We start from the raw sequence: 144,179 nt of genomic DNA on the forward strand, positions 1-144,179 counted from the left end.
TTTTCAATATTTGTAGCTGCAAAACTCGAACTTACTGTCCGCTTTTATATTTGAAGGTGTCCGTCAAGTCCTCTTGGACTACTTATTAATAAAGGAGAACTAAACTTTGTTTTTATACATTTTACTGTTTAATTTTTCACTGTTTCCTCCTTTTTTCATTTTACTGTCCCAACTCTAAAAAGAGTATAGTGCCCTTTCGTTATTTTTATGAAGATCCCTTTGTAATTTTTTTATATTTTTCACCGTTTCTTTTTAATTTCCTTTGTCTGAATATTTTGACTTACTCCTCGTACGTTCCGATTTCTTTTAACGAATCACGAAGAAAATTGTGCCCATAATGCCAAAATGATAAACAAAACACATGTCCACACATACATAAAATGCTGCTCTCAAGGCGAAAGCACAAGCTGTTTTTTTTTTTTCAAATGTCTATTCTCTTTACGCCGAATACTCATTCTAATATTCCAATTAAATAATATTTAGACTTAAGCAAATCAACTTTTTGGCCTTGTCATAAAACAGTTTTCCGAAACAACATACAAGCGGTTTCACACAAGTTGCTCTCTTTTGATTCTCTCGCTGTGTTATGTTGATATCTTTCGTCGACCCTCCCGGTTTCCATCTCTATTTCTTTCTCTATACTATCTCTGTCGCTCTCTGAATAAAATATCACAACATATATATGTTTACTCGAAATTTGTAAATGTATATATGTTTACATTCACACATATTATTTTTATGAAACATTCATGCCCCAAACATAATATATTCTAACATATGTGTCCCAAACATTTAGAGTTAGTTTAAGAATATTACATGTTTGCACTTAAATATATTGTGCTTAAAAATTGTGCCCGAAACACATTTTGTTTATATCGGAACATATGAAAAACATATTTTTCTAACAGTGTGGTCATGATTTGGCGCCAATGATTTTCTTCTTTACTTTTAGTTAATTTTTTCTTCTATGAGTTGATGTAATTTCGTTAACTGCAGTTAAAAAGTACAACAGAGCACTAAAATTTCCTGCTTTTAACGACGCTTTGTGGAAATTTCAAAATTTGGAGTAAAATTTAGTTCAATTTTCGTACGTGGTAGTTCATTCTTCCTATAAAACAGTTCACTTTTTTTCGGTGTACCAAATTTTCTTAATTTATACTTAATTTCATGACAAACAAATATGTACATTCAGGTAAATTATATACTTATACTAGTGGACGCACTCAGATTTGCACTTTATCATAAAAATTAAAATCAAATATTTTAGTATTTAGTCGATAGTCCTTCGTTTTTAATTACGCTTTTTACACGTCTTGGTATACATTCTGCCAAGTTTGCTATTATTTCTCCTGAACTCGGCTCCAGAGCTCATCGATATTTTTTGGTGCTCTTTTGTGTAATCCCAAATACCTTTTGACCAGAGACCACAAATTCTCAATGGGGTTGAGATCGGGGCTTTGTGGGGCCATCCAAGCATTTGACATTTTTTCTCCGATAACCATTTCTTTACTATTTTGGAAGAATTCTTTGGGTCGCAGTCTTGTTAAAAAAATTACTTGCTCTTCAGGGTACACAAAAACCTCCGCACATTTGGGCAAATATGTTTGCAAAATATCAAGTTAGTCTTCATTTTTCATGATTCCTACAATTTTTACCAGCGGCCAAGTCTGCCTCCAATTAAAACATCTTCATACCACACACAATTTTTTTTTATTTCAATCACGAAATTCGCGGATTCAATATTTTTTTTTTTTAATTGAAATGTCTTCAATCACGAAAATGATAGTATCGATCACCCATTTTGATTGAAAACCAACACGATTTTCAATTAAAAATTTAATTGACTTTTGTCACGGAATCAATTAATTGTGTGATTGAATCAATTAAAACATTGGTTTTTGACATAAAATTCAATCACTGTTGTAATCAATCAATTAAAATTTTCGCGACAAAAATCAATCAACTATTTGATTGATTCAATTAAATAATTAATTAAAATAAAAGAAAATATCCGTTATGTTTAAAAAACTATTCAATATTTTATTTTTGTGAATTATGCAATAGTAAAAAGAATTTGATTCTTGTCACATACAATACATACACCCTCAAAAAAAATCGCTTCTTTAACATATGTTCCAAACATATTTTGCAGGAAGCCCATATATTATTGCATACTGCCGAAACATTAATATGTTTGTTTTATGTGAACATATTATATGTTTGGAAGCATTTTGAGCCAAAAATATTATATGCTTGGAAGAATTTTTCCCAAACACGATTGTGCTCATTCCCTAACATACTCGTAATTTTCACTTCCACGAAATTTTTTAGTTATTGGCACCTTTCTCTGTAATACAAATAATGTTGAAGAAATTATTCACTTTTATAAATTTTTTAAATGTTACCTTTCGCCTGCACGGAGAATCGAACCGAGGACCATACAGTTTGTAAGCCAACACACTATCCACTGGGCTACGTAGCTGTTATAGTCACCAGTAGATAATTATCGTTTTAAGTTACATTTATATAGCATAGTTTGCAGCGCCCACGAGCCCATGCAAACATAACATTATTTAACAGAAACATACATTTGTTTGCCACGTGGCGCAGTGGTTAGCATGTCTGCCTTGCATGCAAAGGGTCGTGGGTTCAATCCCTGCTCCGACCGAACATTTTTTTTGTTTTTTTTTAATTTACACCTTTATATTTATACTATATTAATTTTTTTAAATGAAACATCGAAATGTGCGTTATTAAAGATTTATAGTCAGTAACAGTGCTTGATATAAACGAAATTGAATGATTTTTGGATAAAATATTATTTTTTATTGCAAAAATAACAATCTTGTAATAAAAAACTGTTTTTGTACAAAACTTTAAAATTTGGAAGGAATTCAAAAACTAACAAAAGAAGAACGTGGAGTCGAGTATAAACATACATACATAATTTTGTAATATAAACATAAATTTATTTAGGAGTGAACAATTTTTTACTAGCATTTAACACCATCGCTCTAAAATTCCTTTTATTTTTCTTTAATAATTCATTTTAAAGAAAATAAACTTTTTAAATTGTTTTAGCTGTAAAAGTCGAACTTAATGCCTGCTTTTATATTTGATGGTGTCCGTCAACTCCTCGTGGACTACTTTTTAATAAAGAGAAACTAAAATTTGTTTTTTTACATTTTACTGTGTAATTTTTCACTATTTCCTCCTTATTTCATTTTACCGTCCAAACTCTAAAAAGAGTATAGTGCCCTTTCGTTATTTTTATGAAGACCCCTGATTTCTTTTAACGAACCAAGAAAAAAATTGTGCCCATAATGCCAAAATGATAAACAAAACACATGTCCACACATACATAAAATGCTGCTCTCAAGGCGAAAACATAAGCTGTTTGTTTTTCAAATGTCTATTCTCTTGGTTCAGAATGTATATTCTCTTTATTCAAATTAAATAATATTTAGACTTAAACATATCAAATTTTTGGCCTTATCATAAAACAGTTTTCCGAAACAACATACAAGCGGTTTCACAGAAATTGTTCTCTTTTGACTCTTTTGCTGTGTTATATTGATATCTTTCGTCAACTCTCCCGGTTTCCATCTCTATTTCTCTCTATACTCTCTCTGTCGCTTTGAATAAAATATCACAACATATGTATGTTTAGTTGAAATTTGTAAATTTATATATGTTTGTATTCACACATATGATTTTTATGAAACATTCATGCCCCAAACATAATATATTCTAACATATTAACATAGATGTCCCAAACATTTAGTGTTAGTTTAGGAACATTGCATGTTTGCACTTAAATATATTGTGTTTTAAAATTGTGCCCGAAACACATTTTGTTTATATCGGAACATATGAAAAACATATATTTCTAAGAGTGTACACATACAATTTCTATCAATAACAACTAAAGCGTAAAAAATAAACTGTATAAATCATTATCTTCCTTATAACCATGTCGGCATGCTCCATGTAATATGTAGATGTGCCTAGATTTCCAATAAGTCAGCAACCTGTAAGCTAACATAGTTTTTCTGAAAGTAAACAGAATAATTAGAACTTAGTTTTGTGCAATTAAAAATTAATTTTGTTAAACATTACCTGAATTCTTAGTTCCTTAATTATCATCTTCATTTGCCTTTATAGTCTTTTGGCATACAAAGGGGCTCGGTTTAATTTAATTTTAATAGCAATTCGTTTCCAAAATTTCCACACATAGAAATTATTATTTTTAAAGTTTAATACAATAAATAACCCACCTCTTGATTGCAAAAATATTCTTATACTAGATAATTTTTTATTAAAATGATGGATTGCCCAATATGACGAAATAAAATTGATCAATAAAGGAAATGAATAAAAAATATATTATTTTAGTCCGTTTAATATAAACAGACTTCAATGGAAAACTGTATTCACATTTCACAATTGCTTACCTTCAATAAATGTAGATTGTGTTCCATGTAGAGGTGTGCACGTGACACGAAATTGTCGTGACTCACGAAAATTTTCGTGACTCACGCGTGAGTCGTGAGTCACGCCGACGGCAAAGGCGTGAGTGTGCGTGATTAATCAATCAAATGTCGTGCGTGAGCGTGAGTCACGAAAATGGTATCGTCGTGAGTGTGCGTGAGTACAAAATTTCGGAAAAACACGCCCACGAAAATAATACCGCATACGAACATAAAGCGCTTACGAGTTGAGTTCATTTATAATTTTAGTGACGTCCTAGATGTTAAGAGTTTTATAACGCTCTCGTGTTTAATCATACTCATGTTTTTAGTCAGGTTCTATAGATAAATTACTCATAAAATTAATCGTGAGTTACGAGTTTTTTCGGTGAGTCACATTTTTCGTGGGTCACGATATTTTTCGTGAGTCACGACATTTAAAAGATTTTCGTGCGCGAGTGTGCGTGAGTACAAATTTTCTTTTCGTGAACGTGCGTGAGCGTGAGTCCTACCTAAAAATATCGTGAATAAGATTTCTCCGTCGTAAGTGTGTGTGAGCAAAATATTACTCACGTGCACACCTCTAGTTCCATGTTTACACAAAACAGGTAATTCCAAATGCATTCCTTTACCGCATGGCCATTTGTTGTTGCACACTTTTTTCGACCCTTTTGTTTCACTTGTTATTGTATTCAAAATATTTATGCACACATTTCGAACGCAGCAGACAGAATGTCGCTAATCAGGTTTTTCAATTTACGCGAAAAACAAAAACCCAACCGTTCGTTACGAGTTACTTCCACCGACTGATCTCTCCATCACGTGCAGGGCTGCCAATTTTCCGATTTTGACAATATTAGCTTCGTTCTTTAGACACATAGTTTAAGGAGTTAAACTTTTTACATTTTGAAGAAAGTTTTGAAAAATTTAAAATAAATTTGAAAATGTTTGACAAAAAAAATTGGAAATAAAACGTGGACTACTTTGGCTTTGCGAGTTTTGTCCAAATTCCTACAAATATTCATGATTCCTCCACACTCCACAGCAAACGTAGAAATTTTTAATTTGGTAAACTAAAATTAGATGATAGCTGGAAAATAATTTATTGGAAGGAATATTCTGTTCAAAAAATGATGAAATTCTAGTACAGTACAAAAAAAATAACAACCACATATAGACATATCTATCGGATATACCATAAAAAAAACCTGCTTTGGAAAATACGGGACTTTTTCTTGAGTTTCACAGTATTTTATTTTTAAATAAAAATGTTACTAATGTTACTAATTAATGACAATATTTTAGAAAAATAGTGTTTTTTATACAAAAATTCCGAAATGTTTTGTTTTGTTTGGTTTATAAAATGAATTTTATGTTAATCTTATTGTTATACAAAACTGACTACGTTATGTTTTTTTATGGAAATGCATTGTTGTGTACATTAATTTTCTTGTTTGTTTTTGTCTTGTGTTTACCCAAAAAAAAATGTTTCATTTTAATATTATTTACATTTCCGATTTTTTTTGACGATTTTTAAAATGCAAGTGCCGTGTATGACGATTTTTTATCGAAAAAAGTGACGATTTTTCTTGAAATTTTATTGGCAGCCCTGATCACGTGTTGTTGAAAAATGCACATTCTCTTGTTCTCTTTTTGCTCTTTCTCCATCCATCGCTCAAAACTATTCAATTTCAATCAGCGTTGCCGTTTTGGTCCGATCGGACCAAAATTGGACCAAAAGATTTCTAATTTTTAAATTTGGTCCGATGGTCGGACCAACCGGAATTTGGCCCATTTTGGTCCATTTTTATAAATTTGGTCAAATTTATAATTTTTATATTTAAAAAATCTATCACATATTCAATAATATATATAAAAATATTGCCGTGAGCCAAAGATTTCATGTGCTTAAAATATGAATGCGAATTTTGCTTAGCATAGAAGACGTATTTCTCTGAAATAAATTTTTTTCCTTGCCCAAAGTCTATAAACTTTTCAATGAAGTCGGTTTGTCCTTATAGTTAAGTGATTCGACATAAAATTGGGTATCCTAACATGAAAGAAAATTTCGTTTTACTAAAGTCATTTAAATACTCCTGAAAAAATATTCAAAATTAATTAAATATTGTTGACGTTTTGCATCTTGACTTTAACACTAAAAGCTTTTAAAAATAGGAGGTGTCTTTTAACACATTATTTTAAAGTCGTTTTTTACTTGAAACATAAAATAATTTTCATTTGTAGTAAAAGGGAATTGTGACGTAAATGTGTCCTCAATTCTATTCTCTGCTTCTTTGGCTCGGAATCAATACCAAAATCATGAGCGTAAAGACAAACGGCCTTATTCATAAAAAATCATTAACGCGCACTCTAAACCAGTGATAGCTATCACGCTCTTTTTATTCTATAAGCCTTATATAAAAATGGGTATTCATTAATCATTAATAACACTATTATAGTTATCATGCGTTTTTAGTAATCAGGTGGCAACACATGTCGTTACATCTTGTCATTTTCATCGTAGTGATGAAGATCGAATTATAACCGGTTGATCTTAACAAAAATAAAGTCTCAACATTTTAATGATTTTGTGGCGAAACATAATTTTCCAGGCTAAATTAATTTATACAGAAGGCATTACTCACAATATACAATCATTTTATAATTAGTCAGTATGTTAGTATCAATATTAGTATTAATCGAACCGGATTGTATTCGAATATAAAGTCTATTGTTATTAAAACACATCACTAATCTAATGGAATTCATCTATTTAATTTCTCGAGCTAATTTTCGAAGCATTTTTCATTAAAGTAACAAAAGGAAGTTTAAGATGACGTTAAATTTACATAATATTAGTAGGAATGCATTTTGTACGTCTATCTCTGCAGTTCTCTTATTTGGATTAGTATTTTGAAAAATGGTATAAACAGTGTTGCCAATTTGGTGCTTTTAGCACCAAATTTAGTGCTTTTTGATTTCTAAAAAGCACCAAATTGCCTTTGTGGTGCCTTTTCAAAAAAAGCACCAACTTGGTGCTTTCTGGCATTTTCATTTAGTGCTTTTGGTGCTTTTTTTATTTTGAACAGTATTAAGTTTAATTGATACAAAAATTTTGATTAGACTTTCAAGAGCCGAAGAAACTCAAATTTATTGCCAAATATAGAATTTGATTGTTACACAGAAAAAAGTGAATATTTGAATCAAATACAAAAATTGTGAATTCAATTATTTTTGTATTTGATTTTCAGCTTATAACGAAAATTGTAAATCCAATTACCCAAATTGTAATTTCGTTGTAAAATTATTTTCAAATGATGAGGTATTTGTATTGAGTAGAAACGTAATTGGAATTTGCCATGATATTCAAATGAGATAGTAATCAATCTAAATACATTTGTACTTGAATCATATGCTGCTTTTCAATTACGGTCGTAATTGAACTGAGTTAAATGTTTATTAAATTTTGTGCGGTAAATCAATTAAAATCGTAATTAAGTTTAATACGATGGTAATCAATTTAATACTGTAAGCCAATCACTTCTTTCTGTATTGAGTTCAAGTGACGAAGTAATTGGTGTTCCCATTTCATTCAATTACTATGATATTTGATTTAAGTATATAGATTATTAAATTCCCATAAAAAATTTTTATGAATAAATACACTGACAATTTTTTTTTTTTTGGTTTTTATTAAGATTAAGTTTTATTTTACAAACATATATAAGTGAAATGGATAATATAAAATAATACAAATATAAAATATGGACGAGTTGGAGAAAAAGCAATATGAATAATTGTGTTAAATCTAGAACACTAAAAATATAAAAAAACTTATAAATGATAATTCAGAATAAAACAATAAACATAGTTTTTTGTAACAATTTTTTGTATAGATATGAAATACGTATAATTCATATATCACTTAAAGATTGAAATGGTTTCAGATAATGTGTTGGTAAATGAAACAATTATAAGTCAAGTGTTAAAATTTAATTTTTTATAACGGAAATTTTTTCGTATTTTTTCTTTTTAGACATTTCATAAAAAAGTCTTGAATGAAGTTATAAAAAATATCTGATTCTTCGGGATATTGTAAATTAAAGACATACAATATTTTAAATATACTTCCTATAAATGCAAAAGATTCTTCCGAGTCTAAAATACTATATGTCTTCCTTATTTTGCACCCATTTTCATCAGAGTTTACCCTTTGATGCAAAGTCCAGAATATTGCAAATTGTTTCGATTCTGAAATCATAAGATTACTTATTTACATAAGTATCGACTATATAATAATACAAACCTTGATTTGAAGATGTATCCCCGTCATCGAATTTTTTAAGTAAAATAGAGTTCGGCAATTTGGTTTTTAAAAATGTTATTTTCCAAAGATGTCCATGTAATTTTAATATCTTTTGCCAAAGGAAATTTTAGAGCAAAATCAATATCAATCTGAAGATAAAAATAAATATAAATTTATTAATAATCATATAGGTGCAAATCGGACGAAAGATATATATGGGAGCTATATCTAAATCAGAACTGATTTGGCTAATATTTTGCATATTTTAAGAGAGTCCCAAAACACGTGGCTGTGCGAAATTTTAAGAAAACTTAACTTAACTTAAACTGCGAGCTGTACATTGCACACAAAATTACATATACAGATAGACAGACGGATGGACAGACAGACGGACATCGCTAAATCGACTTGGAATTTAATTCTAAGACTATCGGTATACTAAACGATGGGTCTCAGACTTTTCCTTCTTGGCGTTACATACAAATGCACAAACTTATTATACCCTGTACCACAGTAGTGGTGAAGGGTATAAATAGAAAGAATGTAATTATATGTATATTCCAAAGCTTTTTCGCAAGTTTTAGAATGGTCCAACTCAGGATGTGTGTAACATAAGTTTATACAACGAAAGAATTCATTTACATATTTTATTAAAGTTGTCTGCGAATTTTGCAAAATTTTACGAACGACTTTTTACGAATACACGAAATATATACCAAATATATTATATTAAATTTCCATCGTAAGAAGTTAGTGCTGTGAAACATTCGTGATTCCGACTAATAATCGAAGTCAAGAGAATTCTCATGAGTCTTCAAATTATTAACCATCTTTAAGAGTTCTGTTTGCGTGAACGTACATCAGTATTTCGTAACTATTCTTGAGAGGGAAAGAGTTCCTCTAACACGTCACACGTTAGACTCACAATAAAAATGTTCATTTTTACTAAGAGAATTCTTTGAGTGTAGTTTCCACAAAAAAAATGCGTTTGACCAAAAACACTAGTATTTAGATAAAGGTACTTACCTGCGAGAAAAATAAAATATGATGCGCCAAAAATGTTGTTAATGTAATCAATTCGACTCGCGGTACCGATTTGCGGGTAAATTCGACCATGTGTGTTACTTACGAAGTTTCTTAATAATAAAAATAAATGACATTTTTTGTTTCTATTTATTTATTTTTCGTTACGTAGCAACGTCATAAACAGCTTTATCAGGCAATTACACATTATACTTAAATCAATAACATTTACACTTGGTCCAATTGAACATAGTAATTGATGTGTTGTAAATTCAATTACCAGGGAATTTTGATATTTTTTCCAGTTTTTCATTCAACCAATTATTTTCGTATTTGACTTAATAAAAATGGTATTTGATATCATTTTTTCATTCAATTATGTCAATAATTGATTTTTATTTTGCTTCATTTTTTTCTGTGTATGAAGTTGGTATTGATTATTTTTTAATTAATATTGTTATTTAGGGTATTCTGTAGGAAAGTCCAGCGATGAGTGTCGAATTTTTGAATTTGGTAAAGATGTCATTAAAAACGTTTGTATTAAATTCACAAAAGCACGCACAACTGAAATAAGCAATAGACTCCTTCCATATATTAATATTTTGAAAGTTGAAATACATCACTGATCAAAATGAATTGGACGAAAGCATTAAAACTGATCAAAATGTAAACTTAACTTGCCGCTAAAGTGAAAACTATATCAGTAAAGAAGGTATAAAATTATGCATATTTGCTGCAAATTTTTTTTATAACTTGATGGGGAATAGCCAAAAGCAAATTTTCACAAAGTTTGTATTCCTTAAAATGAATTATTAAAGAAAAGTAATTCTGAAAAATGACTATTTTAGCAGCTAAACTCGATCTTAATACCCACCTTAACTTCTTAAAATTCAATTCACAAAAGTTCTATAATACATCTTCGGAAGTTTTTTTTTTGTTTTTTTTAGTAGAGCATTTAATTTTTTTGAGTTGGAAGGTGGTATGTTAGAGTTTATAATATACTTTTGGTGCTTTTTGGCCTTGGGGAGTTGGCAACACTGGGTATAAAAATAGGGTTTTTATAAGAAAAGATCGACCATTTTATACGCATTGCCATATAATGATATACAAAATAGCATAAAACAGCGATACATTAATAGGTATTGCCCAAAAAAGCATTTTGCAATTTTATCAAAGAGTTAAAGAAGGGTACATCCTACAATAATTTTTTACAATTTACCAAAGACTTGTTTAAGGTTTGGTAAGCTATTAATCGTTTATGAATGCTATTTTTCACGAAATAATTTATCAATCGTTCATAAACGTCAATTAACTTTTTATGAATACGGCTGAAAGTCTTTGGAGCCGTGAATGCTTTTTTTCAGTGTGGGATTAGATACCATTTCAATCACATAAAATCGAATGAAAATTTTGCGTTGATGTCAACTAAAATTGACTTTAAAATTTGACCTTTTCAAAAAGTCAATTTTTTTCAAATTTAAATAAAAAAGTTGAAAAGTGTTTAACTTTTTTAATAAAAGCAAATATACAACAATAAAATATTTTTTAAAGCATTTTTCTTCGAAATTGGAAATTTGGTCCGCTGGAGGGAATTTTGGTCCGATTTTGGAAAAATGTTGGTCTAAAATAAAATTTCGTAGTGGCAACGCTGATTTCAATCGCAAAGGTGATGTTTAATTGGGAACGGAAAATTTTTCAATCACGTTTGTAATTGAAAATTATTTCCGAATTGATTAATAAATTGATTGAATCAATTAATATTTTAATTGGAAACGTTATAAATATCACTCATTTTTTGATTGGATTTTATTCGGATTTGATTAAATAATTAATTGAATCAATTAACATATTAATTGAATCCGTTTCCAAATTAAGTATTTAATTGAAAAAATGTCGGTGATAAATTTTTGTGTGCATGAGGCTTCTCCCTCCATGTTTAATAGTCTGCTTGACGTGGTATCTTTGAAGACTTTCATGAGGTCGTTTCCAACAATATTCATTATACCCTCCACCACTACTGTGGTACCGGGTATAATAAGTTTGTGCATTTGTATGTAACGCCAAGAAGGAAAAGTCTGAGACCCACCGTTTAGTATACCGATCGTCTTAGAATTAAATTCTGAGTCGATTTAGCGATGTCCGTCTGTCTGTCTGTCTGTTGGTGTATTTTTGTGTGCAAAGTACAGCTCGCAGTTTTAGTCCGATTGTCCTAAAATTTGGTATAGGGTCCTATTTCGGCTCAAAGACGATCCCTATTGATTTTGGAAAAAATCGGTTCAGATTTAGATATAGCTGCCATATATATTTTTCAACGATCTGGTCATAATTAGCGTGTATATCAACCGATCTTCCTCAAATTCCGTACATCCGAATATTTTATGAGTCTCGAAAAACTTCAAAAACAAAAACAACAAACAAAATATCAGCCAAATCGGTTCAGATTTAGATATAGCTCCCATATATAGCTTTCACCCGATTTACACTCATTTGCCCACAGAGGCCAATTTTTTGCTCCGATTTAGTAGAAATTTTGCATAGAGAGTAGAATTAGCATTGTAACTATGCGTGCCAAATTTGGTTGAAATCGGTTCAAATTTGGATATATCTCTCATATATAGCTTTCGCCCGATTTACACTCATATGACCACAGAGGCCAATTTTTAACTCCGATTTAGTTGAAATTTTGCACAGGGAGTAGAATTAGCATTGTAGCTATGCGTGCCAAATTTGGTTGACATCGGTTCAGATTTAGATATAGCTCCCATATATATGTTTTTGTGATTTCGACAAAAATGGTCAAAATACCAACATTTTCCTTGTTAAATCGCCACTGCTTAGTCAAAAAGTTGTAAAAATTACTCTAATTTTCCCAAACTTCTAATACATATATATCGAGCGATAAATCGTAAATAAACTTTTGCGAAGTTTCCTTAAAATTGCTTCAGATTTAAATGTTTCCCATATTTTTTTACTAAAATTGTGTTCCACCCTAGTGCATTAGCCAACTTAAATTTTGAGTCTATAGATTTTGTAAAAGTCTATCAAATTCTGTCTAAATCGAGTGATATTTAAATGTATGTATTTGGGACAAACCTTTATATATAGCACCCAACACATTTCACGGATGTGATATGGTATCGAAAATTTAGATCTACAAAGTGGTGCAAGGTATAATATAGTCGGCCCCGCCTGACTTTAGACTTTCCTTACTTGTTTTCCATGGGATTGAAAGCGGTTTTTTTTTTCATCAGACCATAAACTTTTCTTTAGTCGTCATTTTCAATAGAATATGAAATTTTCCGCATGATTTTAGAAGAACCGCAATGTCCACCTTATTTCTGGAGTTTTCAACAAGAATTATCAATCGTATATGAAAACAGTATGCTTATTAATTATGAAAGCAGCGTTGCCAGAATTGTTTCACCAAAAATCGCCAGATTTATCCAACAAAAAATAGCTAAATCTGGATGTTTTTGAGATTCAAATACAGTTCGTATCGATCAATGTTTAGAAATAAAACTCTTGCAAACCAGTCTCCCGGTTGGACTGCTAGGACCCATAGAAATAGCAATTTCCATCTCATATGCCCACAATTGAGAAAAGGATTATTAAAAGCATCCACTTTTTGATCAATAACCTTATAAATATATTTTTATACAATTTTCTTAGATGTTTGGACAGAAATTTAAGTATTTCGAATTTCATTTGACATTTTGAATAATACTAGCAAATATTAAAATACGTATACACAGCAGGAAGTTCGGCGGGGCCGAATCTTAAATACCCACCGCCATGAATCAAATATAATAGTTTCCTTTGAAAATTTCAGGGACCGTGATAGGTTAGGTTAGGTTTAGATAAATAAAAATAAATAAAGATAAATGTAACGATTTTACTTATGAAGACTAGATCAGATTCTGGATTAATACACTGTTAGAAAAATATGTTTTTCATATGTTTCGATATAAACAAAATGTGTTTCGGGCACAATTTTTAAACACAATATATTTAAGTGCAAACATGTAATGTTCCCAAACTAACACTAAATGTTTGGAACACATATGTTAATATGTTAGAATATGTTATGTTTGGGGCATGCATGTTTCATAAAAATTATATGTGTGAATGTAAACATATATAAATTTACAAATTTCGAGTAAACATATATATGTTGTGATATTTTATTCAGAGAGCGACAGAGAGAGAGTATAGAGAAAGAAATAGAGATAGAAACCGGGAGGGTTGACGAAAGATATCAAATTAACACAGCGAGAGAATCAAAAGAGAGCAATTTCAGTGAAACCGCTTATATGTTGTTTCGGAAACTGCTTTATGATAAGGCCAAAAATTGTATATGCTTAAGTCTAAATATTATTTAATTTGAATATTAGAATGAGTATTCGGAATAAAGAGAATAGAGATTCGGAACCAAGAGAATAGACATTTGAAAAAAACAGCATGTGTTTTCGTCTTGAGAGCAACATTTTACCTATGTGTGGACATGTGTTTTGTTTATCATTTTGGTGTTGAGTACACTATTTTTCTTGGTTCGTTAAAAGAAACAGGAACGTACAAAGAGTAAGTCAAAATATTCAGGCACAGGAAATTAAAAAAAAAAAAAACGGTGGAAAATGTACAAAAATTACAAAGGGATATTCATAAAAATAATGAAAGGGCATTATACTCTTTTTTGAGTTGGGACAGTAAAATGAATAAAGGAGGAAATAGTAAAAAATTAAACAGTAAAATGTATAAGAACAAAGTTTAGTTCCTCTTTATTAATAAGTAGTCCAAGAAGAGTTGACGGACACCTTCAAATATAAAAGCGGGCATTAAGTTCGAGTTTTGCAGCTAAAACATTTGAAAAAGTTTATTTTGTTTAGAATGAAATATTAAAGAAAAGTAAAAGGCAAAACATTTTAGAGCGATAATGCCACCTTAATACCGGCCTTAAAGTTAAAAATTAAATTAAGTACAAAACATGATAAGTTTTAAATGCATTTAAAATAGTGTTAAATGCTAGTAAAAAACTGTTCACGCCTAAATAAATGTAAGTGTATATTATAAAATTATTTATGTACGACTCCACGTTCTTCTTTTGTTAGAGTTTTTGAATTCCTTCCAAAATTTCAAACTTTTATACCAAAAACATTTTTTTATTACAAAATTGTTATTTTTGCAATAAAAAAATAATATTTTATCCAAAAGCTCAGTCTATTTCGTTTATATCAAGCAATGTTTTTAACTGTAAATCTTTAATAACCCACATTTCGAAGTTTCATTATAAAAATTTAATATAGTATAAATATAAATGTGTACATTAAAAAAAAAAAAAACAATTGGTGTTTGGTCGGATTGAACCCACGACCCTTTGCATGTACGGCAGACATGCTAACCACTGCTCCACGTTGCCAACACATGTATGTTTCTGTTAAATAATGTTATGTTTGCATGGGCTCGTGGGCGCTGCAAACTATGCTATATAAATGTAACTTATAACGATAATTGTCTACTGGTGACTATAACAGCTACGTAGTCCAGTGAATAGTGTGTTGGCTTACAAACTGTGTGGTCCTCGGTTCGATTCTCCGTCCAGGCGAAAGGTAAAATTGAAACAAATTATAAAATTGAATAATTTATTCAACATTATTTGTGTTACACAAAAAGGTGCCAAGAACTAAAAAATTTTGTGGAAGTGAAAATTACGTTAGGGAATGAGCACAATCTTCTTTGGGGAAAATTCTTCCAAGCATATAATATTTTTGGACTCAAAATGCTTCCAAACATATAAAATGTTCTCATTAAACAAACATATTAATGTTTCGGCAGTATCCAATAATATTTGTGCTTCCTGCAAAATATGTTTGGAACATATGTTAGAAAGGCCATTTTTTTTGAGGGTGTAAGAACCCTTTTTTGTTTGAGTTTTAGAGGAATAACAAACATCTCTTGTGACTGTGCAAAAATAATGATGATATAACGCCTTGATTTGAAATCTTATGGTGATTTCCTTTGGGAAAAAAGTGTTGGATACAAATGGTAAAACATTTTATGGTGTTACCACAGTGTTTCCGAAACCCCTTGCAATGACAACACCGTTTGCGTGTGAAAACGAACAAAAAAGGTGCAACACTGATATAAAATCAAAACAAAAGAAATTTGGCGGAAATATTTCGATTATTATTAACAACTATTTTTGGAATCTCGACTAAAGGTAGAATTACATACCGGGTCTAAAATGCCAGTATATTTTCAATTTGTGGCAAATCGGAAAAAAACTACAATTTCTAGAAAACCTAGGAGTTAAATCGGGATATCGGTCTAATGGAGTCTATGCCAAAAACATGGAGGACATATTCAGCACATCTAATTGTAGTTCTAGAATCTATACCCCAAATCGGAGGGCCGGTTTATAAGACTATATCAAATACTGTACCAATACACAATATATTCGGTACACCTCTTTATGGTCCTAGAATACTTCTAGATTTCCAATTTCAGGCAAATTGGACAAAAACTACGGATTCTAGAAGCCCAAGAAGTTAAATCGGGAGATCGGTCTATATGGGGGCTATACCGAAACATGGACCGATACTCACCATTTTCGGCACACCCCTTTACGGTCCTAGAATATCTCTAGATTTCAAATTTCAGACAAATTGGATAAAAACTACGGATTCTAGAAGCCCAAGGACTAAAATCGGGAGATCGGTCTATATGGCGACTATATCACAACATGGTTCGATAATCAGCATTTCCAATTTCAGGCAAATTGGATAAAAACTACGGTTTCTATAAGCCCAAGACCCCAAATCAGGGAATCGGTTTATATGGGAGCTATATCAAAACCTGGACCGATATAGCCCATCTTCGAATTTGGCCTGCATGCAGACAAACGACGATTTTGTGTCAAATTTCAGGACGATCGCTCCTTTATTGAAGACTGTAGCGAGATTACAACAGACAGACAGGAGGGCATGCTTATATCGTCTTAGAATTTCTTCCTGATCAAGAATATATATATATATATATATATATATATATATATATATATATATATATATATATATATATATATATATATATATATATATATATATATATATATATATATATATATATATATATATATATATATATATATATATATATATATATATATATATATATATATATATATATATATATATATATAAGCATGCCCTCCTGTCTGTCTGTTGTAATCTCGCTACAGTCTTCAATAAAGGAGCGATCGTCCTGAAATTTGACACAAAATCGTCGTTTGTCTGCATGCAGGCCAAATTCGAAGATGGGCTATATCGGTCCAGGTTTTGATATAGCTCCCATATAAACCGATTCCCTGATTTGGGGTCTTCGGCTTATAGAAACCGTAGTTTTTATCCAATTTGCCTGAAATTGGAAATGCTGATTATCGAACCATGTTGTGATATATATATATATATATATATATATATATATATATATATATATATATATATATATATATATATATATATATATATATATATATATATATATATATATATATATATATACTTTATATAGTCGGAAATCGATAATTCTAGGTGTTACAAATGGAATGGCAAACTTATTATATCCCATCACCATTCTATGTTGGTGGGTATAAAAAATTCACGTCTGCTTAGACATAAAATTTAAAATTTATTTATTTATTTTTTTTTTTTTTTTTGAAATTTCCATTATGGTATTTGTGCTTACTTTGTTTTATACACAGTAAATTTTAAATTTATTGCCTCATATATCACCTCAATAGAAATTTTTGTGAAGTGAAAATTAAGTCTATCTCTACACCCTCAAAAAAAATCGCTTCTTTAACATATGTTCCAAACATATTTTGCAGGAAGCACATATATTATTGCATACTGCCGAAACATTAATATGTTTGTTTTATGTGAACATATTATATGTTTGGAAGCATTTTGAGCCCAAAAATATTATATGCTTGGAAGAATTTTTCCCAAACACGATTGTGCTCATTCCCTAACATACTCGTAATTTTCACTTCCACGAAATTTTTTAGTTATTGGCACCTTTCTCTGTAATACAAATAATGTTGAAGAAATTATTCACTTTTATAAATTTTTTAAATTTTACCTTTCGCCTGCACGGAGAATCGAACCGAGGACCATACAGTTTGTAAGCCAACACACTATTCACTGGACTACGTAGCTGTTATAGTCACCAGTAGATAATTATCGTTTTAAGTTACATTTATATAGCATAGTTTGCAGCGCCCACGAGCCCATGCAAACATAACATTATTTAACAGAAACATACATTTGTTTGCCACGTGGAGCAGTGGTTAGCATGTCTGCCTTGCATGCAAAGGGTCGTGGGTTCAATCCCTGCTCCGACCGAACATTTTTTTTTGTTTTTTTTTTTTTTTTTAATTTACACATTTATATTTATACTATATTATTTTTTTAAATGAAACATCGAAATGTGCGTTATTAAAGATTTATAGTCAGTAACAGTGCTTGATATAAACGAAATTGAATGATTTTTGGATAAAATATTATTTTTTATTGCAAAAATAACAATCTTGTAATAAAAAACTGTTTTTGTACAAAACTTTAAAATTTGGAAGGAATTCAAAAACTAACAAAAGAAGAACGTGGAGTCGAGTATAAACATACATACATAATTTTATAATATAAACATAAATTTATTTAGGAGTTAACAGTTTTTTACTAGCATTTAACACCATCGCTCTAAAATTCCTTTTATTTTTCTTTAATAATTCATTTTAAAGAAAATAAACTTTTTAAATTGTTTTAGCTGTAAAAGTCGAACTTAATGCCCGCTTCTATATATGATGGTGTCCGTCAACTCCTCGTGGACTACTTTTTAATAAAGAGAAACTAAACTTTGTTTTTTTACATTTTACTGTGTAATTTTTCACTATTTCCTCCTTATTTCATTTTACCGTCCCAACTCTAAAAAGAGTATAGTGCCCTTTCGTTATTTTTATGAAGACCCCTGATTTCTTTTAACGAACCAAGAAAAAAATAATGCCAAAATGATAAACAAAACACATGTCCACACATACATAAAATGCTGCTCTCAAGGCGAAAACATAAGCTGTTTGTTTTTCAAATGTCTATTCTCTTGGTTCAGAATGTATATTCTCTTTATTCAAATTAAATAGTATTTACGGTCATTTTCATGTAGCTCCGTTAGGCTTTAACTGCCAGTTAACAGAAAGTAAATTCCAAATATCTTCTCTCCGGTTAACTTTAACTGAAAAATTTTCGGCAGTTAAGTTCCTAACTGGCATATGGAATGTATACGCAAGATGTCAGCTATGCCCATAATACGGTTTAAAAGTTCGTTAGTTAACGGAGCTTCATGAAAATGGGCGTTAGACTTAAACATATCAAATTTTTGGCCTTATCATAAAACAGTTTTCCGAAACAACATACAAGCGGTTTCACAGAAATTGTTCTCTTTTGACTCTTTTGCTGTGTTATATTGATATCTTTCTACAACTCTCCCGGTTTCCATCTCTATTTCTCTCTATACTCTCTCTGTCGCTTTGAATAGAATATCACAACATATGTATGTTTAGTTGAAATTTGTAAATTTATATATGTTTGTATTCACACATATGATTTTTATGAAACATTCATGCCCCAAACATAATATATTCTAACATATTAACATAGATGTCCCAATCATTTAGTGTTAGTTTAGGAAAATTACATGTTCGCACTTAAATATATTGTGGTTTAAAATCGTGCCCGAAACACATTTTGTTTATATCGGAACATATGAAAAACATATTTTTCTAACAGTGTAGAAGAGCCGTTTCGGATGTGTATTAAAAGAAGTGAGATAGGAAGAACTTCCATTTTTCGCTGGGATGTTCCATGACCTCAAACGCCCAAAACAAAGCCCATTAGTACCTATAATATAATCAATCCATTATAAGAAGGCATTTTTAAAAAAGAAAATTATTTAGTTGTTAAATTTTGTACGACCTTCTGATTTTTTATTTTTGGTTATTTTTAGATCTGTTCTGAAACGGGCTTTCAAGGTCTCTCAATACGTAAATAAAAGACTTTATTCCATATTTAAATCCGACGTTTCGTTGATGATTTCCAACCTCTTCCGGGATGATTTTTTATTGACATATTTAGTATTTTGTCATATTTTTGACAAACATTTAAAATAATTTCAAAAATAATTACAAAAATAAATTAAAATATCACACCCTCAAAAAAAATCGCTTCTTTAACATATGTTCCAAACATATTTTGCAGGAAGCACATATATTATTGGATACTGCCGAAACATTAATATGTCTGTTTTATGTGAACATATTATATGTTTGGAAGCATTTTGATCCCAAAAATGTTATATGCTTGGAAGAATTTTTCGTAAAGACGATTGTGCTCATTCCCTAACATACTCGTAATTTTCACCTCCACGAAATAGTTTAGTTCTTGGCACCTTTTTCTGTAATACAAATAATGTTGAAGAAATTATTCACTTTAATACATTTTTTAAATTTTACCTTTTGTAAGCCAACACACTATCCACTGGGCTACGTAGCTGTCACCAGTAGATATTTATCGTTATAAGTTACATTTATATAGCATAGTTTGCAGCACCCACGAGCCCATGCAAACATAACATTATTTAACAGGAACATACATTTGTTTGACACGTGGAGCAGTGGTTAGCATGTCTGCCTTGCATGCAAAGGGTCGTGGGTTCAATCCCTGCTCCGACCGAACACTTTTTTTTTTTTTTAATTTACACATTTATATTTATACTATATTAAATTTTTATAATGAAACTTCGAAATGTGCGTTATAAAAGATTTATATATAAACGAAATTGACTGATTTTTGGATAAAATATTATTTTTTTATTGCAAAAATAACAATTTTGTAACAAAAAACTGTTTTTGGTACAAAACTTTAAAATTTGGAAGGAATTCAAAAACTCTAACAAAAGAAGAACGTGGAGTCGAGTATAAACATACATAAATAATTTTATAATATAAACATAAATTTAGTTAGGCGTGAACAGTTTTTACTAGCATTTAACACCATCGCTCTAAAATGCCTTCTATATTTCTTTAATAATTCATTTTAAAGAAAATGAACTTTTTAAATTGTTTTAGCTGCAAAACTCGAACTTAATGCCCGCTTTTATATTTGAAGGTGTACGTCAACTCCTCGTGGACTACTTATTAATAAAGAGGAACTAAACTTTGTTTTTATACATTTTACTGTGTAATTTTTCACTATTTCCTCCTTATTTCATTTTACTGTCCCAACTCTAAAAAGGGTATTGTGCCCTTTAGTTATTTTTGTGAAGACACCTGATTTCTATTCTCTTAAATAATATTTAGACTTAAGCATATCAAAGTTTTGGCCTTATCATAAAACAGTTTTCCGAAACAACATACAAGCGGTTTCACAGAAATTATTCTCTTTTGGTTCTTTCGCTGTGTTATGTTGATATCTTTCGTCAACTCTCCCGGTTTCCATCTCTATTTCTTTCTCTATATGTTACTCTCTCTGTCGCTTTGAATGAAATATCACAACATATGTATGTTTAGTCGAAATTTGTAAATTTATATATGTTTGCATTCACACATATTATTTTTATGAAACATTCATGCCCCAAACATAATATATTCTAACATATTAACATAGATGTCCCAAACATTTAGTGTTAGTTTAGGAACATTACATGTTCGCACTTAAATATATTGTGGTTTAAAATCGTGCCCGAAACACATTTTGTTTATATCGGAACATATTTTTCTAACAGTGCACAGATGATTTTCCTTATGGCTACGATCACAGAAGATTGAACGTAAATTGAACATTCTATGGTAGTGGGTATTGAAAATTCGTCCCTGTCGAACTTTTGGGTGTATTCCATTGGGTTTAATTTGTTATATTTTCTTATAAATATAATTACAATGTTAATCGAGATAATATTTTATATTTAAAGACCTTTTTTATTTTTAACTTTTTAATATCTCCAATAAAGACGTCTTAAATCTCAATAATAAACATGTTTTTAATATTTTTTTCTGTGAACACCTTTTCTGTACACCCTCAAAAAAAATCGCTTCTGTAACATATACTCCCAAACACATTTTGCTTCAAGCATATACATTTTTGGGTATTGCCCAAACATTTATATATTTGATTTCTTCCAATATATAATATGTTTGAAAGCATATTGGTCTAAACAATATAATATGTTTGGGTAGTCTAAGTTCCAAACATTATGTATTTTTCCATCCAAATTCAATAATGTTGTCTTCCAAAAAACTATATGTTATTATGTGAACATATAATATGTGTGGAAACATTTTGAACCCAAAAATATTATATGCTTAGAAGAATTTTCTCCCATAGAAGATTGGGCTCAAATTTTTTTTTCTACCTAATTATATATTCCCTCACATTTTTCTCACTTCCACGAGTTTTTTAGTTCACAGCACCTTTTTCTGTAATACAAACATTGTAGAAGAAATTATTAAATCTTTTTTTACATTTTACCTTTTGCCGGACGGGGATTTGAACAGCGGACCACACAGTTTGTAAGCCAGCAAACTAACCACTGGGCTACGTAGCTGTTATGGTCATCAAGAGATAATTATCGTTATAAGTCATATTTATATAGCATAGCTTGCGGCGCCCACGAGCCGATGCAAACATAACATTGTTTAACAACATAACATTGTTAAGCATACATTTGTTGGCGGCGTGGATCTATATTAGATTTTTACTACGAAACTGTAAAGTGTGTCTTATAAAAGACTTAAAGTCAGAAAACAACAGTGCTTGATATAAACGAAATGGACTGAGTTCAAATCATATATTATTTTTTATTGCAAATATAAAATATTTGTAAAAAAATGGGTTTTGTACACAAGTTTGAAATTTTCGAAGAAATTCAAAAAATTCTTACAAAGGAAGAATGTGAAGTCGAGTAATATATAAATATTTTTTCCATCGAATCCTAAAGTTAACGATAACCTTTCAAAAGCACATTATATTTAAATTCGAAACTATAAGTTTACAACCAACACATAAATTTATTTAGGTGTGAACAATTGTTTACTTTCTTTAATAATTTATTCTAAAGAAAATAAACTTATTCAATTGTTGCTTGGGATCATGCCCCACCAAGTTATAATACAATTTGCATAAAAAAGTTATAATGTTATTCTGGTTTTACCGATGCGAGTTTTGCCGTTAAAATGAGAAATAATTTTAATGACAAAACTCAAACTCAATGTACGCTTTTATTTTCGAAAGTATCCGTCAACTCCTCTTGGACTACTTACACAGAAAAAAAGTGTCTTGTAAATTTAACGACCATTTTAACTTCCACATAGTTCAACAAATTTACTCTAATATAGTTCATTTTTCGTAACCACAACGAAAATTAACTTAGCTAAAGGAAAACTTATAAAAATTCAGTAAATGTTTTCTAGTTCACTAACTACGAAATGGGAAGGATTTTTCCTTAAATAAATTTCCAACACAGTAGTTAATGCATCGTTGATTCTATTATAAATATACATGGGCAATATAAAAATCTTACTACGAAATGTGGACAATTTACTAAGAAAAAATTTTGTATGGAAAAAAATTTTTGTAGTAAAAATTAACTTAACGACATTACCGATTCGTACGATGGCTACCTACAGATTATTTCCCTTTTTACTATATGTTGGAGTGTTTTTACTCACATTGAAAATTTTAGATAAAGTAGAATAAAAAGTAGTTAATATAATCCTTGACGGGTGTATATAATTTTATATAGATTCCTCATAGATTTGGTATATATTTAACCTTAACTTATAGATAGAATTCCATCTAATCAATAAACGTGCTACTGGAAAATGTGAGTGCATCATGTGAAGGAGTTTTTAGAGACATTTTGTGTATATCTCGTATGATTGTTTGTGTTTATTATTGCGTCATTTATGCTGTTGTTGGTTGTTTTGATTCTAGAGACAATGGAATGTTCCTTGTGTGTTGTTGGTATCTTTTGTGGTAAGAGTTGTTTTCTTGCAATAGCGAGATCAGAAAGGGAACGTGTGTGTGTGTGGAGTTGTTTTTCTTTACGGCAGCTATGTATCCTTTATGACTATTTGTGTCTTTGAGTTTTATTGCTGCATTCAGTTCTGTTGATGAATTTATGAAGTGCACACGTGGTTTTAATTTGCAAAATTGTACGTGCGGTATTAGTGTTTATTAATGAAAACACATTTATTTCGAAGCATTTTAGAAACTGAGAAGTGAATGGTGATGTTAGAGAAAAAAAAACGCTTTTTATTGATAAAAACAAATAACAGATTAAGGAACTGTATATTTCTGTTAACAGTTTAAAATTAGTGCGGATTTTTAATTGATTTACATAAAAAATATACAACATGAGTGGTAATAGGATGCTCTATATTTATTCTACATCTGGATCCCAGGTTGGAGATGCAACCATTTTTTTGAATCTATATTTTTTATGTTACGGCAATACCTACAGGTGAGTACTAAGTTCGAGTGTAGCCGCTAAAATTAAAAATAAATCACTAAGAAAAATATAAAATTATATGTCTTCGATACAAATTTAAATATAAATTGATGGAGGATAACCCAAACCAAGTTTTTTATAAAGATTATTTTTGTATAATGGATTATTAAAGAAAACTTATCATGAAAAGTGCAATTTTAGCCTCTAAACTCGAACTTAATATTCTCCTTAAATTCTAAATGCTATACTGACAAGTGGAAATTTTGTCTAATTTTATAATATTTTTTATTTCAAATATATTCTGAGAATAATTTCAAAAACGTCCCATTAGTCCATGGATATGATTCCAATAATGTACATACGGGATGGATTTTTCAATGTGGTAAGTTTTTCTATAAACCGTATTTTGTCCGTTTTTAATAAAAAACCAAAATTTCAATTTATTAAAAATAATTATTTTTACTTGCAGGTAGACAGGTCTTGTAATGGTATTTTTTTTTCTTACTGTTTAATGCTAACTAAGCTGATATCCTTATTGGCTCTAGGAAATACTCTTGAAAACCGTAAGTTAAAAATCACTTTGAACGATAGAATTTGATAATATTTTTCTTATATTTTGCAATTTTAGATGCTTATAAGCCAAAATCGATGAAATTGGACAACAATTCAATGAATAAAGCAACTTATGCCAAATATATCTTTCATATGGATAGAAAACATGGACATTTAAATTAATTAGTTTAGTCCTAATAACATAGAATATTACTCTTTTGAAGAAGCAATTACTAACTACCGACAAGTAACTGCATCCAACGTACGAATAAAAATATTTCCTTTATTATATATCATAAGCCATAGTTTTGTGTAATATAATAATAATTTTTTGAAATAAAATACTGGTGGTTATAGAAAATTGACTTGTGTTGTACGAAAAATTTCTTAGTTGTATACGGGTTTGTTGTACCTTTGATTCCTCAATTTCTCTACTTTTTTGAAAATTACACTGACAAACAGTTTATTTCAAACCAATTTCTTAATATAGGTTCCCAAAAAATTGTTCATTTTTCCGGATAGCAGGAATATTTTGAATGAGTTTAAGTATATTCTTCCCACAGCATAGTAATAATGAACTAAACTACGATGCAATACATGAACTAATTTATAAGAAAATCATGAACTTATATAGATGAAAAAAATCTTTGGCGCCAAATCATGGTCATTCTTACTATGGGTTAGTTCATTTTTAATAAAAAATAGTAAACTTTTTTTTCGGTGTATTAATAAAGAGGAACACAATTTTGCTTTTATAGATCTTACTGTTTAATTTTTCACTGTTTCCCAATGTTTTCATTTTACTGTCACAACTCTAAAAAGAGTACCCCGAAAAATATTGTCGTGAGGCCATGTCCTTAAAATAAGAATACAAATTTTGCTTAGCTTAGACGACGCATTTCTCTAATATAAAGTTTTTTCCATGTTCAAAAGTCAATAAACTTTTTAATGAAGTCGTGTTGTCCTTATAATTAAGTGACTTGAAAATGGGTATCATAACATGAAAGAAAAAAAATTGAACTAAGGTCAACTTGACTTTAATAATTCAGAAAAATTCTTTAAAACTAATGAAATTGTCTTCAAATTTGTTGCATTTTTGCATCTGGACATGTTTTTCAAAACGTTATTTTAAAGACGTTTTTACTTGAAACATAGCATAATTTCTACTGGACGTCTCGTTTTCAACCGACTTTTTATAGCATATGAAAAAAGCTGAAAAAGCGAAAAAATAAAATTTGCTTCAAAGAGTCAAATACACAAAACCCACATTTAAAAGAGAATTGTGTCTTAAAAGTATCCTTACTTGAATTCTCGGCTTCATTGTCTCGGAATCAATACCAAAATTGTTAAAATAGAGACACAATCTTTGGAACTGGGCATGCTATTTTACAGCGTATAGTGCCCTTTCGTTAGTTTTTATGAAGATCCCTTTAATTACCTTTGTTTGAATATTTTGACTTACTCGTCCTACGTTCCGATTTGTTTTGACGAAACAAAAAAAAAGTGCCCGTAATGCGAAAATGATAAACAAAACTCATGCTCTTTTTTTCAAACGTCTTTTCTCTTGGTTCCGAATGAATTTTCTCTCCGAATACTCATTTTAATCTTTTTACTTAAGCATATACAATTTTTGGTGGTCTTATATCACAACATATATATATTTACTCCAAATTTGGAAATTTATACTTGTTTATATTCACGCACAGTATTTTTCCAATCTTTAATTGAATTTTCTTTGTGTATATATATTTTTAAGGCGCCAATTTGTTACTTTCATGATTTTACTTCCAGCACACATTTTATGTCTCTCTTTCTAAACACATATATGTTTATAGTCTATTTCTAAATTAATATATGTTTGCATCCAAGCATATTATATCTACAAACATTTTATGTCCCAAACATAATATGTTCTAACATATTAACATATATGTCCCAAACATGTTATGCTAGTTTATGAACATTATATGCTTGCACTTAAAAATATTGTGTTTACAAATTTGAGTTCCAAACATATAATTTTTACACCCAAACATATGAAAAACAGTTTTTTTCGTCCGTGTACGAACTTTCACATTTGCCAAACGGACTATACATCTCTTGGATTGTAGCCAAATGTCCTTTTATTTTGAATTCCTTTACTCAACCAAAGATGAAAAATGCCGATATTAGAGTATCTTTTATTTGTTACACAATTGAGAATTTCTTTACGACACTTGAACACACCCTTTTTTGGAAATGCAGCAACATATGCACTCGGACTTCTCCAAATTAAGTGCATGGTACAACATCGGTAGGTAATTTCTACTTCAACATTTATGTCTTTACAAGTCACAAAGTATCAGAGGGCCAATTTTTCGAAACATCCATTGTGCAAGAGCTTTTGGTTTCTTACAAGTTGCCGACAATGCATCGAAAATACTTAAATGAATATTATGACATTTCTTACCCATGGATGTAGTAGTCTCAAATATTTTAAGATCATAAGGAATTAAGGATACATGACTTCCAGTTGTAATTGGTGACCATTAAGATCTCCAACAACTACACAACTGGTTTCGATAGAATATTCCATAAATTTGCGAATATGAAAGTATGTTATTCAATGGATTTGAGAGATGACTATTATGTATGTGTAGGTTATCTAAAGACTGAATTAGGGACGGGAGCCACCGTGGTGCAATGGTTAGCATGCCCGCCTTGCATACATAAGGTCGTGGGTTCGATTCCTGCTTCGAACGAACACCAAAAAGTTTTTCAGCGGTGGATTATCCCACCTCAGTAATGCTGGTGACATTTCTGAGGGTTTCAAAGTTTCTCTAAATGGTTTCACTGTAATGTGAAACGGCGTTCGGACTCGGCTATAAAAAGGAGGTCCCTTGTCATTGAGCTTAACATGGAATCGGGCAGCACTCAGTGATAAGAGAGAAGTTCACCAATGTGGTATCACAATGGGCTGAATAGTCTAAGTGAGCCTGATACATCGGGCTGCCACCTAACCTAACCTAACCTAGGGACTATATTGTAAAATAGAATTTCCCAAATATTGAACTTTAGTGTGTGGAGATAAAAAGCTATTTATAACGGACACTATTGTTGCCAGAAATCCAGTACGAGTTCTGTTACATTTAACAGCCTATATACCCTAATCGATTCCCGAATGATGTTACACCATTCGTAAACCAAAAATAATGGGCTGCCACTTTAACTATCTTAACCTAATGTGAATAAGTTTTTATACCCCTCACCATAGGATGTCCGTCCATCTGTGGAAAATACACTTACCCGCGATTGAAACTAGCTATTTCGTTGGCCTAAAATTAACTTTTGTGGATGTATAGAAGCTTTATATCCAAGGATAAAGTCTATAGCAAACAATGAGGAATTAAACCCAAAATGGGCCTCTAGATGAAGGTGCTCTACTTTTTTCGGGGAGGGGATCTTGCCTTTTCCCGACTTTTGTACCCTCCATCATAGGATGGTGAAATTCTGAATCGATCTAGCGATGTCCGCTCATCTGTCTGTTGAAATCACGCTAACTTCCGACAGAAACAATCTATCAACTTCACACTTTAATAGTATTAACTTCCAGAGCCACGTGGAAAATTAAATTTCGGTTGCAATTTGGTACGTGATGTCAATAACTTTCATGCAAAATTTAGTCCATATCGGTCCATAATTATATATAGCCTTCATGTAAACCAATCCCCAGATTTGACTTGCGGAGCCTGATGGCGGAATCCATTCCATCCGATTTGATTGAAATTTTGTATGGGATGTAAGTACACGTAGAGAAGAAACATGATTGTCACAATCATATTCGAAGAGCAAAATAATATGATAGGAGTAATTTTTGCGGCGACCATGTAACATTTTAACCTGTATCCATGTTGGCTCAGTGAACATGGTTCTAAGAAAAATATAATTGTCCTCATCTAAAATTTTATTATATTGATAAAAAGAATTTTGTTTGAATGAAAAGACAATGGTCACGATTTAAAATGTTATGGTATTAATTAAAAATGTCCTCATCTAAAATGTTATTATATTGATAAAAAGAATTTTGTTTGAATGAAAAGACAATGGTCACGATTTAAAATGTTATGGTATTAATTAAAAATGTCCTCATCTAAAATGTTATTATATTGATAAAAAGAATTTTGTTTGAATGAAAAGACAATGGTCACGATTTAAAATGTTATGGTATTAATTAAAAATGTTTTTTTTGTTAAAAGAACATGGTCAAAACCTAAAATGTTTTGATCTTTATGAAAAAACTTTTTTCATCGTCGAAAAAAGGACGCCACTTGAGAAAAGAAAACACAAAATTAACTTTATTTATTTGTTTTTATTTATTTATAAACTAATTCATTGTTTATTTGTATTTATAATGCCGTTCAAGCAAACATCATATATTTTTACACACTCTTTTTTTTCAATTTCAACAATAAGTAATTATTCCATATTTACATCATGCCCATCAAATGTACAAACGCAGACATCATGTAACTGCAAATAAAAATAAATGATCCATATAGCAAAATGCAGAACAAAAAACAGGTATATTTTTTCAATTACACTTTACTTTTTGTCTTCACATAAAACCACGTGCCACTTCTGAATAAATAAATTAACACAAAACAGTAAATCCGTATTCTCCGTCCATTCCAAGAAACAATCAACACACGACTGACGCGCAAACTGAAAATCGTGTGTACCTGCTCAATGTTTTTATAAAATTCTTTTCGCTGCAAAAAAATTAAAAAATTAAATGGTCACGAAAAAAATGTAAATGGTCTTTATGGCCATGTAATGGTTCTAGACATGTCTATGCTTAACTTGTTTCCCTGTAAAAAAGTAAAAAATAGAATGATCAGGTAGATGATTTAATGGTCTCAAATTCTATCATTTAAATGATAGAACATGTTTGCGGTATTTGAGAACCATTCAAATGCTTATTGCCACCATACATTTTTCTCCGCTCGAAAACTATTTTTACAAAGACAAAATGGTTTTCGCGACAATTATATGCTCTAGATAAACATAAAATGGATGCGGCAACCATGTCCAAACATGTTTTTTCTGTGCGTGTATATGCCATCAAACATCCGGGCAAAAATTAGACCAAATCGGTCCATAATTATATATAATCCTCAAAGAAACCGTTCCACGGATTAGAACTGCAGAGCTTATTGAAGGTGTAAATTTCATTGGTCCGGTTGGAACAACCATGCTAAAGTTCGTCGATATCGGTCTATAATTATATATAGCTCCCATATAATCCTATGTGAACTCCGAAGCGCCGTGAAGGAGCTTCGTGAAGGAGCAAATTTCATACGATGTGGTAGAAAATCGGTACGTGATGTCAGTGTATGCTTATTAATAATCATACATAAACAAAATTGGTGTCTGTTTTCTATTGAATAAAAGAAAGATCGAATAAAATAAAAATTTCAAAATTGGTCCATATCGGTTCATAATTTTATATAACTCCAATATAAACCTAATGTAATATGGGTATAGGGAGAGGATGAACCCCACCCTTATCCGACTATTGAAAATCTTAACTTCTCCTTTTGCCCTACTTTTTCGTAAAATGTAGAGAACAAAACCAAATTCTCCAATTTACATTAAATTTATAGGGATCGGGGAGGAGGATTATGAAATTAATATAGGATCCTTAATATTTTGAAATTTGAATGGAGAGAAAAATGTAGTGAAAACACTAAAACCGGAAAGGTTTCGCCTGGTGTGTATATAAATACTTGTTTCTTATAATATCAATAATAATTTTATATATTTTTTTTATAAAGAGGAAAACAATTACTGTATAAAAAATATATTCCACATTATTCCGATCTACAGTCAGTCAAATAAGATATATTGTGAAACTATATTGAAAATATGAAGTAAATATCTATTTGTCATACCTTAAATTAAAGCTTGATATCCGAGATTTAATTTAAGTTATAATAAATATAAACTTACTTCATATTTGTCATATCCTTCAAATTGGTTTACAACTCATGCGAAATTCACAGATTTTAATCCGAATTTGCGCTACCTCCTGGTGGAGGAAGAATTGTTGCACAGCTTTGTTTGGTGATACTTCTGTTTAGTACATACACTAAATACATGATCAGAAATCTATATTACGATTTATTACAAACCAAAGGGGAAAATTATTCAAATAACGGAAATTGAAGCAACGTCATTAATTGAAAATTTTCTCTCATAGACTTTTTAGTTGTGTGATTTTTATTAGATGTCGCTTAATAGTTCAAATCTCCGAACCGAGCTATCTGCCGTATATCACAATTTTCAATTGTGTGCTATAACAGCGAACAGCAACCAAACCACCATCGAACATCAAGCATCAGTTTTGAAGAATTGGTTGCATAGCAAAACTTCAGAAAACACCTGGAAAATTGCTATGGGAAAGAGAGAATGTACCTACATAGAGTTCTCTCACTATGTGGTCATTGAAATAAACTATTGTTGTTAGGAGAGTCGTGTATGTGTTAGTGTTCCCAAACACTAGAAAGAGCAAAGAGAGAGCTTTAAGAGAGTAACACAAAGAGTATTGAGAGAGCTGGTGTACTTCATAGCGAAATGAGAGAATTACCCTTTTGGTGACAGTACATAATTAATTATGTGGCGATGGTGGTGGTGGTGGGATTAGTCACAATGATGGTGGTGGGGTGGGCTGCCTATACGATTGTGTGTAGTTTATGTAGTTGTGTGTCCGTCCATGCCCATATACCTTTAAGGTGGACCAATACTACCGGACAGACCGTAGCAAAATAAGTGTTTGTTGGGGAGTTAAATGAGAACACAAGTGACTTTTACTATATACACGTGTGTGTATACATGTCCGTCGTTTAATGTTTGGACGAATGTTTGCACTATGAGATTGAAGGAGAGAAATTGAACTGGACGCTATACTTTAGCATTACGATTACATACATACATATGTATGTAGAAGAAAGAGTTGAAATGGTTATTGAGATTCTTATGTTTACTCTCCATAAATTTCATATGGTCATGCAAACAATGAATTTGACAATTGTACATACATACAATCATTTGACTAAGGATGATACTAACTCACAGGTAGTAATGTCCTGAAGCACATTTCGGGTTACAATTACATGATTGTATTAGTTTATGAGACTTGGGAAATTGAAATGCTTAAAGACCTCGCCGGACGTATGTGCTCTATATGTAAATAGTTCGGAGGACAATTAACATACGTAAATGTGGACATCCATATCCTTTTATATAGATTCAGATATTTACACAAACACATACGAATGTACATACTTATAAACTTGAAACTCTGTGCGTGTATGTGTGTGTGAATCGGATACTCATATGTGGCGTCGGAAATCGCTGCCATCACCCACTCAAAGAGTTGTCCGAATCGAATCTATAGCGTCCATATGTGAAAGCATCTCAGTCAACGTCACAGTCGACGTCAACTTCGTTGCTGGCGCAACGCGTACTGCATTAAACTTTAACAAAACAAAACAATTGCAAACCACTTACCACAACACCATATCCAAAAACAACTGCTCTTGCCACCACCTCACCATATACCATAGCACCACTACTGCTACACAGCTGTCGGCTAAAACAGTCAGATGGACAGAGCGAGTGAGAGAGAGTAAGCAACTACGGGCGTTTGTTTGGTGTGTGTGCCTGAGAGTATTGAGAGATAAGTTTGGGAGAGCTTGTGGTAAGTTCACCTACGCCGGCGTTAACTTCACTTCAGAGTCTGAGTATCCATGGATTGTATTCTTCATGGTCTCTGAGCCATTCCATCCTCACGTTTTTTCTGTTAGAAGAGAGAACGTAAACACAGAAAGAGTAAAGCTAAACCAAAACAAAACGGAACATACAGAGCACCAACAGAAAGGCCAATAAAGGAAAAAACAAAACAAACTTCTCTAAATTGTGCTAAAACTACATAAATAAAGCATTGTGACTGTCAAGCACCATCGTAAGCTGCTGCTTGGGTTGCTTAATTCACATTGAAGAGAAGAAACACGGCTAGAGTGGTGTGTATGGATGTGCTTAGCTCGTCTGTCTCTACGTTTGGACTTTTGAGTATGGATGGGCAAACGGACGGACAGACGAACGAGTGGATGGATGGACGGATACGTGTATGGATGGATGAATGAATTGGTTGGCTGCTAGGGCCGCATAGATTGGTTGGACATACAACACATAAGAGTTTCTTAGATGCAAACGGTTATTCGCTTTGTAACGACGTGGTTTTGTTTATACCGTACGTAAGTGCGATTGCTAACGGATAACTACGTTTTGTTTAGAGTCTCGTGTTATTTTTTTTACTGTGAATCGAATGAATCCGACACTAAGCCAACCCCCACCCTGCCCAGGTGTACCAATAGTTTTTGTAATCACGCACTAGAAGATAATTCATTCACGCGAACGCACTCTTTGATAACACAAGCATACACAAACACACACGCCCAACTTATAAAATGAATTTGCCAATTCAAATTGCAAATAGGAAACAATAACAAAACAACTACAATCAGTGCGCCGGAATTCATATCTACTCCCATAACAACGGAATGGAACAAAGCTAAACAACCCACATACATACATCAGACGACGACATCCATCTGCAACTCACCGCACCGCACAAGAATTGTACAACTACAATTGGGCTGCGCACTCACACTCGCCCATACATAGCATCCAGCTATCTTCCATCCATATGTACACTCAAGGCACGCACTCAAAGGAGTCTTTTAACAATTCGCAATATTGACGATTGGCGTTTACTATTGCCCCGCTCTGTTTATATTTGTTCCCAACACTACTTGTCGTGTGCTGCGTCGCCGTAGACGTAGGCGTTGGCTGCACTGTGACTGAATTACGCATAACGGTAACTCACTCTTAATTTCCTTGTAGTTGCTCTTCAGTGATTCTGCCAATGGCAGCCGCTGCGGGGCCACGTTCTTACTGGTGATGTACTTAACAATTGCCGTCGTCGCTATCACCAAAAGTGCCGCCGCTGCCACCCGCACGGGCGTCGCTATCGCCATCGCTTAACTCGAGAGACCACACCGACAGACATATTAACCGCTATCAAAAGACATTCGTGTTCTGAACGCCAAGTGCTTTAGACAGAAGACGAGCGCGCGCGATTCTGTGTCCACCCACAACATAGTAGCGTAGCTAGCACAACGCAACACCACACATCCGTAATACCTTCATCAATACCAGCAACAACAATAATAGTAGTAAACGCGTTCTCGGTCTCATATGGAAACAACAATAGCACCTGCCTGTTCGTCATCGCTTCCTAAATTCCTCTTATCAGTATTAGGAGCAGCAGCTAACACAACACAACCCTCTCCCGCGCATTTGCCCTCCACCACCATCACCACCACTCCATACAGCTCCACGCAACCCCAAATACCCTTCCACTGCCCCAACAACGCAACCCCCGCGCGCGTAACCAACAAAACAAAGTCACATTTACAAATTCGCATCAATGCTTCTTAAACGCCGAAAATAAAATTGAATTATCTTCACGTATGTGTCCGCAGTCACTCACAGGACATCGACGTGTTCGGACCTAAAACTGCATTGGGTTATCATTGATTGGACTATCAATTAGGCAACAACACCAAACAACAGCTACAACTACAGAAATAAACAAAACAAACCAACATCATAACGGTGACCTAAACTTTGTTGCTATTTCGCGTACCCCACCCCGAACCCCATCATCGTTGCGATTCGAATTTAGTCGATGTTTATTGTTACCTTTACCACCGCCGCGTTATATCAGTAGCCAATAACTTTACGTTCAACAAACACCTCCTCGGGCGCGAATCCATTACAGTGATAAAAAAAACACACACAAACCAACAACTCTACTGTGCAAATTACAAAAATCGAAACAAAAACAAATAGAAGAAAAAAAAAAAACAAACGTTTACAATATTTTTTTTATTCAAACGCAGCAACCACGACATCGTCCAACACATGGTGGATAAAATTGAAACAAAGTGTGCAAGGTTCCTATTGTCTCTCTTCTTATTTAAATAAACAAAAAAAAAATAGAAAAAAATAACAACACAGAAATACACAAAATATTACTAATCATAGTAGGCAAATAGTTAATATACAGAAACAACAAAATACATATGTACGCTTGAAAGGTCGAAGAAAAAAATTTTGAATATCTTGAAGGAATATAAAATCAAAATCATTGAATTGTGTGTAAAAAACGTGGAGCAATCAAAGTGCCGTCGCCCCATCTGCTAGTAGCCGTTAGTGTAGCCCGAAGGAAGTAAATTTAATTCACATATTGGCAAGATCTAGTTCCGGCCACCATCCTTATTGCTACTGCTGCTGCTGTCTAATACAATTCCATTCCGTCAGCAGTAGGTTTGATGAGTACAGCGAGGAAAAGTCCTCGCCTCAGTCCCTCGTACTGTTCCTGCTAGTGAAGAAGTGACACTTTAGAAATCCCTTTGTGAAGTTTGGACAAAAAATGCGAATTAAAATGCCAGCAGTGAGAATTGCGCAAGGTTAGTGAAACATGCTGTTTGTTATGACTTAAATTCCATATAAAAATACGGATCATGGATTTCGCAATATTCTTATAATTTGAATTGGTGCTAACTAATCTAGAGTTTTAAGATCTAATATTGGTAAGAGAATCTCAATTGGACTTAGAACTTTGCTAATATCAAGAAGAGATTGATTTGAATTTGGGATTTTCCTCTTGCAAACATTATATCCAGTGGATTAAAATGTCCTCTAAGTGATCAATGGGTTCTGCTCCAAATTCTAAAGAATACAAAACAAGCAGGTGTCACGGTAAAATAATTAAAATATTTACCAAATGATATTCCCATCTGCTACGGCAGAGCCTAACTTACACAGATGTAACCAAAATTTTTCCAATTAGAATTTTAGATGAATGATTTTTCAATTGGAAATTAAGAAGAAAATTCAATTACAAAAAATAATTGAACCCATTAATTTCTTAATTGACATCGGTGATTGAAATATAGCTTACTGCCATTACATAGAGGCAGCAATTTCATTTAAGAATTAAATTAATTTAATTAAATTAAAATTAGTTTTTTAATCGAAAAATATTTTTTCTGTACCGATAACAAATTTTCTAATGTAAAGTTAAGCATTGAAAATTTGTACATTTTAAGCTGGACTAATCAGAACTACAATGTGCTAAGAAAATAATGTCAACATTTCAATTTTTTTTTGGGGTTGTATTTAATTTTACACTCTGTTTTACGAACAAACATTTTTTGTGTTAAAATTACGGATTCGATTTTTTCGTTAGTGTACCTTTAGCACACGAAATTAAGGTTATTTTAAACTGAATCAGTATTCTGTTAGCTACAAAGTAAAATGGATGAATTGTCTGACCTCGATCCTCACTTAAGGAGTTTTTCTTTGAAATAACGATATTTTGAGCATGTATCCCAACATTAAATCAGTTGAAGAAACAAATCTAATTTCTCATATTTTCTATTTTCTTTCTGTTAATATTAACAAAAATGTATTAAAGAACAAATAAATATCAGCTTGAAAATCCAAACAATTGTTTTCTGAATAAAAAAAAAATTAAGGACTCAAAATTTTAGTATTAGCATCAAAGTTTACTTGGACCTTCCCTTATGGATTTTGTTATTGATTCCGTGCCAAAAATGTTGTTACTTTAAAATAAGGAGGGAGCTATTTAGCTTTAAATCATGGCTCTATAAAATAAAATTTAGGCTACAGATACCATTTATCGATTTTTTTATGTTTTTGCGATAAATTAACAAAGTTATTCATGTATAAATAAAAATCAATATAAACTTTCCTTTATAACAGATACTCCAAAATATTATATTTTCTTAATTTCAAAAAAATTAAAGCAAATATGCTAAATCCTCAAAATAAGTATTGGCCTATATTTGAAGCTTTTTCATCTTTAATCCGTATCTCTGTGAATTTAAAGATTATTTTTTTAAATAAGAACGGGTTTCTTTACATATGGCTATAACGGAGTAAAGCAAATTTCAAAGGATCGGGTCCTAAATTTAAAGAACAATATTTGTAAAGCAAAGATAATGAACTTTCTTTTAATAAAAATTTCCTTATTAAAAAAAAAAGATTGCATAATCTTTCATATTAAGTCAATAGGTTTTATAAGCTGTTGGTTTAATCCAAAAACTATTGATCTGTTAATTCAAATTAAAAATTTCAGATAAGGCTTATTTTTTGAACAAAACAAGTTTTACCGAAAATTTTATTAATTTTACTGAACAAAACTTTTATTTATTATAAAAAATTTTGTAAACTTTAATTCAACAAAAATTTCATTACTTTGTGTCCAACCAGTTCTATAGTTCCAACAAATATCTCACGAATTGCCAAGAGGAACTTTTGCTATATCAAGGAGGGCAATACAGTTATTGGCTTTTGATTAGTATCCAAATCGATAGTAATTTTAACCAAAGTTCAAAGAGATTAGTTTTAACGTATGAGTAAAGTTAACTTTTTCCAAACATAATAATTCCATGAACTAACACAAAGTTAAATTGGCTTTAGTGAAATAGAGAGAGAGAGAGATAGAGATAGAGAGTATGTGGCGCATCCTAAATCTATTTCAAAAACCTTTTTTATATATCCATTCCACTTATCTTTATAATCTAACTTTCCAAAGTAAGACATTTTCCTCTGTTTTGTTAAGGTGTCATATTTCCGACGGTATCGTTATTGCCAATATCTTTGAGCAAATTTGGGAGTGAGTGGTGAACGATATTACGATACCCCACTATCTATGAATCAAATCATAGACCACAATCAGGTCATAGCCAAAAACCGATAAGTAGATGTATGAAATACGTGCGTTTTTATTTTATCCAAATCACGTCAAATTCAATTATATAGACAAATAAAATCAAATCTTAACACACACATATCAACATTCGATCTTGAATTTGTTGGTGGGCATTTGGATATCGCAAAGGAAATCGCCTTTTATCAAAGAACAAAAAGACAGTACGCAAACACAGGGTGTCATAAAGTAATAAAACAATTATTGTAAAATATTAAAAGTGTGACGGCTAACATTACTGATATTGACTAAGAATAGTTGTTCAAAGGGAGTGTACTGGTCACGCCAACAGAATACGGAACTTATCATGTTCGGTGACGCACAACTCGAAGAGAAATAGGTTTCAAATATCGTTTTTATGAAAAGTTGAATCTACAACGATGGCAATGAGTTCAAGTAATAATTGTCAAAATTGTTTAACTTTTTTTTTATATAAAGATTAACGAAATGCAGCGTATATGGATTACAAAAAAACGCATATTCTGTGAGAATGTGTTTAATCAATATTTGTTATATCATTAGTTTTTTGCAGATTTAAGGATTGAAGTTTGCAGAAATATATTTTGCAACATTCTATAAATTGGTGGATTGGAAATTGAGTAGTGTTCGTATGTCCACGGTATATATTTATATCTCATAATTAAAATTGCGAAATTAAGGTTATTCGCAATCTGACAATAAGAATAGTGACCAATGATGAATTGACTAGTACTAGCATATAGAAACTAGATTTGTTTCTTACTCTTCGAAAACGTCATTGTTTGGCTTGCAATTTAACTCCTAGTAGTGCTTCAGAGAAGTACATTTCCCCTGGTGAAATAATAATTGGTTTCCAATTCTGAACTATGTTACATCCATTCTTGATAATGGGAGCTTTTGCACTGTAAGACCAACCTTGGCTGATATAAAAATTAGGTTTTTGTCCATTGTTACAAATCGATAAGGGTATTTTGAAAAACTACAAATCGTTGAATGACTTTCGACAAACAAAAAACTCAAAAATTTAAATTTACGAAAAGTCGCTTACCGACTTTAACATCCCTAGATGAAGAACTGAACTATAACCCCAGTTAAATAGGACAATTTGAACAATTAAGAAACCAAAGAAAAGTCGAATCCAACATGCGAAAATAATCGTTCATTTCCATGAGGAATCTAGCAGTTCTGATTATGTCCAGTCTGCGATCAAACATCAACTCAGAAATTCTGATAGCATTCTAAGAAATCACGCTGGCTTGATTGTAGATCAGACCACATTTTCCCTTACAATAATTTCTGTTTGCATTAGAAATCAAAAGCAACAGAAAGACTCCGAAAACCTTGTACAAATTAAGATATAACGCAACTGCTCGCATTTGAAGCCTACACTGTTGCCGCCAATTGTTTATAGTCGAAAACCTTAGAGATTGAAATATTCTTCCATGTTCTTTAAAAAAAATGACACCTTGCTGTACCTTGTAATGATTGCAACACCCAAAGGTAAACATCCACCCACCCATACATACATACGGGTAAATTGGTTGTGTCCTCTGTCCATATCCCCATGTCCAATGTTTGCCCTAGGAGTATATGGCCCATACATGAAATTTCTTATTTATTTGTTAACCGCCTGCCCGGTCGTTCATTCGTTCTTCACAGACCGTTTGTACAATTGGTATGGATCTTGAAGAACATTCCATTAGATTCGTGTACAAAAGCATGTCACAATCGTTTGTATTTGTTTAGCTGCGTTTTTCTTATCGCAACTCCGGGAGAAACAAATGCCAGTCGAAATGATATCTGGTTTATAGTCCAAATTACTCTTGTTCGGTTGCAGGAAAAACTCAGGCGTCTTTCTTTGGAGCGTCTCCGCAAGTTCGGGGTATCATGCCATACAGATGTACTAACTCAACTCAACTATGTGTATCAGGTGCTATCTTTTTGTACTGTAGGGAAACCACCCTCTGGCGAATGAACACACGTAGATATTTACATACACACATATGTGTGTGTGGACCGTTTGTGGTTGCTATCTTTCTGGTCCGTTTTACTGTGAAATTAAAGCAACTGATTTCCGATTTCATCGGCCATAATTAATTGTACTCAAGTGACAATTTCATAATTTCACCAAAGCGAAGAGTCACAATACACGCCAGAGCTACACTCTGACAACGCAACCCAAACACTCAATCAGTATTTGTCTAACGAAATTGAATTTCAAAGTTTTGATGTCGTTTGACTTTATCACGATCTCGACGCAATGTTATTGAATCGACCGAAAACATATCTAATTAAAAAGCAAAAAACGAAAAAAAAAAGAATAATAATCAAAGATGTTTGGTGAGCAAATGTTTATAGTGCATTTGGAGGATCGCTTCCCCCAAGTCTTTGGTCGGTGCCTTTTGTTCCCCTTTGTAAAATGGGCTTATGGTGATTCTAATAATTGGCCATGTTCCGATCACTATCGAATCATGAATCTTCATACGAAATCATTGAGTACTGTTCTAATAAACAAACAAACTAATGTCCATAATGAGAAAATTTACAATAGATTTTCCGAATCAATTCAGATTGTACACTGAAAAAAAGCATACTCGGTTCCAAAGATTTTGTCTTTACTTTAAAAAATTTGGTATTGATTCCGAGCCAAAGAAGCGGAGAATACAAGTAAGGATACTTTTAAGACACAATTCTCTTTTAAATGTAGGTTTTGTGTACCTGCTTCTAGGAAGCAAATTTTAATTTTTCGCTTTCTCAGCTTTTTTCTTCATATGCTATCAAAGTCCTTTAAAAACGAGTTAATGGCAACTTTATTTTCCAAATTAGGACTCGACTTCCAGTAGAAATTATGCTATGTTTGAAGTAAAAAACTTCTTTAAAATAAAGTTTTGAAAAACATGTCCTATATTTGAACGATTTTTTGCTTTGTAGTCAAGATGCAAAAAGACAACAAATTTAAAGACAATTTCATTAAATTTAAAGAATTTTTCTTTTTTCTTTCATGTTAAGATACCTATTTTTAAGTCAAATCACTTAATTATAAGGACAAAACGACTTCATTGAAAGTTTATCGACTTTTGGACAAGGAAAATAACTATATATTAGAGAAATGCGTCTTCTATGCTAAGCAAAATTTGTATTCGTATTTTAAAGACATGAAATCTTTGACCTCACGACAATATTTTTTTCAGTGTAGAAGTAGATTTAGAAATTGCTTTAGCTTTTAAAAATATGAAGGCATGTAGTCATGAACAGGAGATGAAATTTGTTTTGCTTAACTACACTTTTTAAAGAAAGAAGTACAAACATATGATCGTATCCAAACACTTTTTTTTATAAATTTTAAATCTAAGAATTGCATCTGCAAATATCAAAATGAGATGGCTGAGCCGTTTACTTAGCAAATAAGGTTGCCAAGTCATATGAGATATACAAGCCAATTACAAAGCATATTCAAGGGATCTAGAATCGATATGCCTCAAACAAATTCTATTGCTAAAACTATTGTCACAAGAGCTATCAGGACGCGGGTGGGAAACAATCAAGCACCTCTTGAACAGAAAAATATTAAATTGTTGTATGTGAAATTTTTCGATTTTTACCTATCATTTAGGAAATTAGTCCCTCTACTTAAAGAAAAAATTGACTAAAAGTAAAGAACAGTGGCGCCAAATCTTTACCATATTAACAAACTGTAGTTCATTCTTACTATTTAGAAAATAGTAAGTATGAATTTAGTTCATAAACACATTTAGTTCATAAAATTTTTGAGACATGCTTAGATAAAAGAAAATTTTATTAAGTTGGAAATGTTTTGAAAAAAAAAAAACAAACTGTAAATTATTTCCAATAAATGTAAGTAAACTTTAACATCACTTTATGGTACTTTTCTCTATGGCTACTTACCTATATGAGCAAGAAATACTTAGCTATCACGAAAAACTAACCTAATCAATCTAAATCCAATTTATGTAGAAATTCAGAAATTTTTAGCACAGATTTTCAAACCTGTGAACTTAATAAAATAAAATATATTTTAATTTATGAATCGAAACAGAAAATTATTGGGAAATATCAGAATTATGTGTAATTATTTTGTGAATATTTGGTTTATAATTCATTTACAATTCATCTTATTTCTATGAGCCCACGAAGCCACAGGGCTTGTTTGTAGGCAGTCTCTCTCTCTTTCGGAAAGACGTCATTTGGAAATTTTTTGGCTGAATATTATTTGTAAAATAAATAATTCAACGCAAAGCAAATACATTCCATATAAAGGATTTGGACGAAAGCAAAGCACATAAGTTCAAATGTAGTGAACTAAAGGGTGATACGGTCAAAATTTGGTCAAGGGAAAACGCGTGTAAATCGGTGAAATTGTTTATTTAAAAAATCAAATTAAATTTCTTTTTCAAGTTCAATTAGTATAAAATTCAGAAAAAATATTCAGTTAGGCTTTCGCTTTTCCAAATCCGAATTGCCGGGCCTCACGCTTGACACCTGCCATCAGATTTTGTACAGCCACCTTGTCCACCTTGTTCGCCGCAGAAAGCCAGTTTGCCTTGAACTGCTGTTCGTCCTTACCAGTTTTTTGGTCTTCTTTAGGTTCCGCTTGACAATAGCCCAGTATTTCTCAATTGTGCGGAGCTCTGGCGTGTTGGGAGGGTTCTTGTCCTGGGGAACCACCTGCACGTTGTTGGCGGCGTACCACTCCATGGCCTTTTTACCGCAATGGCAAGATGCCAAATCCGACCAAAACAGTACGGAACAACCGTGTTTCTTTAGGAAAGGCAGCAGACGTTTATTCAAACACTCTTTCACGTAAATTTCTTAGTTGACAGTCCCGGAAGCTATGAAAATGCTGCTTTACAAGCCACAGGTACAGATGGCTTGCCAAACCAGACATTTCTTTGCGAACTTTGGCAGTTTTATGTGCTTGAAAATATCTGCTACCATTCCCCTTCCTTTTGCCGTATAAAACTCCTGTCCCGGGAGCTGCTTGTAGTCGGCTTTGACGTAGGTTTCGTCGTCCATTACCATGCAGTCAAACTTCGTCAGCATCGTCGTGTACAGCCTCCGGGATCGCGCTTTGGCCGTCGTATTTTGTTTGTCATCGCGATTTGGAGTCACTACCTTCTTGTAAGTCGATAGTCCGGCTCGGTTTTTGGCTCGATGCACGGTTGTAGACGATTTCCCCCCGATCCAGACTTCCTGGCTGTCGATGCGCAAGCAAAATTTTGATACGCTGCTCTTCTTGCTTGGACGGCATTTTGACAACTGAAGAGTGAATTCCAAAATCAAAATAGGAGCAACATTCTACACACACACACCTTCAAAATGAGGGATGTTAAGGTTTTTTAAATGCAAAATTGAAAGTAATACGTCAAGTTTATATTGACCACATTTTGACCGTATCACCCTTTAGCTAACCGTGCTTGTTCACTGATCGGAAAAAGAGAGGTTTTGGCCAAAGTTAGCGTACAAAATCGATTTTGTAAATTCTAAATTGAAAATAGTTTAATTCCATAGAAGAATTTGGTACCCCTCCCCTTTTAATTAGCAATACCAGCAAGCAATTTTTACTATTACAGGAATTAGTGCTTTATTTTTAACAACTGATGTTGAGTTGACGGGGATTTGGTTTCGGATTTAATCTGGGTTATATTTAATAACACTTGTCATTACACTTTTTTATAATAAAATAAATAATAGTGGGATATTTAGATTTATTTTGCAAAAAAAAGTCATTTTTATCAGTTGTCGTTGAGTTGGTGGGATCTAAGTCTAAATATCGCAAGATTTACTAAGTAGCATTTTAATGTAGAATCACACAGGCTGAGATTTACTTTACCACAAGTGGGTAATACCCTCAACTCTGTATTGCTATTATAACATTGAATTTATTAAAAATTAGAGTTATCCCATAGTAATCTTTGATTTTGATCAAACAGCTGAGAGACAGGGTTGCAAATTGGTGGTTTTATTCCAGATGGCTTATCCAGTCAATTCCATCGAATAGAAATCAGGTTTAATGTCCGTTTTGAGGTATTCCTTGCTACAGATCCAATAATATGCATACGTGCATAAATATTTAGCACACCCTCCTGTTTAAATGTGCGAAATATCTCAAAGACGCTAAACAATAGGGCTGTTTTCTTTTAGCACTGGATGCAACTTTTGTATGGGCTATCCAGAATATCGTTGCACTGGTGTTCTATCCAGAACATCTCATCAGTTCAAGTTGCGCCGATATTGCCAGATTATATTTTGATAAAGTGACGCTTCTTCGATTCACAATAGCAATTTATTGTGACTAAATTATCGAAAAACATGAAATTCAAAGTGGTACAGTGTCATAAATAATCGCAGCAGTAAATATTTATTACTATTTGAGCACTTCATACATTAAAAATGCAAGATTTCACCTCTTTTCTGTGATTGTTTTTAAACAGCTGATGACAGTGTTGCATATTTTTGGAGATGTCCTGGATAAGCGAGTACTCTGTTTTCTTTTAGTCCTTCACGGCTTAGGGTATCCAGTGCTAAAAGAAACCAGTCCTAATGTTGTCCTTTTCATACCCTCTCCACACTAGTGATTATTATTTTATTTCTTTTTTGTTTTATAAACCCCTTTAGACGATTAAATTGTTTTTATCTACAAGTAGTTGTGGTCGACAGGAATTGAATTAAAAAATAGATTCTCATGGATGTTTGGTGAATCAGGTGTTTTTATGGGTTGCTAACACTACCAATATCAAACACCCCCTCACTTCAACATGTGCCACAAGTTTGCAGATGTATTTCTTTTTTTTTTTTTTTTGTTTGGTATATTGCATGACCCATGAGTTATTGTCGTCTGCCTGCATGACTAAAGGACCATCGATGGAAGCATTGCCGACTTAATTTGATTATCGACCAAACGATGCCCATTAGCATGTCAGTTCCATGATTGTCGTTGCGATTAAGCTTTGCTTCTGGAAAACTCATTTCGCTAAATTTGTTACTGCTCGAGTTTTTGGTTGATTCGTAGCCATGACAACTCCTGTCTATTTATTCGAAAAAACATTGCAAAGCCACAAGGATAATAACAATAATACGACCATAACACTACTGGTGTTGGTGTGTACGTACGTACTACCCATTGATGATATTAATACGGTGGCAGCGGCTGCGACGACAACGTTGTTGACCCAAGGTTGCTTTGGTAATGGCCAGATGTGAGGCGATTGTGCCAAGCACCACAGCGCGATTGTTAGAAAAAATAACAACAGCCACTGTCACTATGTCACACACGTTGTGATGTGTCTGCTCTCCACTGCACACACACACACATGAGACGTTTCCACTCACCGTGCCTTCAGTGCACGACTGAACAATAACATTATAATTAAAAGCATCCAAAAGCCAGTAATGTATAAACTTGTCATGAGCTGTCAACTTAAACTGCAATAAAAGAATCCTGTCAAGCCAACCTCAACTCAACAACTCTATGCCTTTCTTTCCATCTATCCATACATCCTTGCTTCCGGCTGGACTCGGACTCTATTGAACAATTACTACTGCTGGATGCAACAAAACATCCTCGTACCTCCATGCATGCCATCCTGCTGTTGCTCCTGCTGCAGCGACCATAATTATGGGAAGGACACAAGGGGCCAAAATCCTTTGTTACGCACCAAAAAAAGCTTACTTTTTCCGTATTTTCAAGCCTTTTTCGAAACTCATTCACATTTGATATTTACGTACACATGTATGTAACGAGCGTACACATCCATACATACACATATATACATACTAAAATGTGAATATTAGTACATATATAGTCATTTACAAACATATATCCTTGGTGAATACACACTTATATAGGATGAAGAGGTATTTGTGTGTGTGTATGTCTTTGCGTGTATTTTTAGATAGATGTCCTCACATGGACATTGAATATATGTATAGTACATGGCTGCATGCTAAAGTTGAGATGTAGGGTCGCTCTTAGTTTCGGGTAAACGACTCGATGGAGAATCCCAGAACGCTGACACATACTTTTGCTAGTGTCCGTCTGTCCATATAGTACTACTCATCTTCACAAAAACACATACAGATATACATAAATAGATAGAAACCCATATACCTATATATACAGTTTATTTTACAAATATACAAAAATATGTAAGTACGTGTGTGTAGTTGGAGGCTAAGGAAGCTACTAGAGTGGAGACATCCTCCCTAGTGAGACATCACACAATAGAGTACAGCATCAGGTAAATAAATTGGAGAAGATCGCAGTGTTACACTTGAGGTGGATATCATGATACAACTTCCAACTTACGGGTGCTAATTCAAAACTATTGTTCTTATACACCCATCCGGAACGAATAATTTAGACATTAAAAATTTGGAAGTGGCACTTATTTTCTTCCAATTCATAAAGATGATCGATGCCAGCATCACGAACATGTTTTACATGTCTTTTTTGTTTTGTGTCTCCAGTTTTGAGAGAAAACAAGCATCATTTACATCTTGGGGAGTTGCATTTTTATGTGAAGATTTTAATTTTTTTCGCGGTTACCATTCTCTATTAATTGAGCTCTTGTGAAGGGTTATGAAGTCGGTGCAATCTCAGTCTAGGGGACGGCGAGCTTTTGATACGTGTATAGTGGGAGACCAATAGATGCTCTTGATATAGTATTGCATCAATTATTAAAGTGAAACCATTTGGAGCAATAAAACCACTCCAAATATGCAGATTTGTTATGAAATTGATAAAATTTAAAATGAAGTTTTCTTTCCTTTTAGAACAACGTTTGTATAGGTTATCCAGTGTAAATATCAAAGGTATTGCCAGGTCGAATTTTTATAGAGTGTATCACTCTATCGTCGAATCACAATTATGGTTTATTATGAAAAAGGCTGTACAATTACAAGAAATATTAATTAGAAAATTAAATATTTGATGCCAGAAACAACTTAACACAAATGTTATACATTCAAAAGAATGTCTATTTAGATTATCGAAAAAGGCTTCAAAGATTACTTTAACTTTTTTGCGACATTTTTAAGTTAAACCCAATTAAAATGTTAGTATTTATTGGTTCGATAATAGCTGATGACATTTTTAAATAAACGAAAAATATGACTAAATGGGGATTCATGCTTCGGTTAACTACTAATCGTATGATGAGAAAACAGTCATCATTATTATTTTATGTATTTATAAATAAATATCTTTTTTGATTAATCGCATCGACATTATAAAATTAGGTTTTAATTTAAAACACTGGAATTGTTATTAATACCTACCCAGCAAAAAAAGCGTCGCCAAAAATGTAGTGCAAATATTCTTTTTGGATCCGGATGGTTCAAAATTGGAGCAGAAGCGATGAATTTAACATGAGTTTGCCATAGTTCGGATGTCCATAATTTCAACAGCCGTTGCACTGAGTTTGCATCACTTCTTAAGGTGTGATTCGACATCAGTGTCTTGGATGTGAATTAAAAAATTTAGTGATTTTTGGCAAAATAAATTATTTTTTTGTGATTTTTTAACGCTTGATCTTTGGGAGGACATTTTTGGAAATACTTTTAAAGTTGTGCCTGTAGAACAGCTGGGTAGCAAAATATTTTGGAACTAGTTACCAAGCCATTACTTTAAATCTGTATCCAGAACTATACTTTGGGATGTACGCTCATTCCACAGTAGTACTCCTAAGGTTTTATATAAAGCATTTGTTTCATGTTATTTCAGAAACACATTTAATTTTTTGAAATTTAACATAATACAGACAAATAAAAAAGTGAAAAACAATATTTGAAAAATATGACCATCCATTTCTTGGAAAACGGGGAATTTCACATAAAATGTGTGCAAGTAAATGTCGTTAGATAAAAGTTTAAAAAGAACAGACAGACGTACAGACGTAGCATTATAGCAAATCCGAAATCAATTTTCTTTGTTAGATAACAATTTATTGATTTTTTGTAAACCGCCTGTTATATGAGTCTATCCAAGAACAAGAGAATTGATCTATTTTCACTTTATACATGCAAATGAATTTCGAAGGGATCTAAAACTATGATTTAAATTTTATTGAAGATGATCCAGTTCGGCATCCAAACCACTTTTCTCGAAGCTCTTATTCTACTCTTAATGTTGTGTTCGTAGGTTTAAAGTTTTGTTGCATTCACAGCTGTATTGGAGAAATTATGTTCCCTTGGTAATATTGTATATAGCACCACACTGTATAAGTGTATTTGTCTTTTTTCATTTGATTTCATGTTTTGCAGTTAGGAGGGGGGTCCTTATATGGTGTCCTGTATGTGGCATCTCAACGGCAGGACCAAATACTTGTACGTACATTAACAGATATGCAGTGCACGGAATAAATGTCGTTGGTCGTACTCGAAAATGTTTGTGGCAAGAGTCCTTCGGTTTCTTGGGGCTGCTGCATAATCAGCTGGTGAGTGAACACATAGCAAACTGTATTACTTCCGTTGCGGCGATTCGCAACACACTCACACACAGATGCAGTCAAGTATGAGCGATTGTTTGCCACTTTCCTTTGTTTCCTCACAAAGATCTGTGTGCATTGCATTGTTTTTCATTCCGTCCATGGGATGGATATTCCTCTCAGTTCGTCCACTGTGACATTTCTTGCTGCTTGTGGTCTAGCTCTACCCACATGGGTTAGCACGAAGCTCTAAACAATCGCGCGTACTTAATTTAGATAACAATCTACGGCAAAGAAAAAAACGTATGATACTCGCCAAACAGAGGGCTTGTGCGGAATGGTCCAGCTTTTGTTTAGTATGCTCAGTAAGAATTTGAATTTAGTCTGATTCTGATTCCTAGCTTGGAGTCTAACTAGTGACAACAGGAAATAGGTCTTTCATTGGCCAATAAGTTCCTTGGCTTCATATGTGCACGTTGCATTGGAACTTTGCGAGTCGTGATACCGACACTATCACTATCAGCTCGTTTACTATCAACCATGGTATGATGAAGCGTACAACAGTACAAGTGTTGTCTCTCGACTAGCCAGCCAGGCCTGCTTGGCTGACTAACATAATAAAACTTTTTGCCATTTTTATGCATTTTGGTGTTACGCGTTCTGTTTTCATCTTAGCGTTGCACTTTGCTGAACTTTTCACTTTCAACTGGAAGTCTGTAGTCGTCTGCCTCTTTTACGCTACTTATTTGTGTACTCGGCACCTCTTCTTTGCTTGTGTGTGCGACTGTGTATGCCTGTACGTTTTTCACGCAAACAGACGGCGCGAAAGGCCTCCCTCCTACCAAGAGTGTGTGTGTGTGTGTGCAGGATGAAAGTCAAAATGAGTTTGCGAAAAAAACAATTTGAGTATGTATTGGTGTAAGTGTGAAACGTTGTTGGAATTATGACGTTGGGTTCTTCTCACTAACTGACTGACTGAATGAGGGAATAAGGAAACTATGACGTTAAAGAGGCTTTCTAGCATTGCTGCTGGAATTCTTCGTGGGCTCTCGCTCTCCGTTGTTATGAATGAATTCCTTCGTTGTTTTGTATTGCCGCCGTGTACCAGTGTGTGTACGACGACTATATATGAGTGTTTGGAGTGTGCAAGTAAATTAGCTGGCAATTAGATAAGGAAGAATCACTCTCATCTTTTGTTATGGCATTCCAAGCTGTCGTGCCGATTTGATTTTAATTCTATGCGACCCTCGTATAGAAATGTGTGCACAGCATCGATAGCAACAAATCGGGGTAGTCAGTCAGTCAGGTCACAATTATCCGGGGAATGTTTGTACGCAAACGTTGTGATGGAGCTTGGGTCCCTTACATATGAGAAGGACACCTCAACCAAGTTCAAATTCTTTCAAGTTTCATAGAGGTAAACAGGCTTATGGTGCCACCATAACTTCGTTAAACCCGCACTTTCCCGACTTACTAACTTCCCATACTCATCTCCAGCAGCACGTGCCAAAATGTCAGCTTTGCATTCGTCTGCACATATCCACTCACACACAAACGTGATACGGACACATTTGCGTAGCGAAGGCATCTCGGTTATGGCGAGAAGGAGATACGATTCAGTTAATGTGGATCATTGTTGGATTGTTTTACCCTGCAAAATTCGAGCCGCATTACTACACCAACAGACAACGACCAAGTAGAAAACAGAATAATGACAGCAACAAAACAAAAAACAAATAAATACTCGGAAACAAATAAGAAAAGACAAAAGCAATTCGACTTGAAACACAAGCCAAAGTTTCTCGAAAAGCTTAATACATTTTTTTGGGAAGTTTTGAAGACAAGATGATATGACAGTGTGTGGTGCACGTTAGGGTAGTACGGTAGTATTTGCATATTTTTGCGAATAATACGCCAAGCCCCATCATTATAAAAAAATAAAGTTTTTATGATTAGTAAACCCCACAATCGTGGAGTTTTGATGTACGTAAAAGTTCGACCTATTGATGCCTAAAGTGAGTTAAGATCTTTAAGTATAATTTTAAGATTTACGACAAATATTGGAATTAAGGGAAATTTTTAAACTTTTCTGCCCAGAAAGTTTTCATTAAACTTGGGAATTTGGATGGCAGCGCGTTATTTTAGTGTCACTTTGACTATTCACTTCCCAGGACGAACGTTTAAAAACTTTCGTAGTACAAACAAAAAAAAAAAAAGGAAGTTCTTCACAAGTCATTAGTTTTAATATATGTATATCAGAAATGTTGAAGTGCGATGCAAATTTTTACTTCACAGGAAGTTAATTTGAGGTAAGGACAAGAATCATTGGTTTTGCACTGTTTTCGCAATAATTTAAAAGATTCTGAATATCAAACGCGCCGGTACATTTCTCGGCAAATGCTATAAAATATCCCAGCAAAAAAAAAAATTGGAAGTTGTTCTACAAACATTTCTTTAAAAAAAAATAATAATTAAAAAAATTAAATTTCATCTCCGCTGGGATTTAAATTTTGAGATGTTTTTGCAACTTACCATAGTTTTTAATTTTTTTGTTGATTTTTAATGGAAAAAATATATTTATACAACAATATATGCCGAAAATAACACAATAAAAACGATGTATAACATAAAAAAATAATTCTTTTAGGAAAATATTTGATAAAAAATGTCCGCTGATTAGATTTGAAGCAGCGTCATTTATTTTATCATTCATACCCAGCAAAAAACGCGTCCCCTTAAAATGATGAAGATGTTCTTCTTGGATCCGGGAGTGGGGCAAAATTGACGCAGAAGCAATGCATTTATCAAGGGCTTGTCATAGGACGGAAGTCCTCCATTTCAACAGCCGTTGCACTGAATCACTTCCTTACCCATAATTTTTAATGGATTATAACGCTTGTCGGAAATGTTTGACCTCAAATATTTTCAAAAATTCAAAATTTTTCCAGATTGGATTTAGCATATTTTTCGACAAAATTTAAATGATTTGTACCATTTTATGAAATCTTACTCTGTTTTTAACCTATTTGAAACAAAAAAAGTTAAAAGTACCCATTAAGAGTGTGAAAAAACCAAGTTATAAAAAATTGAATTAAAAGAACTTCCTGGGTAGTAAAATAAAGAACATCATTGGGAGTGCATCTTCTGGAAGTTCTTTTTAAGTTGTGCCTTTGGAAGAACTTCCAAATTTTTTTTGCTGGGTAATAATAAAGAACATCTCAGAAAGTAGTTAGAAAAAATTAGATAATAAGAAAATAAAAGTGTAACAAAAAATACTGATAGAAATAAAAGGTGAAAATGTAGAAAAACTTTTTGGTTTTTAGTTTTTTTTTTTTAATTTCTTCATCCAAATGAAAGAAATGCAAAGGATCAAAAAAAAGGAGTACTTCTGTCCTATTGCAAGTCCATGTAAAATTCATTGGAAATGATCCAAGTTTGCACTACATCCGAAACACAAATTTGCGATCGAAACTACTTTTTTGGAAGTTTTTCTTCCTTTTAATAAAATAAAAATGAGAAATGAAGATAAATTCCGAATAATTACAAGCGCATTTAAAATGCATTGCTTCTGACTTTGTACCATTTTCAACTTTGTTCTCTTGACTAAAATTTTGTTGTTGGGTGTTTTAAGGGTGTAATCTGCAATCGTTTTTTATTAATTCAAATTGCTTAACTTTTTTTCATAATAACCATCAAATGTTGTCGGGGCTGGTCGACTACAATATATTTCTCCAAAAAGTCGACAAGTTGGTTTTTAACAAAACACCAGAAAGATCCGCACCGAGAACAAATAAATTTTTTATAACATATGTCGATTGAATTATAAACTAACTTAAATGTCACGAGATGAAACAAGCAAAAATAACATTTGAAATTTTTTTGGGGTGATCATTTTCCTTTTCTGGGTGTGGCATTTAATAGCAAATAACTCCTAAGTTATGAAAAGCTTTATGTCGATTGTCTCCAAACTCATTTGTTTGCTTTTAATGAAAAATGTTTAGCATCAAAAGAAAATTTCGCTTGTCTGAGATTTCGTTGCTCACAAATGAAAACTCTTCTTTCAGTGTATACTCTCAAATGCCTTTAAACTAAACACATATTTGGGCCCTCTTGTTACTCAAACAAATGCTAGTTTTTGGATGAAATGAAAATCAACCCACCTTACTGTACACTCATACGCAATCATCACTACATTTTAATTTTCTACAAGCGCTCAAGAGCAAGCGGTGAATATGTTTTGGTCGAAACATACAAATTAGCTGACATGAGCCAGCGACGAATGATCAACCCTGCTGCCATGGAGCGTGCTAATAAATTGAGATGTGTAGGTACAAGAAGATCATGTCGCTTAAGGCTCGTTCGCTTTCCTCCGTGTGTACGCTTGAAGTGGAGACGCACCCATGAACAAACGGACAAACGGGTGATTTGAAGGGATCAAAGATCTACTGAAGTGATTACATTTGATTGAAGGGGTCTCCTCTCCTCTGGTCGTTTGCTCGATATTCTGAGCTTTAGGTTTTATTTCTTTGCTTGCTCTTAAGCACAGTGCCAGAGTTTGTTTGTTGTTCGGATGTGACCACAAACGCCCTCGCCTTCAATTTACCTGTAGGTCCGAAATCAATGGACGTGTCATCGTCTCAGTCGGAGTTTCGTTTAACAGAATTGTTTAATTGCTCGCCATGCAATTACACCGAAAACACACACACCCATATCCAAATATGTGCCTGTCTACGGCTACATGTCTCCCCAAACTTGCACACAGACATGCCCTGCCTGGGCTTGACAATGTTCATTCATAGTTCGCAGTTTGCAACTGCGATGAGTCAATGAAGAGCGGCCACAAGTATGTCATGAGACCGTGATTGGGATCTACCCACGCACCACACAAGCCGCACCATAAGACTAAAGCACGCGTTACAGAATCACCAAACAACAACGGAAGACATCGTCATCGTCTTCTTTTCCATCGAATGCTCACATCAACCATCTCAGGTAAACTTGGAGCGGGAGACGTAAGTCGTAGACATACAGACAACATCAATATTGCTAATGATGATCTTAGCGTTTCTGTGCCATTTCGAGAAGATCTCAGATCTCTCTGTGTTGTCTTTGGTTGATCTATCGTTCATTAATTCATTTTCGAGTTGTGTAAGCATTTTGGTTTGGTTTGGTTGGTGTGGCTAGCCCTTTTCTGAGGACAGGATATTGTTGGTGCACACCTTGTGTGCCATCCCAATAGTGTAGGTGTATTCAGCCTGAAAATTCATTCAAACAAAAAAGTTAATACCACAAATCTTTCCTTCCGTCATTTCCATTATGACCATAGGAAGTTTAGATCCATCGCTCAGCAGAGTCCAATAAAATCTTGAGTAGTGTAGGCATCAATCAATTTAATAAATGTAAAAAAGCATTTTTACCCTCTATTAACCATTGGGATTAGTCTTTATGGACGCCAAAGTTGATATGATTTGATTTATATCCTACCTACTTACTTATTTATGCCAGCCCTAATTATCAAACTAAGCGTTTGACCTGTAACAAATAAATTTGAAATCGATTTCATAATTATTTGCACATTGGTAGATATAGATTGGTATACACGCAAAAAAATAATTCTTTCCTCCCAAACGAAATTTTAGACAAACAAAGTTCGTTTCTCATTTGCTTTTCGCTGTAAGGAAGTGTATTTACAAGAAAAGTATACACTTTTTGTGATTAACGTTTATTCTTTTCCAGGATGTAGAAACAATTTCATAAAGACAAACATTGTTTTCTTGCTAATTGCATTTTCCGTCACATCGACGATGTTTTTTAGTTCTTAACACCTTTTCCTGTAATACCAACAGTGTAGAAGAAATTATACGATTTTATAAATTCTTAAAATTTTTTTACCTTTCGCCTGGACGGAGAATCGAACCGCGGACCATGCACTTTGTACGCCAACACACTAACCATTGAGCTATGTACCTGTTATGGTCATCAATATATAAATATCCATATAAGTTATATTTATATAGCATAGCTTGCGGCGCCCACGAATCGAATAAACAAAGTTTATTTAACAGAAACAAACATTTAGTATGGCACCGTGGATCAGTGGTTGCTACGTCCGACTAGCATGCCAAGGGTCGTGGGTTCGATCCCTGCTTCGACCAAAGTTTTTTTTTGTTTTTTTTTTACATATATTCCAGATATGTTCGGAAGATTCCGAAAAAATTTTCAACATTACATTGTAGTATATTAAATTTTGAACTATAAAATGTGTCTTATTACAGACCTAAAGTCAGAAAAGAACAGTGTTTGATATAAACGAAATGGACTGTGTTGTTGTTTCAAAAATAACTTTTGTTATTGAAAAAATAAAAATTTTGTAACAAACGAATTTTTTTGGTGATAAAAGTTTAAAATTTTCGAAGCAATTCAAAAAACTCTAACAAAAGAAATACGTACACGTTTTCCAAACGTTTTTTTTCTTTGCGTATAGTATGTTGTGAAGTGTATAAATTGGTCATTATATGAGAAAATGTTGTTCGAAACAAGTAATCCTGTTTCGATCAGAATATTGTCTCATCTCAATGAAACTATTTTTATAAATTGCAAGCTACGTTTTAGTTTGTATTGAGCCGACGTAATTGTTCATAGATGTCTAAAACGGTTCGAATCGATTGTAAGATTAGTTGTACAACCTACCTTAGAAACTGTTTTACTTTTAGGTGGTATCATACTAAAATATATGTTGATTAGAGGATTTACCATAGTTCAAGAAATGTACAGACGTCTGAATTGAATTAACGTTGCTGCTCTTTCTATGGCGTTGTTGTTTTTTCTGGCACAAACAAAATTATCATTATTAATTTCCCTTTCATTTGTTCCCTTACCTTTCTTCTTTTGCAAACAAAAAACAGCAAACATTCAAAAGAGTATATAATTCTGCACAAGCATTTTTTTTCAATAAAATTCCCAAACATTCCCAGTGTAATGTTTGCGCACTATAAAAAGAGCTTGGTCGATTTCAATTATTTGATCTTTACACTAGTTATGTTGGTAATCGAGCCAAAAATGCCGCAAAAGTGTTGTTTTCTCGGCAAACATATATATTGTTGCCGAAATCACATACATAATTTTCGAGAAAATAATATTGTTGCTACAAACATGTCCATGTTCACCGTCCAAAAATAACATTTTGCTTTTGTTTAGGGTGATCATATTCCTTCTTTGGGTTTAGGGATTAGAAATCGCAAAACTATACACAAAATAAACGTAACGTAGCTAGTATCTTGGGATATTTTTGGGAATTACCACGTACCAGTTAAACAATATTAGTCGCACAAAGGCAACTTAAATGTGACAGCTAATAAATTAGAACATATTGACTAAAATATTTTTCTAATTGCACCATGATAGAAATAAGTTAACAACTTTTGTTAAATTTAAGAAAATTTGTTCTCTAGGAAAATTTAATATTTTGAAAGAAAAAAATTTAAGTATTTGTAAAATTTACTCTTTTGACAAACTTTCGAAATAAAAATCTTTTTTTTTTTTCGTTTGGAATACGAAAGAAAGCTTTCGTTCGATATACAAGACAAGTGCATATCAATTTTCTCATTCCAGAGTACGCTAAGTCGACTTAGCATTTTTGATGGAGTTCGTTGTTTTTTATTCGGATTGATGTGAATTGCATCCGGCTACACGAAAACACCAACGTTCGAAATCGTGGAAGGCTGTTCTCGAAACAAACAACTGACGTACAGAGAAAATTAATAACGAACGTTCACGATTAATTAAAATTAAACAATCAAAAGATTTTCCGAGATTGTATTCGAACCTCTCGTGTCTTCACAATTCTTAATTGTCATGCCAAGTTAAATCCTATAGTATTGTAAATTCTCAGACCATGAAAGATTTTTTAAGCAAATCGTTTGTAATTCCGTTGATCAGAGTGTACGTGTACAGGCATAAGCAACCACACATAAAGGAAAAATACTTTCCTCCGAAAAAATTAATTATTTAACCCACTCCAAATGGCGAAACCCCTTAGAGAAGCTTTAAAACACTCAGAAATGTCACCAGTATTACTGAGAGGGGATAATTCACCGCTGAAAAACCTTTTGGTGTTTGGTCAAAACTGGGATTGAACCCATGACCCTTTGTACACAAGACGGACATTCTAACCATTGCACCACGGTGGCAAGTGATGCAACGATTATCTGTAACCTTTTTGTGTGTTGTGTTTAGAGAAAACTTGGTTTACCTAAAATGTCGTCCTTCAAAAGCAGGAAAATTCTTCTTTCAGTTTAGAGCATTAAATTTGAGTAAAAACTAAACTAAGGGCTAATTGTAGTCATAAAAAAATATATGCAAAATGTCATGATTATTGTTAGCCTATGGTAAATGTTTGATTTGTTGTAATACATAAACAAATGCCATAGTAATGATGAAAATACTCAAATTATCAAGTTTTACAGTAGATGTATCCTGCTGCGCAGTCGCAGTGTATTCTCAATTGAAATTCACCTCCTAGGTGTGAAAATTCACCAATAAATGTGTCGATGTCATAGTACCACCTCTATGTATGCAAGCAAGTACTACGAAAAGTTAATCAAGCTCCATATGTCCATATATCTGCCTGTAGGTAATCATGAATTTTATGCAGATTTTTCTGAATGAATTATTACCTTACACTGGCTCCTCTTATTTCGAAGCTTGTATTCATATTATGGCACAGCCAGATACCAATCCCTCTTCCACGATCGAGCGTGGCTGGATGACTGAGCGAATAGCTTTAGCGCTGTTGGTTGTACTAAATTTATATGTATGCGATGGAATACCAAAGGCATGGCTGTGGTACATCTGCGATGGCCAATCAAAGCCCACCTTCACGTACATTATATGCTTTGGCAGCTTCATGTTGTGATCAAGGTAATATTATTCGCCAAGTGAACGATATCACTCACAATAGTACTCAAGCACATTCCTATACATGGGCATTGCCAATGTATAAGCATCGTAAATGCATGGCTAAAGAAGAGCTGCCATAAGCAAGTAGCCACTGAATTCTAAGGCTGTCCTCAGTACAAACTGTTAATGGGTGCATGTGTGATTGGACAGCCGCTCATACATATTGGTGCATAGAATACTAAGTCCAATGTATAGAGGAATTTTTATGGTAGGCTTTTGATTGGACGTGTCTCTGTAATCCAAAAATACATGATTCGCAAAAAAGATTTAGTCGACATAGGATTGTGCGGAATTAACATATCGATATGTATTTAAATGTGTACATTTCAAGATACAATGCACGGAAGAATAGTCTTTCACAGATTTTGGGTACTGTGAGGATCGTGCATTGAGCCCAGATGGGAAAGTGTATCGACTGGGGGCCGGGTTTACTACTTTCCATTGGAGGAGTAAACAAAAGACCTCCATTTAAATGCTCCAGTCTCCAGTCAATATATCCCTTTATGTATTGTGTTTGGCCAAGTCTCATGTCTGATCTACGTTGGACAAACATCAGTCAAGTCAGGCACGCGCTAAACAAAGTGCCAGACAAATAAATTCGACAGAGCCAATAAAAATTCCAGTTTAACTGCTTGGTTGGTGTCAACTACAAGGAGTAGTTTCAAAGTTTCGTGCGCGTTTGGGAGCCATGTGAGGAGCAGCACCCGATGTGGTGACACTCATCACAATCCGTTGGGTTTGCAACTTGTATATATTACCATCCATCCATTCGTTCATACATTGTACATACCTACCTACCTACCTACGTACACACAATCGATTCGGATTAATCACAGATGTGTGGTCGTATTTCGTCGTAGTCGACTTGGATGGTCGGCCCCCTCCAGAATAATATTGGGGAAGTAGAAATGATCAACAACTAGCCCATACGCACACAGGCATAGCCAAGCGAGTAAGCTTTGGCGAAAGAGAGTTCACTTATCCACTGGGGATCGTCATCGCTGTTACGAAAGGCGTAGCACACAGAATATACAATCGTTGGAGAGGTTGTTTAGTGCGCGCAGCGGTGTACGCAAAATAACCAACGACAAACCAGATTCGACATCCCCACACTCTCGCGTGGAGTGTATAAACGAACAACAACAACTACATCCACTAACGAACAAACGAATGGCAAGCACCGACCACTATAGGTAGACTCCAGAATGTACAAACGTCTACACACACGATGTACAAAAAAACCTACAGCTAGTCAGATGGACAGACATACAGACCGACTTCAGATATCAGCTTAGTTGCTCACAACACTGGGGACTAAATAAAAAGCACACTCTTGAAAAAGGGGAGGCGTCAACGACAATAAAAACGATGATGATGTTGATGAAGGGAACGGTAACGGTAACCTCATCGGGCATTAAATGTGAAATAAGAGATTCAGAAAATTATCGCATACTCAAAAATACAATTGGAGCTTGAAGAGAGGATCGCAAAGAGGATCACCTTCAATGCAAATCGACGAAGATAACTGACAAAAAGAAATTGTCCAATTGCGACGATAAATCTTCGGCCTTCCTGTCTGGTATCAGTTAAAAGAGTATAACTGAAGTTGTCGAGTTTTCGCCGCACAAAAATAGAAAAAATATTAATATTCCATAAAATCGATTTGGAATTACTTGCTCCAGATCGCTAGATCTGTAATATTTTTCGGCACAACGATCAATGCTATTGAATTGGAAATGAATCCGATAATAAAAATTACGCAGACATATCGGTGGAGGGTACACAGAACAAAAACTGTCATCGTAAAACTGTTACTAAATTTGTAAAAAACAAATTGTTTGTTTAAGTGTTTATTTGGCCAATAGCTTATGTCCCTTTAATGTTTTAATTAGCTAATTGGATCTACATTCACACATACAAGAAGAAAAAACCTTATTTATATTTTTATCCCTTATTTTTACACAGAAAAAAGTACACTTTTTTTTTGGGAAAAATGAACTAAATTTTATTCCATTTTTTTACAATTTCATTAACATAACCAAATTTTGCTTAGAAAAAATAGAATAATGTTAGAAAATTTTAGCTAAACTGTATTAGAAACGCAGATGTCACGCCGATTTCATAAAAATGAGTAAATAATATTCGACAAATTCAAGAAAACTTATTACACAAAATTATTATTTTTCACTTATTAAATGAATTTTCATAGCTAGAAGGAAAAAATTGGAGTTCCAAATTGCAAAAATGTGTTTAGTGACATTATTGGTAAAATTTACAAATTTTAAGAAATTCTAAACTATTTTGTGGGAGACACGAATTTAGTTAATCTTTATGCTTCATTTGTGTAAAATTTTCTACTCTGTTTTAGTTAATTTAACTAACGTCCGCAAAAAAGTTATGGAAACTTTCTTAAATTCCATCAACTAAAAAAAAACACGGGTATAAAAATCAATTGCCACACAAATAAATTCAATATAAACTAAAACTGTTGAAATTTATCGTACAATCTCCAAACAAAATAAGAATGAACTACGAAGCGTTTACTATTGTAAAGAATGAGAGATTTCGTAAATGTCAATTAAATAGCCTATTTTGGAAATCGAAAAATGGAATACTACACCCAAAGAAAAAATACTTTCCTCATGAACGAAATTTTAGATAAACAAAATTCCCCTTTCTTATAAAGTATTTTCTTTTAGATCAAACAAAATCAAATTTATGATATGCATTTCAACGATTGTCTCTAATTCTTTTCATTTGTCTTTAAAGAAAATTATTTAGCGTCAGTGTACATAGTTCAATTTTCCCACGATGTAGTTTATTTTATTTACATTTTTTTTTCCAAAATTCTGTGAATAAAATACTGATTAAGGATAACGAAACCTACATTAAGTATATGGTATTTATATTGAAAACTTCTCTTAAAAGAAAACCAAAAAAAAAATATGCACGCAGAGAAGAAACATGATTGTCACAATTATATTCGAAGAGCTATTTTTGCGGCGACTATGTAACATTTTCACCTTCAACCATGTTGGCTCAGTGAACATGGTTCTAAGAAAAATAAAATTTTCCTCATCTAAAATGTTATTATATTGATACAAATAATTTTGTTTGAATCAAAAGAAAATGGTCACGATCTAAAATATTATGGTCTTCGTGACATGGTTCTAAGAAAAATATAATTGTCCTCATCTAAAATGTTATTATATTGATGAAAAGAATTTTGTTTGAATGAAAATACAATGGTCACGATTCATTCAAAATGTTTTTCTTCCAGTTAAAAGAACATGGTCACAATCTAAAAGATTTTGATCTTTATGAAAAAAACTTTTTTCGTCGTCGAAAAATGGACGCCAATTGAAAAAAGAAAACACCAAATTAATTTTATTTATTGGTCTTTATTTATTTATAAATTAAATCATTGTTTATTTGTATTTATAATGTCGTGCAAGCAAACATCATATATTTTTACACACTCTATGTTGGTTCAATTTCAATAATAAGAAATCATTCAATATTTACTTGTGCCCATCAAATGTATCAACGCACGTCATGTAACTACAAATAAAAATAAATTATACCATATATCAAAATGCAGAACAAAAACCAGGTACATTTTTTCAATTACACTTTCCTTTTTTTGTATTCATTTTTCTCCGCTCGAAAATTATTTTGAAAAAGACGAAATACATGGTTTTCGCGACAATTACATACTCTAGATAAACATTAAATGGATGCGGCAACCATGTCCAAACATGTTTTTTCTGTGCGTGTGATTGCAATCAAACAAAGTTTATTTTGAACCAAATACATTGACTTTCACTTATGGAATTTGGTACTAATGCCAAGTCAGACACGCGCTAAACAAAGTGTCAAATAAATAAATTCGACAGAGCGTAAGGATTTGCTAAATGTTTAAAATAAACTTGAGTTTATTTTGAACATGCACTAAAAACAATATTGTCGTGAGGCCAAAGATTTAGTGTCCATAAAATACGAATGCGAATTTTGCTTAACATAGAAGACGCATTTCTCTGATGTAAAGTCGATTTAACATGAAAGAAAATTTTGTTTGACTAAGGTCAACGTGGTTCTAATAATTCTGAAAAAAAATTTCAAAATTTATAAAATTGCCTTTGAATTTGTTGACTATGACTTGAAAAAATAGGAAATTGTTTATACAGAATCAAATACGAAAAACTCAAATTTAAAAGATAATTGTGTCTTAAATGTATCCTTCAATTATCCGCTTCTTTGGCTCGGAATCAATAACAAAATCATTAATGTAAAAACAAAATCTTTAGAACCGGGCATTGCGTCTTCTATGCTAGGCAAAATTCGTATTTTAAGGACATGACATCTTTGGCTTCACAACATTTTTTCAGTGTGACGCTAAATTTTTGTGACATGCGTGAATGGAATTAAAACAATGTTACATCGTGTGTGAGTGCCAAATACAACAGTTTCGTAAATGTCAATGCCCATGATTTAATTCCTTCTCATCGATGCATCACCTTTCATTTCGTGGATGTGAGTTCCTGACACACATATCGTGTGTAAGCGTGCGTGAGTAAATATTTCATTTCGCGAATGTGCGTGATGCAATTATTTACATTAATTATCCAGAGTTTTTCTCCAAAAATTCGACCCATGTCATTCCATACCACCGTACACGTTGAGAAGGAATATGATCACCTCCAAAATGTTTCAAGAGCAAAACGTTTTCGATGGTGAGCGTGTAACATTTTTTCTCGCCAAACATGACACGCTTGTCGAAATTGGATACATAATCTCCGATAAAATAACATTGTTGAGACAAACAAGTTACATGGTCACCATCCAAAAATAACATTTTGCTCTTGCAACATGTTTGAGGTGATCATATTCCTTCTTAGAGTGTATTAGTCAGAATTAACTCAGCGTGGCTTCTGGCTGTTCAGCAAACCCAAGAGAAACAGAGAAATTGAAGACATTGAAAATCGCTACGCGTATTTTGAGGACTATTAGAAAAAATTACTTTTAAAACTATTACGCCAAAATACATATACATATACTTACCAGAATAAATAAATAAAAAATAAATCTTTCTGTTTTTTACTCACAGTAGTATACCTGGAAATAATCAGTCTCTTTTGTCGTGAAGGGTCCTTTAGAAATTAATGTTTTAAGGTGAAATTGATCACTTGTATTTTTAGAAAATAAATTCGTAAATTAAGGAAAAGTTAGTTTTGTTCGTAGAAAATAATTGGAACGAAAAATATGAAATTCATTCGTCGGCCTTAAAGCAATATAGTCTATGTGTTACAAATGCCATAGAATTTAGTGATATTTGGATCAATATTTGTATCCAAATTTTTTTAATTTTCGCTAAAAGTCTATGTATATACGAGGGGAGTTTTTTCCTTATAACTTTTGCTTAAAACAACATAACTATATATAACATATATTTCATATTTCATGATTTCGGAACATCGTGTTTTTTATAACAATTTCCACATATGTACTTTGCAACCAATTTGAAAAAAAAAATTAGAAATACAAATAAGTACAAATTGGTTAGTTTCATAGATACGCCGTTGCCTGCTGGTTTGTGTGTGTGTGTGTGGGTTTCAATATTCCATTGTCACTGCAGACAACGGAAGTGGGCTAATAATAACAACAAAAAAGGGGTGATTATAATTTTTGACAAAATAAATAATTGAAATATTCTGGAAACGCACAGACGGATCCGTTTTATGTGTCCAATTTGTGAGTTTCAAACAAGCAAACCAAAGGATATATTGCTACTGCTCCGATTCTCACGTCTTTGGCTCCCGTTTCATCTCGACTATGGTTGATTTTGTTGTTGTATTGGTGCTGGTTTTGTCTTAATGACTATAGCCACCAATTTGACTTTATCGAGCGAATTTCCTATTTTCTAAATGGAAAGTTATCCCAACTACGAAACTGGTCACACAAATATTCGGATGTGTGAGAGAGTGTATACGTGTATGTGGGCGGAGTCTCCACATCTGATACATGTCCTTATAACACACATATGCACATAAAACTTAATGTTAGTATGAATGTGTGTGTGGCCATGGCACATAAGGATATGTTGACCATTTTAGTAAAAAGCATTGTGCCTCGTTAAAATCAATATGTGTATGTATGAATGTATGTATATTTGTGTAAATGTGCGTGTGTGTTTGTCTAAATATACCGACCTCTCCACATTTATCGTCATCATCGTAGTTGTAGTGGTAACAGCATCAGACACTGTGGCGCACTTGGAGCTCCCAGCTTTTAGCCAACATCATCTCTACCCGTTCGTATTGGGACAGACATATGGACGGACAGACAGACAGAACAGCCAGTGCTTTTTAGTCGGTTGGTTTCGTTGTTCTTCTGGCCTTTTTTTTGCTGGATTCTTCAAATGTGGTGGGGATAGCATTTCAATGTGCCGTAGATATGGAGCATGTGAAATGTAACATGCTGTACGTGTGTGAGTGTGGTCACACATATGCTTGTCTGTATGCTGTGTATTGGATATCCGTTGTCCTGTAGAAAATAACAAAAACAAGCCGGAGAGCAAGCAACTCATGTCCACGAGACGAATATGGCCGTCGATCTCCAATGTCTGTTGGTCTGTGCGTGTGTGTGTGTGCGTCTGTATGTGTGCTTGGTCCTAGCATACATACAAATGAAAACTCTATAACAGATTTAACTACCCTGCGGCCACAATGAAAACTTTTATGGCAATATGTTGCAATAGTATCCTAGCAAAAAGCAGCAGAATCCGCAACAACAAAACCGTTCAAAAATACAAGTCCCAAGCCAGAAAAACAGCAGCCAGCATCAGTAGAAGATGAAAGCAGACATTTGTGTGTTTGAATAACTTTTCTCCATCGGATGGCTGGCAGGCAGGCAGACCAACCGATGATGATGGGGAATACAGTGGAGTATGTCAATGGGCACTGGGCGATGGCGACGGCAATGGTCTTGGGCCAGAGCTTTCCTTCTTCTCTTGGTGCTCTGTTGTGGTATTGGAGGTTGATGGTTAGTTTTGGCTTGTGGTGCGATGTGGTGGGGATTTTTACTTTAACCATCCGTCTGACATATATGCTTCTATGCATAGCAGCAGCAGACCTGACAGTGGGGAAGGAAGCAAGTATTTATTGCAAACATTCAGTGGATGGGCATTTGTATTTGTCTTGTCTTCCAACTTTCAAGATTCGCCAGTCCGAACAAAACCCATTACAGTAGATACGTATGCGATAGAACACGAAATTGTAGGGATTCAAGTATCCCTGCGATATCCTTATGGCCGAAGCAATGTGAGTGTCTGTAAGGACACACATATGTGTATAGACTGGCAAAGCGGAGTTTAGCCTTTCGGTAAAATGAATAAAAAGTAACCGCATACCAGGAATTTACGTTTGAACTGCCGCACAACATATGCAAAACACCAAACCAACTGGATGATCCTCATCAAGGAATCCCATACCCGTGGGATGAGGTTTGTCCATTACTTATGGAACCCATGTCCTTGGTCTTGCAGTTATTAAGCGTTCTGTGTTCGAAGAGTTATGATTTGTCTAAAAATGGTGGATGACTTTTGCTCGGAATTACAGCCAGCACAAGAAAGCTCTGCTACTGCGACAAGGGCAAGTGTCCACATAAAAGCCTATGTTTGACATCCAAAGAATCCCTGCAATATGTGGGGCTCCAGAAAGATGTTGAATCGCCAAACTTTTCCTAACTGTAGCATTTCTTGCTCTGATACCTTTCTGACTAACAATGAGAGCCTTGTGGATGCATGAATGGAGCGTTACAATGCACAGAGAAACGAAGGGCTTCTTAGGACCAAGGACTATTGATGACAACAGAGTAATGGGTGTGTGGTGGGTGGAGGGGGAGTACTATTGAGTGACGATACATTTACCATGCGCTGCTTGCCCGTAGTACACTTATGCAAACTAGTGTGAAATATTTATCATGGTGGTCCTGTTGAATGGTGAATGAGTGTCGAATTTTCGACATTTATCACAGTTAAAATGATTCTCACTATGCCTGTGGGTTCCTTTTGTTCATTTGTCACCAACGCAAGTTGAACACGAATGCTCACTCATACCCACACCGACATATGCATCAACCACAAGGTCGAACTATGGATGGATTTGCCAATTGGGCATGGATGTTTACTTTCTTCTCCGTTTGGCCAGTGGTGTAGGGGAGGGAGTGAGGCGTTTGGGTCCAAATATGCAAATCTTTCCATTGTCCCCGAACACACATACAAGTGAAGCCTTTGCATATTCTCAAATTGTCTAGAATCATAGACAAAAGATCCATTTATTCAATAGACAACACAAAAATGTGCATTGCTGACGAAGGGTCGACGATGTACCGATGGGACCTTCTTACCAACGAAGGTGAAGGTGTTCGATTATACGAAATTATTTTTTTCCATTTTGGCTATTAATTAAATTGGCTACCTATTGTCAACTTCCCATTTACGTTGCGGAGATGGTAGATCGTCAGCGATATGGAAAAACATTGATTGCTAAGATATAGAAATTCAAAGTTGCATGAACTCCATTATGCTCCATATGAATAATGAGACACTTTTAAGAATTTATGGACAACATCGGTTAACCACATTCATATACACTCGCTATTCCCCAGATTGCTGTGTCAAACAATGCAAAGCTAACGACGATAACAGGCAGACATAATACCTTCCGTTGGACGCCACAACCTAGCTGCTTACTGTGTAACATTACTGCTGCTGCTGCCAGCATTCGGCTATTGATCGAAGCAGGATCGATTGGTTGTTTTGCTGGTTGATCATCACCAGTAGTAGTTTGCATCACCAACAACAGCAGCATTACATCAACCACAGAAACTATCGGGTGTAATTACCACAAAAGTTCATTGTTCGAGTAAATAGTGAGACAGCATCCTCTCATATGCTGGCATGCTTTCCAATGGACTGTTGTTGGGTAAATGGTGCGGTAGGTCCATGGTGATAACTGCAACAACGAGATCAACCAGTTGCTCATAACAAAAGGGCCTTGCTTCAAAATATTTCCTTTTGTCATTTCCATAAGGAATATCGAAATTGCCATCGAGCGTATTCAATTACATACATGCAGACTAGAAAAGTGTGTGAGTGTGGTTTGCAAGAAGGGCAGAATGTGTTTGAAATCGATTACAGTGGCATCATCTAAATGATGCCAATATTGACATGCGGCTGCCTGAAATATTCGTCGATAGGTCGATTCAACGATTGACTGACTATGTGCTAGACATTTAAAGGGTTTCTCTCTCGCTTACATTGATTACATGTCAACGAAGCAAACCTGGAAGATACTAAGCATTTCTAGATCAGTATTGTGCCACAGTGGATTTATGGCAGCAGTCGATTGTATGGATGTTTCAAGATGAGCCAAATCTAATAAATGTTGCATCACACATATCGGTTCAAACAGCTGCAATTTTGATCACATTGGTTTGATGGGCCATTGGCCGTATAGTCCTGAATTCCCGGAGATACCTCAATCAGAGTGGCAAAAGTGCTTCGACAAATGTGTATGGATCTCAATGGAAAATATTTTGAAAAAAAAAAAACGATTTTCAACGATTTGTTTTTGTTCTCTAATCCCGAAATATAAAAAATTTTCACATGTTTCTATCGATGTTTTATTACGTGTATTTTTACACTTAGCAACATTTCAGACGCCAAAAAATTTTGTTGAAATTTCGTTTTTGTTTTTTGATTTGGAAACGGAATTTAGACCAACAAAGTTTTGTTATGTTGTTAAATTTGTTTCATTCAGGTCAAACAAATTTTGTTTCGGGTACCATAAATGAAGTTAGTTTGCCTTCAAGGATACAATTTTAACAAGAACAGATCACTTCGTTTGTCTGCAATTTCGGAGGTAATAATTATTTATCTGGCTATAGAGACAATCGTTGATTCGTATGTCATAAATTCGTATTTAATTGTTCTTAAAGAAATTATTTTATAAAAATTAAATTATTTTATATGTTTCGTTTGTTCAACATTTCATTCCGTAGGAAAATTGTTATTCTTTGCATGTATAACAGGGAAATGGCGTTCCAAAATCGTGAACGGATGGTAATAAAATAAAACGGAAACGTTGACGAAAAATCAAGACAGAAAGTTCACAGTTTCGTTCATGGGCGTTCATGAATTCATGAACGACTTTCTATTTTCTTTGGCCATGAAATGTCTTAAAATATTCGATAGACGTTCATGTGGCAACTCCGTCGATGGTGCAATCCAGGTTCGAGTCACGGTGCCGATTTTTTTATTTTTTTTTTATAAATTCGTGACCATTACATTTTCAGATCATGAACGCTGGTTGTTGGTGCAATTTTATCGTTGCCAGATTGACACCGTCTGTTCTCCATTTGACACCACATGTGTGTTGATTCACTTTCATGAACAGATCGTTGCACGTGAGCACGCCGTTCATGATATTTTTCTATGGGTGTATGCTGCGAAAACCCGAAAATCAAATATATGGCATTCAAACATTTGGCCTTGTTGTTGTTGTTGTTGTCGTCAATTGGTTACCAATTATGCAATTGTCCATGTTACAGATCATTAAAATAAGCACCTTAAAATGTCGTTTGACCACTATTGGCTTTTGGACATTCGGCCCTTAAAAGGAAGGGGTATTTTTCGTGCGCAATACTTGGCCACCGCAGTGCTATGCGGTGGCGTTCTTATTTTGTTCTAGGATGAAAATGTTTTTTTTTGTGCTTTCTTGTATGTTGATCATCACATTTCAATCGAATCTTGGACTTTGACGACTTTTCAATGGCTTGTTACCAAATGAAGTTGAACATGGCAGCACCAATGTTTGTTTGTAAAACATTTCGCCGACAATCTGAGCATAAGAAACTGGGCACCGGTACATCATTCTGTGCTTAATTCCACGCAATCGATTTCAAAATGTACGCATCAGTTTAGGGTGATCTTTGTGATATGGATTTGGCGAAAACCAGCTAGATCTCTTTGATGTATATTTCATTTTGTCATTGAATCTTAGCTAATGAGATGAATGTCATTGAAGATATAGCGGATGGGTAATAAGTGGCATTTGCAATTGCTGTTCAAGTACTTTATATCCAGAACATTTCGGACAGAGGAATCTTAATCAGTGTGTTTACAATGTACATTGTAGCCGAACTTGGTGAGTTTGAGAAGGCTCTCCATTGTCCTTGTGACATTCAACGACCACATACCTCCTTCATTGGTACAAAAAGGCCAAACGATTAGTTCAAGCTGTTTAATTTCAATGAACCAAAATCATTGCCAATTAAATGGGTTACACACCATACTAGCCTCAGACAAGACCATAAGCCAATTGATGATGTTTCTCCAATCTTCATAAAATCCTTAACACCTACAAGTTTGTATGTTACACAGACAGAGAGAATAGTTTGTTGGGCCTCGTTACATCGTGATAGAAAAAGGGCCAGAGTGTACACATAAAGAATTATTTAGGAAGCATAAGCATATGTGCTTTATTAACCGAGCGTATTAGACAAAACATGATACCTAATAAACAAATAAAATAATGAAGACGAAGTCGACAACAATCCTTCACGACACTCAAGAAATCGATTAATATGGAAGCAACATCTAGGTTTATATCAGTACAACACCTCATCTATATACAGGGAAACCTCAAGTATTTTCACAAATTTGCAATATTTCTAGAATGGATTTAGCATTTTTTCGACAAAATTTAAATAATTCGTACTATTTTACTAATTCTTACCCTGTTTTAACCTATTTGAATCAAAAAAGTTAATATAACCCATTATAAATATGAAAAAAGCCAGTTATAGAAAACTGAATTAAGAGAATTACCTGAGTAGTTAAAATAAAGAACATCTTTGGGAGGACATTTTTGGAAGTGCCTTTAGAAGTACTTCCAATTTTTGGGCAGTGTTGTTGGTCAGTGAAGTATTTTTTAAGATGTATTCAAGTCTCGTTGAAATCAGTTCAACACAATTTGCTTTCATACGAACTAACTATTATTGCCTTTAGACATTTTGGCCAAACAGTCAGCTGCAACAACGGCTGTGCGGTTGCGCGAGCTATCGCTGTGGTCGGAAAAAATGTACGGTCATAGTTCGGTCCTCAAAGTAATGCCAGATGTGTCTAACGTAGGGGATTACACCCTGGCAAAACCACTTTTCGACAAAAAGTTTGAAACTCTAATTCCCAACAGTGAGGCGTGGTGTACACAGCCCCGGGGAATAAAAGATATATAGATTTCTATACTGATGGCTCCAAATTGAATGTACAAGTGGGGTTTGGAGTATATTCTAAAGATCTGGAAATTCGAATAGCGAAAAGATTACCTAATCACTGTAGTGTTTTTCAGGTTGAAATATTGGCAATAAGAGAGAAATATTGGCATTAATATATACTCAGACAGTCAACCTGCAATAAAATCCTTGGACTCTGTGTTCCTTAACTCGAAAACGGCCATAGACTGCCGCAAATCTCTCAACGAGATGGCTGAGCAGTACAATATTCACCTAATATGGGTGACTGGCCATAGGAACATACCGGGGAACTGCGAAGCAGATGTGTTAGCAAGGCTAGGAACTACCTTACATATTCCATGGGAACTAGAATCTGTTGGTATGCCTCTGGCCACCTGCAAGCTCTTACTGCGTGAGTAGGCTGTTATGATGGCCAATATTCGATGGGAAAATTGCAAGGGTTGTAACGACACCAAGCAAATATGGCCCCATTTAAACTTAAACCGCACACTAGATATGCTAGTGTTCTCAAGGCGTCAGATAGCACTCCTGATATCTGCTATAACGGGTCGCTGCCTGATAGGCGAATTGGCAAAAGCTATTGGTGCGAAATATAATGACTACTGTATGAGCTGTCATGATGCGGAGGAAAAGTAATCAATTAAACACCTCTTGTGTGAGTGTCCTGCATTTTGTGTAAGGCGTAAGCGAATTTTAGGAGTATATAGCTTTAGATTACTGGCTGACCTGGAAAACGTTAACTTAAGCAGTTTGTTAATGTTTTTGGAGCAATCTGGTTGGTTCCACAAAAGTAAATAATAGAGAAGGTTCAGTGGTTAAGACTAGAAGTGCCCATATGTAATAGGTACTTTTAGTTAAATGTGGTATCACAATGGACTGAATAGTCTAAGTGAGCCTGGAATTTAATCGGGCTGCCACTTTAACCTAACCTAACTATTAAATGGAAATTTTATTGACTTTAGGTAAAGGAGAATTTTTGCATCATAGAAATGCGAATTCTACACACATAAATACAGTCGAACTTCCCAGTGATGAATCTTGATGGAACAAGAAAATGGGAAGGAAAGATCTGTGTTTTGGAAATTTGTTCATTGTAGAGAGACCTTCATTGTATAGAAGTTCAGTGTAGAGAAGTTGAATTGAAAAAAATATATATATTGTGTGTCTACACGAAATTACTCGGTTCAATAGAGTTGGGTAGTTCGTGAACTAACTAGTTCAATTAACTAGTTCGCTTCAATCATTATTTTCGGTTCACCATGTCAGATTCGCTAACCAAGCACATTGTATCAGTTTATTCGCTCAGATAATTTTGCTTTCCTTGACAATGGCGCAATTTTCAATCCTTACACTCATATCACGTGTGTTTTTTCGAGATTCTTTTTATATGTGTTTTTGTGGAATGAATAAATCAACGCAAAAGTAACACTTGTCGTCTATGAAAAACGAAAGTATTATTAAATTAACTGACAGAACAAGTTCACTAATCGAAAAAAGAGCTGAGCGATCATTTCACTGAACTATAATGACCAACACTATTATTCAAATAATTACAAAAAGCTTCACAGATGTGATAGTATCAAACCAAAATTGACCCAATTAAACAAATAATCGATACAACAAATGTGAGAGCTATATAAAGCTAAATTTTTTTACGAAAAGTTTGTGATTCATAAAAATATTATTTTTCATGCGAGCTTGTTGGACATGATTAAGGAATTGTTATTATTAAGTTATTGGAAAGAAAATACTAGATACAAATCTACACAAGCCTGATTTCTGAGAAAGGATGATTACACATACACTATCTCAAACAATTGTCCGTACACCAATATGTATTTCCAATATTTGATACCAATAACGATCGAATAAAATCTAATTATGTAGTTTCTGAGATACGATTAAATATATTTTCAACTATTTGGTGTACGTACAATTGTTTGAGTATGGATGTTGCGGGGGCGATGATTAATTTTACTTAGTTATTTGCGGTACTAAAGGGCTTATTTAAAATTGATACAAGTATATTTTTCTAACAGTGCTAATGAATTGGTCTTAACTTCAAGCGATTTTGTTAATATTAAATTCAAAAAAATATGAAATTAAATTATCCAGTTGCAATCAGCAGTCATTATCAGCAAACTACAGAACTAAAATTCAGTCTGCTTAGCAGTCGGTTTTTGCTTTATGTATTGGCAGAATATGTGTTAAGCATTTGTATTATAAGGACAATAAATCTTTGAGCTAACGAAAATATTGTTTTCGGTGTATACTCCGATATTAAGCAAATGAGCATACAAAGAGAGATGAATTAACGAAATTTGTATTGGCATTGAGCGCACAAATATGTGACACAAAATTAAGTCGATTCATTGCCATTTTAAGCTAAAACACATGCTCGTTATATTTCCAAGTGTGTCAAAGTTGCGGCATAATCTCTTAATGTTACCATTCAATGTGAGCCTTCTATTACTAAACCAGAACTAAATATCGTCCCTGTTATTGTACTCTGGTCCTCTTCACCATTTGAAATCATTGACAACTTAGACCCTAATCATACATTTACTTAACCATCCGTCGTATATTCATCCATCTATCCATCCGTAGATCCACATATCCATCTATTCTTCGGTTTATGCCATTGCATCCAGTCGATGAATGCCATCCACCGCAAGTACAAATTGAAAGGTAATCACGACGAATGGACACGACTGATTTGACTGTAAGTTCAGTTCAGAAACATTGTGAGTCATTTGCAATGTTTTCAGTATTCGGTTTTCAATTTGAAATTTTTATTAAAACTCGTGGTTTTGTGGTGAAGGGTTCCATGCCATGAGGCAAGAAGGTATAAGAAGAGCAAAGTACACACACACACGTAAACAGGGATCATCAAATGCCAGCCAAAGGGTATAGGAAGATGAAATTCACTTCCATATGATCGCCTCCACATTTGTTTGTTGCTTTTTGAAAAGGTCGAAATATATGATTGCCCTAATAACGATGGTCCTGTACTAGAGCATCTTTTCTTAATTTTTGTGTTTTGTTTTTCGGGAAGAGCTACATGAGCACTCACAGATCGGTTTACACATTGACACTTTGACTGAATGTGTGCCACCACTTTTGCCATGCCCCCTCGCTCGATGAATGAATGAATGGTCTGCCCGAAGAACGGGTGGATGGTACAGTTGTCACCATTGTCGTCGGCGTCGCCTTCTCCCATTATGTGGATGTTGCCTTTACAAGCAGTGTGGGAACAAGGTACCCTTTCTTTAGCCATGCAACACACAGTCAGGTGTAATAAGATTTCATTGTTTGCCACCAGAGAACTGCAGATGACGATACTGTTTTTTTTTGCAGGCAACAAGCGATCGTTTGCATTGGCACTAAGGGCAAGATGACAATGTTGACGGTGGTCGCTGATGATGCCTATAGTCCAAGTATAGTTCCATACTTAGAAAGTATGAGGGTAGATAGGGAAGTTAGTTGGTACTCAGTTTGCAGTACCCGACTTGAAAATTCTGAAAATTTAACATCAACTTAGGACATATTAGACTATAATAATAAAGATTATAAAACCTAAACTGTACACCCATAGAAAAAATCTGAACGGCTTGGTCAATTCGAAACGATCCGTTCATGAAAGTGAATCAACACACATGTGTGGTCAAACTGAAAACAGATGGGGTCAATCTGACAACGTAAAATTGACACCATACGTTGTCAAAACAACAACCAGCGTTCATGATCTGAAAACGTAATGGTTACGAATTTATAAACAAAATAGAAGAGAAGTTCATCACTTTGGTATCACAATGGACTGAGTAGTCTTAAGTGAGGCTGAAATATCGGGCTGCCACTATACCTAACCTAACCTAAGACTCCAAATTCACATAATATTGATGAAAAATGCCTCTCCTCCTCCTTGTTAAAGAAAATTTTGTAGTTTGAAGGAAAAATTTGCAGTTCAAAGTTGCAAGAAAGTGACATACGAAGTTCATGATTAGGTTAGGTTAGGTTGTAGAGGGTGACATCAATGTTTTATATTGATGCCCACTTAGACCAGTATAGGTCCATTGTGATCCCTCGATGTGATTTTTCAATCTATCTTCTTCCGATGCGGCCGCCTCGTCCCAGAAACTTCCCTCTGCTCGTTCTCTTTGAAAGAAATCTCAGAATAACCAACCAGAGGCCCTGATGAAGGCAAGTATGTTCCTTAAGCTGCACTCCCGTAGATCAGTGAGAGTCTGAAAGAAAAAGGAGCCCAGTATCTTGTTTCTTTTAAAGGATAAAGCTGGGCACTGGCACAGGAAGTGGTACGAGTCCTCCGTAACTTCCGGGTCCAGGCACCATCTACAGATATCATCGTCTTTAAGTCCTATTCTTACCATGTGTTTCCCAAGTGTGTTGTGTCCTGTTATAATACCAATCAGGGGCCGTAATTCCTCTCTGCTCATCGACAACAAAATTTCGCAGTTTCTACGTTTCTTTTCATCCCATATCAACTTGGTTTGCTCGCAACCAACCGAAGAGACCCAGCGTCTACGCCATTGCTCATCATATTTAACCTCTATCCTGTAATGATAAGAAGATAGTGGAGGAAAAACGTCCGCTAGGACATTGTTCGTTCCACGAGCACCCTCCTTAGCCAGCACATCCGCTTCCTCATTTCCTATTATCCCATAGTGCCCAGGTACCCAGCACAGAGTTATATTATGCTGTTCAGTGAGAACCTCGACAACAGCGGCTGACTACCCTAGACCTTATGTCAGTACTGCACAATGCCTTTATAGCTGCCTGACTGTCGATGAAGAAGCTGATATCGCTTCTATATAACGGCCTCATCAACAGCGATTCAGCAGCCTTCGTGATCGCATAAATCTCAGCCTGAAAAATACTGCAATCACTGTCCAGCGTGTAAGACTCCCTTATACCTAGTTCCTTCCTCCATCTTCGATCCGTCCGTATACATGTTCAGGGTTCCGAAGGGTATCTTCCTGTCTTCCCACTCTTCCATACTTGGTATAATGTACGTCGGTTTTTGATGATAAACATGCTCCGTGGCCATATGGTCCGTCTCTCTATACTGCTCGTCCAAAATTTCAGTATGCCTGCAGGTTGTCCTCTCCAGCGTGTTCAAGCTCCTCAGTCTCAGAAGTGTCAGTTCAGCTATTTTCCTTACGTGTAAATCGAGTGGGATAAATCCCATCATTACCTCCAGAGCAGCAGTGGCTGTGGTCCTCATGGCACCTGTCATATAGATGAGGGCAGTCCTATTTATCCTGTTTATTCTCGATATATGATTTTGGTGTTTCACGATCGTCCACCAAACATGACTGCCATATGTGGCCACAGGTCTTACAACCGCGGTATAAATCCAGGCAAAAAGAGAAGGCCTCATTCCCCATCTCTGCCCGACCAATTTTTGACACGAGTATAGTGCCGCATAGGCCCTCTTAATGCGATCGGCAGTATTATCCATCCAGTTCAGCCTGGAGTCCAAAATAACTCCTAGGTACCTTGCTGATTTCGAGAGCGTCAACTCTATGTTCTGGAATACAGGAGACTTGTACCCGATAACCTTTCTCCTCCTGGTGAACAATACCAACTCCGTCTTACTAGGGTTCACCCCTAAACCGCATCCTAGAGTCCATTCCGAGAGATACTGCAAAGACTCACTCAGCACATCCGCAATAGAGTCGAGGAATTTCCCCGATACCATTATCACAATGTCATCCGCGTATGCCACTACCTTGATACCCTTACTAGTCAGTCCAAGCAATACCTCGTTCAGCCACAGCGAAGGTGATATAACTCCTCCCTGTGGCAGTCCTAGCCCTCCTTGTGGAGCCCGCTAGCTCGACCACCATGTCCCTGCTTAGCAACATCAACTCGATCCACTTTATAACGAATTTCTCAACACTATACCTCTCTAATGCATGTACCACCTTATCAATTTTCGTATAATTAAAAGCACCTTCAATGTCCAGAAACGCCGCCAATGTATAGTCGCCATAAGTCATGGATCTCTCTATGTGATGCACCACTGAGTGCAGGGCAGATTCTACAGATCTGCCCTTAATATAGAAGTTCATGATGGACGCATTTGTAATAAAATTTTCAAATCTAAAGAATAATGAACTATTTTGTGCGAAATACCAATTTAGTAAATCTTTATGCTTAATTTGTGTATAATTTTTCCCGTTTTTTAGTTAATTTAACTAACGTACGCAAAAAATTATTAGAGTAAAGGAAACTTTCTCCAAACATAAAAATTCCATCACTTTTTTTTTTATTGTAAGAACAAATTGCATTAAAATTACGAAATTTTAATTAAAAGAAAGTTCATAATTTTTGCTTTAAGAGTTTTTCAATAAATTTGAGGCCTCTTTGGAATTTGAGCCCCTCCGTTGAAATCATCTTAAAGTGCTTGTAGTAAAGAAAATTTTCCGTAAAGTAAAGAAAAACATTTTAGATCCATAAATTAACTGCTATATTGAATCTTTGGATGATGAAAAAGATGAAAAAGCTTAAACAAAATCTTAGTATGAACATATTTTCTTATAAAAATGTTAAATAGTTTTGTTAATACAAAGCAAAACAGAGAATGCAAATTCGATAAAGGAGATCTGTATCCCACACAAAAAAATGTCATAAAAATATTTCCAATTAAAATTTAATTGAAGTTTCAAACAAAACAATAATCAATCACAAAAAATAGTATCAAATAATTTTTAATTGGGTCAATTATTTTTAATATTTTAATTGACTTCGGCGATTGATACTATCATTTTTGTTATTAAAGACATTTCAGTTAAAAATTAATTGGATCAATTAATTTCGCGGTTGAGTCCAAAAACTATTTTTTGGTGTGTAATTTTAATTTTATGGAATCCATATTTAAAGCTAAATATCTTCATTTTAAAGAAACCGCATCTTTGATTTGCATCAAAGTAAACTAAGTCTACACCCTCAAAAAAATCGCTTCTCTAACATATGTTCCAAACATATTTTGCAGGAAGCACATATATTATTGGATACTGCCGAAACATTAATATGTTTGTTTTATGTAAACCTATTATATGTTGGAAGCATTTTGAGCCCAAAAATATTATATGCTTGGAAGAATTTTCCCCAAAGAAGATTGTGCTCATTCCCTTACATAATTTTCACTTCCACGAAATTTTTAGTTCTTGGCACCTTTTTCTGTAATACAAATAATGTTGAAGAAATTATTCAATTTTATAAATTTTTTAATTTTTACCTTTCGCCTGGACGGAGTATCGAACCGAGGACCATACCGTTTGTAAGCCAATACACTATCCACTGGGCTACGTAGCTGTTATAGTCACCAGTAGACAATTATCGTTATAAGTTACATTTATATAGCATATTTTGCAGCGCCCACGAGCCCATGCAAACACAACATTATTTAACAGAAACATACATTTGTTGGCCACGTGGAGCAGTGGTTAGCATGTCGGCGTTGCCTGCAAAGGGTCGTGGGTTCAATCCCTGCTCCGACCGAACCAATTTCTTTTTATTTTTTAATTTAGACATTTATACTATATTAATTTTTATAATGTAATTTCGAAATTTGGGGTATTAAGGATTTACGGTTAGAAAAGAACAATGATTGATATAAACGAATTGGACTGAGCTTTTGGATAAAATATTTTTTTATTGTAAATATAACAATTTTATGACAAAAAACTGTTTTTGGTAAAAAAGTTTGAAATTTTGGAAGGAATTCAAAAACTCTAACAAAAGAAGAAAATTTATTTAGGCGTGAACCGTTTTTACTAGCATTTAACGCCATTTTAAATGCCTTTAAAACTTATCGTGTTTTGTACTTAATTTCATTTTTGCCTTTAAGGCCGGTAAAAAAATTTTGCCCATAATGCTAACAAAACACATACATAAAATTCTGCTCTCAAGGCGAAAACTCACGCTGTTTTTTTTTTCAAATGTCTATTCTCTTGTTTCCGAATGTCAATTCTCTTTACTCCGAATACTCATTCTAATATTGAAATTAAATAATATTTAGACTTAAGCATATCACATTTTTGGCCTTATCATGAAACAGTTTTCCGAAACAACATTCAACCGTTTCACAGAAATTGTAAACATATATATGTTTACTTGAAATTTGTAAATTTATATATGTTTACATTCAAACATATTACTTTTATGAAACATTCATGTCCCAAACATAATATATTCTAACACATTAACATATGTGTTCCAAACATTTAGTGTTAGTTTAGGAACATTACATGTTTGCACTTAAATATATTGTGTTTAAAAATTGTGCCCGAAACACATTTTGTTTATATCGGAACATACGAAAAACATATTTTTCTAACAGTGTACCTAAGCATTTTATCCGACACAATGGGTGTGGTTCTAACCAACCTCGTAGTATAAATAAGGAGGACCTGCTTGGGACACTAACCAAATTTTGGGTGCACAGGCACACTCGTCAATTAGGCATTTCAATGAAATGTCGTAGACACATAAGCATCTGTGTAGTTCCTCCAATATATGGAGTGGAATGTAAGTTGGTTTGTCCTCTGTACTATTAGCGTCTTGTATGGCAATACTCATTATTCGTAATTTCACCTTAAATCAGATCTCCTGGTGGCGGGATAAGACGACTGAACATCTCTGGCTGCTAGTTAAACCAATATTCGTAGGTACTACCGCCTACAGGCGCTGTGGGAAGACTTATACGAAAGGAGCGGGTGGAAGCAATGAATATATGTGGCTTAGCGGTAATGTGGTCACCTGGCTGGTATTTCGTTAGCGTTAAACCGTTTCTGCCTGGCTATAGCCGTCACTGTTGTCTTCTTCTTTTTCTTTCTATTGCGCTTAAGTTGTTGGCTTTTATGTTGTGTCGACTTTTTATGGGGTTTCTTTAATTTGAGGTCGTGAGAATCTTGGCTAATTAATTGGCTCACTGCATGTACTACACGTAGCATTTGCAATGAATCCACTCACTGAATGCATCGCTCTAAAACAGAATTGCTTTTTGCTCTCTTTGCATTTGTGGCGATGTTATGCTTCCGAAAAAGACCTTTCTTGGGAGGTGACTTGGTGAGGACTACCTAATGCTATGTGAGGGGGCGGGGGTGACATTAGGATGAGCTGCTCCAGCCCAATATTCATAGACAAACCGCTAGCTGATCTCGCTCATATGCAGCCTATATTAGCGAAGCCATAAGATCTATGAACCCGCCACATAGAGATAGACGATGCTATGTCACAGCCTGCGTATGCTTCCAGCTGTTGGCTAACTACCTGACAGACTACAGTGATGAATGAAAGAACGTGAATGAATGAATTCATTTATTACGATTACAGGCCATCAGTTGTCGTTGGAAAACCGCAACAATGCAAAATAATTCACAGGTATACACGTAAGAGTATGGGACATGGGGGCAGCAAGTGAATGCGCATCCGTCTCATCCCCTTCGGGTTATTATTGTTGCCGTTGTTATTATTATGAAAGGGCGCCTACAACGAATAGCCATCGCCAAATGATTTTATCAGTGCTGCAATGTAAAGCGAATATCTTCTTCTTCTTCGTCGAATATTTTCTCCATTGCTTTTGGGTGATAATGATGTAGCGGTGGCCGTTGCCCGGTACTCTCTTGTTGTATCTTAAGACTGCACCTAATTTTCGCGAGGGCTACATGACACATAGTACATACTGACGTGACTGCATAGCATCACACATAAATACACATCTACTTGGCGAGAGATCCATGAAACAAACGACGAACTATTTTGATTTTCTAATGCTTTGAACTTTTCCAACTTTTCCATGGTGAAGCGTTCGAGTTTGCTTTCTGGACACGACATGCCACTGCCACCACATTACCAATGCAACCATACATCCATCCATCCCAGCATTGGGGCTTGCTTGTATTTCCACTATCCATTGTAGTGCAGGCAGCCTTATTGAGTTTGGTTCACTAAGGCAGAGGACAGAGACCGCGAGGTGCTTGCACTAAATATTGCTCTTAAGTGTAATCGTGTTTCCATGAGAACATTCTCACAATTGTTATGTTTGGACACCGCAACTAGCCGTGTACTATTCCAAATCGACTGATGATGATCCTCCATGCTTTTGCTGCTGTTTGCACATCTCGTCTCTCCGCGTCCTTGCATGCTCGCCCTCCGGCTGCCTCTTAGAAGTTTGGTTGTATGACCCTCCATCTATCCATCTATTCCGTCTAGCCGCCAACGAATGTGAAGACTACTGCCATCGCTTGCTTTGGCTACTGTTGCCTTTGGCTAGATGGGGCATCTTGGTGTATGCTGCCTTCGCGATTACCCTCGCTCGCACTCACTGTGGCCACTCTCTGCTGTCTGTCCGTCCCCTCACAACGGTTATTAAGGTTTTCGGTTAAGGTGAAAATAGCGTTTACTTTGCAAATTATTTATTCTCGTTTGTTTGTAGGTAGCAATGTTTGTTAACATGACCGTCTCCATAGCGCGCCACTAGGAGTGAACGAAAACGTCGCCTGTTGAATGAAAGTCATTTCAATTGTACTCTGCCTGGGATAGTCACACGATGGGAACTGTAGCACACGAGTACAACGAACGCAACCGTTAACCCGTTACTTATTGAATTAATGAGTATCTTAAATAGTTTCCTACGTGTAAAGTTCTCGTAGTGCCGTCACTATGCCGCACGGTCAACGCCATCTGTGAAGGGTCGTTTTCATGTCATTCATGTTTGGAATAAATAGGCCCCCACTGTCAAAAGTTAGTAAATGGTGGGTAGAAATCCTATTGGAAATTGGCTTTAAAAAAACGAATTAAAGTATATTAGTTGAAGTAGAAATGATCGAATTAGATGTTGTTACCACCCGCCCCTTCCTTCCACAATCACTTGTTGTGCTGGGTTGTCTCCAAAACTGGTTGCTGATCGTGAGGGTAATTTACACCTGAAGGATTTTGTAGTTTCCATAAAAACTGATTTCTTTTTACACTAATGTTACTTGAAATCAAAGATTTTGACCTTGCCTTAAGGTTTTTGGTATTGATTCCAAGCCAAAAATGCTGCTTCTATACATTTTCAAATAAAGGCATAAATTAAAAATTAGGACACAGATCTCATTTACAGTTCTCTTGTGATATACCAAGAAATAAATGTCACTTTAAGAATCAAAATTTTGACAAATACTTCAAAGCAAAAAATGCAGACTTTTAAGAACGAATTGTATAAGTAGAATCAGTTGAGGACCCTATTGAAAATTTATTAAATAATTAATTAATTGAAATTTAAATTTAAATTGAAGTTCAACAAAACAATTTGGTTGCATCAGTTTAGCCATAGTTTAGGTGAGTAGGTTAGTTTTGGGCTTTTTACCAAAACCATAATTTAAAAGTACAAAAATATATGAGCACTTGATTTTGAAAGTGGCATAAGTCAAAAATTAAAAAATCTACTTTATAAGCTATTATCAAATTTTAATAACTTCATCTGTAGAGATTAGGTTAGGTGGCAGCCTGATGGTATCAGGCTCACTTAGACTATTCAGTCCATTGTGATAATCTGAAGAGATTAGCAGTATGTCATCAAAATTAGCTCAATAAAATGAGTTTATTTTTTGATTGTTAAACAAAAATACAGGTATTGTTTTTTTTTTTATTGTGGTGTAAATCAGTCTGTTCACAAAGTTTGGCAAAATAATTATTAATTTTCTCATGTCTTCGGATAGCGGTTCAGGTATGATCAAGTAATGCTTTTAAAGTAAAAAAAGTAGTGTTCAGAATTGTTCATTCTACTGATAATAATTTATCCGGCCATTCTTTTTTGCCAAATGATCGCGATTTTGGTTTGATAGAAACTAAAATTAAAAAATCTAACAATTTATACATTCCTGAGCACTATTATAATTTATTGGAATTATGTAAAACGAAACCCCATTTTTGGTATTACAAATGGCTCAGAAAAATTTCATTTCGACACAAGAACATAAAGAATCAACTAATAACAGAAAGAAAAACACCAATGCAGAAGATAAGTGAATTGATAAAATGCTCGATATGAGATATTATAATTATAATTCCAATATTGGAATTGGAATCCAAATAATATAATTGGATTCCGATTCTGATTTCAGAGAATTGGACCTCTCACCTACACGCAAGAAAAAAAAAACGTTTGGAAAACGTGTACCGAAAACGTTTTTCTTTTGTTAGAGTTTTTTGAATTGCTTCGAAAAGTATACACTTTTATCACCAAAAAAATTCGTTTGTTACAAAATATTAATTTTTTTTTAAAGTTATTTGTGAACCAACAACACAGTCCATTTCGTTTATATCAAACACTGTTATTTTCTGACTTTAGATTTTAATAAGACACATGTTACATTTCATAGTAAAAATTTAATATAGTAGAATGTAATGTTGAACATTTTTTCGGAATCTTCCTAACATATCTGGAATATATGTAAAAAAAAAAAAACAAAAAAAAAACTTTGGTCGAAGCAGGGATCGAACCCACGACCCTTGGCATGCAAGTCAGACGTAGCAACCACTGCTCCATGGTGCCCAACTAAATGTATTTTTCTGTGAAATAAACTTTGTTTAATCGGCTCGTGGGCGCCGCAAGCTATGCTATATAAATATAACTTATATAGGTAATTGTCTATTGATGACAATAACGGCTACATAGCTCAGTGGATAGTGTGTTGGCTTACAAATTGCATGGTCCGCGGTTCGATTCTCCGTCCAGGCGAAAGGTAAAAAAAAAATTTAAAAATTTATAAAATCGTATAATTTCTACTACATTGTTAGTATTACAGAAAAAGGTGCTAAGAACTAAAAAACTTCGTGGAAGTGAGAAAGATGTGAGGAAAAATGCAATTAGCCAGAAAAATTTTTTTTGAGTTAGTCTTTATGAAATTGTTTTTACATCCTGGAAAAGAATAAACGTTTATCACAAAAAGTATATGCTTTTCTTCCAAATACACTTCCTTTCAACGAAAATCAAATGAGAAACGAGCTTTGTTTGTCTAAAATTTCGTTTGGGAGGAAAGAATTATTTTTTTTGCGTGTACAAAAGGAAGGCCTAGAATGTACGAAAATATTGATATGCTTCCAATAACCGAAGAAAAACGTAAATATTTTATGGATTTATTGCCCTATATACTAATAAATAATTTACATAGTTACAATAAAATGAGTTTAAATAAAATCTTTATTACCAACAAAGTATTGCTTTACTGTCGAAAAATATTTTTTTAAATATTTTTTAATCCGTTCAAATGCAAAACTCTTAAAGATCTCGAAACAAGAAATATATGACTTATAGCACTTTCTAAATCAATGGCTCATACGAGTATATGAAGACAATTACATTTTTATCAAGTCTTGTCAAATTATGAATGGAAAAGACCCAAGGCATTGATAGCGAAACATGTTGTATTTATAAATTAATTGATTCAATGGAGTAACCGTGAAAACAACGCTGGTTTTCAGCTTGAAAACTGAACATAGTACTTAACTTCATAAAATAATGTGTTCACGAACTGAATAAAATATGCCGAAAAAATCCATTAGGTTCTTTTTTCAATCGTGTTCTTATCATATTTAGTTAAAACTGTGCTTGTTTTTTGTGATTGATGTCAATTGAAAATTAACTGGATCAGAAATTTCGTATTTGAATAGAATTTTTTGGCAAAGGATTTAATTGAACGAACTTCATTGATCTAATTATTTTTTGGGATAGAAGTTTGAACGATACACAAAATATCTTTCCAAAAACTTTTATTCTTTTCGAGTAAACCAATATTGTAAAAGTATTTGCGAAACCGGATATTATTAAGATTTGTAAATGTTTCACATTGCTAACTACTACGAAATTTTCGCTTATCCTTTATTTTATAATTTATATAAAATAAAAAAATATAAGTTATAAATAATGTAAAGCAAATATTAGGAGTTCACAAAATTCCGCCAATTAGCTATTAAAACCCAATCAAATTAGCCACATTCTTTTTGCAAAACTACTAGAACCTCCAATTATTTCTTTATCCTGTGCAGTGAATGTTTAATTATCTCAAAATTAAGGAGCACTTAAAGCAGTTTCTGCTTTACCATATATAGGTACTCCAGCTGATACACAAAACAAAGACCGTGCGTTCTGAATACTGCTGGTACTGCATTGATTGTTACACTTGTTCCAACACAACGATGGAATATGAGCGTCGAATTTCATGAGAAAATTCCATTACACATGGAGTGTAAGTAGTAAAGTACACGGATAAGGATTATCGGACAGTAACCTCAAAGCAATGAGATGAAATGCATTCAACGATCTATGAGAGGAGGGAGGGATGCATGTGTGTGCAATTTCTTTCTAGTACGGAATGGACCGAGCATGTTCATATTACCTTAGTTTTTTCTCAATGCATGAATCTTTCCATGCATCCATTCATTGATGATTTGATGACAGTTCTTATCCCAAAATACAATCATGGGAATATTTCGCAGGTGTTTTTCTTATAGGCTGAAAACAATTCCTTGCTTTGGATTCCTTTCTTCCTTGTGATCGGTGTCATTCTCTTTCTCCAGGGTTTTTGCTCGTCATCGTAGTTCCTTTTCAATGCCTGATGGATATGAACCGTAATGGAATTTATAATTTTGCTCCATTGTCTAGCCTTAAATCTGCTCGGCATTTTTGCAAATTGAATTTCTTGCGATCCTGGAGGGTTGTTCGTTGTTCATTGGACATAGGGCTATGGGTTTGTGTACCTGTATCCAGAAGTGGATTTGAACGCTTAACACAATTGATCCACATAGGGTACCGTTAATCGTTTTGAGCAATTGCCGAGGAAATAGCTTCACACATTATGATGCTGAAATGATCATTTCAAAAGCTGTCCCTTAGTTGGCATGGAATTATCAAATGCTAGCGTGAGAAAAAAAAGGATTCAGATCGAGGAACCCATTTTCTTCATACAAAACAGGAATAATATCAATTGGCCAAGACAGTCGAACTGCTTTGATATCGAAATGTCTTCCATTACTATTTATTGTACTCTGGTCCCTCGGCCTTCTGATATTGTCCTATCCATATTGGCCTAAGGTCATCCACAGTGATTCAGCAATCCCCACAACGATAAAGATCTTTTCTCACGGCTGTTTATTGCTTTCATTGTCAGGCAGTACCATTCAATGGTAGCTGCAAAGATGAACTAAATTTCCTCTTGCTTTACAACCTATGTTGAAAAACACTCCACAATGGGGCGAAAAACGTCCAGTAGCCGGTGGGTTGGTTGTATGCTGTACCCACATTATCACATTTGTGTATGTAGATTCATGCTGCCCTCCCCCACCCAACATCTAGCCAATTGACAAGAATGGCAATATTCCGTACTAAGGATAAAGCTATGCGGACAGCAATGAAGAAAAAAAATTGTGGTCACAAAATCGAAGAAAATCTAAACAATGTAAATGTTTGTAATTTAGCAAAACAACAACTGGAATTGGTTAATACATGGATGTGAGCATTCATTGAACAAAATCAAACTCGAAAGGGCAATTTTTTCAAATAGAGGCTCAGGTATACAGGTTCATCCTCTATGTGTTCATGCAAAAAAGAAAATGAAAATTTACTTTAATCCAGAAAATATGGTCTTTGATTTAATGGGAAGTGAATCACATGGTTAATTAAAAAAGGATTTTTAATGGTTAATTAAAAAAGGATTTTCAATCAAGATTGTATATACACTGAAAAAACAGTGAACCCACCAGGAAGAAAAGTTTCGGTTAATTTTAGAAAAATTTGAATATTTGTAGAAAATTTTAACTAAACAGTATTACAAACGTTGGCATCACGCCGATGTCATCAAAATAAGTAAATATTTTTCGACAAATTCAAGAAAATTTATTAGACATAACTAAGATTTTTCACTTGTTAAAGAAAATTTTGTAGTTTGAAGGAAAAACTTGGAGTTCAAAATTGCAAGAATGTCTTTAGTGATATACGAAGTTCATGATGAACACATTTTTGGTAAATTTTACAAATTTAAAGAAATTCTGAACTATTTTGTGGAAGGTACGAATTTAGTTAATCATTATGCTTCATTCGAGTTTATTTTTTTCCTCGGTTTTAGTTAATTTAACTAACGTACATAAAAATTATTATAGTAAAGGAAACTTTCTCCAAACATAATAATTCCATGAACTAAAATAAAGTTAAATTGGCTTTAGTGAAATAGAGAGTTCACTTTTTTTTGAGTGTACTTAAAATTTAGGTACAGATCAGCTTTTTATGTTTAATTCAAAGACACAAAATATTAAATAGTTTTATTTTAAATTTAAAATGTTATCCCTTACGTTAGGGATAATTAGCCGGACATTTACAGATGAATATCCTCAATTTAATAAAAAAAAATATAACATTTAATAGGAAATATAACATTCCCAAAGATATTCAAAATCAAAGATTTTTCTGCACGTACAACATCTATAAATCCTTTTAATGTCGATTCAAATGTTAAAAAAATTAAAATTAAATAAAATTATAATCACAATTTAAAGACAATTTCTTTAAACTGCGAATGTTTTTCACGTTCAAAGACATTAATGTAAGGTTAAAAATTCCGAGGAAGAGTACCCTAATTTTAAAGAAAAATCTCAATAATTGAAAATCCACTGTTCAAATATTGTCTAGAAATTGGAAAAGGTAGTTTTTCCAATAAAGTTAAATGATGGGTATGGGGAAACCAAACCAGCTGTCTCTCCTTCGGTTTGAACAACATTTTTTCCATAAAAATTTAGTGATGATGCACAAACAAAATTGCAACAATATTTTTTCAATTAACTTTTAGTGAATTTGAAGAAATTTCCAATTAAAGGTTGAATTGTATCGATTATGTTTTTCATCAATCACAAAAATACCTGAACCAGTTGAATTTTTAATTGGATGAATTATTAAATATCGTGATTGAAGCAATTTCAATTAAAAATTAATTGTATCAATTAATTCCGTGGCTGAAAAACAAGTAAAAGTAGGCAGCAATGAAACATGTATAGCCAGGCTTGTATAGATTGACATCATGCCCAATAAGCTCGTATAAAAATTGTAACAATATAAAGAATATTTATTTCCATATTTATTTATTTATTTATATACGCATTATTTTATTATTTGTACAGCCGAGTCTTGAATGCACATGATAGATTAAAACAGGCTAGGAAGTCAAATAGAAAGACTGGGAAACTCCTAATTAACAGAAGAAAATTTTAAATTTGGAATACGCCAATTTACCAATTGTAGAAAAAGTTGCATATATTTTATTATTGTATTTTCTTGCTAGTATGCAAAAAGCAAGGTGTGCTTCACTTCCCGTTTCTACGAAGAGATAAAATATGGAATCAATCTGAGATGAATGTACTAGTCGATGAAGATTCACTTCTTCTCGAAATTAAAAACAAAAAATTCAAATCATATCGCACGTAGTTTCTTGGGAATCTGTGACATGTGTCTCATTGCGGACAAAAGATTTGTATGCGTTTAGAGCTAATGCCTAAATGTTTGTAGGTGTAATGGCCGCTCTGATCGTGCTGACCATTGTGCCCAGACACCACTATCTCAAGGGAATCAGGGCAAACTCTTCCCTTGGATTCCATACCAGTCGACAGCCTAAGATCGATTGTGTAACTCACCCATGAGTTATTAAACCAACAATGAGACATGTTGCACATGCTGATGTTGATGCTCGTCTGTCCATTCCGTTCGCTAGCATGTCCGCCTGCTGGTCTGATGCTGAGTGAAGTTACCGGGCTCTCGGCCGTTGTCATTTTAGTTGGTTTCATTCAAAAATTAAGCCGTACATGACAATTATTCATGTGACATCTTTACGTAAAATCTAGATGAGCAACGGTACGTTGTTGCTTCATTCGACATTCGGACAGTCAGTTTCCAGCTAGTCTCCTCTCTTCTCCTCGGGGATGGATGTGTGTTCTTTGTTTGGCTTTGTGGTGCTGGCGAAGACAAAGATTTCTTGGTGTCTGCCTACGTGTCCAGCATGGAGAATTTACATGCGATGCGCTGATAAATAATGTCCCATTATCGAAGCAACCCATCAAATGGGTGTGAACCCCAAAAAGAGTACTGCAGACACATGTAAACACTGCTTTTGTTCGCTGTTATCCACTCACAAAAGAATATATTGCCATATTCTGGCCATTGTAGAAGTTGCCCGGTCAAGTAGAGTGCACATCGCTACATGAGCAAAAGATGATCGCGTCTACGATTTCACTTGCTGTTGTTCCCATATGTCGAACGATACTACTTGGGAATGTCAACGCCTTCCATAAAGTGGTCATGAAACAAGTATTCCTTTTCTTTTTGCCGCTTTTAAGGACATTTGCACAACATTTCCACACAGATAGGCGGCACTCTCACTCGCCTTCATGTCCTTTGTCTCCGCTAATGCCCACTCAGTATGGGGCTGTTTCTATTTTGTCAACACTAAAAACACAAATTAGACAAAATCACCAGACTCTCGATTTGTCCGAACAGAATGTCCGTCCACTACCTGCACAATGCAGGCATTCATGAACCAAATGTGTAATGTGAATGCAGAGGGATCTCTGTGTGACAGTTTGGACATTTGGTATATAGCAAAGGCCCTCTCATCGATTGTTTTCCACTTCTGTATGGAATATTTAATATGAGGTAATTCATTTATCACCATTAGCCATGAGACCGTAATTGAAGAGTGCAGTCAGTTATACTGCAATTAGATCAAATTTGTACCGGCGTTGACAGTGTTTAGCTTAACAAATCAATTTGAGGAAGAAAAAGGGTTATGCGGGCCACTTCTGGAGCCGATTACAAAGCGAGTTTATCCTATTGCTCAATTGCACATGTCCCGCATTAGAGAACCGCACAGACATTAGCTATATTGGTATCTATGACATAACTGAATTCGATCAAATGTGGAAGAAATTCATGATATAATGTATGCCTGAGAAACGGAGACTTTCCATGGAATGCTAACGATTATCTCCAAAATATTTATAAGATATTGGAACAGAAATGATCCCCCATGTTCCGGTAATCGCAAGGATTTTATTTTTAGGTGAAAAAAACAAATGTCAACTGCAAATCCTGATGGACTCTTTATCAAGAATGATTTTCGTTATCTTTATTGCAAGGATTCAAAATATACGTTTATAGTTTATTTTATTGGCATATTGCTGTTTTTTAATGTGTTTTAAACAATGTGCCTTATTATAAAGAATTTCAAATCATAGAAAAAGAAGTTGAAAAAATTAGCTGCAAATATTACAAGAGCATAGAATGAAGCTCTTATTAGCCCAGTTGGAAGCCACAAATTTTTATTATAAAAAATTTTCTAGTTCAAGCAACTGACAGGAATGGAAAACGGTTTACTAAACGCATTATTTCCTTTTGATGTTGAGCTGTTACAATTATGGTTCTCAAGGAGACGTTTAATTCACAATAAGATCTAAATTCATATGTAAGGTGAAGCAAAAACGTACCTTTTGGTAAACCTCGTACTAAATCAAGTGTTGCATAACAAACAGGAAAAACTAGTACATTTGAGTACTATATTGAGTGCATTTGCCTAGCCTAGTTTAGGGCATCATACATAGTTGGCTCTATCCGAACATAGATTTGCTCACATGTTTATGTGCGGGACAGATTTAGGTTAGGTTAGGTTAAAGTGTCAGCCCGATTAAGATTCAGGCTCACGTAGACTATTCAGTCCATTGTGATACCACATTAACTAAAAGTACCTATTACATATGGGCACTTCTAGTTGTAACCGCTGAACCTTCTTGATTGTTCCAGATTGTTCCAAAAACATTAGCAGACTGCTTAAGTTAACGTTTTCCAAATCCGCCAGTAATCTGAAGCTATATGCTCCTAAAAGTTGCTTGCGCTTTACACACAATGCAGGACACTCACACAAGAGGTGTATGATTCTTTTTCCTCCGCATCATGACAGCTCATACAATAGTCATTATACTTCGCGCCAATAGTTTTTGCAAAATCGCCTATCAGGCAGCGACCCGTTATAGCAGATATCAGGAGTGATATCTGACGTCTCGAGAACATTAGCATATCTTGTGTGCGGTTTAAGTTGAAATGGGGCCATATTTGCTTGGTGTCGTTACAACCCTTGCAATTCTCCCATCGAACATTTGCCATCATAACAGCCTTCTCACGCAGCATGAGCTTGCAGGTAGCTAGGGGCATACCAACAAATTCTAGTTCCCCTGGAATATGTAAGGTAGTCCCTAGCCTTGCCAACACATCCGCTTCGCAGTTCCCCGGTATGTTCCTATGGCCAGGCACCCATATTAGGTGAATATTGTACTGCTCAGCCATCTCATTGAGAGATTTGCGGCAGTCGATGGCCGTTTTCGAGTTGAGGAACACAGAGTCCAAGGATTTTATTGCAGGTTGACTGTCTGAGTATATATTAATGCCCACATTTTTTGGAACATTACTTCTCAGCCAAGTCGCCACCTCTCTTATTGCTAATATTTCAGCCTGAAAAACACTACAGTGATTAGGTAATCTTTTCGCTATTCAAAGTTCCAGATCATTAGAATATACTCCGAACCCCACTTGTCCATCCAATTTGGAGCCATCAGTGTAGAAATCTATATATTCTTTGTTCCCCGGAGTCTGTGTGCGGGACAGATTTGCAGATATGTTTGACAGAGCTTAGATTTTTAGTTTGTTGAAGCTAACAAATATTTCCGAAAATTATGTAAATTAAGCGTTAATTAAAAAACCAATGGGCCTTGAGAAACCGGCCCTGAGAATTTAGTTGATTTATTTTACTTTAACGACAACGAAGGCGTCGTAAAGATTAATTACACAGAAAATTTCAAACTTGAGCTAACGAAATTTATTCATTGGCGTAACGAACAATTTTGATTAAGACCTTGAAAATATTCATTAATAGTACGAAATGTTTCATTATTAAGTGGATATTTCATTACAATAACTAAACATTTCATTGAACTTCTAAATCTGTTTTTCTCAGTTCTAATGGCAAATTTAGTTAAAATTACAAATCTTGTTCTACCGAGGTACACGGGAGCCATGCAATGGTTAGCATGCCCGCCATACACACTAAGAGTCATGGGTATTGAACCAAATTTCGAACGAAATGTGAAAAGCCGTTCGGAATCGCCTATAAAAAAAGAGGTCCCTTGTCATTGAGCTAAACATAGAATCGCGCCGTACTCAATGTCAAGAGATCTAGTGAGCCTAAAATAACGGTTAGCCTAAGTTAGCTAGGTATAGTGGCAACCTAGCTAACCGGGGTAGACTTTGAAACATTTTTAATGTGATATTAGAGTTCTGATTTTGCACGAAAAATTGTCAATTTGTTTTGTCCCTTTTTGTTGCTTGGAAAAAATTCAAAGTATACAAAATTACAGTGTTGTAGGGTGCTGGCATAATTTAATAACTCTATTTGTCACACATCCTGTTTCATACTATTGCCCAACTAAATCCTTAACAACTCATCAAGAGATATATGAAGGGAATAATGAATGCGCTTTTTGTTTTTAAAAGATTTCAGTTAAGATAGAATTTACCAAAAAATCAACACGCATTTTCCCGCTCATTGAAAAACGGTTACATTTCCTTAATTTCATCCCAATTTAAGAGCTAATTTTTTATTTATTCAAATAGGTGAGTCACGCATACTTCAAGTACCTGGTGTATTGGAATTTACCGCGCCATTCATGGCCAACTGTCATTTTTTTTTCTTTTTTTTTCCTCCATAAGTTCCATCAGCCTCCTTTAAAAAAGAAGCCACATTTATCATGACATGGCTGCACGGAATTAAAATACGAAATCAATGCAATTTATTACGGCCCTAGCAAGAGAACAATTGTTTGCCTAGCCATCCCAAGGATAATGAGCAATTGTCAGAATATCTCTGTTTTTTTATGCCGCTCCCGAAACAGCTACCCAAATAAATGCATTGTGTTGTCTTCTTTTTAATAGGCGAGCACACGGTGTCCTATGCAAAACTTCCGTAAGCGCTCATATGACATTTTTTCTTACTTAAGGGTATCCTCCTTTTGCAAGGGGAGGATATGAATTTTGTGTCTTTTTAGTAGACCCTGGGAAAATCTTACCCACAAAACAATCGAAGAAAAAAATCACGAAAGAAGCTAAGAAGAAGAAGAACACACTCTCCTCAGACATTTGTTTTATGACATATGCATCTGTAGGAACTCTAAAAAACTATTTTCCTACCTTTGTGTGTCCCGGTGGTAGATGTAGACCATACACACAAGACTGTCAAGGATGAGGACAAAAAAAAAACGCACACGTATTTGCATAAAAAATGCCGTTACAAAGCAAGGAGGCAAACGAGCTGACACTACCTAGAAGGGATGATGTTACGGATGAGATTGAAAATGGACGGGACACGTAATAGTTCTTGTGTGTAGTCCTTTTCTTAGATCTAGCCTCGATCTTATTGAAATCTTCATGCCAGAGAACTGGTTGCACAAGACAACGTCAACGCATTGCTAGGGGTGAGATTTTGCACATCCTTGGGCCTGGTGTGTCCTGTGTGAGTAACACAATTTCGTTATGAGCCCTCTCATCCTATGTGTTTGCTTTCTTCCGTGGCTCGGCAAAACATTGCCAAAAAAATTAAATACAGGACACAAAGGATATCATAAAAAACAATGATCCCTAAAAAACTGCAAACAAAAGAAATGCAATATTTTGGATTCGCAAGGATAAACACGTACAATGACACAGGCTCCCTAAGACATTACGCAAGGGGTCACAAGCCAGCGCTATTAAACTCACTCACACACATATATATCCATCACGCACACACATGATTTCAGTTAGTTGCTTAGAAGTCGATTGTGGAAGGATAAACGTTCGTTAAGGAATTTCATTTCAGGATATTAGCAGCATCCTTTTGCACAACATACAATATATGTACATGTCCAAGACGACACAGCTTTCCCGTCCGTGGCTTCTTATTTCATTATTAATTGAAAATCTTAATAAAAAACAAACCCAAAAAAACGCCGAGGGTAACACAATAGTACCGGAGGAACATCTATGAATTACTTTGGATTTTTGTTGTTGTCATGCTCTTATTGCCGGTTTGTTTTTGTTTTTTTTTTTGCTCACACAGCGCCTGCGCATATATTTTTTAGGGGTCATGATGTGTAGCCATCATCCATATAAAGAAAACGTTTTTCGAAAATAAGAAATATCGTAGGAAACAATGAAATCCTTTTACGAGACAATAAAGGACAATCTAAATTCCCAAGCTACGAGGTTTATAGGGATGCCATGTGAGTTTTAGTTGGAAATTTAGTTTTCCGTTTTACAAATCATTGAAATATTAGGCATATTGTATTTGACCTTTATTGTTAATATAGACTTTCAAGCCCGAATTTATCTCAAAGAGAGAGAGAGAGAGAGAGAGAGAGCTGTGTAGATCTATATTCACCTATTTGTTCACTGAGTTGAACTGCAACTCACATGATTTGTCACTACCTTCTTAATCTAGGGTATGGTATGGACCAAGCAAAATATACTTTGCAGATTAAGTTAATTCGCCCATGAGGGATCAGGACGTCTTTATTAACAATATAGGATATCCAGTAAAATATTAAAAAAAAAACATTTTATGCTATTGTAAATATTAAATCATAACCGATTTATATGTTGTTCCGTAGTTGTTTCCAATATACGATGTTGAATAAAATTTTTGGGACCAAGGCCAAAAAAACTCAATGATTAGACATCTTGCCACCGGCTATACCAATATAGTATATTCAATAAAATATTGCATAAATATTAGTTTCTCCTTTTCAATTTCCATAAAAGATAAATCAAACCTGGCTTAAATGCTTTCTTAAAAAGGTATTTCAGGTCCTAAACCGCAATTTGATTAGGAATCCTAAACCGCAATTTGATTAGGAATGTTTAAAAAAGATGACAAAATCTATAGTGATTTTTTGTTTGGTCTTACTTACCAAAACTTGGGCTATTGTTAAATAACTTTTTACAGCTCACTTTGCTGTAATCTTGTTGAGTGTGGCAACTATTGGGAGAATTCAATAGTGATTACAACATAGTAATAAACCAGCCAAATGTTGACAATATCTAGGTGTCCTGCATGGCATCCCTAATGCATATTATTATTATTAGGCTCAATAACGTCTACGATCGGTAATACGAGAAGAAAGCATAAAAAAAAATAATTTAGAAATTTTAAAGTACGGCTAGGGAAAATAATAAACACCATGCACTGCCTTAAAATAGGGGTGTTCTCAATTTAGTTTCAGATTTTTCTCCATTTCTTCGCTCATTCTACTTCTCTTTGTTTTCAACCAGACAACTGTAGTGTACGAATGTGTTTATGTTAAAAAATCGTTTGATAGAAAGTGAAGAACTCCAATTTCAGGTCACTTGAAAATACAGATTCAGATGTAATGATAGGTACCACGAATGTTGAAGGGAAGAATCCAATTTCCTGTTATTGAAGGAAGAAGCCACCTATTGAATAATGGACGAAAGACACAGGATTCATTTGATTACTGAATGTTTATCTTATACTAAAAAGAAGCTACATTTGGTATTTGTTCTACATGTTAAATTGAATTAATAGTTTTGGTTACATTAGTGTCAGAGGAATTCCATTGGACTCCCTATTATTTGTCGGTTGATCGAAAAACACTGGCATTTCGTTTACTTTGCCAATCGCTTATACGCAATACTTTTGAAATGTAAAAAATGGTAAATGTTTCATAACCCTTGGAAGCATATAAATCCGCACGCAGATATTAATTTCATCTTTGTAGTGATGAAGAAATAGGCCAATTTTTATTTGTTCGTATTTGTTTTTAAAATTTTCTTCAGTTAAAAATAAATCAAATTAGAAAACAATGGGTATCTAGATTACTAAACTCTTGCTTTCTCTTAGGTATGTATGTGTGTAGGGTTTCGTACCGAATTGGACACAAAATCTGGACAGCCTTTTACTCAGAAATATCTAGGCGCGATAAAATATTTTTTACTTTAAAATTCTGTTTTGGAGACTAATGAAAAATATTCGGAGATTATTGTTCATGTATCCTGAGAACAATCCATGGTTCTTATATTAATCTCCCACCCGGGAGCCACCGTGGTGCAATGATTAGCATGCCCGCCTTGCATACACAAGGTCGTGGGTTCGATTCCTGCTTCGACCGAACACCAAAAAGTTTTTCAGCGGTGGATTATCCCACCTCAGTAATGCTGGTGACATTTCTGAGGGTTTCAAAGCTTCTCTAAGTGGTTTCACTGCAATGTGGAACGCCGTTCGGACTCGGCTATAAAAGGATGTCCCTTGTCAGTGAGCTTAACATGGAATCGGGCAGCACTCAGTTATAAGAGAGAAGTTCACCAATGTGGTATCACAATGGACTGAATAGTCTAAGTGAGCCTGATACATCGGGCTGCCACCTAACCTAACCTATATTAATCTCAATAATAAGGTCCTCCATGTGGCATTATTGTATAAGAAATTTTCACAATCCTGTACTACTCAGGATAAATGTTTTGATATTTTTGACAGACTCTTTGGTTGAAATCATGAATCTTGGCATAATTTTCAATATTTTCAAAATCCTACGGCAGATAAATTTTGTTAATATTAATCGAAATGCATAAAAAGAGATTGCATAAAATTTTGCTAAATTTATCATAAGTTTTAATATTAAATGTAATGCAATTTTTTTCGACTGAATGAACATTTTCTTCATCTATTTGGCAGTTTATTATGGACAACAAAAATTATTAATATTCATTTTAGACCGACAAAATTTTCTTGGTATTATTAAAACGGTTCCTTTTAGCCCCAATAAAGCTCGTTGTGGACGGATGCCATAAACAAAGAAATATCGTTCAAAGTATATTTTTGTGAGCAGTAACGAATATTTAGCATACATTTCAGTTGAGGCAATTATAGCAGAGAAATAGTTAATATATCGAAGGTAGAAATTTGAGAAGTTACAAAATACAAGACACCTAGGTAATAGTTCTACAAACAATGAGGACTTACTTCAGAACCCTTGCCTTGGTCTACAGCTTTAGAATTTTTTTATATATAATTTTTTATCTTCTATTCCGCAATTAACCTCATCCATTTATATGGCCATGAAGGTCATACTTCATGGGCATTTAGTTCATTGCGTGGAAATTTGAATTTCCGCCAATTTCGTATCGAAAATTGCAAGAACGCTCCGCTAGTAAAACGTCATAGCAAAATATTGTACTGATTTTGTGATTTGACTCAGATGTTCATTATGCATGGTTCACTGGAGCATCAAACGAAAGAGTTATCTCTCTACTTCATAAGATCTTCGAAGTCTGTAGGCCTTTGTTTATTCATACAGGACTGTTGCGTATCGAACTAATAATGAGTGAGTGTGACAATGCCCCTAAGGAAACTGCGCATTAGATTTGTTCCTTAGCAGGAGCATCCCAATATGCTACACTTGGTTTTCCTATTTGATTTTTGAGCTGGCTCCCAGCATCACCAGGGCCGGCCAAAGATATTGTAAGCATCATAGGAGAACTCAACACGGCCAATCCATACGGAGGAATTGTCAATTTCAACCCCATTTATGTTGGTCTGTCTATAATAAAATCACTCGCACACTAACGTACAACCACTCATTCACACACACACAAATCTCCACGAATGCTTGGCAGCCCAGAGATCGACATTCGGTGGTGGTAGTAGTGCATAGTTGAAAGTTGAATAAGGGAAACAACTGGCCATCCATTAGAAAGTGTATGTGGCTGAATGGGTACTGAGTTGGTATTGGTGAGGACTCACATTTTTTTTATTCGTTCTTCGAGCTATCATACACAAGTCCATACATACGTTAGGGTCAGCCACTCCATGCGTGTGAGTCTCAGTCACCGTCGAAAATAGTTTACAGGACCGTCAAGGCATCGTGCAAGAAATTCTAACGTCAGTCCACGTGAAGTCTTTGTGGGGTGAACACACTCGACACTCGGCAAAGAACAACACTACCTATCGATAATAAATAGTTCCTAATCAAAAGAGATAGAAAAAAAAAAAACAGAGTAACGAAAACTACCAAACCAAAACAAAATAGTGATAGCAAAATATCTCGATGAATCAAAACAAACCAAATAAGTGACAGAATTACCAATCATAAACAAAAACTATTTTTTATAATTAGCCCTTGGATAACAAACGCTCGAGTAAACATTTTGTGATTCATGGTGAAAATAGTGCCCGGAACAATTATTTAATTAATTGACCAATTTTTTGTTGTTATTGTTATTTTATTCCACAAAACTACTGTGGAGAATTTATGAAAAATGTACACGAAAATGTTGTCAATAAGTGAGGATCAAGGATTTCGTTCACTGAGCCGTAAGTTTACCCACATTAAGATTTCAGAGTACATCCATATAAATCGCAACAACTGGTGATTAATAATAAAAAACTAGAAATTGATACCCAAACTTTTTATAAGTTGGATAGCTGTCATTACCGATATTGTCTACTCCCAAAGGCTGAACTAAAATCCCCGATTCCAGAAAAAGTTTTTTTTTGTTTCTGGAGTAGATTTTAATCATTTTTACAATTTCCTAAAAATATTAAAATTTATCAGTAACAGAACTTATTAGAAATGTAAGCCGAAATTATATGGAGGTGTAATGAATAATGGAACATCTGATAGTGAGATATATTGTACAATCTATCCGTATTTTATTCGAAGCTCATTTGAATTGGATAAATGCCTACCGGCGACAGAAAAAAATTATTATAGATAATACACATTGTTACATTTCTTATTATTTGTAGACATTTCCAAAATGGTGTCACACGTTGTACGTCACACTAAATAGACTCTGTTATGAGACAGAGTGGATGACATTGAATGTGAAAAAATACACCAGTCATAATACATTAATGAGTAGAATGTCGCCGTAAATGAAGATAATTTAAAATTTTCCAAAATAATTTAATGCAATAGCCTAGTTATGTTGCGTAATAGCAATTTGCCAAAATATATATGACAACTCGGATTTAGAAATTTTTATTTCGTTAACTGTAACAGTCATCCTCCCGAGTTTAGTCTCACTTTCCAAGTGTAGCCAGTCATTTGTTTTTTTGCTTTTTTCTGATTCGATATCTGCTTGTTTGCCTGGTGACCACCCGAACACAATTCAGAGCATAGGAATATCTGAAGTCAGCGCGACGGATTCTTATCAGGTAAATAGTAGACTCTTCATTGTCCCTTGTGTAACAGCCGCCACATCGACCCGTTTGCAACGCACCACCAAGTCTTTCGTTTATTTGCATAAGACTTGTTTAGCCGCATGCGGGTGGTGTTATCTGTGCCATTTGGATGGACGGACCGCTTTAAACGAAATTACCAACATTCAGTACAAAGGTGTTTAACCCAAATATCCATATGTGCTGGAGGGACATGGGGGACACCATTACCTTGTGGATGTACATAGGTGTGCACCCCATCGAAACACAACACCCAACCTGATAAGAACTATCTCTAGTAGAACAGCTCCATACTTTTGCACTTTTCAGCGGCAGAGGTAATGAGCGGGGGTTGAGTGGGGGCGGGTAAACCAAATGACATTTCGAAGCGGAACCAGGCTTATCATTATCATGCGTAGTTGCTACAGTTCATGGGTTGGAACGATATGCCCCTCCAACGAAGGAGGCCTACCCAACATTTATTATAATGAAATACAAATTAAGTCAATTCTCACAACTGTCCACAGATAATTCTTCACTCACATACACACACACACATTCACATATATTCATTTGGATTACTATGTGTATAACTCAGTAGTTTCGTAAAGACGTAAGGGGTATACTATTACTTTCAGATGATAATACCTCCATCATTCACATTTACCTTCCATTGATGATATAGGGGGTATAGAGTATTTGGGAAGTATGAAAGCCCATCTATTGACACCCCTACCAATACTCTCTCTTCTCCATAGTGGACTTTTTGGTAAAAAAAAAAAAAATACCGACATGACTCCTCATGGTCATAATGACTCTCTTCATTTCATCAGACAAAAATGCACGAGCGGCTGAAATGTGGCCCGCTTCGACAAATATTTGCACAGTCGTTTTTATTTCATTTCGTTGTTCATTTGAGCAATACAAGTGAAGCTAAAGACCGCCGTGGTCCGTCCGTCCGCCTGTATGTTTTTTTTGGTTTTTTTAGATAAACTTAATAATATTATTTTATTTCACATATTGTTGGCTTGTACCACAATGTATTGTTGTTGGATTTTTTAAGACAATAAAAAATACGTTTATTTGTTGGTATGGGATCTCTGGCCAAATAATAAATGAAACAAATCGCTATGAGTGTCTGTGTGGGGAGTGTATTGTATTCACACACATGCATGTTTACTCACACAAAGTCCCAGCGATTTATGGATACTTCACGTGTCGAGTATGTTTTGACCTGGCTAAAATCAACATACACACACAGCCACATTCATCACAACCATCAAAACGATTGACGTAGTCATGTACGTGGAGTAATTAGCCGTGGTCCAATTTGTAGAACAACCAAACACTCGATATGACAATAAGTCATACAGTCATACAGTCAGTCCATAGAGCTAACGTCTGAAATGAACTGAATTGATATCTTCTTGGCAACTAATTTCATTTGCTACACTCGTGCGATGAAACTATGATAGTGGGAAGGACTCTGCACGAAGCCAGTATTTCCCAATAAGTGTTTCGATGCATAATTTACGAAGTGCCAATTGTACGACAGGACACTCACCATAAGGAGGACGACTACCCTCAGTGTATTGACTACAGCTATGCCAAATACCATTAATATGTTAATACTGTCATAGTTTCCATCCATGGCAAATTATCAGGCATCGGCATTAATAAAAATAGAGCCGATAAGAATTATTTGCATGTGCTTGTGTTAAATTCAGATTCTGGGATTAATGTTGCAGGCCATAAGGCCATATTTATAGCAGACCACAAATATGAATTTTTCCTATTTCAATCATAAATCGCTGCCACCGTACCAGATGACAACTCACTTCACAAATGAATGAAGCCTTTGGGAGGTAGTTGTATTATTCCATGACTCAATAACTAGCGTGTATTGAGCAGCAAGTCCGCCAGGCAAACAACACAATGGCCAAATCTCTGTAATCGTTGCTAATATCACGCATTAGAAGTGCCGTAACAAATGTTCCATTCATTCAACACAGCTAACACAAAGGTCGTATTGGTTTTTGGCACAGATGAAAGGGTTGATAGGAATCAATACCGATTCTATTGTATTGAACACCACTCCACTCCGTAGAGAATAGAAGGGGGTATGGAGGTATAAGTGTTTCATGCAACCGCCAACGACACCAAAAGGGCTAAGTGGCCAGCTGACATTTGACATTTACTGAAAGTCGTCAAACATCAGCTGTGGTTGGCACATTTATTGCGGCTCCCTCGTCACCGTCATAGGATATTTTGAATTTCACTGCAGCTAATATTACCGTATGTTGCACTCTCTTATTTCGTTCGTAGGCGTTGACAGGTTTTATTCTGATCCTTCTTTCTACCTGTAATACAAACTCACCAGCCAATCATGAGACATTCCTTTTTTATTGCCTTTATTCAATTTACCTGTGGCTTTGTGGGATGGCTTATAGCTGTCCATTGGTCAGTGTACGCATACAAAAGTCCTCTTCAGGGTGTATTGGCATTAGGGTGCCTCTCTTTGTTTCAAGCATATGAAGTTAATTTGTTATATCCCAATTGACTCTGAGTCCATCCTCTGGCAATTTAACACCCAATCAATAAAACAAACACCACAAAAACGGAACTACGGGTGTATTTAACGATGATTTTCCTAGTTTTTTATAGAAAAACAAAACACAAAACAATAATCACCGAAAACATCACGATAATAAACCTTAACTAATGATAACACAATCCCCCGAAACATATCATCATTGAATGGGTCTGGCTCATCCCAGTCAATCAGGAATTAATAAGTCAACTATGTTTTTTGTGTGTGATGTGGTTGCCTTCGCATCTTTTCACCCCCAGGACATGGCAATTTACGCCAACACACTAATAAAAAATTAACAATAACAGGGACTATTGACAGGACGAGGGCGCTCAGCCCTGGGCTATCAAATTAAATGTCCGTTCGTCCGTATGTCCGTTTTTTGTTGGCCTCTCTATGCGGTTTTTTATTCGACCGTTTATCTTTTCTATCATGTTTTTTGTTTTGTTATGAAGTATCAATGTCCATAATTCAGTGTTTGTTGGTGTCATACAGCACCTAATTGACAACTGGATTATTGCTATGCTTCTTTAATGTGATTATCCTTGTCCCTTTATTTGTCTGGGGACTATGGGTAGTTTTTTTATGATGTCGCCTCAACGACATGCTGCCCTCGGTTATGGGGCCAATCATGGACACATGATGGCAAACTTTTACATATGTCGAGATGATCCCCATGCTAGCCAATTTCTCATTTTTTTTTGCTTCCAATGTGGACACAAGTTCTAAACCTAAAGTCAAACAAAGCCCGCAGAGCTAAAGACCACAAGTTCCGACCAAATTGTACTTTTAGAGTTATTTGGTGTTAGCACATACAACAAACCAACCCACACATGCCCCGAAGTGCGAAACGATGAAGGAAAAAAGGACACCATCGATAAAGAAAAACATTAGCCCGCCAACAACCCCTCGCCATAACAAGCCTACAAGGCCAGGACATATTTGCAATGGTCATGAGATGTAGATGAGAATAGGGAAAAGGGACGAGACGTTCTTAGCATAACACCAGATACCATAGAATTGGGTAAATTGTCCATTAATAAACATTGATTGGAATTTATAAGTTTGGCCAATATTTATTTGGTGGAATGGCAACAAACACCTTCCATATATGGAAGGCACAATAGATGGGGGATGCATGAATTTGCGGCTGGTGTGAGTGTTTTTGGCAATATTATATGAATAAATTGTCCCGAGGATAAATTGCTTTGGATTTAATGGGCTGGGCAGAGGATTACAATGGGTTGCAGATGGAATGGAACTACTTAAGGCTTTTGTACTAGTTTGCATCTCATTACCAGTGGAAAAAATCAATACGAGTATGTGGTCTTTGTGGGGAATTAATTACTAGCACGCATCTTTAGAATTTATTGGGAGACATTAATAGAGACCGAATGAATCCTCCATATAGGAATGTGAGTGTGTATGTGTATTTAAGGATAAAGCGTAAATGTTAAGCTATAAATTGAGTTTAACCATAAAGCCCGCCAGTGTTGTGGCGTGAGACTGAAAGACGCCCATAGCAATGCTTTCAACGGCCACAGGAACCGAGAAACCATATTCCAAATATTCATATGTGGTGCTTATGCCAGTTTTATGTGGATATTTTGTTCATTGTTGGTAATTGCCAATTGGCAATTCGGAGGTCAGGCTGGTAGCGTATTAAGATAAAATTTATTGAATAATTTATCGTTTTGGTACTTGCTCATATCCATCTATATCCCTTTGGTTTGTGTCTACGAATGAAATTGACTAACGGCGTCTTGTATTTTTTACTTTCTTTTAATTTCTTGGCTAGATTCAGACTCCACCGAAGGTGATGCCACAGCTCAGGATATACTCACATGTGGTGCCTGCCAAAAGGCTTTTGCTCTCTCCGATATAGTGAAATTTATCCAACACAAGGTTTTGCAATGCAATAAAGAGAACTATGGTCATTGCTCAAATCAGGGTAAGTACATCACGGCATAACGCCCCCTCTCAACAATTTATATCGGGTGTTTATGGATTTTTGTTCATATATATTCTTGTAGGTCCTTCAAATGACAGAGTTGAACCCGAAGATGGCAGGCCACTGGGTGTAGTCAATAGAAGACCTTCCGTTTCTGCCCCAATAGGCACTCGCAAACCATCAGGAGGCTCCCGAATCCATACACCACCACCAAGTCCAGCGGACATGTTAGCCGATGGAGCTTCGAGTACACCAAAAAGACTTGTAGATGGTAAGTTCCACTTAACGTGGCTTGCTCCACTCAACACGAAACACTTGACTAATGCCCCCTTATGGTATTCTTATTCTAAATCAGAAAATGACAATACTACTCCCAAGGAAGGTAATGAGGAGGAAGAGGAAATTAAAACCTCATCGACAGCTGAAGAACTACCAACAATAACCGCTACAATCAAGCAGGAACTTGATCGCGATGATAATGAAAGTGAAACCATTGGATGTAACAATGACAACGAAACTGATGATGACTGCCAACCGAAGACTAAACGACCCAAAATAGAGTTTGTCGATGCCGAGTCCAATACACTGCAAACAGGTAAGCATTGCTCATTTCATTTATCTTGCCATAGAACTACATACACTATAGTCGCACAGAGGGATGGGGATCGTAATGCAAATACCTTTAATTTAATTAAAATTTTCCAATGACCATGGTGGGCGAACTGTTTAGCTGACTGCTGACAACCCCTGAGGCCAATAGAAACTCATAAGGATTTTGTGTCATATTCGTTTTCTTTTTTGTTTTGAGAAACCATCGCATTTTGACCAAAAAGCATATTTACTTTGATAAAAAAGTGCACAAGACCACCAGATATCAAAAACCCCACACTCATAGTCCGTGCATTCATCCATCCATCACCAAACATCAAAGTAAACACGGAATAATGCCTCTTCGTAATCGTTGCTGTCACAATGAACAAAAGGTACAGATAAGCTGTCATCATCAGCATACATGCATGCCTATGACTCCCAGGCCATATGTCCGTCTGTCCATTTAGTCCAGTTCACAATGTATTTGGAGTATTCGCAATTAAGAGCAAGAAGCAACAACAAAGCTGAATTCTTGACATTGAAAACATTTCCGGTCTTCAAATATTCAACCCCTTTCCCGGGTTGCCTTATATGAAATTCCCTTACACAAGCTAGTGACCATAAGTGTGTGTACCTTAGTACTCACCTAGCTTTTTGCGGATGGATGCTGGCTGCGAACAACCAAAGCTGAAAGGTCACTAGGATAATATTTTGACAAGGAACGTATTGACCTCTGACACTTTACACACACCTTTCTGCAGCTGGCCATCGGCAATGGATGAATACACGACATACGACATTACACACATGACACAAAGTCAAATGAAAATCCATTAGAGATGACTGGTCAAACAACTACAGCGGATGGTCAAGAGGTCAGTCTGCGATATTAAGTGCTTTCGTCTTAGAGCCGGAAGTGTGTGTACGCTTAACTTGTGCCGGCGTGCGTCTCTGTGGTGAACACACTTCCAAATTCTGAAATATTCCACACTATTTAACTGTCTGCTGCTAGCAGGCAAACAACGGAAGAGTTGCGTGAACTATTACGTCAGATAATGAAAACTAAATTGCGCAAAAATGATTCGTCATGAACGACACTACTATTGTCGGGACAAAGGATTTAATGGCAGCACAGCGGTGGCGCAGAAGAGACACTGGACGAAGATGAATACAACATGAAACTTACTCATATATGTATAAGAAACAATAAAGGACTTGTGTGTTGTAAAGGACATAAAGGATTACACACACACACACACGCAAAATTTGAATTCTAAAGGGGGTCCTATTGTTCTGAGTCTGATTGTCATTACATTCTTGCTTGGTTGACCTTCAATTGAAGACACTTAAATGCTGCTGGCCTGACAGTTTTAAGGAATCACATACCATACCGTGACTCCTTAAGAAGGACCCAGTAAGATCTATATTGTGGAGTCTTAATCAGTTCTGACTTGGTTGTCGACCAGCCAGCCTAGCATTCCATTCATTATTCAACTTCTTCCAGCTGAATCACTTTCAGTTTTGATAAGCACAGCGGCCGACCGATATATGTGACTTCTTTTGACCGCAGAAAGTCCTTTGTAAGCCCACTCATTGTACGATGTGTGGGTGTGTGTGTGTGTGACATCCTTTGTGAAGTTTTTGCTTAGGGTTATTCGCATTTTTTTACATGACCATGTAGTCGTCGTTGTTGTTCTAGTCAAGTTTATGTTTGTTTCTTCACGCTTGCCCGGTAATAAATTCATGCCTCCCCCCTCCCATATACTTCCCCACTGTCTCGTATTCTAAAGAATTCATAATGTCATCCTCCTCTATGCATATATGTAGGTTTTGTTGTTGTCCTCAAGTTAAACAATGACAATTCCAGCGTAATTACAATTCCATGTCAAGTAGCCAGGAAAACTGACAATTGTCATTGTCCTCGCTGAGTTGTGAACCGCTTTAATGTGGCCATGAAGATCAGATCGCATAAATGAATTGTGGTTTCAATAGTAATTATGTTTATTATCCAGTCCGTCCTTCCACACAGTATCTCCAACAGTGGCATTACACAGTTTCACTCCACCTCACTGTGATTGTAATCCGCAAAATGTCATGTTCGTTCTATTGAAAACTGACAAAGTGAGTGAAGAAAAAAAAACGAAAATCCGAAAATCGGATCTGATGAACATATGCGCTCATACATGGCCATAAGTATAAATATAATCAAAAAGGGTTTTACCCGATTGTCAAGTGACAGGTGTGGATTGCTGGGCGAGGGGGAGGGGTGAAATTTTACACGTATATATACTTTCAAATCCTAGTGATTGTAAAAGCATAGGAGGGCAGACGTAACTAGTCAGCCAGGTAGGTAAAAGGATGATGAGTTCATGGAATAGCCAACCATTCACACCACATACAATTTGCAGTGGGAGTGATTGGAGTGAACGGAGTATCGGCTTAAGCAGTATCAAGAGGGACATTTGGAAGGATAATAGCCATCCATTCATTCATCCATCCAAACATACATTGATTATGCAAGTTCACGTATTCACCTCGTTTTCATCTTGCCCTTATTTTTCCCATAGACGTTTCTGCTCCTTGTTCTTGGTCTTTGTGTTGTTGTTTTTTAAGCTATTGATGGCCAACATTATTGGTAAGGGAGAGCGGCTTACCCACACATCCTTTGGAATAAATGTGTGCCACATATACAAACACACTCACACTATGTGAAGTTTTCTTAAAAAATAGATAGACTGAGAATACTTTGCTCCTGAGATGGATAGAAAGCTGCTGGCGAATAAACCAAAAAGAAAGATGCGAGACGAGGCAATGTGAAATGAACACAGACGTTATTATCACATCATGAACTGAAGGGTTTTGACAACATATCAGCGGGCGGCCAATTGTTTTGTTTATGGCTTTCTTGTCAAATGCGGTCACTTATCCCCCTGTGAGACGCATAACCAGAATGGGGGTGGGGTGTACTGCTCTGGCCGCTCGCTGTTATCTTGGCTTTAGTGGACGAACCACTAACTAACGTCAAAGGGTTGCCTTGCCTGCATGTATGTTAACGTCTTTTTTTTGTGGTGCTGCCAAAACCAGCCAAGGGATGGAGTTTATTTGTCTTTTGCCTGTGGAAACATTGTTTTGGCAAATAATGGCAAATCTGCATATGCCTCCGAACGGACGGAAGGAAGCAAATACTCTCGCTGGGACCAGGCTCCTGCAGCGAGCTCCAAAAAATGCTTTTTCTTGTCTGTATTTTACGCACGCTGCCATCCTTCTTCTTAGTGCATCAGACCGTAAGTCTCTTCCCTTCTGAGTAGTCAGTCATGTCGTCGCCCATAGATTACTGCTGTATCCACACTTGCGATTAGACAATGTAGCAAAACATATGGACAACTAATGCCACAAGCACGCTCGACTCGTGCTAGGCTTGCGCCAAATTGCGACCCAAGCGACTCAATGATCTTGTCTCTATCGACTCGTCTATTAAGTTTTTTTTTGGGAATTTAGTTTCGCTTTCCTTAGAAAATTTAAATAAAATTAAAAGTGAAAAAATGTAGAGTGGCATACGCGGTTTAACTCTTTCACTGATCCCTTTCAACCACCATTGTAGAATGAGACATGCATCTCAACTCAACTCATCCATCCATCCATTCACACTTCCGCCATCAGTTCCTCAGGTAGGCAGCACACAAAGGACATTTTTATCATTTGCCCGTGCTTTATTCGTAGTATGGCAATTGTTTGTTTTTAGGATTCTTTACAATTCACCATCATTTGCATTTCGGCTACTTATAATTTACGAAAATACCTCAATATTATACCGATCTAACGATCATTGGTGGAGCGACAATGCATCCTTCTATGAGGTAACAATAAAACATGAAAAAAAAAACGATTCATAGAATAATGCATCCGAATACCTTGTACGTGTCCGGGATTCATGTTTAGGTCATTTGATATACATATGCTGGCTTCCACATGGTTGTTCTTATGCAGGATATCTTCCACTATAAACACAGTTGTATCTCCTAGCAGCTGCTTACGTGAAACTTTAAAGTCTATGGTGTTTTGTGTGACTAACATGGACAATCAACCACGTCCATATTCCTTAAGGTGGAAATTGCGTCGATATACATCCCCCTTTTTGGCGGTATTTAAAAAAAAAACGAAACCAAGTCCCTCAGTGGTAGTGGTGGTGGCTCTTGTTTTTGGTCTTGTGTGAAAGCGATGATTTGTCCTACGTGCGTTATTTAACATTGGTTATCTATGGTTGTAAAATGTTTCAGTTTCGCAAGGATTTTTTTAAATTGCGATTTTTTTACTCTTAATCGAATGGAAAATTTTGCAATTTTTCATTTCGAGCAACATATGGTTAGGCCATCAAATTAGAGACGTAAACACAAATGCCTACTCAGAATTATTACTCCGAACTGTCTGTCGCAGTAGTAGAGCTCTGAGGAACCCATAGATGTTTTTTTCGTCTGCCTCACATGGCCATTCACACCACAGGACCGACCAAAACACCATCCCAAATAACCACATATGGGTGGAGGGGAAAGAAGAAGGGATGTACTGTTGTTGTTGTTGATTATTTAAAATGTTTTTTTATAGGCATTCGTTACGCTCAAGCAATTTTGGTTAGCTTTGGCATCCAATGGCGGTCATTTGTATGCGCAACAACGGCCACAATCTTTTTCTTGGAGTTGGATGTTGTTGTTGGATTTTCTGTGTCATTTTTTGGTGTTTTCGGTTATTTGCTATCATCACTCCTCCATTGATGAGAGTCCCATGGTAGGAAATAGATAGGCCTGTCTGATCGGTCTGTCCATCGGGAATAAATGTAGTGGCGGCAACCGCCTCGTGTTTTTGTCACATTTGGTTGATTTTGCCACTGTTCTCCTCTTCTTGATGGGCTTAGTGGCGCGTTGGGTGAAAACGGAAATGCGCCATGTAATGCTGCTCAAAAACCACGACACTGTAGGCTGAAGTCAGCTCTACCAACCCATCTATTTGCGCAATAATTGTCTTGCGATATGATAAAGACCATGCTTTGCTCAGTCTAGATCACAGAAATCGAGGTGTGTTGCGTGACGTCTATTTTGGCAAAGACGTCTTCTACCTCGCCGATAGCGTCTCTTACGTATGAATCTACATTGGGTGCATGCATCAATAACAACAACGTCGTCAATGACGACGACAACAACGACGAAGGCGAGTGCGCGAACGTCGACAACAATGAGTGAACTATGAAGGCGACTCCAAAATGCTATTGAGAATCTTTACGGCCCACACACAGAAGATGTGTATACAGTCCGCACCTAAGATTCATTCATAATGAATGCATCTTAGTACAACATAAGATCACCAAACAACAACAACAACAACTACTACTAAGACAAAAGTTGGACAGACGAATAAAACGACGACCGATAACAATTGAAAGAGCAAAGAGTACTAGTGCACTACTGCATCGATACATGGGCATGATTGTGATTTGGCAAGCAGTCTGTGATTCGCATCTTCATGGTTAGAGGTGCGCTTCAAGGTGTATGTCTGCCTGTGTGTGTGTGTGTGAGTTTGTATGCGTATATGTATGCATAGCACAACATTGCGTTTTCGCACACTATTAATTATATTAATGAAAGCTCGAGAGTGCTTAATTTTGGGATAGGTTCAACGAGTCACATTTGCATAAAACAATGAAGATACAATTGCGACTCTAGTCTGTGGGAAGAAGCCAGTTTTGCTTTGCATTTCCATCCATGGGGATAGCTATGGTTAGGCTGATTCCATTTGAATCTGAATGAATACAGAAATTATCGCATTGCTAATATTCTTCCTTTTTGTCCTTGCAGAACCCAGCAATTACACATGTTCAACGTGCAAAACGAAATACGGATCGGCTTGGCGTTTAATCCAGCATGTTCAACATTCGCATGGAGTTAAGATCTATGTGGAGTCTTCTATACTGGGTGATGTTACGCAGTCTTTGGCAGAGAGTATGTCGGGAGTACAACAACAGCAGCAGCAAAGTTTGCAATCGAACAATATAAGCAGCAATAATTCAGGTGTCAGTGGCACTGGAAGTGGTAATAACTCCATGTGCTCTGTATCTCCTATGGTCAGCGGTAATCAACAACAGCAACAGATACAACAGCAATTACAACACCGAGCTGCAGCAGTTGCTGCTGCAGCGGCCGCAGCAGAGCAACATAAACAACAGCAACATCAGAGTAATTTAACTGCCATGCAGAATGCTCAGAATCTGGCTGCAGCAGCTGCTGCTGGCATGCGTCATCATGCTTTGCTACCTCCCCCAGATATGCATGCATCCAATCCCTTCAATTTGTTGAGAATGCCTCTGCCACCCGGTCTTGGTCAGACACAGGTTGTTCCTGGAGTCAATCCTCTTTTCTCACGTCCCCATGCTGAACATTATCGTATGGAGCAGCTTGTATCGGAGCAATTTCGTCATCATGGTCTGAATCTAGCAGCGGCAGCTGTAGCGGCTGCCAATTCGTTAGCCGCGCCACATACTCCCACGCCACAGTTCAATCAGGGTGCTACTTCAACTTCTGCCGTAGCTGTCGAACCTCGTCCACCTTCGGCCAGTAGTAGCCATCGTAGTTCCACAACGCCCGTTACGCTGCCCCTGATGCCCGGTCAACAGACTGGTACTGCAGGAGCACCGCCATCCAACCCTATTTCCATGGAGCCGCAGATGGATTTTTACTCGCAGCGATTGCGTCAGCTTGCAGGAACAACAAGTCCTGGAGCTGGAAACATTGTTAACTCGAGCTCGCCGAGTCCACGACAAAAGCAATCGCCGAATTTTGCGAGCCCATCTCCTTCGCATCAGCTTCCACCAACCCCAGTCACAAACAACACGCGCCCGCATTCACTGACTCCACCAGAAAAAAGCGACATGTTAGCCAATGAGAATGGCACACCTATTGACAGCACCCCTCGGTCTGCTTCGACTCCTCCAACTAAGCCCAGCCAAGAGGTAGCTGGAAGTGCATCTGTCTTCACATGCTCTTACTGCGATAAAAAGTTTCGTTTCGAAAATAGTCTCATTATTCATCAGCGCACGCATACTGGCGAAAAGCCATATAAGTGCACGGCTTGTGAATTTGAATGCTCCCATATTCAGAAACTTATGAAACATATGCGGGTTCATCGCAGTCCCGCCGAGGATGGAGTCAGCAATGCCGATTCTGTGGAGACCAATGACGTTGACTCTGATGGTGAACAAGATGCTGATGACAATTTAGATGAAGATATGATGGACGAAGAGGAAGAAGATATGGATGAACCTGATGAGATCGATTATGAAGCCGAGGATTTGAGTGTAAGCAATAACCGCCTGGATTCTAAGAGCGAAAGTCCCAAAGGTCTAAGCGCAACTGGGCCCACTTCCTTAGTGGGAGAGCTGATGGACAAGTTTGGTCTATCGAATATCGCACAGTACTCTGAAGCGTATAAACAAGCCCTCCAAGAATCCGGAAACTTCAAAAACATTTCCAAAGATCATGACAATAACAATTCCACCGGGTCTCCCATGAACCAAATGACTGATAAAATGAATGGCTTCCCAGCTGCTCTACGGCTACGTGAGGAATTCGCCAAAAACATGTTTCAGAAACCACCGCAACAAGATGCCAATGCACCACCCACCCAAGTTCCCATGTTCAATCCGTTCCAGAATCCCTTCGAAATATCAAAGAGAATGAAAATGGACGGAAATGACTGGTGGAATATGCAAGCTTTACACCGCAATGAGGCTCTCTTTGAGAATTTGAAACTAAAGCCGCTGGGCTTGGGATCGGCCAACTCGTTGTTGGCGCAGAACTCTCTCATGAAGAAGGAAAGCCGGCAGCGCAACGATACATGTGAATACTGTGGCAAAGTATTCAAGAACTGCTCCAATCTCACCGTTCATCGCCGCAGTCATACCGGTGAAAAGCCCTACAAATGCGAACTTTGCTCATACGCATGTGCGCAGAGCTCCAAGTTAACGCGACATATGAAGACCCACGGGCGAATGGGTAAAGATGTTTATCGGTGTCGTTTCTGTGATATGCCCTTCAGTGTACCATCGACATTGGAGAAGCACATGCGCAAATGTGTTGTCAACCAGGGTAAGGTGGCAGCGGCCAATGCTGCAAATGCCGTGGCTGCAGCCCAGGCGGCAGCGGCTGCTCAACTCCAGAACCACTTACCAAATCCTCAGCAACTATCTCCGCCAACAAATGCCTCATATCCACCTCAATTTGGCAGTCTTGGTACCGGCTCAATTTCCCTGCCTAGTAGTATAGGAGACAATGACTCGAATGCCTCCACCAGCCTGTCGTCACAACACGCCATCTCATTGAAGCACGAGGCATGACTTTATCCCAATTGGAACAACTCCACCGGTTGCTTCAACTCGCCCACTGCAGTTCTTCCACCGCCGCCACTCCAGCAGCAACAACAGGAACAAGCTAATCAACTGCTGGCTCATGCTCAGCATCAGCACCACCATCATCAGCATCCACTACCGACGGTTAACCGCATGTTATCACGTATCTTCTAAAGATAGCCCACCCGACTTGGGTTGACCCATGTAAATAATAATGTCGCATATTGTGAATACGTCTATTACCGACACCAGTAGCGGTCGCTTTCAAAAAGAATGATCCCGTCTGCGTGTTTGTAAATTCATCCATCAACCCATCAGAGCCGGACACCTCGTGCGAATGCTACCCCCTTCAACAAATGCCCTCGTCGCCACCGTCAGTATACCAAAGCAATACCTCTCAACCCCCTCCATTGTTGAGCTCCACCTCCAGCCGAAGTGGCTGAGGACTTCTACACATTCTCCACACCCTCCCCACCATTTATGTTGTAGTTTCGTCTTCATTCCTCCAGCTCCACACAACCACCTTTTTTCCTACCTAATATCTCCCTCTCTCTCTCTCTTAAACAAAAAATTTAGCTAATCTTACTCCAGTGTAATCCAGTGAAATCGAATTAAGTAGTGATTGTAATTGTATCATACAAGACTAATGAAAAAAAAAACAAAAAACTAAGAAACCCTATAAACCCTAGACAATTATGAATATTTTAGAAAAAAAAAAATAAGAAGAGACAATTGTGCTGCCGGTTTAGAACGGCAGCGCTTGGTATCCATCACCTGCAGGACAAATCAAATCGTTCAGTCCAATCCTAACTTTTCCACCACTTACTTTAAATCTATTCCCTTCTCCAAAAGACTGACATCTGTTTGTTTGCTTTTGGCAGATCTTGTTTCGTTTTTGTGATCCTCGTTATTATCGTTCGTTACCTTGTGTTGTTTATTAAGTGACTAATTAATTAATTGATTTATTTATATATATGTTTTATACTATGTTTGAGACACGATTTTTAAGTTTTTACTAGGAAGTCAAATAGGCCGGAGGAGGCCAGCAAAATTAGGAAACAGAAGTTATTGCTCGGTAGGCACACAAGCATAGTTCGTGACAAGAAATCACTCCTACTGGTCACTCTTGGGAATTCGATTCTCCTTAGAATAACCACTATTGATTGATTTCTTGGTCTGTGTCCTAACACCACCCCCCGTCCCTTAACCCTTCCATGTCTCCCCCAGGGCCCCCCCTTCCCAAACTAAACTAAGCCTTTTGTAAATTATTATTCTTTGCCTTTTTAGTTCTTAATTAATATTATTATTGTCATTATTATTATTAATTCTATTAAATTATATAACTATCTATGCTAATACATGTAGAGATGTACAAAGGAAACCGGAAGACATCACATCTATCAACTCTTGTATACACAATTATATTGTACTGTAATAATTAAATGATTTTAGAATAAAACAAAATGAATGAAAGAAAAAATCTAAACTTCCAATGAATTTCTTCGTTTACCTCACTTACTTACGTTTTTCAACATTACCATTCTTGGCCATTTGACCACCAACACCAGATACTACAGTAGGTAATGATCTCTTGACTTCCAGTGAAAGTGCCGTTCTAGCCACAACACCATCAAATCCTGCATTTTGTAAATATTTAGTCTCATGCTTAACGAAAAGGATCTGGCCACGGAATTTGGTACTCACTCACCACTTATTGTACGAGAGTCTGTCTGCATTGAAAAATGCATCACACTATCACACGCACACACACACACTACACCAACATATTCAAAAGACAATTGATAGCGCTGCGTTTTTTATCAGACGCTGAAATCAAAACTAAGAGAATCATCAATAATTAGATCTAAACTTTTTGTGCAAATATACATGTATGTATGTATGTATTATTTATTCAATTATAAGTAGTAAATTAAGAGTTTCTTATTACAAGCCGGAAACGGAAACAAAACAAGACAACAACAAAAATGCAACTAAAACAAAAGCAAAAATCAGAACGTATGTATGTGTTGAAATTTCATATAAAAACAAAAAAAAAACAACAAAATAAAAGACAAATGAAAAGAACAATAGATAATATTGAAATTACAAGATGTGTTTTATTTGAATGCCATATAGGGTAGCTGATATGTAATGCAACATTATTCATTCCGATTGTAGTATATGGAAATATCAACTTGTAAGCCAACACACTATCAATGGGGCTACATAGCTGTTATTGTCATCGACAGGCATCGCTATATCCTTCAACATAGTTTTCGGTGCCCACGAGCCGATGTAAAGGAACTTTATGTGACAGAAACATATCTTTAGTTGGCCACCGTGGAGCAATGGTTGGCATGCTCGTCTTACAAACAAAGGGTTACATACAAACGTTCAATCCCTGCTTAGAGCGAATATATATTTTTACATATATTTCAAAAATGTTCGGAAGATTCCCAAAAAATATTACACATTATGCACTACACACAAAGAAAATTTCATTAAAAGTCAACCAACGAAAAATTATCATTGATATAACGAAACATTTGCATTAATACAATGAAACTATTCGTTAATAGTACGAAACGTGACGATGGTTGACAGAAAATTCGTTATAATAACGAAACATTTCGTTGTATTAACGAATTTGTTTCGTTGGCTGACTTTTAACGACACATTTCGTTAATATAACGAAACTTTTTCTATTAGTGTACTATATTAAATTTTTACTATGAAACTTCAAAATGTTTCAAGCACAGAAAAGAACAGTGCTTCGCATAAACACAGTCCATTTTGTTTATATCAATCACTGTTAGACCAAAAATTATTTGTTTTTATTGCAAAACTAAAAAATTTGTAACAACAAAAGTTTAAAATTTTCGAAAAAAATTCAAAAAAAGATTTTTTATTTTTTCTTGGCTTATATGTATCTAACTCCGACTTACTAGGTTGTAACCCAATTACTCTTTTTAATATCCAAACCAAAGACTTTTATTTTACCAAGATCGATTGTTCTTCCTGTTAGATAAAGATTAAAGACACTACACTTTAGAAGATGGGAAATTGGCTTGCGTCATACCAAATGTTGCTTTGACGGCGCACAGTGGTTCCAAATCGTTTTTTTTGTTTTTTTTTTTTTTGAAATAATTCTGCAACTTTTGAACGGATAAAGACAACAACATAATTTTTTCTTTGTGTGACAGCTGAGGTGTTTTTGTCTAAGGTTGTGCAAGTTTGTGAGTCCCTAGTGGGTCCACGGGCTGACCTGTAGGCGTTGAAAGTTGGTCACCTCGGGGGTATAAATTTTTGTTTTAGCTGTCAAATCCGCAATTGTGAACCGATTTCGATGAGTTTTTCTTTGCTAGATAGAACTTGTAAACCCCTTCAAAAAATGACGAATATATTTAATAGTTTGCAAGATATAGGCCCCACAATATATTTTTTGTAAAATTTTAACAAAGTGGGACCAGTATTTTGAACCTACAGGATCCGTTTTTGGGCTGATCATTGTTTTCTTTTATTTCCACCAAATTTTGCACACCTGACTGTACTACTAATAAGACTCCTCGTGCAAAATTTCAAACAAATCTAAGTAAAACTCTGGCTTCTGGTCCAATGTTACTGCATTATGGACTAGAGGTGTGCACGTGACACGAAATTGTTTGATTCGTGCGTGAGTCAAACCACGCACGAATCAAACCAAAATGTCGTGCGTGAGCGTGATTTACGAAAATAATATCTTCTTGAGTGTGCGTGAGTAACGAATTACACTCACGAAAATATTCCTGCTCACCAACATAAAACGCTTAAGAGTTAAATTCAATTACAATTCTAGTGACACCTGGGATGTTAAGAGTTTAATAACAGTCTCGATTTTAATAATGCTCATGTTTTCAGACACTTCGGTAAAGTAAATTAATCATAAAATTATTCGTGAGTCACGGTATTTTTCGTGAGTCACGACGTTTTCGTGCGTGAGTGTGCGTGAGTACAAATCTTCTTTTCGTGAGTGTGCGTTATTACAAATCTTCTTTTCGTGAGTGTGCGTGATTCCTACCAAAAAATATCGTGCGTGAGTATGATTCAGTCGTGAGTGTGCGTGAGTGTAAGTAAACTATTACTCACGTGCACACCTCTATTATGGACTCAGAAGCCAGAGTTTTACTTAGATTTGCTTGAAATTTTGCACGAGGTACAGTCAAGTGTGCAAAATTTGGTGGAAATCTGTTCAGATTTAGATAGCTATATATATATATATATATATATATATATATATATATATATATATATATATATATATATATATATATATATATATATATATATATATATATATATATATATATATATATATATATATATATATATATATATATATATATATATATATATATATATATATATATTTCGCTGTAAGGGAGTGTATTTGGAAGAAAAGTATATACTTTTTGTGACAAACGTTTATTCTTTTACAGGATTTCATAAAGACAAACTAAAAACATTGTTTTCTTGCTAATTGCATTTTCCCTTACATCTTTCTCACATCCACGAGGTTTTTAGTTCTTAACACCTTTTCCTGTAATACAAACAATGTAGAAGAAATTATACGATTTTATAAATTTTTAAATTTTTTTTACCTTTTTTTTACCTTACCGCGGACCATGCACTTTGTAAGCCAACACACTAACCACTGAGCTATGTACCTGTTATGGTCATCAATAGATAAATATCCATATAAGTTATATTTATATAGCATAGCTTGCGGCGCCCACGAACCAAATAAACAAAGTTTATTTAACATAAACAAACATTTAGTTTGGCACCGTGGAGCAGTGGTAGCTACGTCCGACTTGCATGCCAAGGGTCGTGGGTTCGATCCCTGCTTCGACCAAAGTTTTTTTATTTTTGTTTTTTTTTTTTTTTTAACATATATTCCAGATATGTTCGGAAGATTCCGAAAAAATGTTCAACATTACATTGTAGTATATTAAATTTTGAACTGTAAAATGTGTCTTATTAAAGACCTAAAGTCAGAAAAGAACAGTGTTTGATATAAACGAAATGGACTGTGTTGTTGTTTCAAAAATAACTTTTTTTTTCTTTGCGTGTAGCGACGAATGCCAAATTTGGTTGAAATCGGTTCAGACTTAGATATAGCCCCCATATATATCTTACGGCCGATTTGTACTTATATGGCTCCAGAAGCCAGGATTTTTCTCTGATTTACTTCAAATTTTGCACAAGGAGTATATTTGATATTATTGTCAAGTGTGCCAAGGTGTATTTAAATCGGTTCAGATAAACGCACTATTTCACCCGCGTCGGCGAGGTTTAATGCAAGATTTGTTTTACTAAGCAAAGACCTACGTATAATATACCGTTGGAGAGGTATTTTAGGGGGCTGTTATGGAGAAAAACAACGATAATTAACGTTTTTAGGGCAAGGAACCATTTTTTTAAGTTTTTTTTTTTTGGGAATTACTAATATGAATTGAAATCTATATGTCGTTTGAACTAATTATTATATCATTATGATTTTTATTGAGTTTTGCAGGGAAAATTGTGTTAAGAAATATTGCTGAATATACTATTCCCAAAATTCGTATCAAAAATTCCCAAAATGCCCAAAGTGATTTGAAAGGTTTTGCAAGTTCTATCCAGCAAAGAAAATTATCGAAATCGGTTCACAATTGCGGATTTGACAGCTGAAACAAAATTTGATACCCCAGAGGTGACCAATTTTCAACGCCTACAGGTCAGCCCGTGGGGACTCACAAACATAGAGAAAAGCACCTCAGCTGTCAAACAAAGAAAAAATTATGTTGATATCTTTATTCGTTCAAAAGTTGCAGAACTATTTCCAAGAAAAGCGATTTGGAACCACTGTGCGACGCTAAGTCTATACATTTTTGTAATTTTTTATTTGCATTTGATATATGAAAAACTTAATTTTTTGAATTGAACATGGTTAAATTTTGAGCAATAAATTAAAAATTATATTTTCTCGTTTGTTCCAAGATATTTCTAATTATTTCTTTTAATTTGCATTTTAATGTGTAGAACCAAACGCGTAAACGACATGTGGAGACATAGCGCCGTCAATGGTTTGATGTTCTGACAGTCAATTTCCCATCTTCTAAAGTGTATTGTCTTTGGTACAAATAAAGCAAAATATTTCATTATTTCTTTAAATTTTTAAATTTTACTACAAATGCGGCCACCTTGAACTCCATATGGCACTAAAGACATGCAATTTTAAACTTCAATTTTTTCCTTCAAACTACAAAATTTTATTTAACAAATGAAAAAAAATTACTTGTGTTTAAAAATTTTTCTTGAATTTATCGAAAAATATTTACTTATTTTTGTGGTATCGTCGTGATGTCAGCGTTTGTAATACTTTTTCATTAAAATTTTCTAAAAATAATAAAAATTTTCTAAAATCAACCAAAGTTGTTCTTCCTGGTGGGTTCACTGTTTTTTCAGTGTATTCAAAAATATCAGGGTTTAAACATTAAGTTCATAAACAATTGAAAACCCGTTATGTTGTATACATATAAAAAAAACATCGCCACTTCGACAATTGCGTTATATATGCAATAACAATCAGAATTTGACGAATTTTCGGGAAGAATTTCAGAAATAAATGTTGCGATGTCATCATCGTTGGCAATAAAGTTGGCAAAAAATCGACGACATAAATCGAATGGCGACATAAATCGAAGGGGGGTGGAACAAAAAATTTGACAACGTAAATCGAGGGATTGCTGTATTCGCTTTTTGCAGCCTTTTTCTTCATGAGCTATCAAAGTCCTTTAAAAACGTATTAACGACAACATACATTCCCAAATTCAGACTCTCTTATTTTTGATCGCTAAACACTTTGTAGCTTTGTAAGATGCAAAAAGTCAAAAAATTTAAAGACGATTTCATTAATTTTGAAGAATTTTTCTTACATATAAAGATACCCAGTTTTAAGTGGAATCACTTAACTATAAGGACAAAATAACTTTATTAAAAACTTTATCGACTTTGGACAAGGAAAAACCTTTACATCAGAGAAATGCGTCTTCTATGCTAAGCAAAAATCGCATTAGTATCCCAGCAAAAAAGCGTCGCCAAAACAGTAGTGAAAATGTTATTTTTGGATCCGGAAGTGGTGCCAAATTGACGCAGAAGCGATGAATTTAACATGGTTGTAGGACGGATGTCCACCATTTCAACAGCCACTGCACTGAATTTGCATCACTTCTTAAGGTGTGAGGTGAATTCAGTGTTTTGTACGTGAATTAAGAAATTTTGTAATATTTTGACAAATAAATAATTTTAAATTTTTTTATGATTTTTCATGCATTATATCGCTTGTCTGGAACGTTTGTCATCAAATATTTTCAAAAATTCGCAATTTTTCAAGAAAGGATTTAAATTTTTTTTCGGTTAAATTTAAATAATTTGTACCATTTTATTAATTCTTAGTATGTTTTTAACCTATTTTAAACAAAACCAAAAATAAAGTTCGCATTAAAAATATGAAACCAGCGGGTTATAAAAAAATTGTCTCAAATGAACTTCCTGTGCAGTTAAAATAAAGGACATCTTTGGGAGGGCATTTTTGAAGTTCTTTTAAAGTTGTGCCTTGAGAAGACATCCACATTTTTTTGCTGGGATATTAAGCACATGAAATATTTGGCCTAACGACAACATTTTTTGTGTGGTGTAGGATGAGACTGTGCTAACCATTGCATTGTAGGACCAATGAACAAACTCTGCGGCAAAAAGTCAGTTTTTTTATAGTGGAAATTCATGAAACGTGTAGCAATTCGTTGATTTTAAAACAATCTGGCAAAGTTGACACTTTTCACTTTGTTTACTTTGTCCTCCCAAAGATGTTCTTTATTTTAACTACACAGGAAGTTCTTTCAATTCAATTTTTTATAATTCGCTTTTTTTATATTTTGAATGGGTAATTTATTTTTTTGTTTCAAATATGTCAAAAACATATTAGGAATTTATAAATTTATAAAGGTGTTCAGAATTCATTAAATATCATAAAAAAATTATACAAATTGTTTATTTGGAAAAATATGACAGAATATTCTAATTCAAATCTAATACACAGAATGCGGATCGCACTTGAAGAAGTTATGCAAATTCAGTGCAACGGGTGTTGAAATGGTGGACAGCCGCCCTATGACAAGCCCATGTTAAATTCCTCGCTTATGTTCCAATTTTGCATCACTTTCGGATCTAAAAAGAACATGTTCACTACTTTTTTGGCGACGATTTTTTTTTGGTATTAACACCCAGCAAAAAAAACTTATAAAAAAGTAGTTTGGAACACCACATTGTGATCCGGAAGTAGTGCAAACTTGGATGAATTTTACATGGGCTTGCCATAGGATGGAGGTACTCCAATTTTGGATCCTTTGCATTGCTTTAAAAGTTCTGCCTTGGAAGTTCATTTGGATGAATAAATTTAAAAAACTAAACAATTTTTTTCCCCAATTTCACTTTTTATTTTTATCAAATTGAAAAACTTCTTCGCTTCCAGGGCTGAACCTGGGTCTGTTGGCACCATAACAGAACGCCTTAGCACACCCAGCCAAAAACGCCATTGAACACGGTGCATCAAAGCGTCTATTGAAATGGTTGTGATATGAACATAATATGACACCACGGTCTGACATTCTAACTATTTACTGAGATGTTCTTTTTTATTACGAATGAAAAATTAAAGCAAAAAATCAAAAAAAAAATAAAAATTTTTCGAAAAAATATTTTTTATGTTATGTTATACTTCGTTTTTATTTTATTCTTTTCGGCATATATTTTTTCAACAAAAATTTAAAAATTATCGTAATTTGCAAAACCTTCTCAAAAGAACTTCCATGGATGTGAAAAAGTCAAACGGCGTAGATTCAAATCCCAGCGGGAAAGATTTTTTATTAATTTTCTATTCTCTTTTGAAAAATTTATTCTAATTCCGTACTTTCTAAGACTTGTCCAAAATGACTGCATCGGAAGTGGAAAAAACTCGATTGGGGTTCCCGGAATGCGCTTTAAACGAAATATTTGTGGACTTGTCCAAAGGAACTGCATCGGAAGTGGAAAAAATTAATGGGGATTCCGGGATGCGCTTTTCGGCATATATTTTTGTATAAATATATTTTTTCAACAAAACTTTAAAAATTATCGTAATTTGCAAAACCTTCTCAAAAGAACTTCCATGGATGTAAAAACGGCATAGGTTCAAATCCCAGCGGGAATGAATTATTTTATTATTTTTTTTTTGTCTTTTTTTGTTAATTTTCTATTCTTTTTTGAGAAATTTAATTGTTCAAAGCTTTAATTTTCACTCAAAACGGCCTAATTCCGTACTATGATAGGAGTTCCCGGAATGCGCTTTAAAAGAAATATTTGTGGACTTGTCCAAAAGAACTGCATCGGAAGTAGAAAAAATTGATGGGGATTCAGGGATGCACTTTAAAATAAATGTTTGTGGAACTATTTCCAATTTTTTTGATGGGCGATTAGAGTGAGCGTATCAGTAGACGGACCGATCTGAAACTTTCTAGGAGCACTTCTGACGTTATACAAAAACAAATATCTCCAAGATATTTCCATTAAAAAGTTGATTGAAGCTTTTAATCAAACTAAAATCATAAAGTCAATGATTTAAATTTTTTAATTAAAAAATAATTGATATAATTAACATTTTAATTAAACTCGGAAGACTAAGTCAGTTAAAAAAATTATGAAATTTTGGTAGAATTTATTTGAAACAATAAATTCTTTAATTAAACTAAGAAATAAAAGTCAGTTAAGAAAGTGTCTGAAAGTAGTAACGTTTTTAATTAAACTAAATGAAATGAGATTTGTAATCAACATCAATTAAATTGTTAATTGAATCATTTAAAAAATTATTAAAATTTGCTAATGGAATCAATTAATTTTATAATCAAGTACTTTTTTTACATGCCTAATTAAAACTGTGAGTGATACTATCATTTTTGTGATTGAGAACATTTCAATTAAAAAAATTAATTGGATCAATTAATTTCGTGATTGAATCAAAATTGTTTTTTCTGCATGTGTTCCAACTTTGAAACCTATAAGTGCATTTTTGTTTCGATCATACTCCTAAGGCTATCTTTAATTTTTTTAAGTTGAATTTGTCTAAACTAAAAAACTCCCATATCCCGGCAATGGAGAAAGTCCTTAGTACGAACAGACAGAAAGGCGAGTTGCCCACAACAAGGTAAGTTAAGTATGACTAGGTAAAATCATTGGTTGATCTTGCATATTGGTTAGAAAGTAATAGAAATACTTATTCACCCACGATATCTACGGTTAAGACTCAAGTTATAGCGGACACTCACTAAGTAAAAATCTAAGAAATTGACTAAAATGTTCAGCGTGATAAAATGTGTAACCTTGATTTTATTTATTTATGAGTGAAAGTGATTTTCAAAAAAAAAAACAAGTATATACGGCCGTAAGTTCGGCCAGGCCGAAGCTTATGTACCCTCCATCATGGATTGCGTAGAAACTTCTTCTAAACACTGCCATCGAATTACTTAAGTTGCGGTAACGCTTACCGATGGCAAGGTATCTTAAAACCTCCTAACACCATCTTCTAAATTGTATGTAAGTCCATACGTGGTATATATTAAATCAAAAAAGATCGATCCAATACGTATATAATTCAGTTTGACAAAGTAGACATACAATTTTCACAAAATTTTCTACAGAAATACAATTTTAACAAAATTTTCTATAGAAATAAAATTTTCACAAAATTTTCTATAGAAATAAAAATTTTGACAAAATTTTCTATAGAAAGAAAATTTTGACAAATATTTCTACAGAAATAAAATTTGAACAAAATTTTCTATAGAAATAAAATTTTGACAATGATGAACATTTTATTATGAACCGAATAAAATTTTAACAAAATTTTCTCTAGAAATAAAATTTTGACAAAATTTTCTATAGAAATAAAATTTTGGTAGATTATTTTTGGCTCTAGTGGCAACCATGATTATGAACCGATATGGACCAATTTTTGTGTGATTGGACCAATTTTGGTATGGTTGTTAGGCGACCATATACTAACACCACGTTCCTAATTTGAACCGGATCGGATGAATTTTGCTCCTCCAAGAGGCTCCGGAGGTCAAATCTGGAGAACGTTTTATATGGGGGCTATATATAATTATGGACCGATATGGACCAATTCAGGCACGGTTGTTAAAGATCATATACTAACACCATGTTCCAAATTACAACCGGATTGGATGAAATTTGCTTCTCTTGGAGACTTCGCAAGCCAAATCTGGGGATCGGTTTATATGGGGGCTATATATAATTATGGACCGATATGGACCAATTTTTGCATGGTTGTTAGAGACCATATACCAACATCATGTACCAAATTTCAGCCGGATCGGATGAAATTTTCTTCTCTTTGAGGCTCCGCAAGCCAAATCTGGGGATCGGTTTATATGGGGGCTATATATAATTATGGACCGATGTGAACCAATTTTTGCACGGTTGTTAGAGACCATACACCAACATCATGTACCAAATTTCAGCCGGATCGGATGAAATTTGCTTCTCTTTTAGGCTCCGCAAGCCAAATCTGGGGATCGGTTTATATGGGGGCTATATATAATTATAGACCGATGTGAACCAATTTTTGCGTGGTTGTTAGAGACCATATACCAACACCATATACCAAATTTCAGCCGGATCGGATGAAATATGCTTCTGTTAGAGGCTCCACAAGCCAAATCTGAGGGTCCCTTTATATGGGGGCTATACGTAAAAGTGAACCGATATGGCCCATTTTCAATACCAACTGACCTACATCGATAACAACTACTTGTGCCAAGTTTCAAGTTTCGTTCGGAAGTTAGCGTGATTTCAGCAGACGGGCGGACGGACGGACGGACGTGCTTAGATCGACTCAGAATTTCACCACGACCCAGAATATATATACTTTATGGGGTCTTAGAGCAATATTTCGATGTGTTACAAACGGAATGACAAAGTTAATATACCCCCATCCTATGGTGGAGGGTATAAAAAAAAAACATTTTATTCTTGAGAAGTATTATTTTTGTGATTTACGAGGGCGGTTCGGAAACTTATTAGCCTATAAATGAAAGAGAATAGTTAGTTTTTCAAAAATATTTTTATTTTTCAATATAATCTCCTGAAACTTCAATACACTTAGTCCAACGATTTTCTAGCAATTCTATCCCTTGATTAAAATAGTTTTCCTCAAGGTCTTCAAATTCTGTAATTGCATCTTCATTTGAGGTAAAACGCTCGCCAGCAAGGATTTTTTTTAGATTTGGGAACAAGTCACTGGGGGCTAAATCAGGAGAATAAGGTGGGTGGTCAAGCAACTCGTACTTTAATTCGTTGATTTTAGCCATTGTTAAAACACACTTGTGCGCTGGTGCGTTGTATTGATGAAAAATTATTATTTTTTTGTGATGTAAGCCAGGACGTTTTTCTCGAATTTGTACATTTAATTGATCCAAAAGGTTGCAATAGTACTCCGAATTTATTGTTTTGCCCTTTTGCAGATAGTCAATCAATAAAATACCTTTGAAGTCCCAAACAACCGTTGCCATAGCCTTACCAGCCGATTGAATTGTTTTTGCCTTCTTTGGGGCACTTCCTCCAAGTTCAGTCCATTGTTTGGATTGTTCTGCAAAATTAAATGGACTCGATCATTTGAGATGCCCATGATATTAGCAATTTCACGCACTTTTATTCGTCGATCATTTAATACCATATCGTGCACTTTGGCTACAATTTCTGTTGCTGATTTTGGACGTCCACAACGTGGATCATCTTTAATGCTTGTACGACCACGTTTAAATTCAGCAACCCAATTTTTTAGTGTTGCATATGAAGGAGCACTTTCACCGAACACATTCACTATATCATTATGAATTTCTTGTCCCGATTTTTCCATTGTAAAAAAATTTCGGATGCGTCTTTTTTGAACACCTGTTTCTATATGAAGGAGTTGCCAGATCGAAACAAAATTTAACAAGTGTTCATAACAGAAATGGAAGTTTCCAAAACACTTAACTTTTTTCTGTTTATACCGCACTTTTTGTGCTAGGCTAAGAAGTTTCCGAACTGCCCACGTACGTTTATGCACGGCATTTGCTTCTATGACAACGCTCATGGTTAGGTTAAGTTAAGTGGCAGTCCGATAAATCAAGCTCACTTAGACTATTCAGTCCATTGTGATACCACATTGGTGAACTTCTCTCTTATCACTGAGTGCTGCCCGATTCCATGTTAAGCTCAATGACAAGGAACCTACTTTTTATAGCCGATCCGAATGTAGTTCCACATTGCAGTGAAACCACTCAGAGAAGCTTTGAAACCCTCAGAAATGTCACCAGCATTATTGAAGTGGGATAATTCACCGCTGAAAAACTTTTTGGCGTTCGGACCCAAAAATTTTGACCTTCCCTTAAGGATTTTGGTATTCATTCCGAGCCAAAGATGCGGCTTCTTTAAAATAAAGAAATTTTTTAGAGACCTATCTGGCTTTAAATCTAAAACCAATAAAATTAAAATTACGATAAAGATCTTATTTATAAAATTTTCATTCTCTTTTCGCGTTAATAAAGGTACTCACGTACAAACAAATGTCAGTCTAAAAATCAAAATTATAACGGATACTTCAAAGTACAAAATGTTTTCTTAATGCCAAAAAAACTTTAAACCAAAGACGCTGAGTGCTCAAAATAAGTCTTAGCATATATTTGAAGCGTTTTTATCTTAAATCGAAAGTTTCAACATTTCAGCTAATTTAAGGACAATTTCTTTAAAACAAAAATGTGTTTCATTACGGAAAATTAGCCTTAGTTCAAAGACATGCGACTTTAATGGAAGGACTGCCCTTAAAATACCAACGCGAATTTTGGTTATAATAGCATTTGTGAATTTCTCTTATATAAACTGTTTTCCTTCTCCAAACGCCGATAAAGTCGTTTTGTCCTTATAAAGGGTGATTTGTTAAGAGCTTGATAACTTTTTAAAAAAAAAAAACGCATAAAATTTGCAAAATCTCATCGGTTCTTTATTTGAAACGTTAGATTGGTCCATGACATTTACTTTTTGAAGATAATTTCATTTAAATGTTGACCGCGGCTGCGTCTTAGGTGGTCCATTCGGAAAGTCCAATTTTGGGCAACTTTTTCGAGGCCGGAATAGCCCGAATTTCTTCGGAAATGTTGTCTTCCAAAGCTGGAATAGTTGCTGGCTTATTTCTGTAGACTTTAGACTTGACGTAGCCCCACAAAAAATAGTCTAAAGGCGTCAAATCGCATGATCTTGGTGGCCAACTTACCGGTCCATTTCTTGAGATGAATTGTTCTCCGAAGTTTTCCCTCAAAATGGCCATAGAATCGCGAGCTGTGTGGCATGTAGCGCCATCTTGTTGAAACCACATGTCAACCAAGTTCAGTTCTTCCATTTTTGGCAACAAAAAGTTTGTTAGCATCGAACGATAGCGATCGCCATTCACCGTAACGTTGCGTCCAACAGCATCTTTGAAAAAATACGGTCCAATGATTCCACCAGCGTACAAACCACACCAAACAGTGCATTTTTCGGGATGCATGGGCAGTTCTTGAACGGCTTCTCGTTGCTCTTCACTCCAAATGCGGCAATTTTGCTTATTTACGTAGCCATTCAACCAGAAATGAGCCTCATCGCTGAACAAAATTTGTCGATAAAAAAGCGGATTTTCTGCCAACTTTTCTAGGGCCCATTCACTGAAAATTCGACGTTGTGGCTCGTTAGTAAGTCTATTCATGATGAAATGTCAAAGCATACTGAGCATCTTTCTCTTTGACACCATGTCTGAAATCCCACGTGATCTGTCAAATACTAATGCATGAAAATCCTAACCTCAAAAGAATCACCCTTTAGTTAAGTGATTCAACTTAAAAATGGGTATCTTTTCATGAAAGAAGGCTAGGGTCAATTCTAAAAAATTCTTAAAATTTATGAATCGTAGAAAGGTCATCCCTGCGATATATTTCGATTATTTACTGTAGATGGACTCTTGTATGATGTACAAATTGCATATTTAAAAAAAAATTAAGTATGTTATTCTAGAGAACCTGATGTTTGTTACAAGCATGGTACCTATAAGTATACTTATAGGTACCATGCAACAAAATATTGTTTTGGTAGTTGAATATTCTGAACAAACTGGATTTTTGAAGGAAAAACGTGAGGAATATTTTACTCACGATCACGCACACTCACGACGGAAAATCCTGCTCACGCACGATATTGTTTGGTAGAACTCACGCTCACGCTCACGCACACTCACGAAAATAAAATGTTTACTCCCGCACACTCACGCACGAAAACGTGGTGACTCATGAAAAATACCGTGTCTCACGAAAAATGTCGTGACTCAAGAAGAATGTCGTTACTCATGAATAATTTTATGAGTAATTTACATGAGGGGCGTATCTGAAAACATGAACATGATTAAAATTGAGAGCGTTATTAAACTCTTAATATCCTAGGTGTCACTAAAGTTGTAAATGAATTCAACTCGTAAGCGTTTTATGTTCGGAAGCGGGATTATTTTGGTAAGCTGATTTTTCCGAAACTCGTTGCCCACGCACACTCACAAAGATATTATTTTCGTGACTCACGCACAACATTTGGTTTGTTAATCACGCTCACGCCGTTGCCATCAGCGTGACTCGTGATTCACGAATTACGAAAATTTTCTTGAGTCACGACAATTTAGTGTCATGTGCACACCTCTAGTTAAAACTACAACCACGATTTTCACACATGCACTGCATTACCCTTATTAGTCAATCTATTACAGTTTTACGTACTTGTTTAATTGTAGTGATCATGACGGTAATGCTGTTCACAAAACTACTAGTCTACTTTTAGGGATGATTTATTTGAATGGGTTTTTCTATTCGCCATTAGATGTCGCTAAATATACACTTAATAAATAAGGGTGAGAACAAAGATACTATAATCTTTGGGTGAGAACACCTTAGAAAACAAACGAAATCGATATTGCATACAGACGTTGTTGGATAACTTTTTCCTTTTTTAACTTTTCAGAGCTCAAGGCCTTATCTATATATATTCAGTTTTGTTTTCCTTATTATCCATCCGATGGATCACATTTTCAAGATATTGAGTAGCAATTATCAAATGTACCACGGTACTCTGAGCACAATTTTTAATTTTTCGTACTGAACAGTCGTGAACTTGATACTGTAGACCAGTGCTGCCGCTAGTGAAAAATTGAGTGAAGTAGATTGAATAAAATTGAAGTAGCATACATTTTTGGAAACAAAACAATAGAATTCATTTTATTATACCCTCCACCATAGGATGGGTGTATATTAACTTTGTCATTCCGTTTGTAACTCATCGAAATATTGCTCTAAGACCCCATAAAGTATATATATCCTGGGTCAAATTTCATTCGATCCGGCTGAAATTTGGTACATGGTGTAAGCATATAAGAAATAAAAATTTGAAGCAGAACAAAAAGTGAAGCACATTTTTGGAAGAAGGAGTGACAAAGTAAATTTTGTGAAAATGAAGCAAAATACTTCGATTGAAGTAGTAGCGGCAGCACTGCTGTAGACTCCATATTATAATGTGGAGTCTCGATGGTTCAGCAATTGAGTTTTAGCTAACATATTGAAATAACTTTCATTAAAGGTGTAATAATGTCAAGTTTTTGCAGTCCTTGATTGTAGTCCTAATTATTTTTATAATGTTTTTAAGTAAATTTAATGTAATTCTTTATTTTGAGTATCCCTGTAACCGTATATGGCCATTTCGGCTAGGTTGTAAAATGAGTTAAAAAAATTAAAAATAAAATAAAGCATATGGGACTTGTGGTTTCATCAAAAGATAGAGTTCTCGAGTCCATTCGTAACAAAACAAAACGGAATTGAAAAGATTTAATTTTATATTTGTTTTCGATTTTTCTTTCCAATGAAATATTCTTTATTCGAAGTATGTCTTCAAAATTGTATGGGTTAAACGGAGGTGTAAAAATCAATTACCGTACAAATAGGTTCGATATAAATAATAACAGAAGAAAATCTTCGTACAAATTCCATCTACAAAGAATGAACTACAGCATAAACAGGTAATTGAATTTGAAGACGGAGTCTTAATTGAGTTTTAAACAATATTCAATTAAAAGTTTATTTGATTCAACAATTTTTTTATTGAAACAAAAATCAATCACAAAAATTATTAATATCAATTAATTTCTTAATAGGATCAATTAATTTTTTAATTGACTTTCAATCAATTTTTAATTGATAAAGGGTGGTTAAATTGTAAGGGCCGATGTTGAATGTGAACCACACCTAAACGCCAAGTTTTTTTTCCGAATTTTATTTGATTATTAATCCAATTAATTATTAATTGAAATGTCTTCAATCACAGAAATGATAGTAAAAGGTGGTTAAAATTTCAAGGGCCGATGTTGATTTTGAATAAACACACAAACTATTTAGTAAATTATTGTAATTTTATTTTATTATGATATATTGGTATTACTCAATTATGTATGGAACAAAATATCGGCCAAATGGGCGCCGCGACCTCGGTGGCACACCTTCATCCGATGGTCCAAATTTTCGATGACGCTGAGGATAATGGAGGTTCCATGCCGTTAATGTGCCGAATTATCTCATCCTTTAGCTCTTGAACTTTTGCTGGCTTATCGACGTACGCCTTTTCTTTCAAATAACCCCAAAGAAAAAAGTCCAACGGTGTCAAATCACATGATCTTGGCGGCCAATTGACACCGCCATTACGTGAGATAACACGGCCATTGAATTTGTTGCGCAAAAGAGCCATTGTTTCGTTAGCTGTGTGGCAGGTGGCACCGTCCTGCTGAAACCACATATCGTCCACATCCATATCTTCCAATTCGGGCCATAAAAAGTTCGTTATCATCTCACGATAGCGAACACCATTCACAGTAACTGCCTGACCGGTCTCATTTTGGAAAAAATACGGCCCGATGATGCCGCCAGCCCATAAACCGCACCAAACAGTCACTTTTTGTGGGTGAATTGGCGAATCCACTGAGGTGAAAATGTGCCTCATCACTGAAGATGATTTTCTTCGAAAATTGATCATTCACTGTTGCCATTTTTTGGAACCACTCTGCCCATTCACGACGTCCATGGTTCAAATTAAGTAAGTCTGAAATAGAGAAATGTCAAATAAAATTTGGAAAAAAGCTTGGCGTTTAGGTGTGGTTTACATTCAACATCGGCCCTTGAAATTTAACCACCCTTTATAAAACACATTTTCGTAATAAAAATTCAATATATCGGTAATAAGAAAAGCACATACAAAAGGGCTTTTTATTTTAAATAAAGCTTATTTACATCGGCTTGTATGCGCACACAATTGTGTTCGGTTAGATTCTTCGTCTAGCCGAAAGGTAAAATTTTATAAAATCAAATACTTTCTTCTACATTGTTTGTATTAGAAAAAATGTTGAGAAGTAAACAATCGTGGAAGTGAGAACTACATGAGGGAAGAAAAAATTCCATTCAAAACTGGGTTACATTGTTTTTACACAGAAAAAAATTTCCGTAAACTAACGCTAAATTTAACTTATTTTCATTGGAAAAAAATTATTTGCTTGTAGTTAATTTTTATTATTTTTATCGAAATTTTCCACAGCTTAATGAAATCTTACTTTAAGTATGTCTCAAAAATGTTATGAACTAAACGTATACATAATTTCAATATGAACTAAAACAAATGAAACTTTTCGTACGATTCCCAAAAATAGTAAGAATGAAAAAATAGTAAGAATTAAAAAGTACAACATGACATTAGAATTTCCTGGTTTTAACAACGCTTTGTGGAAATCTCAAAATGTGGAGTCAAATTAAGTTGAATGTTCGTGCGTGGTAGTTCATTCTTCCTATAAAACAGTACACTTTTTTTCGGTGTACATCCTTTAAAGAAGTCATCATTTATCTCAAAAAGTCTATACTTTTGGAGATAAATAAAATTCATTACAGCGACAAACATATTCGTTTATCTAAAATTTCGTTTGGGAAGAATTATTTTTTTGCGTGTACGGTGGCTTCATTTGTCGCCCTAGAGTTGTCCATCCACTTAATAAGAGGTTAATTTTAATGTGATAATATAGCAAAAATCTACCGAAAAATGTCCACTTTTTAGGGAAGCCCGTTTTTCGAAGTGTCCAAGTTTGAGAGGTTCTCTGTATACAGGTCGAGTCCGACACATATTCCACCCAGACCCTCGGCCAAAGATTATACATTTGCCCTCGGCTACATTTCTGAATAATTAAAAAAGAGTAGTTGATTTGATTTTGTCCACATTAGACTGAGGTTGGTTGGTTAAAGTTAGATCTAAATGTATTGATCGTGAAAAATGTCACACTCTGTAGTATACTTTTAGGCTTGGTTTTTTGTAGGATTATCTATTCACCGCAAGATGTCATTAAACAACACCATTTAGAAAATATTAAAAACAAACTCAAATGAGATCTATATCAATGTTCTGTATTTCTAGTAAGAACTTCTCACATCGAGCATAAGAACATGAAACAAAAAAATCCGTTGTTTCTCGGTGAATTCGAATATTCAAAAAAGCAAAACGAATATTCCAGTCAGTTGTCAAAAATGTAAACAAAACAAAAAAACTAAGGTCATGTGATCGTAAAATCTTATCGTGATGAAGGTTGAATGTGCACTTTTCGGGTATTCCAGATCGTAACTTGCGACAGCCAGTTATTTTTGTCACAGTCAGTTTTGACATAATTGGCGATTTTTCCACAAAATTGGGATGTTTTCCAGTGAATGGACACCCAATCTTTGAGTTGTGGAATTGGGGATTTTATCGACAAAAATAGCGGAGTTTATATAAAAATGGTGCTTGGATTAACATGACAAACTTATAGCTAAAACAACATTTTTTCCGCCACAATATACAAACAATTTCACAGCAACCACCAATTTCTCTCATTTAATTCTCTATCTGTGTTTTTTTGGAACAGGGATGAAAATTGGATTTTTTAAGAATTAATAAAATGAACACAAAACGTACTTTTTAGTGCCAAATGACACTTTATTTTAAACCAATTTTGTTTATATTATTAATAAATAACAAAGGGAAGCTCGTATATGGATCAATGCTAGTAACTCAAATAGATTGTAGCAAATCATCAGGAACATTTGCCCATTAATATCCTTATTAATGTTAGTTGTTAAATATATGACAGAACAAAGAAGATACATTTTTAACTCTAGGTCTGCAAGGATGAAATAATAAATTAGCAACCATATGTTATGTCTGCGGTTGCCACTAATCCAAAAATATATTAACAAACTCTTGACCGAAAGTCACACTCAAAAAAAGTGAACCCTATATTTCACTAAAGCTGATTTAATTCTCTTTTAGATCATGGAATTATTACGTTTTAAGAAAGTTTCCATGACTTTAATAATTTTTTTTGCGTATGTAAGTTAATTTAACTAATGCAGAGGAAAAAATAACATATAAATGAAGTATAAAGATGAACTAAATTCGTGTCTTCCAAAATAGTTCAGAATTCCTTAGTATTTGTAAATTTTACCAATAATGCGCCCATTATGAACTTTGTATGGCACTAAAGATATTTTTGCAATTTTGAACTACAATTTTTCCCTTCAAACTACGAAATTTATCACAATGGACTGAATAGTCTAAGTGAGCCTGATATATCGGGCTGCCACCTACACTGTTAAAAAAATATGTTTTTCATATGTTCCGATATAAACAAAATGTGTTTCGGACACGATTTTAAACCACAATATATTTAAGTGCGAACATGTAATTTTCCTAAACTAACACTAAATGTTTGGGACATCTATGTTAATATGTTAGAATATATTATGTTTGGGGCATGAATGTTTCATAAAAATCATATGTGTGAATACAAACATATATAAATTTACAAATTTCAACTAAACATACATATGTTGTGATATTTTATTCATAGCGACAGAGAGAGTATAGAGAGAAATAGAGATGGAAACCGGGAGAGTTGACGAAAGATATCAATATAACACAGCAAAAGAGTCAAAAGAGAACAATTTCTGTGAAACCGCTTGTATGTTGTTTCGGAAAACTGTTTTATGATAAGGCCAAAAATTTGATATGTTTAAGTCTAAATATTATTTAATTTGAATAAAGAGAATATACATTCTGAACCAAGAGAATAGACATTTGAAAAACAAACAGCTTATGTTTTCGCCTTGAGAGCAGCATTTTATGTATGTGTGGACATGTGTTTTGTTTATCATTTTGGCATTATTTTTTTCTTGGTTCGTTAAAAGAAATCAGGGGTCTTCATAAAAATAACGAAAGGGCACTATACTCTTTTTAGAGTTGGGGCGGTAAAATGAAATAAGGAGGAAATAGTGAAAAATTACACAGTAAAATGTAAAAAAAACAAAGTTTAGTTTCTCTTTATTAAAAAGTAGTCCACGAGGAGTTGACGGACACCATCAAATATAAAAGCGGGCATTAAGTTCGACTTTTACAGCTAAAACAATTTAAAAAGTTTATTTTCTTTAAAATGAATTATTAAAGAAAAATAAAAGGAATTTTAGAGCGATGGTGTTAAATGCTAGTAAAAAACTGTTCACTCCTAAATAAATTTATGTCTATATTATAAAATTATGTATGTATGTTTATACTCGACTCCACGTTCTTCTTTTGTTAGTTTTTGAATTCCTTCCAAATTTTAAAGTTTTGTACAAAAACAGTTTTTTATTACAAGATTGTTATTTTTGCAATAAAAAATAATATTTTATCCAAAAATCATTCAAGCACTGTTACTGACTATAAATCTTTAATAACGCACATTTCGATGTTTCATTTAAAAAAATTAATATAGTATAAATATAAATGTGTAAATTAAAAAAAAAAAAAAAAAAAAAAACAAAAAAAAATGTTCGGTCGGAGCAGGGATTGAACCCACGACCCTTTGCATGCAAGGCAGACATGCTAACCACTGCTCCACGTGGCAAACAAATGTATGTTTCTGTTAAATAATGTTATGTTTGCATGGGCTCGTGGGCGCTGCAAACTATGCTATATAAATGTAACTTAAAACGATAATTATCTACTGGTGACTATAACAGCTACGTAGCCCAGTGGATAGTGTGTTGGCTTACAAACTGTATGGTCCTCGGTTCGATTCTCCGTGCAGGCGAAAGGTAAAATTTTAAAAATTTATAAAAGTGAATAATTTCTTCAACATTATTTGTATTACAGAGAAAGGTGCCAATAACTAAAAAATTTCGTGGAAGTGAAAATTACGAGTATGTTAGGGAATGAGCACAATCGTGTTTGGGAAAAATTCTTCCAAGCATATAATATTTTTGGCTCAAAATGCTTCCAAACATATAATATGTTCACATAAAACAAACATATTAATGTTTCGGCAGTATGCAATAATATATGTGCTTCCTGCAAAATATGTTTGGAACATATGTTAAAGAAGCGATTTTTTTTGAGGGTGTAACCTACGAAATTTTCTTTAATAAGTGAAAAATAATAATTTTGTCTAATAAATTGTCTTCAATTTGTCGAATTTTTTACTTATTTTTGTGAAATCAGCATGACATCTGGGTTTATAATACAGTTTAGTTAAAATTTTCTACAATTAATGAACATTTTTCTAAGATTAACTAAAAATTTCTTTTCTGATGGATTTACTGTTTTTTCAGTGCATCTTCTTATTCTTGAAATTTGGTAAATACTTCCACAATTTTTTTATGTTAGCCTGATACCAATACTTACTATAATAATATTTATTCGGAATTTTTGGACAGGAAGATTAAGGGAATTTGATACTATTAAGTTACTGAAAAGAAAATGCCAGATAGAAATTCCGCAAGCCTGATTATGCACATGTTTCAGTGTTGGTCATTACACATTTCCATACACTCAAAAAAAAGTGAACTCTCTATTTCACTAAAGCCATATTAACTTTATATTAGTTAATAGAATCATTATGTTTGGAAAAAGTTTATTTTAGTCAAATAATTTTTTGCGTATGTTAGTTAAATGAACTAAAAAACGGGAAAAAGTTATACACAAATAAAGCATAAAGATTTCCTAATTTCGTATTTCTTACAAAATAGTTCATTATTTCTTTAAATTTGTAAATTTTACCAAAAATGTGTCCATCATGAACTTCGTATGTCACTAAAGACATTCTTGCAATTTTGAACTCCAAGATTTCTCTTAAAACTACAAAATTTTCTTTAACTACTGAAAAAATTTAGTTATGTCTAATAAATTTTCTTGAATTTGTCGAAAAATATTTACTTATTTTTGCCATATCGGAGTGATGCCAGCGCTTGTAATACCGTTTAGTTAAAATTTTCTAAAAAAGTGCCAAATTTTCTAAAATTAATCGAAAGTTATCTTTCCTGGTGGGTTCACTGTTTTTTCAGTGTAGTCTTTAGTAAGGTCTTTTATGCTAGTTCCTTATGAAATTTACATACGAGAATTATTCTTATTCCATAATTGCCACACCTACCATATTTTTTAGTGAAAATATTGTTCGCGGTAAAGAAAATGTAACGTCTCAAACATAATATCGATGCCCTCATTCCAGAATACGCTAAGTCGACTTAGCATGTTTTGATGGAGTTCGCTGTTTTTTATTCGGATTGATGTGAATTGCATCCTGTCAAAAGTTCGAATTTTTTGGACACTTCTATCAAAAGTTATGGTTAATATTGTACTTATCCTGTGACTAAAGTTTTAAAAAATGTCCAATCAAAGAAGGTCAAAAAGCTTTGTTCGGTCTAAAGTGGACTAAGTTATTATTCTATTATCACTATTTTCAGTTCGTACATACGAAAAAAAAAATTATAATAAATATGATTTTAAGACCTACAATAAGAGAATTTCTATCTTATAAGAAATTCAAAAAAAAAAAAAAACTTTGAGCTTGTTTCCTGTAAAATTCACTTTTTAGACTTTGGAATGAAGACATCGATATATATGTCCCAAACATGTTATACTAGTTTATGAACATTACATGCTTGTACATAAAAAGGAATGTACTAAAAATGTCAGTTCCGAACATATAATTTTTACACCGAAATATATCAAAAACAATATTTTTCGTCCGTGTAGAAGAAATGCTATGCAAATGTACCTCCAAGGCACAACTTCATCCGATGATGGTAAGAATAAATCGAAATGGTCCAAATTTTTACTTTTTGTGGAAGTATTTCGAAGATTTGCTTTTATTCATAAAAACAAAAAATTTCCTAAGTTTGTCCACAATTAAAATTATTGGTTAAAGTTCTATGGTTTATGTCAGTTTACATTACATTTTTCCGTTATATGAAAGCGAATGGAAATTGATAACTGACCAATAAAGGCAAATGTTTACACCCACTGATGTTTGTTGGGAATTATTGAAATGTCCGGCAATAATGCTTCTGGCAGCAATCAATGTAACGACATACTACATATGTAAACGACCCTTGTTGTCCATTATTTCTACTCTTTATCCCTGATGTGAAGAGAATCAGATGGTCAGGTTCCGTAAGAGTTGCACACTAAATTATATAAATCCTGCATAAAAAAGAAGAGCGTGAATGTGTACAAGCGGACGACCATCATTTGTATGATATTAAGGCCGGACAATGAGAGAAACCTAAGCATTAAATGGTATGAACGCATACGCATAAATGATTACTCTTACGTGTTACACATACCCGATGTGTTCATATGATATCCACATATGGATAAGTTTGTTTGTTTGTAACTATTGTTACAAACCTTTGCACATACTCCTCTAGTTCAAACATGTTGGAAGAAAACAACTAAAACATTTGATGGATTTCAAACGTGTCCATAGCACACGGTAATCCTTATTCTCACGCATTTACAAGAAATTGATAACTGGTGACCAAATCATGAAATGGCTCAAGTCGGTTATTGCAAATAGAAGTATTTAAATACATATAGAAATATATAATGTATTTTCTTCCACTTTTAGTATTTTCAATGCGAAATCGAAACCTTAAAGGCTGGTGCTAACTTCAGGCTTTGCAGCAACAATATGTCAAAGTCCATACACGGATGAAAAAGACTGTTTTTCAAATGTTTGGCTATAAACATTATATGTTTGGAACACAAATTTTTAAACACAATATTTTTGAGTGCAAGCATATAATGTTCATAAACTAGCATAACATGTTTGGGACATATATGTTAATATGTTAGAACATATTATGTTTGGGACATAAAATGTTTGTAAATATAATATGCTTGGATGCAAACATATATTAATTTAGAAATAGCCTATAAACATATATGTGTTTAGTAGCTTGGAGCGCTATTTAACAGGGAGCGATATTGAATTAAGTTGGTGGTTGTTGCTTGTTATTACAAAATTAACATTTTATTTTTCCTTGGGCAATTGATCAGCTACTTCTTTAATCCTTACAAACTGTGTGGTCCGATTCGGGGTTCGAATCCCCGTCCGGCAAAAGGTAAAATTAAAATAAAAAAAATCATACAATTGAATAATTTCTTCTACAATGTTTGTATTACAGAAAAAGGTGCTAAGAACTAAAAAATCTCGCGGAAGTGAGAAAGATGTGGGGGAATATACAATTAGGCAGAAACAAAATTTTGAGCATTCAGGTCGAAAACCTATGTTGTACAATCATAATGAATTATGAAAATAAACAGGTAATATAGGTGCTAATATTACCTGTTTATTTTCATAATTCATTATGATTGTAAATATATAAATAAATAAATAAAATTTTGAGCACAATATTGTTTGGGAGAATTTTTTTAAGCATATAATATTTTTGGGTGCAAAATGCTTCCAAACATATTATATGTTCATATAAAAACATATTGTTTTTTGGAAGACAACATTATTGAATTTGGATGCAAAAATACAAAATGTGTGGAACTTAGACTACCCAAACATATATTGTTTATATGTTACATAAGCGATTTTTTGTGAGCGTGTACCCTTAGAAAAAAGTCAACCAAATATTTTATAGCTGATTTAACTTTATTACACAGAAAAAAATTTCCGTAGTTAAACTAACGCTAAATTTAACTTATTTTTATAGGAAACAAATTATTTGCTTGTAGTAAAATTTTATTATTTTTATCGAAATTTTCCACAGCTTAACGAAATCTTACTTTTTTTAAGTATGTCTCAAAAATTTTATGAACTAAACGTGAGTATAAAGTTCAATGACCGTACGCATAAGTTCAATATGAACTAAAACAAATGAAAATTTTCGTACGATTCCCAAAAATAGTAAGAATGAACTACTGTATGGTTAAAATGGTCATGATTTGGCGCCAATGATTTCCTTCTTTGCAATTAGTTAATTATTTCTTCTATGAGATGATGTAATTTCGTGAACTGCAGTTAAAAAGTACGACAGGGCATTAAAATTTTCTTATTTTAACAACGCTTTGTGGAAATCTCAAAATGTGGAGTAAAAATTCCCTGTAGGAATTTGCTGAACTCACTCAAAATCAAACTAACTTATTACTAACTAATTTGAGGTGACTTCTAGTTAACTAGTTAACAATAATTATGCAGCCTTGAGTCAATTGAATATTGTTCAAACTCACTTCTTCTCGATCAGAGGCCACTCAAAACTGATGCCTCTGTAAGCAAAATAAAGTCATAGAAAAAATCAAATAAGTAAACAAACAAATATATTTACGGCCATAAATGTCATTTGGATTTTTTCAGTTTAGCTTTTGATTACAAAAATTTTTTTCCGATGGATTGCGGTAAGTAACACTTAAATGCATAACTAAAATGCAACTTAATAATTGAAATTTTTTATGTAGAATTGGGGTAACATTGAAGGAATAAATGGAAGCTCCCAACAAAAATTTTAATGGACCGTTTGATGTTTATTGGGTATGGTAGTAAATCAATTTATTATTTTCTTATATAGATTATTGTTATCTATTAGATGAAATTGTTTGTAATGGAGGTAAAGATCCAGGGAAGCCATTGACATATGCTCTCAAGCCTTTTGGAGTTCCTTGCAATCAACGTCTACAACAAAATCTCAAAGGAAATTAAAGCGAAAGAAATTAAGGCAAAACTCATACACTGATGTGGCAGCCGCTGGCCGATGAATAGGAACCATCGGGCCAATCCGCTACAAAGAACCCGCCGCCGTGGGATCGGACGCTCAAGCCAAGTGCCACGTGACACGCGACATCTTTTCGCTTGCCAAGCTAAACCTACCCGACTCACCACCAGATCAACAACTTAAACGCAGAGTTCCTTAAGTACCAAAAAGCATAAAAATGGATGAAATCACAACAAACTGTTACAACAACAGCAATAAAGCCTTATATTATACTTTACATTTTATTTCTTGTAATATGGTTACAAAGACTGAATATGTTTTTGATTATTTCAGAATAAAATGAATGGAAAATAATATTTAAAAAATATTTTATTAACCAGAGAGCTCACCATAAACTAATCAGTTATTAGCTAACTTTAAATGCGCTTATATATTATCATCCAAAGGCTAATTCATTTTGAGTTAACTTTTGGTTAACTGAAACTTATGCAAGGATGAGTGAGAACTGGCTCGTTCCAATGACAACACGTGTTAAAACTGAATAGGATTTTACATGGGAAATGAGTTAGGTTTTGAGTTACATGTGGCTCGGTTATAACTAACAATTTATTAACTTAAAGTCACCTCATTTCCTACAGGGTTAGTTCAATTTTCGTGCGTGGTAGTTCATTCTTCCTATAAAACAGTTCACTTTTTTTTCGTTGTATAGTTCATGAAAATAAGGTGATCCTGGTTCAATTTTGCCAAATGTAAGAATATTTTTCTTATTTTTTGCTCATTTTAATGACGTGAACTATTAATGAGAAAATGATTTTTTATACAAATGAAGTGCACAATTTCACAACATTTGAAAAGAGTTACTATTTTCCTAAAATGGGTGCAGTTTACTTAAATTGAGTAAATTTTTCTTAAATTGTGTATGTCTTGAAATTCATATAGCGCTAAAGGCATTTTAACAAATTTTAACTCCGATTTTTTCCTTCAAAATATGATAATTTCTTAAACAACCAAAAAAAATTATTACCTTTAATAAATTTTCTTCAATTTGAAATCGTTAATTGTTAACTTATATTTACCATGTTGCAATTAGTAAAGCATTCCAGTTAACATTTTCTAAAAGTTTCTTTCTGAAAAATGTAACAACAACCGAACTTTTGGTTATGTCGAATTTATGTACAAAATTGGTTTTGAGACAACATATGCTGAATTTCAACGTATCGAATATGGGGCTATATAATTGTTGGCCGTGTGCATGTAATATTCTACGATTGCTGGATGTTTTTTTCCTTGAGATTGGTATAATCGGCCGCTGGTAGAAATTTTGGTTTGATTTTGGAAAAGCGTTGGTCCAAATTAAAATTTGTGTTGGTAGCCACTCAGAATTGTAAACAGTATTGTAAACGGCTCCAATGGCTTTCTCACCCTCAAATGCGTTGAGGATACGAACCCCTCGATGTTTTAAAATGCCTACTGTCTCAGTTGTCTTGGAAGTTCATTCCAAGGGAGATTTTTTATTATTAAGTATATAGATTAAATAGTTCTTACACACTAATTATATAAATACATATTTAGAAATAACATTCTGTATTTAAAAATAGAATTATTTTACGCTTAAGTGTAGTATGATTTTCAGATACTCGTAGGTCCAGTAAGAAGAAGTACTTATTGAATTTGAAGATCAGACGATGTATTGGGTCATTAATCTCATAATTTGTCCGAGATAAAGGGATTTTCAGTAGTTCCGTGGCGGCCTCTAAGGAACATTCACAAGGATCCGATTCAAAATATACACCCTAAAAAAAATCGCTTCTTTAACATATGTTCCAAACATATTTTGCAGGAAGCATATATATTATTGGATACTGTTTCGGCAGTATGTTTGTTTTATGTGAACATATTATATGTTTGGAAGCATTTTGAGCCCAAAAATATTGTATGCTTGGAAGAATTTTTCCCAAAGACGATTGTGCTCATTCCCTAACATACTCGTTATTTTCACTTCCACGAAATATTTTAATTCTTGGCACCTTTTTCTGTAATACAAATAATGTTGAAGAAATTATTCACTTTTATAAATTTTTTAAATTTTACCTCCCGTCTGCACGGAGAATCGAACAGAGGACCATACAGTTTGTAAGCCAACACGCTATCCACTGGGCTACGTAGCTGTTATAGTCACCAGCAAATAATTATCGTTATAAGTTACATTTATATAGCATAGTTTGCAGCGCCCACGAGCCCATGCAAACATAACATTATTTAACAGAAACATACATTTGTTTGCCACGTGGAGCAGTGGTTAGCATGTCTGCCTTGCATGCAAAGGGTCGTGGGTTCAATCCCTGCTCCGACCGAACATTTTTTTTTAATTTAACTTTAAAACTTTGAAATGTGGGTTATTAAAGATTTATAGTCAGTAACAGTGCTTGATATAAACGAAATTGACTGATTTTTGGATAAAATATTATTTTTTTAAAGCAAAAATAACAATTTTGTAACAAAAAACTGTTTTAGGTACAAAACTTTAAAATTTGGTATTCAAAAACTCTAACAAAAGAAGAACGTGGAGTCGAGTATAAACATACATCAGTAATTTTATAATATAAACATAAATTTATTTAGGAGCGAACAGTTTTTTACTAGCATTTAACACCATCGCTCTAAAATGCCTTTTATTTTTCGTTAATAATTCATTTTAAAGAAAATAAACTTTTTAAATTGTTTTAGCTGCAAAACTCGAACTTAATGCCCGCTTTTATATTTGAAGGTGTCCGTCAACTCCTCGTGGACTACTTATTAATAAAGAGGAACTAAACTTTGTTTTTATATATTTTACTGTGTAATTTTTCACTATTTCCTCCTTATTTTATTTTACTGTCCCAACTCTAAAAAGAGTATAGTGCCCTTTCGTTATTTTTATGAAGACCCCCGATTTCTTTTAACGAACCAAGAAAAAAATTGTGCCCATAATGCCAAAATGATAAACAAAACACATGTCCACACATACATAAAATGCTGCTCTCAAGGCGAAAACATATGCTCTTTGTTTTTCAAATGTCTATTCTCTTGGTTCTGAATGTCCATTCTCTTTATTCAAATTAAATAATATTTAGGCTTAAGCATATCAAATTTTTGGCCTTATCATAAAACAGTTTTCCGAAACAACATACAATATTCTTTCGCTGTGTTATGTTGATATCTTTTGTCAACTCTCCCGGTTCCCATCTCTATTTCTTTCTCTATACTCTCTCTGTCGCTTTGAATAAAATATCACAACATATGTATGTTTAGTCGAAATTTGTAAATTTATATATGTTTGCATTCACACATATGATTTTTATGAAACATTCATGCCCCAAACATAATATATTCTAACATATTAACATAGATGTCCCAAACATTTAGTGTTAGTTAAGGAACATTACATGTTTGCACTTAAATATATTGTGTTTTAAAATTGTACCCGAAACACATTTTGTTTATATCGGAACATATGAAAAACATATTTTTCTAAGAGTGTAGACACAATCCGCTCGTCCGTGAATAACATTAGACAAGAAACTAATATTTAAGACTTTGATTATATTCAGCCTGTATTCATAACTAGGAAGGTTACTAGAATTCCATCCATACACCCTCAAAAAAAAAAAAATAAAAAAATCTCTTCTCTAACATATGTTCCAAACCTATTTTACAGGAAGCACATATATTATTGGATACTGCCGAAACATTAATATGTTTGTTTTATGTGAACATATTATATGTTTGGAAGCATTTTGAGCCCAAAGCTTGGAAGAATTTTCCCCAAAGAAGATTGTGCTCATTCCCTCACATAATTTTCACTTCCACGAAATTTTTTAGTTCTTTGCACTTTTTGCTGTAATACAAATAATGTTGAAGAAATTATTCAATTTTATAAATTTTACCTTTCGCCTGGACGGAGAATCGAACCGAGGACTATACAGTTTGTAAGCCAACACACTATTCACTGGGCGACGTAGCTGTTATAGTCACCAATAGACAATTATCGTTATAAGTTACATTTATGTAGCATAGTTTGCAGCGCCCACGAGCCCATGCAAACATAACATTATTTAACAAAAAAATACATTTGTTGGCAACGTGGAGCAGTGGTTAGCATGTCTGCCTTGCATTCAAGGGTCGTGGGTTCAATCCCTGCTCCGACCGAACACATTTTTTTTTAATTTACACATTTATATTTATATTTATGCTATATTAAATTTTTGTAATGAAACTTCGAAATGTGGGTTATTAAAGATTTACAGACAGAAAAGAAAGTTCTTGATATTAACGAAATGGACTGAGCTTTTGGATAAAATATTTTTTATTGCAAAAATAACAATTTTGTAACAAAAAAAAAAAAACTGTTTTTGGTATTAGAGTTTGAAATTTTGGAAGGAATTCAAAAACTCTAACAAAAGAAGAACGTGGAGTCGAGTATAAACATACATAAATAATTTTATAATATACATATAAATTTATTTTCAATGCATTTAAAACTTATTGTGTTTTGTACTTAATTTCATTTTTACCTTTAAAGCCGGTATTAAGTTGGCATTATCGCTCTGGTCTGCCTTTTAATTTTCTTTAATAATTCATTTTAATGAAAATAAACTTTTTCAATTGTTTTAGCTGCATAACTCGAACTTAATGCCCGCTTTTATATTTGAAGGTGTCCGTCAATTTCTCTTGGACTACTTATTAATAAAGAGGAACTAAACTTTGTTTTTATACATTTTACTGTTTAATTTTTAACTGTTTCCTCCTTTTTTCATTTTACTGTCCCAACTCTAAAAAGAGTATAGTGCCATTTCGTTATTTTTATGAAGATCCCTTTGTAATTTTTGTATATTTTTCACCGTTTCTTTTTAATTTCCTTTGTCTGAATATTTTGACTTACTCCTCGTACTTTCCGATTTCTTTTAACGAACCAAGAAAAAAAATTGTGTCCATAATGCCAAAATGATAAACACACTCAAAAAAAAGTGAACTGACTATTTCACTAAAGCCAATTTAACTATATTTTAGTTCATGAACTTATTATATTTGGTGAAAGTTTCATTTACTCTAATAATTTTTTGCATACGTTAGTTAAATGAACTAAAAGACGGGAAAAATTATACACAAGTTAAGGATAGAGATTTACTAAATTCGTATTTGTCATAAAATAGTTCATTATTTCTTCAAATTTGTAAATTTTACTACAAAAGTGTCCATTATGAACTTCGTATGTCACTAAATACATTCTTGAACTCCATTTTTTTCCTTCAAACTACAAAATTTTCTTTAAAAAGTGAAAAAAATTATTTATGTCTAATAAATTTTCTTGAATTTGTCGAAAAATATTTACTTATTTTTATGATATCGGCGCGATGCCAGCGCTTGTAATACTGTTTAGTTAAATATTTCTAAAAATATTCAAAATTTTCTAAAATTAATAAAAAGTTTTCTTCCTGGTGGGTTCACTGTTTTTTCAGTGCAAAACACATGTCCACACATACATAAAATGCTGCTCTCAATGCGAAAACACGTGCTGTTTTTTTTTTCAAATGTCTATTCTCTAGGTTCTGAATGTCTATTCTCTTTACTCCGAATACTCATGCTAATATTCAAT

General features: G+C 34.5%; 1 protein-coding gene and 2 long non-coding RNA genes across 4 annotated transcripts; 2 read left to right on the forward strand and 1 right to left on the reverse strand.

Annotated features, from left to right (window-relative positions):
* Positions 1-8,484: 8,484 nt before the first annotated feature.
* On the reverse strand, positions 8,485-9,891 carry LOC142232321 (uncharacterized). The gene is made up of 3 exons (XR_012721096.1): positions 9,802-9,891; positions 8,776-8,924; positions 8,485-8,720 (listed from the first exon to the last, which is right to left on the reverse strand). It is a non-coding gene; the product is annotated as an uncharacterized LOC142232321 (long non-coding RNA).
* A 24,295-nt stretch (positions 9,892-34,186) lies between these two features.
* Positions 34,187-113,420, forward strand: Cph (BCL11 transcription factor chronophage). Of its 2 annotated transcripts, none has more exons than XM_075299589.1 (5): positions 34,187-35,477; positions 102,197-102,349; positions 102,432-102,620; positions 102,705-102,944; positions 108,787-113,420. In XM_075299589.1, the coding sequence occupies exons 1-5, from the start codon at positions 35,441-35,443 to the stop codon at positions 111,318-111,320; spliced, it is 3,153 nt and encodes a 1,050-aa protein (XP_075155704.1). In that variant the 5' UTR covers positions 34,187-35,440; the 3' UTR covers positions 111,321-113,420. The 2 variants fall into 2 exon arrangements, with proteins under 2 accessions (XP_075155704.1, XP_075155705.1); XM_075299590.1 differs by having other exon boundaries at positions 102,203-102,349.
* A 24,743-nt stretch (positions 113,421-138,163) lies between these two features.
* LOC142231765 (uncharacterized) lies at positions 138,164-138,781 on the forward strand. Its single transcript, XR_012720908.1, has 3 exons — positions 138,164-138,230; positions 138,291-138,363; positions 138,419-138,781. It is a non-coding gene; the product is annotated as an uncharacterized LOC142231765 (long non-coding RNA).
* Positions 138,782-144,179: the final 5,398 nt, after the last annotated feature.

Source organism: Haematobia irritans, chromosome 3 (genome assembly GCF_050003625.1).
Source record: "Haematobia irritans isolate KBUSLIRL chromosome 3, ASM5000362v1, whole genome shotgun sequence".
Lineage (NCBI taxonomy): Eukaryota > Metazoa > Arthropoda > Insecta > Diptera > Muscidae > Haematobia > Haematobia irritans.

Excerpts from the sequence above, each read along its gene's own strand:
- Cph (XM_075299589.1), top strand. The coding sequence starts at position 35,441 with ATGCGAATTAAAATGCCAGCAGTGAGAATTGCGCAAG. Across the intron at positions 102,621-102,704 it reads ACCAAAAAGACTTGTAGATG|AAAATGACAATACTACTCCC; the intron begins GTAAGTTCCACT and ends ATTCTAAATCAG. Across the intron at positions 102,945-108,786 it reads GTCCAATACACTGCAAACAG|AACCCAGCAATTACACATGT; the intron begins GTAAGCATTGCT and ends TTGTCCTTGCAG.